Below are 104,962 nucleotides of genomic sequence, written 5' to 3'. Positions count from 1 at the left end.
AATCAACTTGAGACATATGGAAAAGACATTTCTCAAGTTTGCAAAAGAGTTGTGCTTGAGATAGCTTCTCTAAGACTTGTCTAACATGTAGAACATGCTCTTGAGTGTCTAAAGAGTATATAAGAATGTCGTCTAAGTAGACAACAACAAAGATATCCAAGTAAGGTCTTAGAATATCATTCATGAGAGCTTGGAAAGAAGCAGGTGCATTGGCAAGCCCAAAAGGCATTACCTGGTATTCAAAATGACCATAGCGTGTTCTGAATGCTGTCTTCCACTCATCACCTTCCTTGATGCGTATCAGGTTATAAGCTCCCCTGAGATCTAACTTGGTAAAGATCCTTGCTGAAGAGAGCCTATCTATGAGCTCAGGGATAAGGGGTAAAGCATATCTGTTTTTAACAGTGACTGCATTAAGGCCCCTATAATCAACACAGAGACGCAAGGAGCCATCTTTCTTCTTGACAAAGAGAATGGGAGCTCCTGCTGGTGAGGAAGAAGGTCTGATAAAGCCAGAACTAAGGTTCTCATCTAGGTATTCTCTGAGAGTTTTCAGCTCTAATTCAGATAGAGAGTAGATAGGGCCGTAGGGAGGCATTGAGCCTTCTGCGAGTGGTATCTCATGGTCATAAGGCTGGTGCTTTGGCAGAATTGATGCCTTTGCCTTGTCAAAAAGATGTTGGTAGTCTTGGTATGCTAAAGGCAAAATGACCTCCTGAGATGATTTCTCCAAATCTGAAGTAGCTGCTATCTCCAGGACAGGTTGGAAAGGTTTAACCCATATCAGAGATGATATATCGTCCATAGTTTGGTCAAAATCCTTGATCTGGGACAAGTTTGAGTCTTGGACCTGAATAGGGGTAACTGAGGCTTGAAGGGTTTTTTCAGTATTGAGCTCAGGATTTGAGCTAAACCCAAGCGATAAATGCTTCCAATTGATAGTTGGATCATGCCTTTGAAGCCATGGAAGACCTAGGATAACTGGGTACTTCATTGGTATAACATCTAAAGAGATGGTGTCTGAAAATGTTGATTTTCCTAGGGGAATCTCAAGTTTGAGTACTGGGGTGTTGCAGGTAATGGAACCTGAACTGATAGGAGTTCCATCAATGACTCGGAGCAACTCTGGAGTGGGTTTGGGAATTGTAGGTAACTGGTGTGTCAAGATGAGGTCTTGAGATATAAAGTTGCCTGTTGCCCCTGAGTCTATCATAGCCCTTGTAGACAACACCTGTTGTTTGAAATGGAGTTGAATAGGGATTAACAGGTGTGTGAGACTCTGAGAAAGCACCATCGACACATCTTTGTTGTCTAGGGGAGAAGTTATAGTCTCAGTTGAAGTTGTGCCTGCTAGGGATTTTTCAAGTTTTTCAGGAATAGCAGTTGTGACTGTGTCTGAGGCTGCTATATGTTTTGAATCAGCACTCCCCCGTGCTGAATAGCACTCCTGAATTCTGTGTCCCCCTTTGCCACAGTATAAACAAAGGTTGTTGTCCATTCTGTGTTTTCTTTCTTGAGGGGTAAGTTTACCCCTTTTCAGTTTTTGAGGGTATCCTGTAGGCTGAGGTGCTGGATTTGCTGTAGATCTCTTTATAGAGGCGTCTAAGTCCATAGGTTCAGGTGCTGAGTCCTTAGCAGTTGGTGTAGAGGTGTAATTGTTGAAATTTCTTGTTGGATGCCAGTCTTGGTTCTTCTCCTTTCTTCTTTCAAAAAGCCTATCATCAAGTCTGACAGCTTTCTCTATAAGCGTTTGAAGTGTTGTAGGGCGTTCTTCTTTGCTGAGTTCATCCTTAATAGAGCTCTTGAGCCCTTGGTAGTAAGTGAAGACTAAGGCTTCTTCATTCCAAGTCAAGTGAGAAGTGATTCTCCTAAATTCTGTTGTATACTGAGCAGCAGAGGTCTTTTGACATAGCTTCTGTAGCTCTCTTTCTGCTGTAGCAGTTTCGTTGATGTCTCCAAAGGTCCTGGTAAGTTCCTCTTGAAACTGGTCATAAGAGGTAATCAAAGGTGTAGTGGTATTTTGGTTGTTGCCACTAAGTCTTCTAAGATATGGCTCAAAGAAGTTGAATGCAGATCCACGGAGGTAGCTGGCAGCGAAATAGATCTTCTGAATGTCTGAGGTGAACTGATGAGGCCTGAGGGTGAAGTAGATGTCCAGTTGCATAAGAAATCCCTTCAACTTCCTCCTGTCTCCATGGTATAAATCTGGTGTTTGCACTTTAGGAAGTGCACCTGGGGTACTCGAAATAGCCAGAGGAGCTGTGGGAAGCTCTGTATGATGTGTCTGAGTTGAAGATTGTGTTGCTGAAGTGTTGGCTTGAAAGGTGTTTTCCAAATTCTCAAGTTTGTTTGCTATAGTTTGTATAAAGGCAAACAGTTGTTGCATCTGCTGTTCAGCAGTAGTTGTAGGAGCTTGGTCGTCCTCCATTGTAGTATCGAGTGCTGCTATAGAAATAGTTGAAGCTTGAAGCAGACAAGGTGTAATGGTGGGTGCACCAGATATGAGAATCTAGCCACCCAAGGAAGGGATGAATTTACTAAGACAACACACTGTCTTAGGAAACAGAGCCAAAGGGTTGTAGCTTAGACTATTCCACAACGCAGCAATCAGGTGTATGATGTGGTGAAGTGGTTTAGACAAGTTGCAACAAATGTTGAGTCTGAGAACTCAGGGGTAAGTCAGAGGTTAGCACCTCACTGACTTTTCAAAAAACAGAGAATAACAAGATCAATGCTTGGAAGCTTGGAAAAGACGTAGAAGTATGTGCTAGTCGATTTACTGTATTGTCTGCTTGCCCTTTCTTAAAGAAAGGGCAATCCTATTTATGCCAAAGGAGTGTAGTTCTCTCATTTTCCATGACTTTCCATGACTAACCAGGCTTGGTAAATGTATTAGAAATCAAGTGCGACCCACAACTAGCTTGCTAATCATGTAGTGAACGTAAGAGAATCCCATAGAACCATCTCTTGGGTTCCTAGCCTATAGGAAGTGAAAAGGAGGTCCAAGGTCACAGTACGTGTAATGAATCATAGAGGGTTGTAGAAGCTTCTAGAGCTATCGTTCATGTTCCTAGGCCTCTAGTTGGTAGAGATATGCCATGTGGTAGTATTGGCCCACCCCCTTAAGGAGGAGATTTTCTTAATAACTTGTTCAATGAGTGTCCAAATGATATGCCGTGATGTATGTAGCATAAACAGATGTAGTAGAAGAGTTTGCAGCAATCGTTGAGTAGTATTGCTTCTGTTGTTGGTGTGATAAGCCAAGATATGTATGGTGACTTGTAGGTTTGAGGAGGAGATTTCTAAGTTTGCTCTTGAGTTTGATAGCAAACTGAGTGCAACGAATGTCAGTATGACAACTGAGTGCAATGAATGTCAGTATGACAAGTATGACACTCGTTAACCTTTCCAAAGTAGGGTTAGCGGCCAACTGGGTAGATGGAGTTTTCTTACCAGTTTACTGGGTATATCGAGTTGTTGCCCTTGTTTTTAACTTGAAGATGAGTTGCTTAACGTTCCACATGTGGTGTATGAGACGCGGCATGCGATGTGGTGGGGTAACAGTTTGCATGGGGGGTTGTTCCCGCCAATTAACATTTTGGCCTTGGCGATCAGGCCGAAATCGCGTTTAACGATTTTTGTTCGAAGCTCCAAGACGCGATATCTCCAAAAAGAGCTCGAGACCACCTCACCTCTCTGGCTCACCCCTCTCAACCACCCATCATGTCGCTCAATATCCCTAATGCCCCGAACGCCAACTTGTTCAAGCAGGGCTATAACTCGTACGCCCTCCCATTCCGTTTCATTCCAGCGCCGCCGCGCACATATATTATTTCTGCTAACTCCTATCCAGCTACGACTCCGAAGATGGAGCTGTCCTTCGCAATATCGATGCCTGTCGCACAATCTCCTCCACCGTCCAGACATCCCTTGGACCTTACGGCCGCAACAAGATCGTCATCAACCATCTGCAGAAGATGATTCTGACCTCCGACGCTGCCACCATCCTCCGCGAACTCGACGTTGTCCACCCAGCCGCAAAGCTTATTGTCATGGCTTCCCAGCAACAGGAAGCCGAGATGGGAGACGCCACGAACTTGGTCATCGTGCTTGCCGGAGAGCTGCTTAAGAAGGCTGAGGATCTGTTGAGGATGGGGTTGAAGACATCAGATGTTGTCCAGGGCTACGAGAGAGCACAAAAATACGCACTGGAGGTGCTCGACGAGTTGGTGGTGGATAAGGTGGAGGATATGCGGTCACAGAAGGAGCTCAGCAAGGCCATCAGGACGGTCGTTGCGAGCAAACAATGCGGCAGTGAGGACTTCTTGGCGGACCTTATCGCTGAAGCTGTGTTGGCTGTTCTGCCAAAGAACCCAACGCAATTCAACGTGGATACCGTCAGAGTTGTTAAGATTATGGGAGGAAGCATGGAGCAGAGCAGAGTTGTCAAGGGAATGGTCTTTGGCAGGGAGCCAGATGGATCCGTGAAGAAGGCGGTCAGGGCCAAGGTCGGCGTCTTCTCGTGCCCGATCGACACCAGCCAGACCGAGACCAAGGGCACGGTTCTGCTACACAATGCAAAGGAGATGCTGGACTTCACCACAGGTGAGGAGAGCCAGCTGGAGGTTGCCATTAAGGAACTCTACGATTCGGGTCTTCGCGTTGTCATTGCCGGCTCCACTGTCGGTGAGCTAGCGATGCACTACCTCAACCGCTTTGGAATCCTGGTCATCCGCATTCTGTCTAAGTTCGAGCTCAGAAGAGTATGCAGAGTCGTTGGTGCCACCCCATTAGCAAGACTCGGCGCCCCGATGCCGGACGAGATGGGAAGCATTGACATTGTCGAGACGTTGGAGATTGGCGGTGACCGTGTGACCGTTTTCAGACAGGAGAATGACTCTACAAGGACCGCTACTATTGTTCTGCGCGGCGCCACGATGAACCACCTCGATGATATCGAGCGTGCCGTTGATGATGGAGTTAATGTCGTCAAGGCTATCACAAAAGATCCGAGGTTAGTCCCAGGAGCTGGAGCCACAGAGACGGAACTTGTTGAGCGGATAATGGCACACGGCGAGACGACCCCTGGCCTGCCACAATACGCCATTAAGAAGTATGCCGAGGCGTTCGAGGTCATCCCAAGGACACTGGCTGAGAGCGCTGGATTGGACGCTACCGAGGTGCTGAGCAGGTTATACACTGCCCACCACAAGAAGGAGGACTGGTCTACTGGTGTTGATATTGAGGTATGCTAATATCCTGATTCTCCTTCCCAATATGCTAGCGAAATATACTAATGACATCTATAGAACGATGATGGAACCGGAATACTTGATGCCAAGGACGCCGGCATCCTTGACCTGTTGGTCTCCAAGTCTTGGGCCATCAGGCTTGCCACCGAGGCGGCTCGCACCGTCCTCTCCGTCGACCAGATCATCGTCGCGAGACAGGCTGGTGGACCAAAGCCGCCAGCGCCTAATGCCAACTGGGACGAGGACTAGATGAATGTGCTGGGGAGGGGAAGAACTTGGCGAGCTGGGAGACGCTTGGGCTAGATGTATAATACCTAGTTGTGAGGATACAGCCGGGAATAGAAGTATGGCACCCCGCCCTGGCATATGCAAGTATCAATCAACAACGAAGCGAATGTAACATTGGCATGGAGCATCCGTGATCTAGGTTTCTGCGATCTCGCCTGTCCGTCCTACGAGTTGTGGACATCCCGAGGCCAGGAGCCAATGTCTGTATACTTCTCTACGATAACTACAACCAAGGCCAGCTGTCACGGACATGTATGAATGAGACCAAATATTCCAGAAATTTTTCAGCAGTTGATACGTAGTTAAGATGATACAAGTCCTTAAATTCCACCAGCAGAAGAAGTACATAATGTTTTTTCGTGAACGCATCAAACAGTCGATTTTTCCATCCATGTCACCACCACTGTGACCATATTGTCCACTTCGACGACTACAAACCACCCAGTAATAACTCCCCTTCCGAAGTGATTGCTTTCCATAATCTCGACATACCTACTTGCGGCCGGCAATCAACATTGGTTGGCTGAATGGCGCCTCCAGAGCTGACCGGAGTATCCCCAGCGTCCGTACGTGATGCCGTTATTGGCACCACTGATGGCAGTAGGATATCAGGGAGGCACAGCGTGTAATCGCCACCAAGGGAAGTGCATGAGAATCCCGGCGCACACGAGCCGTTGCTGGAGCCTATTATGGTCAGCGAGGAACGCTCCAAAGTGACATATGAGGGGATGATATCTGTACATATACCGCCGATGGACTGGCGTTTTGCGATATCCGGAACATCATTTCGCGGCACTGAGGTACGAGTAGGCTGAGGATCGTAGATCACCGATCGGCTGACTGGCCCAAGATGCTGAGCCACTGCAATGCGTGGCACTGCGATGGCTGTAGGTTGGGCATCGGTGATCACTATGCGGGTGATTTGACCAAGCCCCTGTGGCAAAGCCGTAGCGGCGGTTGCTGCGAGAAGCGCTGAGATGAGAAGAGCCTTCATGATTATGTAGGGAGAGCAACGCGTTTGTAGATCCGCCGTGGAGATAGAACAGACCTAGAGACAGTGTAGGGAATAATATGATATCATGATATATTGTCAGAATTAAGGTATATGATATTGTTACCATATTACATCTTGCGATATTATATCACGCCATATATCATGATATTAATATGGTGATATAGCAATATATTACAATACTAACAATATAGCTTGCTGTTAGTGTTTGGCACGGATCGTGCATGACCTAAGCTGATGTAGATACTAATCTAGATAACGTACATGTATAGCGAAAGCGCCAAACAAGCGAAAGCGCCAAACAAGCGAAAGCGCCAAAATTATCTACCCTCACGACAAACATTGCGATAAATCTACCACAACATTAGAAATCAATTGAAACTACTCGGAGTCCTCTTCCTCAGAGGTGTCTATTACAATCTGACACGTGCGCGCATTGTGCCCAGTCTCACCACACTTGCCACAGCGACGGGCACGGGTTTCTTCCCTTGGCTTCCGACCACGGCTTGCCCTTATTTCCTGCTCTACCTGCTGCACAACATCCCTCTCATTCTGTAGCTCTTGCGCCCCTTGTTGACTAAGTGATCCTCCTTGCTGTAGTCGTGTTTTCCTAGCTCTCCGGCGCTTGCTTAGTACTTCATTTGCCTGTCGTAGGTTTTGGTTCTCTCCCTTTAGCAGTGCTAATTGATGCATTATTTGCGATGCACCCTTTGTAAACTGGTCAACAGCTGCATAGATTGAGGTTGGAGAGCTATTTTGATGGCGTGAAATCCGAGTTTTAATAAATGTAGACTGTGACATAGCTTCAATTGGGTTGTTTGGTGTCTGAGAAACCCAAGGTTGAGCAGTACCTGGGCGGGAGCTTGGAGGCGTTGGTGTCCTTAACTTAAGATCAAGTGTAGATATCACTCTCTCAGGGTCAAATGGAAGAAGCCCTGCCCCTCGGAACCCGCCTCAAATGTTACTTTCCGTCATTGTAGTGTTAAATGCAGCGTGGAAGGCAGGAAAGAAGTCATCCTTTGTAATATGAGAAATATGAGCCTGCATCATATCTTCAATTTGCCGACCATAGGCCTGCTTTAACGGGCCGAAACAGCCAACATCAAGTGGCTGGAGTAGATGAGAAGAGTGAGCAGGCATACAAAGCGTAATAATGTTGTGTTCCTTGCAGTACTCCTCAAACTCATCTGAGTGGTGGCTCTCATGACCATCAAGGACTAACAAGCGATAACCACCAACACTCCGGGCCTTTGTATGCTTCTCAAAGTGCTGAATCCAATCCATGCCTCTCTCGTTTGTAGTCCAGCCATTTTCAGTAACAGAAATCACCCAATCGCTTGAAAATCCACTATTCTCATACCAAGATGTAAGGTGGTTTTTGCCTGCAACAATGATAAATGGTGGTACTGCCCAACCTTGAGAACTAACGCCTTGGATTACTGTAACCCATTCCCGATTACCAGGCTGTACCTTCTTTGCTTTTGCCCGCCCGTCTGAGCTTGTTACAACCATAGCAGTTGAGATAACGCCCATCATAAACCCAGTCTCATCAAAGTTGTAGATATCTGCTTCATCGATACCATATTTCGCAATTGTGTTACGCACAAGCTCAAACCAGCCATTAATAACTTCTGGATCTTCGCACTTAGCCCTCTGGTAGTCGTATTTGCGCTGAAAGCGTGTCTGGAGCTCTACACGCCGCTTAACAAAGTTTGAAGCCCAACGCGACCCAACGCGTGACGCGTCGCGTGTTGCAAGTAGTCGACTTGCCATATCTTCAACAACAGACAGCCGAGGAGGAAACCCTTTGGCAGCTAGGTCGAGTATATACTGAACAAGGACGGACTCCTCTAGGTTAGTTAATTTCCGTGAGTTGGCTTGGATATCGCGTCGTGAAGGTACACCTTCTAGACGACGACCTAGCTTGCGGTGGTCCACAGAATAGATCCTAGCAGCAACTCGAAGGCGTAACTTTGGGTCGCTTTGCATAGCCTGGATAGCTAGCACTAATTGGCTTTCATCGTTTTTATGGGGCATGTTTTGTTGTTGAGGAATTTAACATTTAGTTGGGGGGTTTGGTCACCGCATCATTTTGGCGCTTTCGCTTGTTTGGCGCTTTCGCTATACATGTACGTTATATCCTATCCGCTATAATTATGATCTATCTGTACGATCTAAGGATATATCTAGATCTTATAGATAATGCCAAGAATAGCTAAGAGTAGCTAAGGCCACATAATAGACGTAGAATTGATTCTGTAATAAAATACCATTGTAATGTAACGATTATAGTAAAAATGAGCGACTTGGAATTATCAGATTTGCCATTAGATCATAAGAGCTATTCTTAAATAGAAGAGCTATTGTTACTATATCTTCCACCTCAACCTACCCCTATTTAGCCTTTAGTTAAAGCAGTTAACATATTGATTAATCTACCTTAACATCTAAGGGTAGTACTACTACTAACATCATTAAAGCTCTTTATAAAGGGCTTATATCATTAGGAATTACTTAATACTTAGCCTCTAACTATAAAAATAATATGCCTACAACTAGGATGTGGATATTCACTACTACAATAAGGACTAAAGCAATCGTTAATAGGTAATCTATAGACACATTATTCCTTAAAGCATCTAACAGTATCATGTGCCCTTAAAAATGAGAAGAGGCAGCTGTGTGAGATGTTAAGCAGTACATCATCGTTCTTTAACCCACGCCTATTAGCTCTACTAAAGCAACCTAGTACTCCTTTAAAGTATAAGGAGTTATTACTATAGTTCATTATGTTAAATAATCTATTAATATGCCTTGTTAAAAGCTATTCATTCTGTGAATTAGTTTAATTCTTAAGCCTAACAACTATGGCAATATCAGCTTATACGCTACACTAAGAACTATAGTGTTAGTTCTTATATCACTAAGGCTAGCTACAACTTAAGCTCCATTCTTATATTAAGAGAGGAGGCTAGATATTAATAACGACAGATGTATGGGTCTATATGGAATTATACAGACTACGCTGCCATTACTACACACTAGATTAACGATAAATGGTAACAGAAATCTAAAGTACTTAACGTTGTACATCTTTAAGAGCCTATCTATAGTAGCGAATATCTAGCTTAATAATTAGCAATTGTAACAGGTGATATAGGTATTATAGGAGCTGTCTTTACCTATATAAGGGATAACGCCTTAGCTAATACTTATGCTTGTAGAATATGAGAAAATAGCTAGAGACTAGGAAGTTATAACATAACAGCTATAGATGTTTAGAGTTAAGGAAGGAGATGTATGATGTATAGCCTATATTATTAATATTGCTATTTAAGATGCTCTTAAGACTTTAAAGGCAGCCCCTACTAAGCAAGCTAAAAGTTATTAGTGTAAGCAAGGAGCTACGTGGATTCTAGTAAGCTCTAAAAGTAATATCAAAGTTAAGAATACTCTTGGTAAGCTACAAAGACATATCTATGTATTTAGAAATCGAAAGTAATGGAAAGATGCTCTTTAAAAGCAGATTATTACAGCTAGTCTTAAGAAGCTATAACTATCACTTAATATGCTAGTCTAGTAGAACTTAACATACGAAATGGTTTTAATGGTTATTAAGCTATAGATGCAAATTATAGTGATCTATGCTACTTAGAAAATAGATCTAAGTATAAGAGATATCGCTCTTATACTAGAGGATTAGATAACGCTCTACGCTCTTTAGAATTTCTTCTTTATATTTGTTAAGCTGTTGCAAAAGCTATAAGCAAGCTTATATCTAATGCTTAACTTCGCAATTCCTTGGTATCTAAAGATGATAAAGAAGCTTAAGGCTTTATAGAAGGAAGTTGGTATATTATTAAGGATTAGCCTAGCTTGTATTACTACTTATAAGAAGCTTAATGAGTACTATACGCTTGCTATGAATTAACGATGGAGTCATTTAGGGGTAGCTACAATTTGTAATCTACATATGAATCTTAGCATATTTAACAGTCTTGAGCTAAGTAGTACTAAAGAAGTTAAACAGAATAGGGTTAAGTAGCAGTTCTATAACGTCTTTATTTAATATAGAGACTGCTAATACTATCTTAAAGAAGAGAAAAGGGAAGCTAAGGCTGATTTACTACAATTACCTATAGAACCTAACTCTAACGACGATTTATATATCTCTTATAGTATTTACTAAGAACTAGAATAGAAGCACTAGATTGTTAAGCACTAGCTAGGTCTAGTAATAGATATCCTTAAATATTAGGTGGCAAAGCAATATTAATATCTAATTATAGCTATAATTACTTAAGACCATTTGGCAATTCCTATAATATTAACGTGTGGCACAAGCGAATGGTGCACACAAGCGAATGGTGCACACAAGCGAATGGTGCACACAAGCGAATGGTGCACACAAGCGAATGGTGCACCTGACCCTACTTTGTATTATATAATTACAGATAAAACATTAACTAGAACTCCAAATGACTACTATAATACATCCCCTGAACCGTACGAAGCGGCTCTACTAGCTGTTATGACCAGTCTTTCCACAGCCTCCAACAGCATCGATCATGTGATTCACCCTGTCTTTTCTTTCCTCTGCTTTGGCCTTCTTCCTTAAGAAGTTGGCCCTGAAGATCGGTCTGAGCCTCCAACTCTTGAATATCTTGTAGATCTAGGGTTCCTCCTTGCTGGATTAACTGTCGCTTTGTACGACGGTGACGGCTTAGTTCATTATTAGCCTTTTGGACCCTTTCAAGCTCTGTACTCAAAAGTATGTTTTCTTGCATAACCTTGGCTGTGCCCTTCACAAACAGGTCCACAGCCTCCAAAATAGGAGTTGGGGAGCTACTATGATGTCGTAAGATCTTTTGCTTAATCAGAGTTGTCTGTGAACTTGTGTGTTTTGTAGTTTGTGGGGTTCTAGATACCCATGAATGAGAGGTCGCTGGACGGGAACTTTCAGGTGTCGGAGTAAATAACTTGATATCCAGCTGAGATATCACTACCTCTGGGTCGTATGGTACAAGCCCAGCACCTCTGAAACCTCCTTGAATGTTTTCCTTGGTCATAGTAGCTTTAAATGCTTCTACAAATGCAGGTATAAAGGATTCCTTGCTAATATAGGTAATTCGGGTCCGGACAAGATTCTCAATTTGTCGACTGTATGCTTTCTTTAAAGGCCCAAAACACCCAACATCTAAAGGTTGGAGTAGGTGAGATGAATGGGCTGGCATACAGAGTGTAAGAATGTTGTTCGTATGACAGTATTCTTCAAAGGCAGCTGAGTGGTGACTTTCATGGCCGTCTAGGACCAGGAGGCGGTAAGTACCTACTGTCTTTGGACGAGTAAACTTCTCAAAGTGCTTAAGCCATTCTAGAGTGACTTCATTTGTTGTCCAGCCATTTTCAGAGACAGCAATCCTCCATTCGTCTGGAAAATACTCTTTTTCGTACCAGGAAGCGAGATGCCATTTGCCCTTAAAAACAATGAATGGCGGGACAGCCCAGCCCTGTGAATTGATGCCCTGAATTACTGTCACCCACTCTCGATTGCCAGGCTGGATCAGTTTAGGCTTAGTTGTATGATCTGAGCTTGTTACAACAGTAGTAGTCCCAAGAATGCCCATCAAAAACCCTGTCTTGTCAAAGTTGTATATATCCTCAACGCATATCCCAAATTTGGCTATGAAGTTGGCTACAAGCGTAAACCAATCCTGAATCTTTTCTGGATCCTCACATAATGCCCTCTGATTATCGTACGAATGCGTTTTTTGTGTCTGGAGCTCTGGTTGTCGACGAATGAAGTTTTCAGCCCAATTCTTTCCAACTGGTGACGTGTAGCATTCGCGACGAAGTAAATTTGCCATATCCTCAACACCACGTATTCGTACAGGAAATCCTTGGGAATCTAGCTTAAGTAACCTCTGAACAATAGTCTTCTCTTCTAGATTTGAAAGTTTTCGTGATTTAACTGTTGTTTCCGCTTGAAAGGGTTTTCCTTTCTGGCAACGTGTCAAGGTTGTTGGAGAGACTCTATATATCTGAGCAGCCTTTCGTACGCTAAGTTTAGAGTCATTTTTCAGAGCCTGGAGGGCAAGGATCATAAGGCTTTCTTTTGATGCAGTTTCCATATCTGGTTGTGGAGAAAATATAAGTATAATTAAATAAAAACTATATAACGTGGTTGTACACTGAGTCGATCATGCGAGCCGATCACTTTTTTTACATACAAAAAACATCTGTGCATAACCATGCACTTTCTTTCTTTATAAATAACGTACATGTATAGCGAAAGCGCCAAACAAGCGAAAGCGCCAAAATGATGCGGTGACCAAACCCCCCAACTAAATGTTAAATTCCTCAACAACAAAACATGCCCCATAAAAACGATGAAAGCCAATTAGTGCTAGCTATCCAGGCTATGCAAAGCGACCCAAAGTTACGCCTTCGAGTTGCTGCTAGGATCTATTCTGTGGACCACCGCAAGCTAGGTCGTCATCTAGAAGGTGTACCTTCACGACGCGATATCCAAGCCAACTCACGGAAATTAACTAACCTAGAGGAGTCCGTCCTTGTTCAGTATATACTCGACCTAGCTGCCAAAGGGTTTCCTCCTCGGCTGTCTGTTGTTGAAGATATGGCAAGTCGACTACTTGCAACACGCGACGCGTCACGCGTTGGGTCGCGTTGGGCTTCAAACTTTGTTAAGCGGCGTGTAGAGCTCCAGACACGCTTTCAGCGCAAATACGACTACCAGAGGGCTAAGTGCGAAGATCCAGAAGTTATTAATGGCTGGTTTGAGCTTGTGCGTAACACAATTGCGAAATATGGTATCGATGAAGCAGATATCTACAACTTTGATGAGACTGGGTTTATGATGGGCGTTATCTCAACTGCTATGGTTGTAACAAGCTCAGACGGGCGGGCAAAAGCAAAGAAGGTACAGCCTGGTAATCGGGAATGGGTTACAGTAATCCAAGGCGTTAGTTCTCAAGGTTGGGCAGTACCACCATTTATCATTGTTGCAGGCAAAAACCACCTTACATCTTGGTATGAGAATAGTGGATTTTCAAGCGATTGGGTGATTTCTGTTACTGAAAATGGCTGGACTACAAACGAGAGAGGCATGGATTGGATTCAGCACTTTGAGAAGCATACAAAGGCCCGGAGTGTTGGTGGTTATCGCTTGTTAGTCCTTGATGGTCATGAGAGCCACCACTCAGATGAGTTTGAGGAGTACTGCAAGGAACACAACATTATTACGCTTTGTATGCCTGCTCACTCTTCTCATCTACTCCAGCCACTTGATGTTGGCTGTTTCGGCCCGTTAAAGCAGGCCTATGGTCGGCAAATTGAAGATATGATGCAGGCTCATATTTCTCATATTACAAAGGATGACTTCTTTCCTGCCTTCCACGCTGCATTTAACACTACAATGACGGAAAGTAACATTTGAGGCGGGTTCCGAGGGGCAGGGCTTCTTCCATTTGACCCTGAGAGAGTGATATCTACACTTGATCTTAAGTTAAGGACACCAACGCCTCCAAGCTCCCGCCCAGGTACTGCTCAACCTTGGGTTTCTCAGACACCAAACAACCCAATTGAAGCTATGTCACAGTCTACATTTATTAAAACTCGGATTTCACGCCATCAAAATAGCTCTCCAACCTCAATCTATGCAGCTGTTGACCAGTTTACAAAGGGTGCATCGCAAATAATGCATCAATTAGCACTGCTAAAGGGAGAGAACCAAAACCTACGACAGGCAAATGAAGTACTAAGCAAGCGCCGGAGAGCTAGGAAAACACGACTACAGCAAGGAGGATCACTTAGTCAACAAGGGGCGCAAGAGCTACAGGATGAGAGGGATGTTGTGCAGCAGGTAGAGCAGGAAATAAGGGCAAGCCGTGGTCGGAAGCCAAGGGAAGAAACCCGTGCCCGTCGCTGTGGCAAGTGTGGTGAGACTGGGCACAATGCGCGCACGTGTCAGATTGTAATAGACACCTCTGAGGAAGAGGACTCCGAGTAGTTTCAATTGATTTCTAATGTTGTGGTAGATTTATCGCAATGTTTGTCGTGAGGGTAGATAATTTTGGCGCTTTCGCTTGTTTGGCGCTTTCGCTATACATGTACGTTATAAAATCATAAAATTAAAAATATAGATTTAGTGTTATATAAATAAATAGGATTTTAATTTTCGAGGGCTTATTAAGCTTATTGGCTAATTCGCTTAAAATTACCCCTGTATTTAAGTTTTTTAACTTGTTTTTTTAATAACTAAGTAATTGTAAGGAAGGGAATGATTTTACTAAGACAACACACTGTCTTAGGAAATAGAGCCAAAGGGTTGTAGCTTAGACTATTCCACAACGCAGCAATCAAGTGTATGATGTAGTGGAGTGGTTTAGACAAGTTGTACAAATGTTGAGTCTGAGAACTCAGTGATAAGTCATAGGTTAGCACCTCACTGACTTTTCAGAAACAAGGAGTAACCAGATCAATGCTTGGAAGCTTGGAAAAGACATAGAAGTATGTGATAGTCGATTTACTGTATTGTCTGCTTGCCCTTTCTTAAGGAAAGGGCAATCCTATTTATGCCAAAGGAGTGTAGTTCTCTCATTTTCCATGACTTTCCATGACTAACCAGGCTTGGTAACTGTAGTCAACGTAAGAGAATCCCATAGAACCATTTCTTAGGTTCCTAGCCTATAGGAAGTGAAAGGAGGTCCAAGGTCAGAGTACCCCTATAGACAGATTATGTCATAAATTAACCAATCTTGTGGGTAACTAAGGAGCGATGATGTGTAATGAATCATAGAGGGTTGTAGAAGCTTCTAGAGCTATCATTCATGTTCCTAGGCCTCTAGTTGATAGAGATATGCCATGTGGTAGTATTAGCCCAGTAACTAAGGAGTGATGTCATGTAATGAATCATAGAGGGTTGTAGAGATATGCTATGTGGCCATATCGGCCCAGTAACTAAGGAGCAATGACTTGTAATGAATCATAGAGGGTTGTAGCAATCGTTGAGTAGTATTGCTCTTGTTGTTGGTGTGACAAGCCAAAATATGTATAGTGACTTGTAGGTTTGAGGAGGAGATTTCTAAGTTTGCTCTTGAGTTTGATAGCAAACTGAGTGCAACGAATGTCAGTATGACACTGGGAAGCAGGAGTGGATAACTGTACTTGAATGCATTGATGCAGACGGTGGTGCTTTACCACCTATGATTATATTCAAGGCTAAGAATACCAATTCAAGTTGGATTCCAAAGGACACCCCTACAAACTGGCACTTCTCAACAAGTAATAGTGGCTGGACTTCAAACAGTCATGGATTTGAGTGGTTGCGGAAGGTATTTGAGCCTGAGTCATGCAAAAAGTCTGGAAATCACCCGCGAATGTTGATTATGGATGGCCATTCTAGTCACATTACTGGCGATATGATTGCACTGTGCATTGAGAATGACATCGACCTTCTTATTCTACCACCTCATTGCTCTCATCTACTCCAACCACTTGATGTTGGGGTGTATGGACCTCTTAAGCGATTTCATGCTCAGGAAGTAGATCGGTATACTCGAGCAGGAATAAAGCGAATCCAGCGCTCCCACTGGGTTGAAATCTTCCGGTGTATTCGAGAGAAGGGTCTTATACCTCAAAATATTAGAAGTGGGTGGAGGGCAGCGGGTTTAATACCCTTTCTCCCAGAAAGAGTTCTGGCTAACCTTCCACTTCCACCAACCGAACCACCTCGCACTCCTCAAAACTCAACCAATATCACTACTCTGGATCTCTCAATACTCCGAAGTTCTCCTCCAGATGGAACTGAACTAAGGCATGCAAGTTTAGTATTTAATTCAAGTATGGCAGCTTGTGACTCTCCTGCTTCACCAACTCGACGCTATGCCAAGAGAATGACTAGGTTGGTTGAAAGTCAGAATGCTGAACTCAGCATCCTTCGGAAGGAGGTGAAAGAGTACAAAGAGATACTTGAGACACGAAAGAAAAGAACTACAGGCAAGAGAATTAAGTTGCAAGGCGAATTTGTATTCAGTACTGAGGAAGTGTTGAAAATTGTCCGGGAGGCAGAGTTGAAGTCAACCGAGAAAAGACCACGTGGAAGGCCACGCAAACGGCCAATTGAAGAAGTAGACGAGGAAGTTGAAGAGGAAGAGGTAGAGAACGATTCAAGCGACCCAGAATTGGAATTGGAGGAGTGTGTGGCACGTAGGACTCGGTCAACTAGAGTAGAATAAACTTTTTGTCCGACTACCCCATATGTCCGACTACCACATATGTCCGACTACCCCATATGTCCGACTACCCCATACGTTACGTTATTACTATTCTAACTCTCATTATCTGCATCATCGCCGCTGTCTTCGTCGTCGCCTTGTGATAACCATTTCCCAGCTAGACCCGAATTCGACATAAAGTACTAGGCAAAGTACACATGCCGAGCTGATTGCTCCAATGGAAGTTTTCCAGCGGAAGTACACCAGGGACTTCTTGTGCGCTGTCCACCACTGAAAAAATGTGTTGACGAAGTAAAGTACAAGAGCAAAAATTGCAAATGTGTAGGCGGCTATGGGACGATCTTGCCCCTGAAGCATGGCGGTGAATGACGCGTTTAAAATTGGGGTGAGTAGGCAGACATGCTTTTGTTGCCTTAGCTCTGCTGTTATATGTGAGAATGCAGTCTTCAATAGTTCGCCACTTCTCGCTTCCCTCTCCACACCACTCCCTTCCACTTCACTCCGCTCCACTCACTTCACTTCACTTCACTTCACTTCACTCCTTTACTTCACTTCACATGTGACTCATGACCTGAATGTCAGATAGGGGGGTGATTAACGGCAGTTATCTTCATTCCTCTCGATTGACCGAGATCCGGTCTGGATTTTCCACCGTGGCGTCAAAGTCCGAGCTCTGAGCTCATCGGGGTAAGGTATTTTTATACTCTCGAGGTTACTCAAACTGGAGCCCTTTCCTCTCACCAACCACACGAAGCTGCTGCCTATTGGCACGCGATGGAAAACTTTCGTGTGGATGGGGCTCGGCTGCACCAATGTTGTGAGACATGAGAACGCTTAAGCAACCCGCAGTACATCCTCTGAGCAATAACGAACAGGGCTGATGCTCCATTCTTGCTAAGCAGGAATGACATATGTATAGGGTCAGACTGTCCCCCTTTTCGGCCATCAGCCCTCAAGATCCCCATCTTCTCCCGCCACTACATACGAAACTAAGCAAGCCACAAAACACCAGCCTTATCTCGGACCATCTCCTTCCAAAGCAAACGATCCCCCACAATGGCTACAGCCGACGTTATGATGGCAGTGCACATCCCTGGCCTTCACCGGCCCTTGACCAAGGATGACTTGAAGGAGTCCACCACCATGTAAGCCCAGCTGTCTTACTGCTAGGCCCACGAGTCCATGCTGACCCATTGAAAGGTACAATGGTCTTTTGCACATCCAGCCCGAGATGCATGTCGACGCAGATCATGTTAAGGAACTGGTGGAGATCATTACTCGCCATGGCCAGCTTGGGAAGTTCGGCTTCCATCTGCTCCATCGACATGACCCCATCGCGAGTGATACTATTAGGCTCGAGTCGGACCTAAGGGTCGTGCCAGGCAAATGGAACAAGGCTACTTCGACTGAATCCCTTGATCTCAGCAATATCCATCCACTCGTCATCAAATTTGTCCCCGATCAAAATCGGTTTGTTCCCTTCGAATTCGGCGAGGGACCATCGCCCGTCTCCTCGAGTGATGTGGACGATAAGTTCGGTTTAGATCACGTGACCTTTAACTTTTGCGTGGTCGACTGGTTTAATCAAGAGCAATTTAGCAACTGTTACTGTCACACTTTTAGCGTGTAATAGGAACATATTTGGTAAGGCGTACCTAATGCCAAGGTGCATACTCCGGCCCCACGTGCCCAAATAGGAAAGGGGACTGTCACACTACAGTATAACAGAACTCTATCACACTAACGTAGGTGGAGGTGTAACCGACAGAGTTGGGTAACCGACATAGTAGGGGTGGCCACCCCATTATCAAAGAGAGACAGATAACCTACGCTCAATTATCTAGAAATGCGGAGAACAGAGCAAGGGCAAGAGAGCAGTTTTGAAGGGTCAATTCCATATCTCTACTGAGAAGCTGCGGTCGCAAGTAGCAGAAGCAGAAGTACTCTAGCAACAGTAACACAAAAGTCGAAAATATCAACAACACCACAAGTTACAACATCTATAATTGATTTAATTGATGATGGGAGTGTGGAGGATCTATATGATAACTAGTGATATAGATGAATTAGGATGGTAGTAATTTAATATTCTCGATTTTTTGAAGGTGGTGGTATTTCGATGGGGCGGACCCAACCCCACTACCCCCATTACACAATACCCGCCATTAAGACTTAGACTATGATAAATGTGTGATTGGATTAATCCGACTGATGCCAATAGGTCAACTTTTTGTATTTAGACTGACTTCAACAGTTATGCGTCCTACCAATACTTCACAAATGGCTTTTAACAACACTACCCCACTACGTACGTGTGTTCAAGATACCCAGTACCAGGATGTCCTCCGCTCCAAGGCTCGCCAGCTCATCCATCACCGTCGCAATCCTATTTTTCTCCACCATCGAGCTCACGGCGACCCAGCCCTCCTCTTCCAGCGCGTTGATGGTGGCAGCGCGACGGCCGGGGGTGACTTTGGTAACGGCGTCGAGATTCTTGCGCTCGACGTTGTACTGGCACAGCACGTATTGTTTTGCGGCTGGTATGGTAGTTAGGGACTGATCCTGGAAACGAGGCAGGGGGGAAACTTACAAATAACACCTTGTATTCTTGAGGCGATCAGGTCGACCATTGCTTTGTTGGAAGGGTTCTTTGACTTGATCAGGATAGCCTTCGTGGACACGACTGTGTCGATGGCTTCTAGACCAGCTGCCTTCATCGTCTCTCCGGATTCTAGGGCGCGGTTAATTTGGTGCTCTTCAAATGGAAGGAAGATGACATACCAACGAGATCAACAATTCCATCCGCAACACCAAGCGCGCAAGCAGCCTCAACACTACCGCTCAACTCAATGATCTTAGTCCTGAGCGGCTTAGGGCCCGGTGCTTCACCATTCGCAGCATCAGCCTCAGCCTCTAACTTAGCAAAATACTCAGCCGCAAGACTGACGAAGCTCGTGCCAATATTCTTGCCAATCAGATCCGTAGGCGTCCTGTACTTCCCATTAACGGGAACCTGGACCTGCAGCTTGCAAGCCCCGAAATCGAGATCCAGGATTTGGTCGCAGCCCTTCGGCTGGGCGCCCTCCACGGGTGTTGATTTCCCAGACTCGGCCTGGTCGCGGACTATAGCGCGGCGGCGCGCATCGTGCTCGGCGACCTGGTCGAAGCCCGTGATACCGAGATCAACCTGACCCTCTCCGACGAATGTAGGGATGTCGGCGGCGGGGAGGAAGACGAGGGCGATGGGGAGGTTCTTGACGAGCGCGATGTCGAGGCGGTTTTCGCGGCGGAACTGGATGTCGGCTCCTTCGAGGAGGTTTAGTGCGGTGGCATTGAGACGGCCCTCTGGATGGTGTAAGCAGTTGGGCAGTAGTTTTGCAGGGGAAGAAGCTGCTAACTCTTTGGAACGGCGAAGAGGAGTCGTCCCTCGAGGCTGAGACGAATGAGGTCAGTGTCGTTGCTGATGTAGCCCATGGCGCGCTAAGTTTGGCTTGGCTTTCCTTGACTGTTGAAGCAGGGGATTCACGTACTGGTTTACGAGATCCATCGTAGAGAAGAAGAAGAGGAGAGGGGGTGGGGGGTCACCCTCTTTATTGTATCACCAAATATCGCGCAGTACAGACCGGGTCGGAGAACTTTGTAAAAGGCTCGCAATTGAAGCAGTCAATAGGTAGTTGATCCTGAAATTAAATTGCGTTGTTTGGGGAGCTAATAGGATTATAATGAGATATTCCGTCTCGATCTTCCGACTCTGACTCCAATATCCCGATATTGTATCCCACCAATGATTTACCTCTCCAAAACTCGTGGCACAGGAACCGCCGATTCACAGCCCGCATTTAGAATTCAGCGGTGAAGTAAAACGCTAAGCCTAATCGAGTCATCCTTCGGGTGTACGTTTCGCCGATCGCAATAGGGTTTCTCGCTTCTGGAGCCCTACAAGCGATTTCGAGAATTCTTGACCCAAAGCGTAGGAATCATCCGCCGACGACATCGAGCTTTCAAACCCCTCCGAATCCACGACCCGATCACTCATGTACGTTGTGCAGAGCCCGAATTATCTGCCCGCCGACATGCTGACAGTTTGTAGAATTCGCCAAAATGGATACCTCAAAGGTCCCAGTCAAGCTCGTTAAGGTCACCCGCGTTTTGGGCCGTACCGGTATGCACAATCGAGTAGCCGCAGCGAACGCAATCGCGTGGTAATTTCGGAAGACGAAGCCCTGACAGTTTTCTAGGTTCCCGTGGAGGTGTTACTCAGGTCAGAGTTGAGTTCATGGACGACACCACCCGCAGCATTATCCGCAACGTCAAGGGCCCAGGTACGAACTTCCCGGACCAATATACCGCGACGACCCATAACTGGATTTGAGGAAGGAGAGTGCTGACATATTACAATAGTCCGTGAGGATGATATCCTGTGCCTACTCGAGTCCGAGCGTGAGGCAAGAAGGTTGAGATAAGCGTGCCTGGGTGTAAGAAAAGGGTCTTCTTTGGTTGTGCAAGCATTAGCTGCGGGCTGGGTTTCAACCAGATACTGGCTGAGGGGCGTTAAAGCACACAGAAATACAACGATTTCCAAATACCCCAGGCTTGTCCTTCATGTGCGACGAATACTGTGATGATATGCGGCAGAAGGCTATTGGGCTTATGGGAACATTCGCATCGAAGTCGGATCTGCGTCACAACCGACCTGGAGGACACCTAGCTCGCTGCGATGATGGGTTCGCATACCCAGGGAATTCTCGACGTCGACGCTTCCATGCGGTGGCTTGGCGAGTCCCCCTCTGCCGAAGTTGCCCATCCAAGCGGCATGCTCGTTATTCCCAGCAATCCAGCAAATTACCGTCTAATATGCCACCGGACCTTGTTTCTGACCCGAACCGATCCCTGTTTTGATCAATTTTTCCTGCCTGTCTTTCTGGATGACCTTCGGAGCAAGCGGGCGCCATTGGGTTGACCATAGCTCTCACTTTCCCCTATCGGACTCCAATGCGCCTTCCTTCACCTATTACTTCGATGCTCCCTAGCCTTGTAACCTTGTTGCATGCAACAGACTTGTTGGTGAATGTTTTGTGCTTTTCTTATTTTGCCGGATCAATGTGAACGAGCCTCGGCTGTCTTGCTGCCTTTTTAGACATTATCAATTATCAATCTATAGAATCAGATTATGTAGAATGTCCGTTTTACAGTTCATTCGCATCCAATAATGTTCTTCAGCAAATACATGAATCACGTGATGAAGTAACAGGGGTGGCATCAACTATGTCATAATCACAGTCATCTAAGACCAAGCCAGGCACAATCTCCATGATGTTATAGCCTTCTGAAGATCAGCCCAAGTTATCTTTCTCATCGTTTGCTCGAAGAAATATGTGAGCAAGATGAGCGTCTCTCTTTTCAGCTCTCTCGAAGAGTGCCAAGGTGACGATGTCATCAGTCCGAAGGCCAACGAGAAGGATATCTATGTCCAACTTGTCATCTCGATGGCTTTGGGTGTTTCGTCCTTCATAGCATTTTGCGTAGGTTTTGGGGTGCCATCGAGTATTTTGCGGTTCAATATACTGACCGCCATGCGTAGCTACTACGTCCGCGATGGAAGAGCCTCTATGCGGCCCGAAAACGACATAGCGATGCAGCAATGGCTCTGCCGGATTTACCGGATACATTTTTCGGCTGGATACCAGTGCTATTCAAGGTGACAGAAGAGCAAGTCCTCGCATCTGCTGGATTAGATGCGTTTGTGGTATGTTGATATTGGCGTGGGGACAACGAATAGATAGCTGACCAGTATAGTTCCTGTCTTTCTTCAAGATGGCGATAAAATTCCTCGGGGTCGCATTCATCTTGGCAGCAGTGATCATCGCACCCATAAATAAGCACTTTGTTGGACTCGACTTGACTGGAGGGCATAGGAACGACAACGAAACGACTGCCGATGCTTCCAGCTCCCACTACGTATCACAAGTGTTTGTGTACATATACGCAGCCGGGAAAGGCAAACACAAGGTCGAAGAGGATGAAAGTTATCTGTGGGCATATCTGGTGTTTACATATGTTTTCACGGGGCTGGCCATCTACTTCCTCATTGCCGAGACTCGAAAAATCATCAAGGTCAGGCAAGACTATCTGGGAAGCCAGTCGACGATTACCGACAAAACCATAAGGATTTCGGGCATTCCAGAAGAACTGAGATCAGAAGAAAAAATTGTAGAGATCTTGGAGAAACTGAAGATAGGCAAAGTGGAAAACGTAGCTCTTTGCCGCAATTGGAAATTCCTGGATGACTTGATGGAAGAAAGGGCAGCGACACTCCGAAAGCTCGAAGAAGTGGTCTCTGTTCACCTCAAGAGGCAAAGGGCCCAAAGAAACTTTGAGCGCGCATCTGAAACCCCAAGGGAATATCACGACGATCCTGACCAAGACGAAAATGAAGATCGGGACGAGGGTGATAACTTGTTGGACATCGCCTCCAATGAAGTGTCATTATATGGCCAGCCGCGCCCTACAACCCGGATCCGAAGCGGATTTTGGAACCTGTCAACCAAAAAAGTGGATGCTATTGATTACTACGAGGAGTATTTACGAAGAGTCGACGAGAAGATCAAAGATGCAAGAAAAAAGGAGTATACGGCGACTCCACTAGCCTTTGTTACTATGGATTCTATCCCGGCTGCTCAAATGGCTGTCCAGGCCCTCATTGACCCAACACCTTTGCAATTCCACGCCTTTCTTGCACCGGCACCATCGGACATAGTATGGTCAAACACATACCTGTCACGGTCTAGTCGAATGTTGAGGTCTTGGAGCATCACTATCTTCATTTTGATTCTGACAGCCATCTGGCTTATCCCAGTTGCGTCATTAGCATCGTTGCTAAACATCTGTTCCATCGAAAAGTTTGCTCCCAACCTTGCAGCAGTTTTGTCTCGCCATGACATTATCAGAGCTCTTGTGCAAACGGGTCTTCCCACCCTTGTGGTGTCTTTACTCAATGTGGCAGTTCCATTCTTATATGACTTCCTTGCGAACTACCAAGGTTCAATCTCCCAAAGTGACGTGGAGTTGTCTGTGATATCAAAAAACTTTTTGTTCACCTTCTTCAACTTTTTCCTGGTCTTCACAGTCTTTGGAACCGCGAGTAAAATCTGGCCTGTTTTGCAAGATTCTCTCAAGGATGCAACGAAGATCGCATTCAATCTGGCGACATCTCTACAGACCCTTGGATTATTCTACACGAACTTTATCATGCTCCAGGGAATTGGCTTGTTCCCAATGCGATTGCTAGAGTTTGGCAGCGTGTCTTTGTATCCCATCATGCGATGGGGGGCGAAAACACCAAGAGATTTTGCAGAACTTGACCAACCACCAGTATTCAAGTATGGGTTCTACCTCCCAACATCACTCCTTGTTTTCATTTTATGCGTTGTCTACAGCATACTTCCAGCAGGCTTCCTGGTCCTTTTATTTGGGCTCATTTACTTTGTCCTTGGCTACTTCACGTACAAGTATCAACTCCTTTACGCAATGGACCACCCGCAACACGCAACTGGTGCAGCATGGACTATGATCTCTTACCGCATCATCCTGGGTCTCGGTATCTTCCAACTGGCAATGGCGGGAGTGATTGCTCTGAAGCAAGCCTTTACGGCGGCTCTTCTCGTCCTGCCACTTATAATGTTCACCATGTGGTTTAGCTATTTCTACGCCAGAACTTTTGAGCCTTTAACTAAATATATTGCGCTACGAAGCATACGACGAGATGACAATGAAGAAGTCAACCTTGCTGAGGAATACCTCGGCATCCATCGACCACCCGGACGCATCCGCCGTCGCAGTACTATAGATGAAGATAGGGAAAGGGATCAAAAGTTTGTCAACCCAAGTTTGGTAGTACCGTAAGTGCCCTTGAATACCCGGCTCTTGCCACAGTTGTCCTAACTTGCATCAGGTTAGAGAAAATGTGGATTCACCAGAGGCCCAGCGCCGGTGGAGAAACAGCAAGAACACTGGAACACGAAGAGAGCACCGCGAGCTCTGTGAGTTTAGGAGATACCCATATATGGCGAGAGAATGGCGACAGCAATGTCTGAGATTAGCGCATATGTATTATTACCATTGGATCCCATTTGTATGGGCATAGCGTGGGGCATGGAGTTAGAATGCACCTTCTTAATTTGATCAAGGTCATCGATGTACTTTTTTAGCGTCAAAGTATGTGAACTAACCAGTCGCTCTTGCTTGTCTGAGTTTATGAAAGTGCAACTGCAGTGTGGCTCTTCAGTCACTTCTGGAAAGCCCATGAACGATTCCAGAATACTTCCAGAGGCCGCCACCACATATTCCTACTCCAGCAAGGCGACATGGGGCCATCCATTACAGTTCAATATCAAATTGATTATCATTACTTTGCTGAGCATACATTGTCTCCTATGGTCATCGTCTAGTTCTATTATACTCACACTACCGCCGATCTTGCCTCGGGCGAGGCAAATTGTGCTACGACTTCTCACATACATCTTTCACGGGGAGTCGCAAAAAGTACGCCTCTGACAAACTGTCACCTGCCTCTGTCAGCGGCTCCCCCATACCCGGTCATCAGCGACTCAACTTCGGATTCGAGGGACGCCATGGTCGTAAGGAGAAAGGACCCGTCTGGGTCTTTGTTAGCTTCCAGTATGCAACCTTCTGTGGAAGATGGTAAGGCTTAGTAGGATAGGCGTCATTATAGGCCTTTCGGGCTAATATGAGTGGCGCAGATGTGCGTATCGATGATTCCGACAATTTGTCCGCACAATGTGCGAGCTACATGAATATGGCTACAAATATCAGATCTTTCCTAGATGAACTCCACCAGCAGACTTCGCCAGCTAACACAGACCTCGAGCACCACGGCAGCTATGAAGATATGTCAAACACCTTGTCGGGGAGCGGAACATTGCCACATCCAAAGGGGAAGTACAATGTCGAGCCCAAAGATTCCTGGCCACAAAGGGGCAGAGTTTTGAGAAGGACCCGGAGGGTTCCCAATCCACTTTCAAGAGCCGAATCTCCAAATCGAGCCAATGATGCATCGATTGAAGTCAACGTTCGGTTTATGAAGAAAAGCCCAACCAGAAGAAGTGCGTTTTATAAAGGCCGGTCGAGCTCCCTTGGTGAGTTAGAAGATATTGTTTTAGAACCTTTGGCGCCTGGCCGAATGTGTGCCAGTGTCAATGAAATACTGGAAAGCGGCGGAGCCCCAGTCCCCTCAACTCGAAAGCCGCCCATGAGAAGCACGTCCGACCAATACAGCATTAGAAGCAAGGAGATTCCATGGGCCACTCGTACCAGAAAGTTGGCCGCCACAAGCGACTCTAAGCCACGCTCTCATGCCGAGACAGTCTCTGCTGGAGGAGTCATACAATCCGCAAGAAGTGGCCGGACACTTCATCCAGATGTGAAACGTTTACCCTCCTCGCCTCAGACACGGACCTCAAGTCACAATGAACCAAAGGGCCGTGTGGAGAAGCCATCGACAGCATCGGTTCTTCCGCCAGAAATATTGACCAAGGTTTACAAGCGGCTCTCGCCTTCAGATTTTAACTCTGCCAGGCACTCGTGTAGGTCATGGTTCATCAGTAGTTTGGAGCATTCCTTATTGGAGACAATGCTGAAGCGAAGTCGGTGGTTTGCTAGCATACAGCGAGAGTTGTTCAACAATAAATATCTTGACGATCACCTTCGCATGACAGATGAATGGCTTATGAGCAAGCACCTAGCTAAAGAATGTGCTCTTGGGCCAGATTGGCGGGGGAATGGCATACCATCTCTACCAACAGAGAAAAGACCGACACACCCCAAAGGGGTAGCGAATAAGACACCATTCCGACTCATCTCAAAACTGGATTTTACCAATATGGGTACCCACTACCCTGGTTCAAGTTCTGAAGCATGTGGCCTGCTTTTCATCGTCAGCGCATGTACTAAATTTCTCATGGTGGCACGAGGGTGTATGGTGTTTGTCTATGAACTCAACCGAAGTCATAGAACAGGGAAAGGGGCTGACGATATAGAAAGTGGAGAAATACGACCAATAACAAGTATAATTTGCCCTAGAAGGGTGCTTGGCTGTAGTATGGATACTTCTTCAAACCGCGATGCAATTGCTATTCTGATGGATGGCCGCATGGGTCTTGTGTGCGCCATAACAGGAAACACGAATCGTCCCGGGCCGACTAGGACGCGAGACTTGAGAAAAATGCAAGAACAATCGGATGTTTTCCCGGTGTCGCGCGGCGGGAGCTGGAGGCAGAACATATCACTTGGGACTTCGCATTCTCTTCGTTCCTCTCCAGAGGCTTCAAATCAACGCCTTCGGGTCTCTGTCCTAGCTCCTGGACAACCTATGACAGATAGATATTCAGGTCCTGAGTTAGGGGAGAGATACCTTGGCGGTGATTATTATACATCGACTGCACAAAGGAGAGTAAGACCTGAACCGCAGATGACGTCTTCCTATCCTATGCCAACGGAGGCATCGCCACCAAAGCTTTACACTCTCATATGTTCCCCTGATGACCCTCCAAGATCCATCGCCATATGCCCTCAGCGCCGTTGCGTTGCCTTTGGATGTTCATCAGGGATTGAGCTGCATTGGATTGATGCGTTGACAGGAGAGGGTCTAAACCGATGGTTCCCACTTACAGCACCTAGCGACCACCTCTACTTTCTTCCTCCTAGAACGGGAGTAGATTCAGCAAAGAAACTTCGCTTGGTGAGTAGCCAAGGCACACCAAGAGAGAGAGCCTCTGTGGGTGAGCGCTTCTCTGGGCACAAAAGGTCTAGCTTATTCTCGGCCCAGGGCGGATGGGATGCTAACGACATGTTCGTTAATACGGATATTGAATCTGAGTCTCGAGGCCGCATCATAAATGGGATCGAACATTACCGGGCTGTACCTCTCAGTGACGGCTATCATCTGCTATTCATAGGTCCAAACTCTGGTGTTCTCTGCCTGGGAAGTGATGCACCGTTTGGAGGACCAACAAAATTGTTGACAAAGCTATGGTTTTCTGGCCCCCTTGGTGAAGGCAGTCCAGTTGCCTATGCAGCAGCCTGTGACCTTCGGTGGGGCGTCCGAGTTGTCGCGGCATATGGACTGGGTAAAGAACAAACTATCTGGCTTTTCAGTGTCCCTATAGATGTATTCACTGATGGCCATGGAAGAGGAGAGCAACCTCACATCATCAATTCCTTTACTACCATTAGTAGGGAAACGGCGAGGGGAAATGCAGACTGGATGCCTGTGTGGGGCAATGACGGGGACCGCCTCCTGGAATGGCCCACATTCGGATATGGTAGCAGGACGAACACGATGTGGCCACTGGAGGTTCGGGGCCAGCAGGTTGGTCAGTGCGCAGGACTCGTCGACTTAGCAATTCACACTGGGTCAGGGGTTGGCGTTACTATCTGGGCCTTTACCAGGCAAGGGGTGGCACTCACTTGGAAGCTTGACAGTGGAACGCCTCACCACGACCATATGCAGAGGTTAGTGGTGCAAGATGGCACTATTAGAGAAATAGATGGCAACGGAGATATCGAAATGTGTGACCGACCTGCGTCACATCCTGGTAGCGATTTCGATGCAACGCCCTCCCAACAGGAGCAGTTTGATGGAACGGCTTCGGCCCTCTCCCCAAAGGTGACCAGGAGCTCTCGGCGCCGGCGCAACAGCTCGAGCTTAGAGCAAGATGCTGAAGGGGAGGTGTTAATGGATAGTCTGCGTAATCACGAATCCCGAGTTGTCACTCAAGATGTCCGCGAAGGAGATTGTTTGAAGAGGCGTACTAGGTTTGAGACCGATCATTCATTCGAGGCCGTTGCTATGGCGAATGATCGCGATGACCTCCACTACGGTTATCGGCGTGATTTGGTTGAGCAATTGACAGGAGTGGCCAGGATAGATATTGAGATTAGGTAAGAGGGACAGAAGCAGCATCTGTCTCTGGTTTGGTATCAGGAAGTTGGTTAAATTGTATAGTTATCAGCAGCTCTATTATCACAGGTTGTGATGCAAAACAAGCCCACAATTTGACGTCCAGGCCGTGTATTCATATAGTAATCGCATTCCTAAAGAGTCCTCTCCCGTATGCATATCTTTCTTACGTATGTTGGTGAATTTAGCAAAGTTTGTATAGCAATATAGAGTGTGGGAGTTTTCCGGCCGCCTCTGGTCACTGGATTGGTCATCAGTATCATCACACTCGTACAATATGAGGCCGTTGCATACCAGCTTGGGTGCCTTCTCTGCCACGCGTCCTGTCGTACCGATCTCGGCCGTAGATTCCAAGCGCGCATGGCACACCTCGATCAGAAGCTTTGCGAGTGCTCTTCTTGACTTCTCGAGAGCCTTGAGTTGCTTCCAGATGTCGATTTCCACATCTTGGCGTTTATGGAGGGCGTGGTTGAGGCTTTTCATTTGCGCATTCTGAGCTTCCGAGCTAATATAAGTTAATTGCTTGCCTTTGCGGATGCTCATACGCAGCGATAGATGGACATGACTACCTCCCAAGGTTGAGGAAAGGATTATATAGAGTAAAAGAAACAGGTTGATGGTATATACAGCAAATGAGATTCCTACTTACACCCTTACATTATGAGCCTGAAGGAATTCCTGAAAGCTGGTGTGTGCCTTCTCGACTCTCTGTGTGTACTCTTTCTCGATGGCCTTCAGCTTGGCTTCCTTCTTTCGTTTGCCCTGGGGTGGATATTAATATGAAAGAATATCATATGTTGATCGTTGGTCTCACAGCTGCAAGAATTTGTTCAGCCCTCCGAACATGGTAGATCGAATTGATGCCATCTGGGCTCATCTCTTCGTTGTCGCTAGGAGAAGACATAGCCGCCTGTCAAACTTGGACTCGTGAAGGTTGCGGGTGACAACTTGAGAGTTGGGGTGTAATAACGAAAAACAGGGAAAACGGACTTTTTGCACACACTTAGATGAATGAAAGAGACTGTATATACTTGACTTTTACCAGTTGTTATCGAATAATTTTTGAAGCTTCACCTTGATGCATTTGATACCTATTGGAGAGGACCTTTTAAATTAGGAATACGGAAAAACTGTTTTTCCGATCGATCATCCAATCCCCACAATCTTCAAAAGTTTTCCCGATAACAAGAGATAACAATCATTGAAACTTGCTCCTGCCGCAATATTTTCGCTCTGCTGCTTCGCATCTTGTTGGGCTAGGCATACCTCACTAGACTGCCTATTCACTTTGGCGCTTGGAGTTTGCAGTTACTGTTTACTATTTACTATTAATTCTCGACCTAACCACTACTCCCCCCCAAAGCCTCGACAGAAACCACTTCCCTTGCGCCCGCCGCCCATCCTGCGTCTGGGATATTCAGAAGTTCTAAGTTCTCTGGTGACACTGGAGTTTGAAGTTCGACATTTCCCACTTCAACCGACGTTTCGTTAACACAAAATGGGTCTCGCAGAGCCTAGAAAGTAAGTCGCAGAGAAAATTCTCGGATTCTCCGTTGCTAACACTTCCAAGGCGGTTAAAGCTTTCCAAGGATCCGAATAACACAACATGGACGAAGGATACCACTGGGTTTGGACACAAGATCATGAAATCCCAGGGATGGATACCTGGCGAGTATCTAGGTATCAAAGATGCTCCTCATGCCGAGTTCCACACCGAGGCCAACGCCTCTCACATCCGTGTCGTCCTGAAGGACGATAATCTCGGCATCGGCGCAAAGAAAGGTAGCGGGCTGGAACAAGGCGAGTGCGTTGGATTGGACGTTTTTCAGAACCTGCTTGGCCGTTTGAACGGCAGAGATGAGGATGAGATCGAACGGGAACAGAAGTCAAGGGAGGACTTGAAGAGGGCAATCTACACGGAGAGGAAGTGGGGATCGATCAGATTCGTCAGTGGAGGGTTTCTTATAGGAGATAAGATACAAGATCTCATTGATGGAGAAGCAGACCGCCTACGTCAACTGGCTGTCGATTCGTCTTCAAGTGGCTCAGAGGACTCGAGTGATTCGGGTTCCGACTCTGATTCTGAAACAACTCCGGAACCGGCAGTCATGAAGTCGAAGAAGTCGAAGAAGTCGAAGAAATCGAGTAAAGGGATTGACGTTGAGGTTTCTGAGTCGTCAGTTGATTCTGAAAACGGCAAATCGAAATCAAAGAAGAAGCGGAAGTTGGCTGAGGTGGAGGAAGACGGCGGCGTTTCCATAGTGGATAAGACCAAGAAGTCCAAGAAATCCCGGAAGAACGAGTCAGAAGAAGATGCCTCTGAATCCAAAGATGGCAAGAGCAAATCTAAGAAAGATAAGAAGGACAAGAAGGATAAGAAAGACAAGAAGAAGAAGTCTAAGAGAAAATCCTCCGAAGATTCGTTAGACTTGGACAGCGCCGTTGCGTCAAAGTCGTCAAAGTCGAACTCAAAATCAAAGAAATCCAAGTCGGAAAAGACCGCATCTGATTCTTCAGATACTACCCCTGTGGTTGTAGAAATATCATCTCGGCCGATTCTCCTCGCTGGCCGACATGCAGTTCGGTCAAGGAATATTGCACAGAAGAGGCTTGCCGCGATGAATAGCTCTTCATTGAATGAGGTATGGACGAACCAAATTTTATCTCCTCTGATCGATTACTAACTGTCCTAGATTTTTATGATAAAAGGGATGAACACCTCAGGTTTTGAATAGCGTCTCAGCCGCGCCTGGTATAGGGGTATTGCATAGCGCTTGAATCAATTGATAGAAAGATACCCAAGGCAATATACTACGTATAGATCCGTGTCTCTATCCCTCGTTATTGTTCTTGTGATGTGTTAGAATATTTTGCTAGGCTATGGTTCTGCCAAGTAATTTGAAGCTGAAAGCTCCCGAGATATTTGAAGCTATTGGAGCCAGTGGTAGGCGTATTCTCCTTATAATCAAACCAGCATCTCTGTTTTGTCTGTACCCGTCATCTCGCTTTCATCACTATCATCCTCGGCTTCGTTGAATTCTCCTTCCCGTTCCAGGTCCTCATTTCTACCGTCGTCGTTTTCATTCAACTCCTCCTCCCCGATCACACTCTCATCACCTGAATCATCAGCTTCATTCTCAATGCAATCCATCCTCCTCACAAACTCCTCTTGCACCTTCCTTAGATACTCCATCAACGCCTTCCCCTGCATCGCGCTCTCCTGAGCCTGTAACAGCACTTCTCTCAGGCTCAAGACCAACTTCCGCTTCCGTGCAATTGCAAACGATTTAGAGGATTTCTTCTTCGCTGCTGCCTGCGCCTGTAGAGTCTTCGATACTTTCTCCGCGACCTCGAGAACCAGGGGTGGGAGGTTCACGACTCGGGCTAGAGCGAGGCCGTAGTGCTCTTCTTTCACGAAGCCGTTTGCTATTTTGTATAGCATGACCATTTTGTCTTCCTGGCTGATGTCGACTTTGAGGTGCATGTTAACGACGCCAGCGCGCTCGTTCATTATCTGCGCTGGTGATGTGAGTTGGGGGCTACGCAATGGAACAGGGACAAGCATACCGAGTTCTCGAAAATGGGTTGTGAACCAGACGAATGCTTGAGACTCGACAAGAGCTTCGGAAATGCTCAATGCAATCGCCAACCCGTCTCTGGTGCTGGTGCCGCGCCCAAGTTCATCAATGATCACCAGGCTATTCTTTCCAATATTCCTGAAAACTATTAGTCCAACGGGCCGCCAATTTCTCGATTCTGACGTACCTAAGGATGAACGCAGTTTCTCTCATTTCGGATGCAAATGTAGAAACATTAGCTTCGATGCAGTCATCCATCGACACTCTTGCAAACAGCTGATCCACGATGGGAAACGAAGCATATTGTGCTGGCACAAAGCTTCCGATTTGGGCCATAACAGTCACTAGGGCAATCGAACGAATGTACGTGCTCTTCCCGCTCATATTGCATCCGGTAATTATCTGAAATCGCTGTTGCTTGTCCGCGTAGACATCATTGGGAATGAACTTCTCGGAATGCGCCTGTCAACTGTTAGTATTCCCCTTTAAAACAGACAAGCATCAATGCCTTTTCGTGAACTGGATGGCGACCAGATTTAATGGCCAGGCACCTCGTAATTTCCGGCTTAACATAATCGCTCGTCGTCACCAGTTGGGCAAATGCTGCAAGCATATCAAGCATGGCTATGCTGTCAGACACGCGAAATAGAGGCTGTATTTCTGCACGAACATTGTCAATGAGCTGGGTAACAGTCTTGTCACTCATCAAAACAACTTCTTGATGGGAATCCTCAATCCTTTGATTAAGCTTGACCAAACCCAAGGTCTGGCACTCGATGTACCCCTTCTTTCTGTAGCAGTTGATGAGAATATCCGGCATTGTCCGCCCTTCTAGATTAGATTCTTGGATCCTGAGATAGTATCTTCTTGCATTATCATATCTGGTCTCCATTTGCATCTCGTATTGGTCTTATCTGTGTCAGAATCATGAATATGACTGTAATATATAATTGTTAACTTACCGTTGATGTCGGAAACATGTTGATGCACATCTTGTGTTGCCTCTTTAAAAGTCTGGCGAGCCACATCTAGCAGCCCGTTGACACCAGACTATTGAAAATCAGATTTGGTTGTGAGAATTGATAGTAGCCATACCTTCACTGCATATGTCCTCTGATTCCGCAAATCAAGCGGACTGCGCTGGAAAGTCACGTCGTCATTGATTACTTCGCCGATTATTTTCAACGTCGGAGTAATATTGTTCGGCCGACAAACATTTCTGATGTCTACCAGCAGTGGTGATCTCGCGCCTGACAATGCTTCGTACACGGGGCCAACACATTGCACGAATGTTTTCAGCATCAATATGTGGTTGATAGACTGTTCGGAATGCTGGATGTCGGGCTGGGTTGGTTGGATGATAAGCTTTACACATTAGCATGGCCCCCAAATAGTATAGACTTCAACATACATTAGTCAAGAGCTTGTCGATATCAAGAAAGGGCTTAAGGGCTAATAATAGTCAACCAAGAATAAAAATCGAACAGTCCATAATGTGCTTGCCATTTCTCGTGTCAAAAAACGTCTCCTCCGTAGATGCCAATTCGCCGACAGCTTTATAGCGGTTCTTGAGTATGCTCTCTTGCGTCGAAGGCTGTAAAATGTTGCTTCGAAGCATCCTCGAGCCCATTGGAGTTAATGTCTCATTCAAGAGGCCGAACAGACAGTCCTTTGACTTGACATTGGTAATATTCTGGATAAGTTCAAGGGACCGAATAGTAGAAAGATCAATCATCATAGAGCCCTCAGATGGCTGATACTTGATTCGAAGAGAATGAGAGGCAAATGTAAGAGAAAGAGAATGTTCCATATATCGTAGTGACTAGAAAGAGACCACAGATCAGAATGCATACTTCCTCATATTTCGAAATCATGGCTCGCATACCGCTGCGAGACAACATGTGGCATAGAAATTGCCTCCAGTGGCAACCTTGATGGCCTCGACATCCTCCGGAAAGGCCAGTTGTTGAATGAAATCCATCCCGGCGGGTTCAGACCAATATCTACGATCAACGCAGACAATCTTGGAACCAATGACCTCCTCTTCAATCAAAGAGTACATCTTTGACTTTTGGTTCGGACCAGAAGTAGACACCAGGAGAATTTCGGTAGGCTCAAACACCTGAAGCTTCAATACGGTCCTTACATAGAATTGGTTGTCACATATTTGGCTCATCACGGCTTCCCCAGTGGATACATTCACAAATGCCAGTCCGACAGTAGGAGATACCCCTCGGCTTTCACTCACAGCACACACTATGTGCTGTGACAACCCGCCGCCGATGGATGATGCAGCTCGAGAGCGAGCCCTCGTCGGCGGACGGGTAGTAGCTCGGCTTAGAGTACGCTGTATGCTCTGCCCTTGGGATGTTGAAGCAGTATCTCCATCGTGACGATGTGATACGATAGTTCGAGCACTGAAGGAGGAGGATGGCCTTGGCGTGCTAGACATTGCACTGTGGATCCTTCGTTAGTGTTTTTCAAGACGTTCTTTCAAATATCAATGTCAATAGAGTGGAATTTTAAATTAAAATGCCAGATTGGCCCTCTATGGCTGTGATATGGATTATTCTATGGGACTGGTGGCCGAAGTCCGTGAAGTTAACATATGTGGGGTACAAAGGCTACCACAAGGCTGAGAGCACGGACCAAGCACCCAAAATATTTTCGAGCCTCGTCGAGACTTCATGGGACGGCGCTTGAAGGGACTTACTTCATATTCCTGCATATACGTCAAGATTTTTCGGCATATATTTGACAAAATGTCGACCGTCTTACCTCCCCCGAGCAAGCGCGCAAGAACGGACGCAGCAGAGAGAGCGGGACAGCAACAAGCTATCGAAGAGATACCGTCGGATGCGGGGAGCTTACGGATACAGTTTTTCGACGAGACGACAGGCCTCCCAATCGGCTCAGGACCAATCTTGGTTGCAGTTGCGGATGCAAACCCAAAGAACTTAGAGAATCTTGTTAATGCTCTGCAAGGCCATGTTGGTAAATCCTGACTGCTTGTTTGTGCTGGTGGTAACATATCTTAGGATGAATCTGACCATATTCCTTATCGCTTCACCCTCCCCGTCCCAGAAAGGAAAGCCTCCATAAACCTCATCACCACCGCCTTCCCTACCAACGTCTACAAAACCCTCCTGCAGCCGGGATTAATAAGTACCGAAGAGGTGCAGAACATCTCTGCCGCGCCACAAGCAGTTTTCAAAGTCAAGCCGGTCTCGCGATGCGCGTCCACGATCCCAGGACATGGCGAAGCCATCTTAGCCACGCAATTCTCACCGAGGAGTTCGTCCAGGATGGTTAGCGGTAGTGGTGACAATACCGCAAGGATAATGGACTGCGATACTGGTACTCCCATCCACACGCTGAAGGGCCATACAAGCTGGGTGTTGGCCGTTAGCTGGTCGCCGGACGACATTAGAATAGCAACTGGTAGTATGGACAACACAGTGCGTTTATGGGACCCGAAGACTGGTGGCGAAATGGGCAAGCCGATGAAGGGCCATTCAAAGTGGGTTACGAGTTTAAGTTGGGAGCCATACCACATGCAGAAGCCAGGAGAGCCGAGACTCGCCTCGTCGTCGAAGGATTGCACGGTTAGAGTATGGTCGACAAACCAGGGGAAGATCGATATGGTATTCAGCGGACACAAGGGATCGGTGTCGTGCGTGAAGTGGGGAGGAACTGGGTTCATCTACTCGGCGTCTCACGACAAGACCATCAAGGTGTGGAACGTCAGTGACGGCACTTTGGCTCACACTTTGAGCTCCCACGCGCATTGGGTCAACCATCTCGCGCTGTCCACAGACTTCGTCCTCCGCACTGCCTACCACGACCACACCGGCAAGATCCCCGAGACACAGGAAGGCAAGGTAGCCGCAGCGAAAGAGCGGTTCCTCAAGGCAGCCACCATCCAGGGCGAGGTCGTTGAGCGCCTCGTCTCCGCTTCGGACGACTTCACCATGTTCCTCTGGGAACCTTCTAAGGGGACGAAGCATATCGCCAGACTCATGGGACATCAGAAACAAGTGAACCATGTGACCTTCTCGCCGGATGGGTTGCTCATCGCATCGAGCGCCTTCGACAACTCCACGAAGCTCTGGAACGCACGTGATGGAAAGTTCATCAACACGCTTAGGGGCCATGTTGGGCCAGTGTACCAGTGTGCCTTTAGCCCGGACTCGAGACTGCTGGTAACCGGCAGCAAAGACACGACGCTGAAGTGCTGGGACATGAGGACGCACAAGCTCGCAGTTGGTATGTACCCCGCCGAGCAATTGTTGCCGTGGACAAACTAACCCCGCACGACCCCTCATCACCCCTAACCCATATCGTAACCCCAACGTACCAAGACTTATCTAATACAACGTTCTAGATTTGCCTGGCCATCAAGATGAAGTGTATTCGGTCGACTGGAGCCCAGATGGGAAAATGGTCTGTAGTGGAGGAAAAGACAAGGCCATCAGGACCTGGAGGCACTGAGAATAGTAATGAATAGGGCGTTGCGCAGTTGAATCCGCCCGACACATGAAATCCCATGAAATGTCCGTCGATGGAAGGGAAGGCCCTATGACCTGGCTGTTCTCGAAACGTGCTGCAGATTGTGCACCCCATCTAACCGCGTGCCACACCCACCTGTGTGGGTAACAAGGGACTTCAGTCTTTTCAGTCGGCTGCTCTCTTGGAGTATGGGAAATGAGTTGAAGCACAACACATACAGCCTTGGCTTCTGTGACAGGCCTGGTCCCACCGTCCACTACCTATAGTATCAATATGAGCGAAAATGGCGCATGCACCCCCTTTCCAGTCCAATTACTGTACGCAAACGGTTCATCAATCTCAAATGCTACCGTGTAACAACGTGATTCTCGATACATGTGAAAGTTGCGTATGGGAGGGTGTTACGCAAAAGCCGCAGCAATGACCTGGGACCCGGAGGAGCGGCAAGCGTTCGCTGGCGGTGGCAAGCCAAGCGAGGCCCAGGCTGATCATGAAAAGAAGTCGAGAAGCTGATTTGCTGCACGGCATTTTCGCACAATCAGGAGTACAGAGAAGCGCCGTTGTCGTTGGTTTGTCGCGCCGAGCTGCGCCCGGGGTTCTGGGGTTTGGGACGGCGGACGGCATTTGGTAGTGTGAGGGAATTGATGCCCTATGGGCCCTGCGTGTCGGAAATAAACGGCTCAACGATGTTTTCGTGGACCGCCGCGCCACGCGATGTTTCTTTAAGTGTCTGCTGGAGTACTCTACTACAGGACAAGTACTCCCTGTAGTTGAGGCTGTTGAGCCAATACAGAACTGCATATTGCTGGCATGGATATATCACACATACGGAGAGTATACTCTATCACACGCATACCTCAGTACTCGTTGGAATGCGCGCTTGGAGCCAATGAGGCCGACCGCGTGTCAGCTTAGCCCTGTGTTAGTGGCCCATACTTGTGGGCAGCAATTGGGCTCTGGCATGCATTTCGGTTTTAACTCTCATCTTGAGTTACGGGAGCGCGGAGATGAGATATTTAAGGGCCGCGGGCATGGATGGCTCATAGGGAGGTGCTTGGATGGTTCGTTGTGAATTCCATATACATATCACCGTGGAGCAGCACCATTGTTCCTCCAAATCCATTGCATATGTATGATGTATGTACCACATACAGGCATGCAGGCGCTGGGTGGAAGTGCTCTAGCCTCCGTCTGCTGGCTCCCTACTTCCCGTAGTTCGTAGTTGGCGCAAGATTGGAACTCCCAATAGCAATTGCTGGTGGTATATGTGGTATATGGCCGAATGCAGGCATGGATGGATATAGACTCCGGGCTGAGTTGAGTCAGTAGTCAGTCGGTTCAGCCTGGCCGGAGCAAGATACGATACATACGCGCCAGCTTGTCAGCTGTATCGTTTGTGATGAAACATCTCTCGTCTCCTGCGTGGGGACATAGAGTAAGATCCCTCCCCCAAAAGAATGAGGATGAGGCCAACTGCAGACTCTCCATTTGCATGTTGCTGCCAGGGACGTGTCCGTGTCCGTGTCCGTGTCGTGTCCGTGTCCATGTCCGTATCACTTGTTGTGATTATGAAGGAAGAGACAGACTATAACTTATCGAACAGGGCCGATGTATGGTACTCCGTACAGTACTGTAACTTAATTAGCGCATAATATTCCGCACCCGCCACCAGTGCTACAGTGGGTTGCTCGCTCTGTTTCGCCGAGTGTCTAGTCTCCTCTTGGCCTTAGCGCGGGCCTGACGTCGGTTGAAAAAAGTGTCCCCTCCCAAAGCTCTCAGCCACTAAATCTGATAATTATAATGGATGATGATGTCTCATCGAATCCCGAAAGTGGAGATTATGACAGAAACATAGGAAACCACCAGGAACCCTCTCTCAACTTCGGCAACCGATCTATTCGCACCTGCTTCAAAACGCGGGCTCGACTGTTCGAACAAAGACACACTGTCTTAGGAATGTAACCAGCAGACCGGCCTTGCAGCAAGCCGCCGAACGCCCAACCGACAACTCCGTGCCTCAAAAGGTGCTCTTTACGACCACTACCTTCAAGTATCTGGATGATCTTGCAGGAGTACTCTTTTAAGTACACGACAGACGAGCTGTCGCATCACCAGCCACGCTGTCCTTGATCTAAGCCGACAAAAGTTGCGACAATGACCATCTTCGTAGTTTCTCTGTAAGTAGCACCCGGTAGTTTACAACAACCACCTTGCGGCTTTAATACGCTAGCACTCCAATGGTATTGCCTAGCTACTTTTATATCTCGTTGTCGGGATCGTCTTCGTCTTCTCAATCCAATCGCTGACCTCGTGCCCTCTAGTTTCCTCCCCCATACCATCAACTTCACTCTCCCCGCCCAGAGCGACACTGCGTCCCGCAGGAGCTCCATCCGCCCTCATGCTCCTGTCCACCCTCCAATCCAAATCGACACCTCTAAAGATGCTCCCAGTCTGTTCGATAAGCAGCAGCTTACGCCTCCTCAGTCTCCAACCAAGGAAGATGGCGGATACGAGAAGTTCTTTGCCCAGGAATCATCCACTGGGCGGAAACACTTTCCGAAGACGGTAGACCCTCGGTCTGTGGTTGCACCGAGTGACCCCCATGCGCCCGAATGGGGTACTGGAACCAGCTTTGTGCAGCCAAAGTCCAGGGCAAGCTCGCCACCACCAGCGTCGATTTTGCAGCATAAGAAGAGGCTGGTTGAGAAGGCAGCTGCTATGAGACGCGCCAGCATCCGGCACACAAACCATTTGAACCGGAGCAACAGCCACGACAGCCACGACCGCAACTTCTCCGAAGCAACATGGACGGTTGAGCCCGCGGACCAGGGAAATGGTGGCTTGCGCAATGCTGTCCAGGCAGCTGCGCGAAGTGGAAAGCAAGAGTTTAACTGGGTTGGAACTCTTGGCATGCCCACTGATGCGCTTGAGAATACGCAACAAAAGCAAGATATTGACGAGGCGCTGGCTGCCGAATACGACTGCCTCACTGTTTTCTGCAAAGATAGCGATTTTGATGGTGCCTATACCCACTACTGCAAGCAGATCCTATGGCCGGTGTTCCATTACCAGATTCCGGACAACCCAAAGAGCAAGACTTATCAGGACCATTCGTGGGTCTACTATGTCAAGGTCAACGAGGCCTTTGCAGATAAGATTGTTAAGAACTGGAAGCGGGGTGATGTGATTTGGGTGCACGACTACCATCTGCTCCTCGTTCCGGCCTTGGTGAGGAAGAAGCTTCCTGATGCCAAAATTGGCTTCTTCTTGCACGTGGCATTCCCCTCATCTGAAGTGTTCCGTTGTCTCGCAGTTCGAAAGGAGCTGCTGGAGGGGATGCTGGGAGCAAACCTTATTGCTTTCCAGATCCACGAATACTCTCGCCATTTCTTGCAGACTTGCAGCCGTATTTTATGCGTTGAAGCTACGAACGAAGGTGTCCAGCTCGAGGATCGTTTCGTCAATGTTGTTAACTTGGCCATTGGAATCGACCCAGTGGCCTTGAGTGTGCATCGCGAGGATGCGGAGGTCGCAGAATGGTTGAAAACTATGCAAGAGCGATATAGGGGAAAGAAGCTCATTGTCGCAAGAGACAAGCTTGATCACGTCCGGGGAGTAAGGCCTAAGCTCCTGGCGTATGAGCTGTTTTTGAACAAATACCCCGAATGGAGAGATCGTGTTGTCATGATCCAGGTGGCTACCTCAACCACTGAGCAAGCTGAACTGGATGCTACCGTTTCTGATATTGTCACGCGTGTCAACTCGTCGTGGGCAAATCTCGCCTATCAGCCCCTTGTATACTTGAAGCAGGACATCAGCTACGCGCAATACCTTGCACTGCTAACTGTTGCGGACGCGCTTATGATTGCCAGCCAGCGTGAGGGCATGAACTTAACCAGCCACGAGTACCTCTTCTGCCAGGATGGCAAGTTCGAAGGCCACAACAAATACGGATCTCTCATTTTGAGCGAATTTACTGGAAGTGCCTCTATTTTCGGCGGCTATGATCTTTCTATCAACCCCTGGGACTACCGCCAGTGTGCGGAGGCCATCAAGACAGCTCTTGAGATGGAACCCTCGGAAAAGGAGAGACGATGGACAAACCTGTACAAGGCTGTAATGCACGAGACGGCCGACCACTGGTTCAATGCGTTTATTAACAAGTTAGACGAAGTCTATGAGGAACAGCACAGACGGGACACAACCTCGGTTCCCCGCCTGTCCATCCCTGGTTTAAGCTCCCAATACCAGTCATCAGGCCGTCGCCTTTTCATCCTTGACTACGAGGGAACTCTGGCAGTTTGGGGTTCTCCCAGCAACATCATCTTGACCAGCCCACAGCGAACAATCGACGCACTGAACGATCTTCTCCAAGATGAGAGGAACATGGTCTACGTCATGAGCGGCCGCAAGCCCGAGGAGCTCGATACTCTATTCAAGCGCGTGCCGAACCTTGGCCTGATTGCCGAAAACGGTGCATTCCTCCGCGAATTTGGAAAGACGGAATGGAAAGAGATGTCTGATCCGGATGAAATGAACGCTTGGAAGGAGTCTGTTATTGGAATCATGAACTACTACAAGGACAGAACTCCAGGCAGCTGGGTGGAGACACGCCATTGCTCGCTCATCTTCCACTACAAGAATGCCGAGGACTTCGAAACCGCCTCTCGTCAGGCTGGAGACTGTGCCGGCCATATTAACGACGCATGCGAGGACCAGCACGTCCATGCCATTCCCGTTGAGGGAGCCGTTATTGTCGAGTCTATGAAGTGGACGAAGCGTACTGCTGCCGAGATTATCTTCAAGAACATTAAGGATGGCATGGAATCAGCCCGGAAGGGCAAATACCCCGTGGATTTCTTATTGGTGGTTGGTGATGGACGTGAAGATGAAGTGGTCTTCAGATGGGCGAATGAAATAGAGGAAAAGGGCGAGGTTCCGTACGTTACGACTGTCAGCTTGGGAAGCCGTAACACGGAGGCTATGAAAACGCTGACGCAGGGAGTTACTGGTGAGTCAACCTTTAAGCTACTGTAGTATTTGTCTCTAACAATACTAATGAATTCCCAGGTGTTCTCACTGTTCTCCAGAAACTGGCAGCTAATTTAATGTGCGATACCGTCTCGAGTGACTAATCACTCGCACGGGATACTTTCTCTTCTTGAATGGAAGGATTTATTAGCAGTGGGCGAATTTTGTACGAGGCAGATAGGTGAATTGGACACTCCTTGAATATCGAATGGGAATATCACAACACACAACAACGGAGGGGGTTACGGAGTATGAAGATGGATGGAATGCACAAGGCGTACTCTGGAGGAAGGTAAATAAAACAGGATAAACGACAAAGGGCTCGCAGGAGTCAGAAAAAGGACACTATTGTGTATGATGAGTTGGGATACGGCCGAAGCACTATACATAAAGCGTTTTTTTTTTTTTTTTTTTTTTTTTTTCATTTATCTAGGCCACTGTTTGTATTGTCTGTATGATTTTATTGCTTTTCTGCTAGCTTTTACTACTAGGGACTCTTCACTGAGATACATACCACTCTTATTAAACCTTCAACATCTAGACTCGTTGAAATGGAACTGCAACACGTGACGTTGATATGTATCCCTGTCCTTTCTCCAGGTTTCTCTGTATCATCCGTCATAGACAAGGCTGACGGGCGCCAACCCCAATCGCGGCCACCACCCCATCACCAACGGATTCCCCAAACCAAGAAACGTGAGAAACACCGCCTCGAAAGCCGCGCAAAGAAACAAAAGGCGTATATCGGCATACCGGGATGAAACGTGTTTCTTTGAGGCTATGCACGGTGAGTGGTTCTTGTCTCGTCCTTGTTCTCGGCGGCGAGGCTAGAAGGGCGAGACAGGACTATTTCTTTCATTGTTTTCTCTCAAATGGCAGGAGCGATGCGCCAATGAGTTCCTTCCCCTTATGAATGAATATGCGTGCTTGGTCACTTCTAACGTTGATCTCTTCTTTGCATGCATTTGTATTACACTTCCAGCACTATACGCACAGTATGCGACTCCGATTAACAGTCTCCCTGCTCCTCCCATCCGCCTACGCCACGGTAACGGTCACTGTCCACACGACCATCCATACGACCCTCGGCGCAGCCGCCACGCCGGCCGCACCATCTACGGAATACACCTCGCCCCGCGCCTTCCGGCGCGCCATCCTCGATACACATAATTTCTACCGCAAAGACCACAATGCGAGCGCCCTGGCGTGGAACGGGACGAGCGCCGCGTATGCTGCGGAATGGGCGGAGGCATGCGAATTCGAGCACTCGGTAAGCCGATCTCCTTGACATACACTCTGCGTAGAGAGGAATAGGAAGTCGGTTACTAACAAAACATAGGGCGGACCAAGCGGCGAGAACCTCGCCGCCGGCTACCCCAACGCCACATCCTCCATCGACGCCTGGGGCACCGAGCGCTCAGAGTACGATTTCAAAAAAGCCGAATTCAGCCACGAGACAGGCCACTTCACGCAGGTTGTCTGGAAGGATACGACGAGTGTGGGATGTGGGCGGAGGGAGTGTGATGGGAAGGGTGGCAGCCCGGGGTGGTATGTTGTGTGTGAGTATTATCCGCCGGGGAATGTGATTGGGGCTTTTGAGGAGAATGTGCAGGAGCAGGTGGAGGGAGTGAAGAATGGGAATTCGGAGGGTGTGGTGAGCTGGGCGAGTGGGAGGGTGGGGAGGGGTGGATGGGAGGGGGTGCTGGTGGGGTTGGTGGGGTGGATGATGTTGTGAGGTTGGAGGGGTGGGATGCGGTGATGATGTTGGAGGTTGGAGGTTGGAGGGGTGGGATGTGGTGATGATTTACGAAGATTTCGGGCTGTATAGTTATTAGGCCCAAGTTCTGGAAGCCATGACGATGCCTTGCAGTCTCTAGCAATCGCGGTGGAAATGCGGTGGAAATGCGGGATATATGTAGCAAAACTACACACGAATAGATGCCATGAATTCAAAGCCTCACCACGAGCTTCTTCCCACTCTTATATTCAAGCGGTCTCAGAAGGCCAGCCTCCAAAAACACCTCCAATTTAGGGATCATGCTTAGCAATATCCTTATTGATTTGCTCAGCCTTCTCAGTCCCCGATCGTCCGATTATAGAGCATCGTGCCAATAAGCCTTTAAGCTCTGCTGACTAATCCCCGTAGCGTCGCTTCACAACATGTGAAAGTAAAATCTCACCAGATCTCACGAGTGTGCAGATTTAGATCTTACGCTAAACTACTTCCGGTATATTATTTCATCCGAGACTCCCTTCCCTCCCCGCTTTTTTGTCCCGAGCCTCATCTCATCACCAGTTCTCGTTGCTAGCTTCTAATATAAATTCTGTCGATCCACTACTGGCTAGCCCGGAAGCCCTGCCCCTTGGTCGACGGCTTTCCCTCGGTCGTTCAGCATCCATTTGTCTCCTGCGTTTATAGATATACTAATTGTTACAAGCAATCCCCTTCTCCCCAACAAGAATCTCCGTAGCACGCCCAAAGACGATCCTTTTTGCTCAACTATAGATATTTTGCTTCAACTAGCCTGGATGTTATCCAAAACTTCTGTGGCAGCCGCAGGTAAGGCTCAGCAACGGGTCATACAAACTGCGCTGCATCTCAAGCCTTCTCAGACACATAACATGGCGACCCTCAACGCCCCATCGAAAAAACATAGGGTGGCCGTTGTAGGATCGGGAAACTGGTGAGTGCGCCGTCCCAATTACCAATGGCCTGTACTGACCTTCAATTGTGCAGGGGTTCAACTATCGCAAAGATTGTAGCAGAGAACACAAGGGAACACCCCGAATTATTCGAAGAGGATGTTCAGATGTGGGTTTTCGAGGAAGAGGTCACCATCCCCAAAAACTCGAAACACTACCCAGGAGACTCGGCCAAACCAGAGAAACTTACGAGCCTTATCAACAAATACCACGAGAACTTCAAATACCTCCCAGAAATTCCATTGCCGACGAATCTTATCGCCAACCCATCGGTAGAAAACGCCGTAGAGGGTGCCTCAATCCTGATCTTCAACCTGCCCCACCAGTTTATTGGCAAACTCTCTCAACAAATGCGCGGCCACATCCTCCCCTTCGCCCGTGGAATATCCTGCGTCAAGGGCGTTAACGTCACGGATGCATCAGTGAGCCTCTTTTCAGAGACAATCGGAAAGGGCTTGGGCATCTACGTTGGGGCACTGTCCGGTGCCAACCTCGCCACAGAAATCGCCAAGGAGAAATGGTCCGAAACCACCATCGGATACGACCCACCCATTCTGGATTCTCGATCCCCTACGCCGAGAGGGCCGTCTGCACAGGCCTCAACCGACGACTTAAAAGGGTTGCAGCACCTAGATGTACACGGAGAAGTGTCGTCTGTCAAGCTGTCTCCCCTACCTTCCGACTATCCTCCTATAGACCACGCCCTCTGGCACACACTGTTTCACCGACAATACTTCCACATTCGCCTGATCCACGATGTCGCAGGTGTCTCTCTCGGAGGCGCACTGAAGAATATCGTCGCGCTAGCCGCCGGCTTCGTTGATGGCCGCGGATGGGGTGACAATGCCAAAGCGGCTGTCATGCGCGTCGGCCTGCTCGAGATGGTTAAATTCGGCAAAGAGTTCTTCGCCGAGACTGTCGACCCAGCCACATTCCTAGAGGAGAGCTGTGGCATGGCTGATCTCATTACCAGCTGTTCGGGTGGCAGGAACCACAAGTGTGCGAAGATGTCAGTAGAGGAGGGCCTCTCGATCAACGAGATCGAGAAGCGCGAGCTGAATGGGCAGAAGCTGCAGGGAACGAGCACGGCGTATGAGGTACACTCGTTTTTGAACAGCAGGGGAGTGGCGCATGAATACCCATTGTTTACTGCGGTTTATAGTAAGTATACCGTTTAGCGCATCCTGGCTTTCCCACCCTTGCTAACCATACCCCAGATATTTTGGAAGGCAACAACACGGTCGATGATATCCCAGATCTCATTTCTAAGCCAGGCGAATGAGCGAGCGGTTTGCATTGGGTTGGTTTGACAGTGTGATGTTAGATAGAGCGCCATATGTGACAACCGATCCAAAGACGTACGGTACATCATTAAATGCGCCACCATATACCAAACGTCATATTCACCAACCCACGGCCACAATGCACTCACTCTCCTCCTTGCAACAGTTGGTAATACAGTTCCATTAATATCCGTTACTTTCTGCACATTCAGCACGCTTCTGCCTAGATGTCGGTATCCCGTAAGGCGTATTTTGGCGTCTGTATCCACGATTGGCTAGTAATCGCCTTCCTGAAGCGTGCATCGGAGAACCGGAGTCCATTTTGGTGTTCGCACAATCGGCAAATGAAGATCACAAAGAACCCCGCAACCTACCCCGCCTACCTCATCTATAATATATAATAGAGTCCCTTACTTTATAATTTCTATAACAGCATTCAACATCCTCTATTAAAACCTAATCTCCAAGCAAAAAGCCTATCAATACTCCCAATTTATCACATTTGACCCCCAACACCACCACAATGGCCTCCCCAACCCCCCAACCCGTCCCCATCGACAACACCTACGCCCTCAAACTCAAAGCCCTCCACCAACCCTCCTCCCCCTTCGTCCTCAGCAACGTCCACGACATCCCCTCCACCACCACCGTCCTCGCCCTCAACACCCCCACCTCCACCCCCGTCCGCGCCCTCGCAACCGGCTCCTACGCCATAGCAGGGACTCTCGGCCTCGCGGACGCTGACCTCACTCTGCCCTTGAACCTGCAGGCGCTCTCTCTCATCTCTCCCATCGCGCGCGCAGCTGGAGTTCCACTGAGCGCGGATTTACAGGATGGGTATGGCGAGCAGCTAAGGGAGTGTGTGGGGGGTGCTATTGACCTCGGTGTCGTCGGGGCGAATATCGAGGATGGCATTCCAGAGAGGGGTTACGGGAGGGGGCTGGACGGATTGAGGACTCTGGAGGAGCAGGTAGAGAGATTGAAGGTCGTGTTTGAGATTGCAAAGGAGAAGGGCCTGCCCAATTTCGTAGTAAATGCCAGGACGGATCTTTTCATGCTTAATCCGCGGCCGGAGGGGTGGGGACATGAGGATATGCTGAAGGAGGCGTTGAAGAGGGGGAAGGCGTACTTAGAGGCAGGGGCGACGAGCTTTTTCGTTTGGGGGCCGGAGTTGACGGTGGAGGATGTGAGGACGCTGGTTAGGGGGCTTGATGGGAAGGTGGCGGTGCTTTTGAGTGGTGGGGGAGGGAAGGTAACGGTTGCGGAGTGGAAGGAGATTGGAGTTTGTAGGATTAGTGTCGGGCCGACTCTGTGGAGGGAGTCTATGGATGCGTTGAAGAAGGCGGCTGAGAAGATTTTGGGGTTGGAGTAGATTGGCCGTTTACAGCCCAAGTTCTAATATCACAATTGCACGGGATATCACAGATTCTTGCGGAAACTAGTCGCCACCACACCCAAAGAATGCATTCCGTGTTGCAAGATTCAAAATCCAACGCTGCTAAATCGAGCCTCCATTCCCAATTGGTCCAAGTCAAAGAAATCCCCCAAAGTTCCCAGAAAATCGTAAAATCATCATCGAAGTCATGAATAGAAATTAAATGTAAAACATCGAGTCCTTGAGTCTATCATTGACCTTAACATCGGATTCCAATGTACTGGGCTGCGCGCCGCCACCCACACTCGAACCCCCTGACTGCGAGGGCTCGTACTCCTTATGCAGGTAGCATCGGGCACGCTCGCAGGCTAGGTCGGCGTAGTACGCGGGCGGGCAGATGCTAACTGCCTTCGTCGCGCGGGTGAAGAGGTAGCACATGTTGTGCGTCAGATCCTCAAGCGTATCGGCGGCGTTAGGGAAAGGATGAGGTTTCTTCAGGTTGCCCTTGCCGAAGATCTCGTCCAGGACTACGTAGTAGTGGGCTGGCTTCGCCGTCCCTTGGAGGCAGGTGTGGGCCTGTAGGAAGAAATCCCAGTTCCACATGCTTGTCACACCCCGATCGACGACAGTGCCGTTGTTCGGGTTTCCAGAACGATCCGCTTCGTCTTGCTTCGTGGCGTAGAATCTCGTGTGGTGGCGCTTTCCAACAACAATAACTGAAAGCTTTGGCAACCCCTTATTTCTCTGATCAGCCGTGTAGATTCCGTCGCAGGCTTTGCGTAGAGACGGGATCTCGTCGTCTTTCAGGACCTGATACTGGCCTTCGGAAACGCCGTCTCTATAGACGAGAATATTCTCAGGCAAGGCCTTGTTCTTTTCTCTCCAAAGCCGAAGTCGGGACCTCATCATCTCGCTGAGATCGGTCACCATCTCCTTCCGGCCCTCCTGGACGCTGAGCTCGCAAGGGAACTGGCTCAGTGTGCTGTCTATGCTTGCCACAATGGCGGCAACGCTGGGCGCAGTTGACAGGGACCCAGGAGATGGATGTGTGACGTCGATTCCTACCACCATTGTCTTTCCTTCCGCTATGATCCCGAGCTTCTGTGTATCCAGGGTCTGGTTTGCCCCACGCAACTTGCTGTTGACCTTCAGAGCTATGTTCGCCAGATACTGGTCACGTCTTTGTTCCTTTGCAATCTTCGAGGCCACAGCACAGACAGTATGGATGCCATACTTGATGTCGGCAGCGTACTTAACCGCATTGTAGACGGCGGCGTCCGTGTCAGGTAATACAACCACCATCAACCCGATTTTCCCAGTCGCCATTTTGAACATATTGTCGATGAGCTCGTCGTTGCTTGGTGCGTTCTGGCCAGCATCTAGCACGATACGTTTGCCTTTAAAGGGCGGTGCCGCTGCAAGGCCAGATGCATTCATCATACCCTGAAACTCGGCCATAATGGAGGAAATGTGGTCTTCTCCTTTGATCGGGCTGTTCCTCCCATTCCTCTCAATACACAAATACGTCCATGGCGGAACTTTGGAGCCCTGAGTAAATTTGACGCCCATCATGTTCCATTGCCCTCCTCTTGGGTTTACGGTATTTTTGCCTTGGTATTTTACTACCGGCGGGGGAAGAATTCGGCCTGGAACTGTGATCATGTTCGTGTTCACATTGATTCCGAACAACCCCTAATGAGAATTAGCAATTGTGCAAAACTAAAACCACTTTTCCACTTACTAGATTAGAGTTGGAATTAGCGTCGAACCCAAGTACTGACAACCCATCAGAAGTGATGGACGCAGCGTTTAAATGCGGTTTGCGGCACGCAAAACGAATCATCTCTGCGGTCTGGTCGGGGTCGAGCTTTTTCATGGAAGTCTGCCCCGGTATAACCATGCAGCAATCGACAGGCATGTACATCGGGTTTGCTCTGGTACCAACATTCATGACTGGGTAATTTTCGTTCAATTGCATCTTGTACTCTGAATTGTGTTAGTCGAAGCCGGGATAGAATATGAGAATTGCCACCTACGTGTCTTGAAAAAGTCAAAAACAGTAATATATCTCCCATTCCCAGGCTTCTTCTTGTCAGTCGATTCGAACCAAAACTCGACTTGCTTTGCGTTGGCGCCGAATCTAGCGACTCTTGGCGGGTGAGGTAAACCTGCACCGTCGTTCTGGCTTGCTAGAGCAATGATAGTCTTGACCTTTGGGATTTTTTTCCCAGCTTTGTTCTTCTTCACTGGCAGATGCGTAGTCTCCACTCGAACTTTCTTCAAAAACCTCTCTAGTTGGAACAGGCTCGTGCCGTATGCAGCGCCAAAGATCTTGATGAGCTCCACCAGAGGCCCCGGCCTGAAAAATACCGCATGGCTCACATTTACGTTGACAAGAATTCGGCCAGTACTCGGCCGAGCGCTTCGGAAGTAACCACGTAGCGCACTGAGACCTTTGCCAAGGTCATAATACTCCACTGCACGTCTAATCCCAGCCTGATCGGTGCCAAACAAGAAATGCTTGTTGCTAGCAATGGTGGTGGTTAAAGGATCCGACTGCGCATAATGCCCTAGAAGGATATTTAAACTCTGGATTACCTGCATCCTCTTGTCGGCGCGGAAATTCGGGTCTGGCTGGACCGATCGGAGGTGGTTCACAAGAGCATCAATATCCATCTCGCCAGTAAGTTGTATATTGACACGGTATGGTTTATCATCGGGTTTAGGATCATCCTCAAACTCGGAGCGATATGTAACCTCCACTTCAACGTCGGGGAGCTTCTTCCGGCTAACCAGAATGGCTTTGAAATCGGTAGCAGAATTTTTCAGTCGAGGATCTTCGAGCAGCAGTTCGATGACTCTCTTCAGCTTCCTTCCTTTTGCCTCAGGTGAGATGGCGACGTGGTACCGATAAATTACCAGGTTCTTCGCCGCTGCAAGCTCAAAATAGTTTGCCCACAGTACAACCGGCTTCCCCCTTGTACCATATGCTGGCCTCGCTGGGAAATCTGCTGTGACGGACATGCCAGCCATGCTACCAGTAAGCGTCGGCTTCTGAGCCATGTAGCTGTCTTCAGTCTTCGTGACATTTTGATTTGGAGGAGGAAATTTTCCATCGCTGGGAGAGTTAGACGTATAATATAGAGCGCCAGTGACAGAGAAATGAAACAGACTCACCCGAACACCTCGGCCGGCACCGTCTGAAAGCCTCCTCTCCCACCACCTCGGCCACCACCACCTCTCCCACCACCTCGGCCACCACCACCTCTGCCGCGATCACCCCCGCCTTGGCCTCTTCCTCTGCCTCTAGGTTGAAATACAGACATGGCTCAACGGAACTAGTGCGGGGTACGGTTCTCTTTGGAAGCTGAGACCTGAAGCCCCTTGGAGAGTCTATGTAATGAGTTGGCAAGTCGTCACAGTCGTCTTATTTGTAGATTCGGGAATGGGTCCTTACCTACCCGATGTCGAAACTGGCAACTTCACCTTGTACGCTGCACTGATGGTAACCTGAGTGTCAGTCCTGTGCAGCAGTGTCACGTCGCCGGCTTGATTCTGTGAAAGGTAGAAAACGTGAGAACGCGAGTTCAGATATAGACTGGCTGTGCTTGCTAGTGGCAACGCGTATTCGTGTGACTTTGACAGCCAGCCTCGTTTGTGACTATGGAGGGGGTGGTTGCAAGAAGACAAACCAAATAAACAGCCAACATCAGGCCGCCCCACATACCGTCATACTCGGACCGCAGTCAAGACGGGCAGCGGCATTCCATCCTAACTTAACACCAATCACATCGCCGGAGGCTAGAAAGCACGCCCTACATGCGACAACATATCACTTTCTTTGCAGCGTCGTCACGTCAATCACTTCGCAAATGCCACGACAATGTCAGAGCCTTCTCTCGATTGGTATAGGACCCCGACGTGGCATTTAACGATTAGCCTTACTGGGCTTTGTTTAAGGCACTGGGCCGAAACCGACGAGGCTGGCGCCTACCCCCGCACCAATAAAGGACCCTGCCTTGTTGGTTTTGATCCTGAGGAGGACCCGAGGTCTCCCACGCCGCGTATGTAGAGTATTATACGGAGATTGGAACGCATCGTATATATGGTCTCCAAGGCTGGCGATAAACCACGATGTTTTCAGTGCTGGGGTGACGGTCACATTGCACACTTCAACCAGAACATCCTACTACCAAACGCTGCACTCTACTGAATGGAGCATTATGACTTTCCAAGAATCTACCCTGGAAGATGCTCCAGCAAACTCTGGCGCGATGGAGCTTGCCAAACCCAGTGCGATACCACCTGAGAAGTCTAGGCTGTACCAGCTTGAGATGTTCGAAGCAAGCATGGCTCGCAACACCATTGTAGTGGTAGTGCTCCTTCATTCCCAGCTGTTTTTATTATTCTGACTTTAGAAATAGATGGATACTGGCAGCGGAAAAACTCATATGTGAATTGCCCTCCCTGTGTAATTGATGCTGGCGGCCTGTGGCTTGCCTAGCTTTGCACAGTATATACTGACTCAGAAAGTGCGGTTATGCGCATACAGGCCGAGCTAGAGAGATGCCCGCCACAGAAGGTATGATAAAGCAAGATTTTATGTATCTACAAATGGATTCGTAATGTAACTTCTTGGATTTAGCGTGTCTGGTTTCTTGCCCCGACAGTTACACTATGCGAGCAGCAATACACTACCCTCCGCACAAACATCCCATACGTTCAGACACGCCTACTCGTGGGTTCCGATAATGTCGACCGTTGGAGTGAGCAAAGGATATGGGACGCAGTGCTAGAAAATGTCCGAATAGTCGTATCCACCCATGGCGTTTTGTCAGATGCTCTCAGCCACGGGTTTGTCCGAATAGAAGAGCTGACACTCTTGGTGTTTGACGAAGGTATGTGATGGAGTCATGAAGTGAGAAGTGACTTGGGCTGAGCAATTACAGCTCATCATTGCGCGGGCGAGCATCCCGCAAATAAGATAATGAAAAATTATTATCATCCTCTCCTGGCGCTGAAAGGGCCAAATGCTGTACCACACATTCTCGGCTTAACCGCAAGCCCAGTTATACGATCCAAACCATCGGATCTAGAGTGAGTATCTCCAATATGCTGTATTACTTGCCGCTGATTAAATAGAATTATCGAGCGTAATCTCAATGCGCTATGTCGAACACCACGAGTTCATCGTGGAGAGCTGCTAGAATACGTCCACCCGCCGACATTTGTGAGGCTTGCCTACTTGTCAAACCCATCAATATACGGGCAATATACTTCTCCGGCGCTTGTCAACCTAACAATTGTCTATGCCAATGCTACGAACTCTAGCGCATCCCAGGATTCGGATATTGATCTCCGCGAATTGAAATCATTTTGCAGGAAATCACGTCATATATACGACGAGCTAGGCCAATGGGCTGCAGATTACTATATTAAAACATCTGTGGATATCTGGAGTGCCGCGGAAACGAAACGGAACGGAGACCCGTTTTTTGATAATGGGAAACGGAGCAATGCTCTACTCAAGTTGTTGCGTCACCAAGTTCAAAGTGCTAGTTCGGCATTGGACTCTAGTCATCCAGATGAAATGAACACAACACGGAAAGTGCGACAGTTAGTTCGATTCCTGACAAGTTACGGGAACGGTGATCTTCATGGGATTATATTCGTTGAGCAACGGGCAACCGTGGCGGTCCTCCACCAACTCCTCTCTCTCCATCCCATGACAAAGGGCATGTTGAGGTGCGGGACATTTATTGGAACTTCTAGCTTCTCCAGTAGGAAATCATCTCTTGGCGATTGGCTCACTCCCCTAGAGCAGATGGATACCCTCGATTGCTTTCGAAAGAAGGACAAGAACTTTATCATTGCAACTAGCGTTCTTGAGGAGGGGATTGATATATCAGCTTGCAATATAGTTATATGCTTCAATAAACCGCCCAATCTCAAATCGTTTATTCAACGGAGGGGAAGGGCAAGAAAAAGCCGTTCTATTTTTGTCCTCCTAGTTTCGTCGGATGACCGTTCTTTGGGTCCACAGGAATGGGGAGACATGGAGAATCAAATAAGGGAAGAGTATCAAAAAGATGCTTCGAAACGTCAGAAACTGCAGCAGCTAGAAGATGCCGAAGAGCATGTTGAAGGGCGTTCCAATGCTAGATTCGAGATCAAGTCAACCGGGTATGTCAGTCTTGTGCCAATCATGACCACCTTCTAATTTCTCAGGGCCCTCCTCACCCTTGAAACTGCCGTTGCTCATATCCATCACTTCTGCGCAACTCTCCCCCCGCAACCCTACGTGGATCTCCAACCAAAGTTCTATTTCCAAGAGAGTTTCTACGGCCTGATAACTGGGAATGTTACATTACCAAACTGTGTCGATTCATCAGTACGAACGGCATCTTCTGGTTGGGAATGGAAATCGGAACGGATGGCGAAGAAAGATGCTGCTTTCCAGGCGTACGTTGCCTTGTATAAGAAGGGACTGGTTAATGAGAACCTACTGCCACTGCTACTTGGGAAGGAAGAAGACGTTATGGCTGATATAGAGACAAGGGCTTCTGTAGAGGAAGTCTCCGAAATCTTTGACCCCTGGATAAGTATTGCAAAAAGCTGGATGGAACCATCAGACTCTCTGAAGAAGAAACTTATCTCCATCACCAGGCCAGACCGTCCGACTCTGTATTTGGCTATGGTTTTCCCTCAGGAGTTGCCTGCTCTCGAAACCTTTACGATTTACTGGGACAATGAGATAACTTACTCGATTTCCATTAGTGAGACTACATCAATATCACCCACCGATACCCCATTCATTCCTATAATGAGGCAAGTTACGTCAACGATTTTTCAAGCAGTCCATTTCAATCGTATGCCGATAGGGCGTGATGATTTCCTTGCGCTCTTTATACCACATATTGGCGAGGGATTACTTCAGTCATGGCTGGAAGAAAGTGCTGGAAATCTGCCAGCTGCAGAGATACTAGATACGAATACGATGCCCAATGCTTCATATGGCCTCATCCGAGATCAAGCACGTTACGCGGCTCCACATATATTCAAAGAGACTGTTGATGATGGCACGATAAAAGTCGTTCGTTTGCCCAAAAGACGAGACTTTCTTCATCGTAGCTTTGCAAGCAAGTCAGAAACCGAAAACGAAGTAGATTGCTCTGAGAAGCCGGCTTTATTCTTGCCTTTGGAATCAAGCACTGTTGACAAGTTGCCGATGGAATATGTGGAGTGCTCTCTTCTCATCCCTTCTATTATGCACCGGCTATGGAGACAAGCCGTTGCTTTGGACTTATATAACGCCGTATTTGAAGATCAGGGGTTTCTTAACCTCGATTATGTTATCACAGCAACAAACGCCCCTTCTGCCAACGAGAACTCAAACTACCAACGCTTGGAGTTCATTGGGGATTCGGTCTTAAAATACCTCGTCTGCGTGAATTTGTACGCTTCTCAACCCTCATGGCCTGAAGGCTACCTGTCCAGGGCCAAGGATCAGGCAGTTGCCAATTCTCACCTTTCGCGGGCTGCTCTGGCTGTAGGACTCGACCGTTATATTGTAACGAAAACCTTCACAGCACGGAAATGGTCTCCACCGTATATCCAAGATATATTAGATGCTGCATCATCTCCAGAGAAGCGCACCTTGTCAACCAAGGTCCTCGCCGACGTTGTGGAAGCGCTTATTGGCGGCGCATTTCTTGATAGGGGGTACGAGGCAGCTGCAACTTGTATAAGCCGTTTCCTTCCTGAGATGCGGATAACAGCCCCGCTCGATATATTTGCTAGAGGTATTCATACAGAGAGTGTTTTTGCTCCCACATCGCTCGCAAACGGTCACCTTGCAGATGTCGAGCGCTTAATTGGATATCAGTTCAAGAATCGGGGTTACCTACTGGAAGCTATAACCCACCCATCGTGCGAACACGACTCGCACACGAGCTCGTATCAGAGATTAGAATTCATTGGGGACGCTACGTTGGATATGATAGTCGTTTCTTTCATGATCGACAATGCACCGGAATTATCACACGGCAGGATGCACCTGACAAAGACCGCTGTGGTTAATGCGGGATTTTTAGCCTATCTCTGCATGGACGCATCGCTTGAACAAGTCGTTACGGATGTTGCTTTGAGCCCAAACCACTACTCGACTGGCTTTACAGAAGTCCACAGCTCAAAGCTTGTGCACCTATGCCAGTTAATGAGACATCAACACCCAGAGATAAACACTGCAATGAGTAGCTGCTTGGAAAGATATCATAAACTGCAACCTGCCATTGCATCTGCTATTGCCCATGGGAATGAGTATCCATGGGTACTGCTAACAAGCCTAGCTCCGGCAAAGTTCTTGTCTGATATTGTCGAAAGTATCATTGGCGCAGTCCTCATAGACGCAGCCGGCGACTTATCAGCATGCAAGAAAGTTGCAGAGAATCTCGGGTTAATCGCCTATCTCCGCCGCATTTTAGATGAAGATGTGAATATTCCCCACCCAAAGAATAAGCTCGGCGAGATGTCTTCAGGTCGGACGGTCGAGTATAAACTTGGGAAAGAGGGGCAGGAATATACCTGTACTGTGGAGGTGGGAGGCACTGCCATTGTCAGTGTCTCACAGGGGATATCTCAGGAAGAGGTTATGACGAAGGCAGCGTATATGGCAGTTGAGCTTCTTGGATAATTATTGACAAGTTATGTAGTATGGTAATGTCTCTCATATAACGTATTTCACAAGCGAGTGAACAACTTGACAAAAGTCAACATGCCACTACCACCACAAGCTACACCCTCTATTCAGTAGGGTAGGATTGTTCTAGACACAACAGAGCGCAAAGGGAGAGCATGCATAGTAAAGTAAAGTATAGTATTCGCAATATTCCATTGTACGTATATGTAGCTGTTCGATTTTGGTATCAAAGCCGCCCCCTAACCTCTCAACAAGAATGTCTCTCGTGGTAACGAAGAAGAAAGAAGAACCAGATGCCATCCTACCCTCCAATCCTGACAGGCCCGCGTGTACAGGAGATACAACAGTATGTACCACATCTCCAAACCCCCCTTACTCCGCACCCTTCTCCTTCTCCTCCTTCTTCTCCTTCTCCTGCTCCTTCTCCTTACTCTCACCCTCCTTAACCTTCTCCTCCCCCACCTCCGGCTCCTCAAACATAACCTCGACATCCACCCCCTCCCCCGTCAACGGCCCAAACGCATCCACCTCCTCCACCTCCTCCTCCTCCTCCTCAATCGTCGTCTGCTCCCCGCTCCTCCTCCCCACAGCGCCCGTACTCCTACTATGCCCATGCCCATGCGGCTTCTCCGGCTGTCCAGGCTGCACATTCAGCATAGGTCCCTTAAACACGCTCCTCTTGCGCTTCGCGAACACCAAACCACCCATCCCCTCCCTACCCCACTGCGCGCTCTCATTAAAGCTGCTCATGGGCGGGTTACGCACCAGTCGCACGCTGGTGGGGAAGGATGTCGCTGTCGGCGTGGCTGGGAGGACTTTGACGGAGTGGTGGGGGCTGCGTGTGCCGATGGGGGTTTTGGAGACGGCATCGGAGCCGTTGGAGGAGGTTGATGAGGCTTTGGAGCGTGAGTGTCGGTGTCGGTGGATGCTGCGGATGCTGCTGACGGAGCTGCTTGTTGATTTGCGTCCGCGGAGACCGCTGGAGCCGCGGCGGAAGGTGGAGCGAGGCGTTAGGGGGGATGGGGAGAGGGAGTGCCGCTTGTTGGATGAGGAGCCGGTGTAGATCCGTGGCGGGGCGGGGTAGCCTTGTTTGCCGTTGGCGAGGGGTGGACCCAGCGAGGAAGAGTGGGGGGGTTGGGGTCTAGAGTTGGGAGTTTTGGGACCTCCGACGTTTGGCGACATCGAGGACTTTGGAACTAGATTAGGTGTTGACGTGCTAGCTTTGGCGTTTGGGGATCGCCCGCGCTTTGTAGATGTGATGAGCCACTGTTTCCAGTGCGTGAGCTGTGCCAGGAAGGGGTACTGATGTCGTCGACGAGGAGCCCGAACTGCCGTGTTAGGATGGAGGAGGTCGGGGTTGGAGGAAGTAACTAGTTGAAGCGTGCTTCCGCGGCTTCTTGCGCCTCGTATCGTGCCCTCTTTGGGCGGCGGTATGGGCCTGCGGTGACGTGACGAGCTGACCGAGCGGACATTATCCTTTTCGATGGGCGGCGGCGGATTGCTACCAAGTGGTGAGTTAAGTAGTGAATTCTCGGGTAGCCCAGGAAGGTCGGTGAGAACAAGTTCGGGGTAATGTGCGCTTCTCCTCTCCTTCCTGCCTCGGCCTTTCGGAGGATCGGGTCGAAGGGTCGAGTCTCCATCCTCTTCATCGACGTCTCTGAGTGTAGGTGCACGACGGCTGCTGGCAGCGCTGAGCCTTCGATTTGCTCGTATCTCGGCTTCTTTCTCTCTCCGTTTTTGCTCACGCCGACTGTGCTTGCGTTCTTCCTTCTCCAGGAGGAGAGTCCACCATCCGCTCAATGGATCACAGCGCTTGGCCAAGACGTTCTCTATTACATGGTCTATTTCCACGCCAGAACTTCGCATACGCTCCAAGACCTCTTTTTCTAATGGAGTCGAGAATGGAGAGGGTTGCTGCAGCTTCAGAATAGCTTGTTGTTGCGGTGCATGCTCGGCCAAAAACGGATCCGCAAGTATATCCGACAGAGTCGGTCTCAGTAGTGGTCGTTTTGACAATAGCTTCCCTATAAGTGCACGTGCTTCTTGTGGTAGGTGGTCTGGGTATTTCGGGTCGTCTTTTAATATCTTGGCCCGCATAAGTTGTTCGTCGTCTTCGTCAAAGGGCAGCTCTCCGCATAGCACTGCGTATAAAATAACTCCTAAACTCCAGATATCGACCTTCTCCCCGGCATATTTCTCTCCCTTAAGCATCTCCGGAGCGCTGTATGCAACAGTCCCACAGAATGTCTGCAGATAGCTTGACTTCCCCTCATATTCGCGTGTGAAACCAAAATCGCAAAGCTTCACGTTTTCGTTTTTGTCTAATAATATATTTTCGAGCTTGAGGTCGCGGTGTACGCAGGAGAGGTTGTGGACGTATGAGACAGCGCCGACGAGCTGCGCGAATATCTTTTGCACCTTACCGACGGGAAGGGCGCCTTCTTTCAGGAGGTAGTTATACAATTCATCGCCTGCGCGTACCATTAGCTCTCGATTCCTCACCCAAGCAAGGCTGTCTACATACCAGGACAGTATTCCAACACCAGCCATACTAGGTTCTCAGTGACTATGACTTCATATAATCGCGCGATATGAGGATGTAAGAATTGTCGGTGGTGGTGTATTTCGCGCGCAAGATTCGAGTCATCCTTCTTCGCCGACTTCAACACAACCTAGCCAAAGATCAGTATCCCAGTCCACACCAGTTGTGCCAGATATACACACCTTCGAGCCATTCGTAAGCTTATGCGCGGCCAAATAGACCTTCCCAAAGCTCCCCGTTCCAATCAGCCTCCCCAACGTATAATTTCCCACCGAGCGCAAGTCCTTGGATGAGAACTCCCTACACGCAAGTCAGCACCGCCTCATTCAGGTCGATATTTCGGGTTCAGCTAACTCCAACAGCTGCTGGTACGAGTTCGCAAGCTACAATCGCAAGGCGTCAGCTCAGCACTTTGTTGTCGGAAATCGCGAGAGGCGGCCACCACCACCACCACCCCCGGGGATAAATTACACACCTTAGCTTTCCGGCCCTGGGAGTCAGCCTTCAGCTTAGCCGCCTGCATACCAACGATCACCGTCTGCGCCGCCTAAAAGATCCTGTAGACGCCTGCGCGAACATTCAAGCCGCGTCGCCAATGCGGAGATGAGCCGATTGGAGTTCCAGAGCGCGCGGTTCGAGAGAGGGTTTGGCAGGCTTTTGTTGGGGTCTAGAGATTGCGGGAGGCGGGGAATATAATATTTCTCGAGGGATCGAGGTGCTTTCTCGGGTTCGTACACGATTTATTTAACACAAAAACAAATTTACAGAGGTCATACACGGGCCGTTGGTCGTTCGAAAGTGGCTTTGGGCAGGGATCCAACCCATGTGCTACGGCCTATTAGATGGCTTTAGCAGCCAGGCCGAACAGTTGTTGGCCAAGGCCTGAAGAAGAAGGTGTCAAGCCACTATAGAGGCGTAGTATATAGCCTAGGCTCAGTTGGTTGTAGCACTCATAGACCCTAGCTAATAGAAGTAGCTATGCCTAATATAGTAATATCAAAATTCGCATTACCCCCTAAGTGACAATTTTGGGACCTGCTTGAATCCTTCCCATTTTACAACGCTGGACTTGGCCATTTTGGCGAGAAAAAATTACTAGTAAATTGTATGTAATTCTCCCCTTCCGGCCATACCCCCTACGGCGTTCCCTTTGTAATCCCCTATGTGACTAGAGCCCTTTGTTCCCTCTGTAGAATACTGGCCTTTGATAAATTTTTCTACTTCAGTAAGTGCTTTGAAACTGGGCGGGTGGGGGGAGTGGTGGTAGCGGCCGCGAAAAGATACATCATGATACTTCTATTGCCATACGAATATATATGCAAGTGGAAGTACCTATATGTACCCTTTTGTGACCGCCACCACGCCAAAATGATATTTTCCTGCTTACGGGTTTTGTTAGCTAGAAATAGTACTTACCCCTGATGCAATTGCCATATAAAATTGGTTATAGACGCATTTCTACGAAGTACCTTCTAAAGCGTTGCAAATTCTCAAATGACAGCACCAACACCAGTACCAACACCAGCACCAACACCAGCGTTCTAATGCCAGTTCATAGACAGCAAATAGTAATAGCTGCTATTGCTACCAGTCTACTCCTTTTACGGGTACGCCGTCGCCGCCGCCAGCTTCAGTTCGAAAGATCTCAGCGTCGATACCGGCCGCCACTCCAATATGAGCAGAAGACCTGGAGTCTTACATCGTGGGGTCAGGATTCACCAGTTAAAGTAAAGCATTATCTTCGGTAAATATACCTTCTTATTCAAATAAATAGTATACTATACTATACTAATTACTATATAGATTTTCAATTGAGGAAATCCAACTGCTTCTACCACTCCTTCGCCTTGATGATATCGTATATCGTAGTCGGGTTATTGCCTACCCAGAGACTGCTTTATGTGTTGTACTTGCCCGTCTAGCTTACCCAGGTCGGTGGAGTACGAGTATCTGGATCTTCGGTCGATCTAGTACTTGGTTGAGTATTGTATTTAACGATACCTGCCAGTATTTAGTTGCCCGGTTTGGTTCAACTCTTGCCTGGGCGCCACATCTATCATATGATAAGATGAACGACTTCGCAGCAGCTATAGAGGATATTGGTCAATACACGTAATGGAATAGCAGGAATAGTAAGGGAGTCTACTATTCCAACTATTCTCTTTAGACGACGCTAGATAGACGCACTCCAGGCAAATCACCAAATCACTAAATCACTAAAATCACTAAAATCACAACTTCTTAAGCCTCAATCGATTGGGTGCAATTTTATATTGCCTAATTAGGGTATTCGGTAAGCACTAAACAAGGATTCAGTTGCTCTAATACTAATCTATTCTAGTACTACTCTAGCCTGGCTTGGCACCACCAAAACAGGCAGTGTAAAACTGACAGCTGTAATACGCCAGCGAAAGGAATATCGAGGCAATATTGGTGCCAAGAGTGAAGCTTCTTACCTTGCCCGGGCTTCAATGCTTATGACAATGAAAGACAAGCAGGGTATTAACCCACCACTACCGTCACCTCAGAATACCCTTCCTGCACTCCAGGGACAGCAATTAGTGGGCAGTGAGGAGTTAGACAATGTCAACGTTATTGAAGATGACGACAGTCCTGCTCTATCGCCAATTCAGTCTCCATACCGAGCTTCTCCTTCGCCACACTTATCCTCTTCTTCTCAGCGTCCTAAGAATCACCACCTACTTGCTCTATGTCATAGTGACATTCGTTGCACTCAGTTTGCTATCAAACTCAAGAGCAAACTTGGAAATCTCCTCCTCAAACCTACAAGTCACTATACATATTTTGGCTTATCACAACAACAACAAGAGCAATACTACTCAACGATTGCTACAACCATCTATGATTCATTACACGTCATCGCTCCTTAGTTACTGGGCCGATATTACCACATAGCATATCTCTACAACCCTCTATGATTCATTACATGACATCACTCATACTACCACATGACATATCTCTACCAACTAGAGGCCTAGGAGCATGAACGATAGCTCTAAAAGCTCCTACGAACCTCTATGATTCATTACATGTTATCGCTCTTTAGTTACCCACAAGATTGGTTAAGTTATGACATAATTTGTCTATGACATAATTGGTCTATAGGGGTACTCTGACCTTGGACCTCCTTTTACTTCCTATAGGCTACGAACCTAAGAGATGGTTCTATGGGATTCTCTTACGTCGACTACAGTTACCAAGCCTGGTAATCATGGAAAGTCTTGGAGAATGAGAGAACTACACTCCTTTAGCATAAATAGGATTGCCCTTTCCTTAAGAAAGGGCAAGCAGACAATACAGTAAATCGACTATCACATACTTCCACGTCTTTTACAAGCTTCCAAGCATTGATCTTGTTATTCTCTGTTTTTGAAAAGTCAGTGAGGTGCTAACCTCTGACTTACCCCTGAGTTCTCAAACTCAACATTTGTTGCAACTTGTCTAAACCACTTCACCACATCATACACCTGATTGCTGCGTTGTGGAATAGTCTAAGCTACGACCCTTTGGCTCTGTTTCCTAAGACAGTGTGTTGTCTTAGTAAATTCATCCCTTCCTTGGGTGGCTAGATTCTCATATCTGGTGCACCCACCATTACAATGTGAGAATCTAGCCACCCAAGGAAGGGATGAATTTACTAAGACAACACACTGTCTTAGGAAACAGAGCCAAAGGGTCGTAGCTTAGACTATTCCACAACGCAGCAATCAGGTGTATGATGTGATGAAGTGGTTCAGACAAGTTGCAACAAATGTTGAGTCTGGGAACTCAGGGGTAAGTCAGAGGTTAACACCTCACTGACTTTTCAGAAACAAGGAGTAACAAGATCAATGCTTGGAAGCTTGGAAAAGACGTGGAAGTATGTGATAGTCAATTTACTGTATTGCCTGCTTGCCCTTTCTTAAGGAAAGGGCAATCCTATTTATGCCAAAGGAGTGTAGTTCTCTCATTTTCCATGACTTTCCATGACTAACCAGGCTTGGTAAATGTATTAGAAATCAAGTGCGACCCACAACTAGCTTGCTAATCATGTAGCGAATGTAAGAGAATCCCATAGAACCATCTCTTGGGTTCCTAGCCTATAGGAAGTGAAAAGGAGGTCCAAGGTCAGAGTACCTATAGATAAATTATGTCATAACTTAACCAATCTTGTGGGTAACTAAGGAGCGATGACGTGTAATGAATCATAGAGGGTTGTAGAAGCTTCTAGAGCTATCGTTCATCTTCCTAGGCCTCTAGTTGGTAGAGATATGCCATGTGGTAGTATTGGCCCACCCCCTTAAGGAGGAGATTTTCTTAATAACTTGTTCAATGAGTGTCCAAATGATATACCGTGATGTATGTAGCATAAACAGATGTAGTCGAAGAGTTTGCAGCAATCGTTGAGTAGTATTGCTTCTGTTGTTGATGTGATAAGCCAAGATATGTATGTTGACTTGTAGGTTTGAGGAGGAGATTTGCTCTTGAGTTTGATAGCAAACTGAGTGCAACGAATGTCAGTATGACACACATCTGGTGCACCCACCATTACATAAACCACTCCACTACATCATACACCTGATTGCTGCGTTGTGGAATAGTCTAAGCTACGACCCTTTGGCTCTGTTTCCTAAGACAGTGTGTTGTCTTAGTAAAATCATCCCTTCCTTGGGTGGCTAGATTCTCACATCTGGTGCACCCACCATTACAATAACCCAGGAATTCGAGCGGCTTTAAGGCCATAATTATCACTTATACAGAGCGACATATGTAGATCGTCGTATATACTGCTATACTACTGTATTCGCCTTACAATTACATGATGTCTATCTAAGGTAATTACTAACTTATATTCTAACTACAATAGGAATCTAGCTGGCTGTTAGCCTTGAACAGATAATTGTCTAACACCGACAGTCTTACTTCCTATTTAAGAAATGGTGGAGTTCGCAGCGAGCAGGGTTTGTACAGGGTTTATACTGGGTTCCTAGTCAAATTTTCTACACTAACTACATACAGGACTGTCGAATGAGGTGTCTAACACCTGCTGAATCGCTCTAATGATAGGGAGGTTTGGCATGGTCCGAGCGTCTAGTGCATTTTAACATTATCGCGGGTGTCACAAGAATCGCGATTACAGGGGCAAATAGTTGTTGTAATCCATGCATTGACATTTTATAAATAATTAGTATTTCATTACAACCATACAGCTTCATACACTTGTTTTTGTGCGAATGCTAGTCTGCAATGCGAATAACTCCTCGCTGGCCCTTTCCTTGTTCCAAACGCCCCACCCTTGTTCCCCTTAAGCCCGATACTCCCGTCGATTCCTGTGAGCCCTCCCTGGCCTCGCAGATGACGATATGGCAATTGGTTCGCGATTAGGTCCAAATCGGTTACTTAAAATTGGTGGAGCCAGACGGTATTGGGCTCGCCGCCGCGATCTCGACGGTGCTTCGATCCTGCGGGGGGCATCCCTTTGGCCTTCGTAAAGTGGGCTTTCACGAGCTGTTGCGTCCCTCAAGTCAGATTGATGCTGTGCAAACATCATACTAATCCGGGGGTCATACTCTTGTGTAGGTGACATTTGGGCAGGAGCTCCTCGCCTACGCCGAGCCCTTGGAGCTGGAGGAGCAGGTTGCTCCAACCATATCTCAGGATTGGGGAAAAATTCATCCAAAGCGTTGTGACTTAATAGGTCAGGCTCTGGAACACTGCCCCTCATACCCGACTTCGCGTCCATTTCGATATCTCCGTCTTCATCAGTGGCCTCATTCTCGTCGTCCGACGCGTCGTATACAGCTGCGGGCGAGGATATCCGTTCCTCGTCACGGTCCTCTAAATTTTCCTCGAGGCTTTGCTCCCTGGAACCTTGTGGTCCCGCCGATATTCGCTCGCGCTGCGTCTTCGCCGTCGATCCGCTACGTCTGTGGAACGGACATCTCTGTGTAGCTGCTTCGCCACCACGACGGGATACCGCAGGTCCATCATTGCAGCTTGTTGCACCCCTATCATCTTCGTCATCCAATTCGTGGCGGCCAACTGTGGTTTCAGAGTCGCCGGTGCCCGAATGGTGGTCGACTGCAGCAAACGGCTCAGCTTCATCATTTTCGCTATCATCACCGTGGTCCAAGGGACTATAACCACCATTCCTAGCAGAGCTATCGGATTCATGCTCATCGCCTATGTCAGGGTGATTTGCTCCCTCTGACTCTCCTTGACCATCTCCAGAATCGGCTGAAACTTCCGAGTCTGAGTCCACTACAATTGGTCGATTAGGCCGCCTCCTTGCCTGTAGGCGCGGTCTCGATGACACCACTTCCTCTTCTTCCTCTTCCTCCTCATCTTCTTCATCCGAGTCATCGCTATCGCTGTCTATAATTTGAGGCCTTGACCTGCGCCCAACTGCAGGAGAGCTATCATCTGGCTCAATAAAGTCCATCATTGATGATGTTGTCTCGTCGCCGTCGCTTTCTTCTTCCTCGCTCTCGTCTGAATGCTCGCCTCTCGCACGAGACACTCGGGCTTCCATATGCATGGGGTGAAGAAGGTGATGATAATGAGGGTGGTGATGATGGTGGTGGTGGTGGTGAGCTGGGTGATCTTCAAGCAGCTGGCGGACATCTTCAAATTGGACGGCCCCATCAAACGGATCGAACCAATCCAGCCCTTCTCGAGGATCCCTGCCATGGAAATAGTCCTCATCCTCAATATCATCTTCGCCCTCCTCCGCATCTCCGTCCTCTTCCTCGTCCAAATCGAACTCCATTTCTTCCAAGTCGCTGAAGTCGTCTCGTATAGCTTCGTCCTCTCCCTCAAAGTCCACGCCGCAGTTTTCGCACAACGGACCCCCTGTAAACTCGTGCCCACAGTGAGAGCAAACGTGCATACGGTCAGCTTCGTCGTAACGTATATTGCCTAGCCGGGCAGTGCTGAAACAGCCCTTAAACAACCCTTCGTCGGAAATCCTGTCGGTCTCAACCGCCTGATTTTCTTCCTTTCGCCTTTTGACGTGCTGTTCCGTACTTTCATCGGCTGGCATAAGCTCAACGCGGCTCACAAATACCTCCGCCAGCTGCTTGATCTATAAGGGATTGTTAGCTCTGGCTTCTGTATATACACTAGACTTGGGAATTGTATAACACATACCACGAATGCCGGAGCAGGCATTGCCTTAACTGCACTTCGGCAGTCTGGGCACGACTTGGACCGTCTATTTGGCAAAAACCAGTTGCACAGACACTAGGGAAGTTAGTTTGATACATTCCACAGAACCTATCCCAGCAATATTGATCTGAGCTGCTGATATTCAGAAGACATACACTGTAACAATAGGTATGCCCACATGCGAGCATCCATGGTTCGTAGAGAAGCTGGTCACAAATGGTGCAAGTGACGAGCGATTTTATATTCTCGAGGTCGGCCTTGAAGATATCCGCGGGCTATTGAATAGAATACGTTAATAAAAACACGTACAAATATAGGTCGGTGGCAAAAGAAAGAGCCTCACCCCCATACTTGGCGTTATCTCCGATGAGGACTTCGCCATCGCAACTGTTGACGTGCCAGCTGTGGCAACTGATTCTTGGGCAACTAAGCTTCTTTCGGGGGTTTCAAGTGAGATTACGCTCTCCCTCCGAGAGGTCCTAGAGGGCGCCATAATGGCTGTGTATCGTTTAGGCAGGTGGAGGATGAAGTGTTGGTGATGTGACGAAGGCTGCGTCAAAAGTGAGGCTGCCAAATAAAAAGGGTCCCTTGATGCGTGCCTTGGGATCTAAGGCAGCTTTTCGATTTTCTAAGCAAATGATCAGTCGTAATGATAGTTTAACTGCTCATATATGAGGATAAAGAGCAGGTGTCAGCTTCGACAAGCCTGTTGCTTGAAGGAGGCGAACATGAACAAGGGCATGGCAGTAGTTTAGGTGTCGACAACCCAACGTCGAATTGCCCATTATCGCGTGAGTACTAGCGCGAGATTTGTCCAAACACGTCTGTGGTGCGGACTTAAGGTTTTGACGCTATCCACATATAAGTTAGCTTAAAGTGATGCTTACATAAGATACTTACTCTAGTTAACTTAGTTAAGTTAGTTATGGTGACACCCTTCCTATGAAACCCGTGGAGCGCTACGGAGTAACTTTTGCCCTTGAAAGGTCTCAGAGGGGAAATATAAATTGAACTTCATTTAGAAAATCATCAGTAAACACCAGAGATTAAATGTATTTACAATAACAATCGTACTTTGCTCCCAGCGATAATCCCCTTGTCACGATGTAGTCCTGACTCGGCCGTACCTGTCTTGTCAAGGCCCAGCGGCTTAAAGCAGCATGCGAAGCGAAATAAATCAAGTGGCTCAGAAACACAAAACATTATGTGGTTTTTTTCGCGTTTATAGCCTCTTCTCTATCCAAACCAATTTGGGGTCAACGAACCACCATATCACCGATCTCATATTCCAACATCCAACTGCTACGGAAGCTTGCTGGCTTTCGTTCGAGAAGCGTATGGTGCACAGTGTCGCTCTCCTAACATTCTGTGCTGTCTCGGTTGGCGTCGTCGGCGCAGCAGCCCAAAATGGGGGCCTTCTTCCCGGACCCACGGACACAGCAGCATGTCCCTATATGCAATGCCATTGAGGCCGGGGACTTCAGGCAGGCGTTGAAGCTTGTAGAGAAACGCTTAGCTAAGACCAGTGACACGTACTTGGTGGTAAGTCACTTTCACTCATCTCGGCATCCAATGGGTCGCCGCTTTAAGACATACAGTCACGTGCACAGTCCTCCTTGTTATACTTCCCTTTCAAGCGGTGGGACACTAGCCAACACCAACTGTCTAAATACTTGTTGGCCTTGTCAGAGCTGACCTATCTAGGCTTTGAGGTGCTTTATACAATCACAGCACGATCTGGCTGTTCACAGAAACACAGCATACATTCGTCTCGCAACCCTGAGCCAGCCAGGTTGCAAGGAGATCATCTCAGATATTGATGAGCTGAATATTTATGAAGAAGCTGCCGCAGCCATGTTTTCTAATCAAGAGGAAAAGAAGGCGGCTGCTTTCACGTCGAAGATGCGTCTCGCAGCTGTGAGGGCAAACCCGAAGAAAGAGAAACTCGCCCAAGATTGTTTCCATGTTTGTGTCAGGCGTTCCGATTGGGATTACGCACAACAGGTACGTTCAGATCGAAAGTATTTTATTGGGCATTATTCTACATCCCCCAATCTTTGCTCCAATGTTCTCCAAGATCTGTTACAACAGATTTGTGTCATTGTTCTGAAGATCCGTTTCAAACAAGCAATATCATCAACAGACTTTATACTAACCGACTGTCAGATTGCCACCGTCCTTGAGAAGAACTTCCCGGGAAACCATGAGTATCCTTTTTGGAAACTCACTGCTATCCTTACCTTCACTGTGAGTAGTTATCTATCTGCGTATGGGAATCAATAGCTGACCTAATATAGGAAACCCGTGAATGTGATCCACAGAAGAGACATATTTTGCTGACTGTAGCAAGCCGCATCATGCAGACATTTGCAGATGCCACCATCGCAGCAGCTGTATGTACCAAACCACATCATTCGTCATGTACAATCCATGCTGACCAAGTTTAGGGGAAATCTCCTCTCCCGGTTAGGTCTCTTCAAACCCCACAGGAGCTTTTGCTATACCACAGAATATTGGAGGTCACCGGCCAGACTGCAGCTCGTTTGAAGGCTTATAAAGACCCATATATTGGGGTCTCTTCAAATATTGCCAAAGGAGAATGGGTTTTCAAGAGAGATCATGTTATTCTATTGGAGGATGAAGGAGAATGGCAGGAACTGGTTGATGTCTGTAACGAACTATTGGAGGGAGCACAGTCAACTACTACGGGTAATATGATTGATTCTAGAGGCGCTGATTGGAAAGTGTGGGAAGCGTTTATCACCGCCGCAATTGCCCTCCAAACCAAAGAGTAAGTCAAAGCAAGAATCGTTAGTGAGAGCCTTACTATATCAAACATGCACTGACGTTGGCAGGTCTCACGACAAAGTTCGTGACCAAGTCAAATCACACCTAGCTCCTACTTCGGGCCTCAACAAAACATACAAGCGAAACGCTTCATTGGCGAATCTATCTTTCTGCTTCGAATTGCAGAAAGACGGCAAAAATCGTACCTTTGTGATCCCGTCAGGGTCTCGTTTCTCCGGAATTGACCCTAGACAAGCCGCACTTATGACGCACCTGTCGCAATATGGCCATACAGCTTCAGCATTTGGCGATGTGAAACGCTATGTTGAGACGTTTTCACAGGGAGAGATCGCGGAGTTATTTGGCAAGGGAATTCCTATTCTGGGCCTTCGATTTCCGTGGGCTTGGGTGGATGAGGTAGAAGATGTGGAAAAGCCTGTTATTGCACCACGAGAAGAGGTAAGCATCACAAACTCGCAGTCGAAATACCGGTGATCATATTAACAGTGAATAGCTATCGGATGTTGGGCTGCGTACGTCCCATGTTACATTGCAGAAGTTGGAAATTTTCTACCACAATTGCAACCTTCCCCCTATCCCAAATGGGGCCGACTATGAGTCTATCGCGTCTACTATCGAGTCCAATGACGAGTACACTACCTGCGCTTGGTGCGGAAATAAGCGTTATGTGTGGTGCGAGCGATGCCAGAAAGCAAACGTCATGAGGCTCGTCAGAGATTATTCCACCGCCATGAAGGGTTTCAATATCGGAGGACCATGGGTTGAAGGACGCCCCATTGGAATACCTAATCATTTGAAGCTGCTTTCAACTGATACCCACCCCCTTGATGACATGGCTATTATGGCTGCAATCAGCCTTATTAAGTTGACAGCAACCCCATACAGTCGATACTGGGCCAAACCAGATGAATTTGAAATAAGGCATGGCCATCAGCGTCTCATTCAAGCGGCGGCCTTACTCGAGTTTGCTCACTCTAAGTCAGCTGCGAATACTCAAATCCTACTGCTGCTGGTCAAACTATACTCCATGATGGGTGCAGGCTCTCTTGCTTTGAGGGCTTACAACAAGTTGAACATCAAACAGATTCAAGGCGATACGCTTGGATACATCATCTTTGACAGGATTTCGTCTCTCCATCCGCACCCAGTTCAAGATGAGATCAATGGCACTGCCCAGACTCTCGATCCTGCGGCTAATATTGCCAACGTTCAGCGCATGTACGGAAATGTCCGCACCCAGATCAATAACAACTGCAAGAGATCATTTGAAGCTGGAAGCTACGATTCAGTTTGCCAACTCGTGAATGCCTCTGACAAGTTGTCCCGCAGCATCGGAACTGCGATAACCGTCATTGAGCTGCGCAAGATAGTGCGTATGACAGACCAAAATGCGGTTTTGACCAAACAGAGCCAGGGATATGATTTGCTTCGTGAGTTTGAAGGAATCCGACGGTACGGATTAAGCTAACGGTAGACAGCGTCCGACCCAATAACCAACCAGTTCGCCAATAACTTGGATTACAAGTGCTACCCCGATTTCGAGACCTCTAGTTGCCCCTCGGTCGAAATGTGGCTACGCTTAGGGCCGCCACCAAGTGTAGGTCTATCACTTATATCGCAGACTGAATACGGGCCTTGCTAACAATTAATAGGATTTCCGTGCCCGTAGTGCTTTGCTGGTGGATGAGCTCTGGATGCTTTTCCGCAACCAAACTGATGGCAAATCAAAAACCAACTCTGCTCTCAAAGGTCTCGAGAGATCGTTCTCCGTTATGGAAAGCCTCAGGGTGGGAATTGACATGACTGGACATGAAGTATGCCAGCATGCCGTTGCCGTTGCCCTCGCTCATTTCATCATCACCACCTGCCTCGAGAACCCGAAGCACGACGTGACCCATAACAGGGGCGTACGCCAACCTGTTACAAATATCACCAAATTCTTGGGGAATCTCAAGAATGTCTGCAAAATCGACCTCAGTGCCATAAGATACCACCCCAGCTTCAACGGGACATTGCACCCGCTGTATCTCGCGCACGAGACGACATCGCTGGTCATCGCGGCGGCTAAGTTCGTCAACAGCAAGGCGGTCGAGACCCATCCCAAGACTTGTGAGGTAATGGATGGCCTGGCTGTACATGCTAGGGAGGTCCAACAATTGGTGGCTAACACCGCTGAAAAAGTTAAGGTGAAAATGAATGGCGGAGGCTGGATCGACAGGGTGATGACTTGGCTGTGGGAGGAACCAGTAGGTAACCCAGATGTTGCGATTATGGACTGGTGGCACCCCAAGTTTGCCCATACACCAGGACGTTGGGTTGCGCAAGAGCTCGGGCAAGAGTTTTGTGAGTGGTGGGTTGGAGAGGTGGTGGACAGCTGGAAGGAATCGGTCATCGGACTGGCGGCTCTTCGTGTGGATGAGGTTAAGAAGTGAAAGATTCTGTTTGAGCGAAGTCATGAGCATGGTTATGGCGCGGTGCATAGCGAACTAGGAAACGCATGGCTAGCAGATGGGACGCGTTTAAGGATGTATGTCTAGTTCTGATGCACAGATCTCACATCACTCCACGGATAGTATATTTCGGCACCTGAAAATAACAGACATTCAATTAAATTAACGTGACAATTTCGTATCATTCGTGACATGTGTCTTATAACCGATCGTCTTCCTGCGCCCTCTTTTCCTGCGCCTTAACCAGCATGTCCCTCCGTTCCTCCCTCAACGTAGTCCATATCCAGAACCACGTAATCATCTCCACAAACGCCCACGTAAACAAGACCCTGTTCTTCAAGCCCTCGCCCCACGAGCTCGTTATGTATCCGGACGCCTTATACATTGGCGACTTTGCCGAAAACAGGTAGCTATAACCGGACAAGGCGAAGAAGAGGACGAGACGGATGGGAGCTTGGGATGACCAGTAGTGGTTTGCGATTTCTTCGGGCTGGGAGACGGCAATGAGGTCGCTGAAGCCCCAGAAGGCCAGTACAACTCCCAGGAAAGCGAGTGGCGCAGATGGAGAGTCGAACGCGCGAACGTGAGGCTAGAAGGAATGTTAGTGGTGGCGCATACGAAGGAGATAGGATGCAACGCACAAGGCCCATAGCTTCACCCATGATAAAGACGAGTGTTTGGTCAGCCACAGTATGAGGCGACGTGAGGAAAAAGAACCCCAGAGTGATATGAAACAGGCATATTGAGCGGATGATGGTGCCCGCGTTGATGAGAGCCATCGTAGCTAGCTAGCTAATATTTTTACTCAGCTTGCGCGCACAAAATGGATATACGAGGAGGCAGTAGATGGTGAGAACAAGAGTTGAAGATCAAGCAATAAATGTTTGACACGGTTTCATTGTTGGCATGCGAGCTGGCGACCTGAAATGTATGAGGCAGCGACGATAAGGTAAGCAAACCCTTGCTCAGATCGGGCTGTTTAGGCGTAGGGTTTCTCCGAGCCGGGGTGGGCAGCTGCCATAGCGTAACTTACAGTCCGTGCATTCGTCTACGACGTCAGGTATTGAGCCAAGTGGTGATATCACGAATTGCTATTCACTTCACGGTTAAAATGCAGTTCTCGGTGGTTTTTATAAGGGCGGCTTTGGCAAATGTTTTCCTTGCTAGCTATGCCATCTCAGCGCTCTCAATTAGCCCGCAAATGCCACTATATAACACAGACTCTAAAGCTGAATCCTCCTCGCTCGTCGGCCTCTTGAGCCTCCACAAATCCCTGGTTGAGATCCCCTCGATCAGTGGCGCAGAACATGATGTTGCCAAATGGCTGGCGTCCTATCTAGAAGGAGAAGGCTTCACGGTCAAGTCCCAGGTTGTATCCACAGATCCACCACAAACGAACATATTCGCATATATCGGCTCCGAAAGCCACACACGGACGCTGATAACATCGCACATCGATACAGTTCCTCCGTACTGGCCGTATGAGCGCCGTGGTGATGAGATATGGGGGCGTGGGACCGTCGACGCAAAAGGCGCTGTTGCCACACAAATCAAAGCCGTAGAAGCACTGCGTGACTCCAAGTCGATCTCCGAAGGCGATGTGGGTATGATGTTTGTGGTTGGTGAAGAGGTGAACGGTGCAGGAATGCTGAAAGTCAACGATCTGGGGCTCTCTTGGGAGACTGTCATTTTCGGAGAGCCAACAGAGCTCAAGCTTGCCAGCGGGCACAAAGGAATCTTGAAATTTCGCATCGACGCCCACGGCAAAGGCGGTCATTCAGGATACCCTGAAGTCGGACGGAATGCAAACGACATGTTAATTCCTGCCCTGGCGGAACTGGCGAACATTGATTGGCCGTGGAGTGAGAGATTCGGTAATACCACATACAACATAGGTCGTATGGAAGGGGGCGTGGCGGACAACGTTATTGCCGCGGATGCATACGCGTTCGTGTCTGTACGTGTAGCGGATGGTGACCCTGAAGTACTGGAGAGGGCCATCAGTGACACCTTGCTCGCTGTCTCGCCGGACTTGAAAATCACGATGGCCCCCGGAGGCTATGGGCCAATACCAATTAACCATGATGTTGAAGGTAAGCAGAGATGCTAGCAAATGAGGAGTAATTGCTAATGAGGATTTCAGGCTTTGAGTCGATGGTCGTCAACTATGGAACTGATATATTGCACTTGGATGGTGATCACAAACGGTATCTGTATGGTCCTGGAAGTATCCTCCTGGCGCACTCAGATCATGAACACCTGAAGATTTCAGACTTGGAAGAAGCAGTGGAAGGATATAAGAAGCTTTTGCTAGCTTCGCTAGACTACAATAATTTTGGATAGAATTATTTATGTAGCGGGGGACCCTTAACCACCTCATAAATATAAATGTCACGTGTTTTGAGGTTCGAGTGAGTAAAACTTTAATCAGAGTCATAGATCGTCTCATTCAAGCTAAAAATGCTCTGATTCCCTTCAAATGCGCATAAATGATCAGCTAGCGTCTAATATCGTCGACTTCATCTTGCCGCCGCTGTCTCAGCCCCCAAACTATGATCCTCTCCCGACGCCTGTATCTCGGAATGTTCGCTCCGGCATTTTGCCCAAGAGCGGCAGTGCCAGCCTTGTCGCAACCTTTCACAACCTATCATGATTCTTCACCCATTATGCCCCATCACCGACTCCATCACCGATCTTTCCAGATAGTCCTCGATTTCGATGGCACAATAACTACAAAAGATACCATCGAAGCCCTCGCCCAGTCTGCCGTTGCCCTCCAGTACCCATCCCTATCACCTTCTCAATTTAGCCAAACTCCACCAGCCGAGATATGGAGCAACTGTAAATCTCAGTATTTGGCTGACCTCTCGGCGCACTATGAGAAGGAAAACCAAGAACCCAGTGATGGCGGTGTAGTCACGGGACCCGGTGGGCTGGAGAAGGAACAACGCTCCTTAGACGCGCTGAAGGATGTCGAATGGGCTAGCGTGAAAAGAGTGGGAGAATCAGGTATTTTTGAGGGACTTTCAAAGGAGTCTTTGCGAGAGAAGGGAAGGGCCGCAACAGCAGGTGACCCTCAGGATGGAAATGATGGGGCGGTAGTAGTAAGGGAAGGCTTTCCAGAGTTTGTTACATGGATGGGGCAAATTGAGGCTCAATGGGGGATTGTGAGTGTGAACTGGAGTCGGGCGTGGGTGCGAGGGGTATTAGATGCGGCTTTGGGAGAGGAGGGGTGGGTTTCGAGTCAAATCGATCTTTGCAATCTCACGACGAACGATATTAACCATTCGACGGGCATGATTGAAGGTTGGCGGTTAGATAGGGTGTGTTATGATCTCTTGAAGACAACGATCAATACTGATGACCACCAGTTGTCTGCTAAACGCACTCACCTCCTTACAACTGCTGACAAGCTCCTCGCCCAAGACAAGATGATGTTGTACTGCTTCGACATCGGCTTCAGTTCCCCGGAGCCTCTCACAGTATACATAGGCGATTCACCAACAGACCTCTCTCCTCTGCTCAATGCAGATATCGGCATAATAATGAACTCTACATCGTCTACTCCGGGATCTCTTAATGGTTTAATCGATAGATGCGGCTATAGGGTCTTACCGGTGTCTGAATACAAGGAGTTGTATCGCAAAGGGGAAAATGAAAAGGTGGGCATTTTACTGAGTGTAAATAATTTCACAGAGATTATTGATAGTGGCATGCTACAAGACGAGGAATGGGACCCAACGGCAGCAAAGAAGGCCTGGAAGAAAGCAGGATCTGAGGGTTGAGGGTGCCATATTTCATCATCTTCGACAATTAACGCTCGAGCAAAATGTTATTTCGTTGAGGGAGAATTATGACAGGGCTTACTGGATATTTTGGTATATTCGCAATCTTATCAAATTTAACACTCCATAGAAACTTTCGGATTTGGGTATCATTCATACAAGTCTATATCCTAAGTTTCGCCGCTCCACACATTTTGTGGCGCAAAGGGCTGGAATGGAAGGGTCCCCTCTTCTTTCATTTTCTTGTGCTTTTCTTCAGCATCGGTCCAGAACTTGGGAAACTTACCGTCCGAGACTGGGGCCATATCTCCCATAAGAACTATGTTGTCCCACACAGACTTTCCTGGGGCATCCGGCTCTAAGAATTCCGCGATGTCGCGTTCGATCTTGGATTTTGCCTCCTGGCTGGCACATAACACAGGGTCAAAGGTCTTCAAGTCTGGTTCTCCGAGCATTGCTAATGTGCCCAAACCAAGGTAAGAGTGATAAATATCTTCTTTATATTAGTGGTAGGTCAAACGATAAGCGGAACAGTGTATCATACCAGGAGGGTAGCCTGGTTCCTTGGCAAATCCCCCTATCATATGTTGCGTCTTTTCGATAAGCCAACGTCGCGATCCCTCTCTATTGATGAGCTTGGATTGGCCGAGGATCTTTATTTGTTAGTATCGAGTTACTTCATTTGAGACATGTACTCACATAAAGAGATGCATCAACCCAAAAGCTGTAGCATGTATCGGGCCCCTTGTTGAGCCTGCCGTTGCACCCAATAGCATATGTGTCTTCCAGAGATAACCCTACCGCTGCCAGTTGCTCTATTTCGTTATTCGTGGGGTTTGAAGATACTTCTGGTTTTGTTTGGGGCTCCTCGTCGTCTTCCTCGTCATCAGACTCTACATAGTTGACTTGTCGTGACATTAACCAGCGAATGGTATCCTGGAGGTTGGTAACACCAGTTAATTTTGAATCTGAAGGCTCAGCCCCCGACTCAGACTTCGATAATGATCCTGGGAGACGGCCCAGATTGCTCAAAGAAGCAATTCCACAGTATGTATAGCCAGCATGAGACTCATGTTCGAAGCTCTCCCCAAAACCTCCATCATAAGTCTTCAAGAAGTTAGCTTTGGCCTCAGCCAACTGGACTCCCAACTTACCTCCGCCTTGCGTATATGCCCGACCAATCCATCAACATTGATATCATCAACCTCCTTTTGGCTTTTTGACTTCAAATCCCCTCTTAGTATCCACCGTATTGCCGCAGCGCACTGACAATATCGCATATCCCGCCCTCCTTCAATCTTTCCATCCTTCCCCAACGTTTCTCCAAAACTGCCATCTTCTCGTTGAAGCTTCTGTAGCCACTTCAAACACTTTTTGCGGTCCACCTCGCCAACCTTGCCCACAAAGTTTAGGGCCATGAGAGCGAAGAATGTCGCTGGTAAATTTGCGGGATCCATGTCAGACGGAGTGTCCGTCGCGGTCCGATAGTATGCACTTGGGTATTTGTGATTCGGGCTTCCACAAAACCCCCCGTTTGGGTGCTCGCAATTGAGGATCCATTGCTTGAGACCAGCTACATCTTTGCGGTCTAGTTGTTCTCCACCGACACCGAGCAGGTCGAATGCAGATAGGATAAAGAAGCCCAACGAGAGTCGTGAGGAGTCGGTGCTGGTATATTCTGTAGGCAATACAGATTTAAGGCAGCGATGCCAGTACTTAATGTGTAGCTCCTTGTTAAATACTGGTTGCCCCATTGTGGTGGATTTTTTGACCGTCGTGAGGTTGTGAAGCCGCAAGGCTGAGGCCTTGGTATAGGTCTGGTGTTTCTGCCCCGCCATAAGGCCCGTGCACGTTATGGCTGGGTCGTCCCTTCCTCATCGTGGTTTAACTTCGATAATACTCAACGAAGAAATAAAATAATGTCTTTAAATTAAACAGTGTAGCATGGAGTCAGAAAACGATGAGGCACGGGCTTTGAGGCAGCTTATTTTAGCGACGGAGCTGAGACTGGAGAATCTCAAGGAAGAGCTTGCGGAGGTCGAAACGCGGGGTCCTCGTATCGGACGCCGTGAGGAGAGGCCAGATGAACTCGAGAGCCTAAAGCATAGCAAGTGGCCTCTCACAGCTGAGGAATATTTACGATATGGGCGTCAAATGATTATACCAAGTATTGGTATCCAAGGTCAGCATTTTAATACCACTTCCAAAGCCCGTCATGAAACTAACTAAAGAAGGTCAACTACGTCTTCATGGCGCATCCGTTCTCATAATTGGGGCCGGGGGATTAGGCTGCCCAGCCGCTGCATATATTGCCGGTGCAGGCGTTAAATCTCTCGGGATAGTCGACGGTGACACGGTAGAGGTATCAAACCTGCACCGGCAAATCCTCCACAGCAGCTCTACCGTTGGTCTGTGGAAGGTAGACAGTGCCATCCACAGCCTTAAAGGTCTCAACCCCAACGTCGAGTACAGAGCATATCGAGAGCACTTGTCACCTGGAAATGCGGCAAACATTGTCTCTTATTATGACATAGTCCTCGACTGCACAGATCATCCCAAGTCGAGGTATCTCATATCAGACATCTGCGTTTTGCTCCAAAAACCGCTAGTCTCCGCTTCAGCACTGCGGACTGATGGCCAGCTCACTATTCTTAACCACCCAGCAGCACCTCAAGGATCTAATGCTGGCGGCCCTTGCTACAGATGCATATTTCCCAAGCCACCGCCCGCAAACCAAGTTGTCAGCTGCGGCGATGGAGGCATCCTCGGTCCTGTTGTTGGCGTTATGGGTGTTTTACAAGCCATTGAAGCTATCAAGCTAATAACAGCTGGGCTACAGGTTAGCCATACCTCTGATGATGCAGAACTTCAGGAGTTGAAGGTTCTACCATCTCCCTCACTTCTTCTTTTTTCAGCCAACAGTCCAAGTCCATTCCGCACCGTTCGATTGCGGCAAAGACGACCGGATTGCTTTGCTTGCTCATCCCAGGCGGGGTTGACTCCAGAGTCTTTGACGTCGGGGTCCTTGGACTATGTGGCTTTTTGCGGTTCGGCAGCGCCAGTTAATCTTCTATTGGCCGAGGAGCAGATATCGGCTGCGCAATATTCGGAGTTGAGAAATGGTGATTCCAAAAAGGAGCACGTCCTATTAGATGTGAGGGAGAAGGTTCAGTTCGATATTTGCCATGTTGATGGGAGTATCAATGTCCCATTCTCGAAGTTGCAGAGGGATCTCGACACGACCTATCCTTGGCTACCAGAGACATGTCCTGCTGATGCACCGATATATATAATCTGCCGACTTGGGAACGACTCCCAGGTCGTTACGAGAAAGCTTAAAGAGAGCGGGCTCGGTGACAAAGGGAAGAGGTCAATATTAGACATAAAGGGGGGCTTGAGGGCATGGAAAAAAGATGTTGATAGCAGCTGGCCAGAATATTAGAGGCATATAGGCACATTAGTCACATTATAATAAATTCTTGTCAAATAGGAAATATAAATGAGTGATTGGATCTAGAGTGTTCTTTCCTCAGTAGCACCTCCGCTACTCCTTCGATATGCACCTACAGGGAGAGACTCTAATGTCGGTGTAGCATATTTAGCCACATATTGCAATTGTACATAAGAGTTTCAAAATACTCATTTTATTTCAATGATGCCCCACAATCCTTACACACTTTAAGCAACATAAGTCGTTCGCTTCTTGTTGAACGCCCTTTGGTCCTTGAGCCATTGCCTGTACCCAGCCACACTCGATATCTTCTCTCCATAGTAATCAGGCACCGGGTTCGCCATTGACGACGCCGAAGGGTCGACTCTGAACTTCCTGACGCGCTTATAAAACTCTACCTCTTTCTGTCGACAAATTAGCCTCCATTCCCCCAAAACTAGCAATCCGAAGGGCACTTACCGCCGCCATATCCGGTATATACTTCCGGTTCATCGTATTGAAGATCCCCGTCCCGACAATGGGCCCTAGGAGCCACCCAACCCCTCCGCAGCTGAAAGTAATCAAGCCAAGTGTGATGAAGGGGTCCAACGGCACCTGCCCAACGAGGCTATCCATATCCGAGACGGCCAGCGCCTGTGCACCAGCCAGCATACCACCGAAACTTGTTCCCACGGATGAGCCGAGCTGTATGCGCCTCCTTGTCTTGCGGAGCTTAAAGAACGCGTTCCAGGTAAGCTGGTCTGCCGAGGAAGTGGAAGGTTGTGCTGTCGAAGCTGTGTTGTCCGTAGAGGCAGTGGTCGATGCGTATCTAACGACCTCAGAAGTTGATTGCGAAGGAGATTTCTTAGATGTGACGAGCCCCGGTCGGCTGGTTTGTGGGTGTTGCGGCTGGTTCTTTGACGGAATGGTTGTGTGATATGAGTTGGTAGCCGTGAGCGACGGCTGGAACCGGCAGTTCACAGCTGCTGTGCGCAGGCACAATTCGGTCCGGGCAAGCATCTTTGTAGGTTTAGACGTCGAGGCCGTAGAGAAAGGGTTGTGTTAGGGATGTTGTTGACGTCGTCCTTCGAAAGCTTGTAGTAGCTTGGTGAACTTAAACTCGCCAGACGCATCGGGTATTCGGCTTTACTGTTAATCCGGTTGCCGCGAATTGCCTCCGGGAGACTGATCACATCTGAAGATTCATACTGCTAATTTAAACTGACAGAAATTATCTCTTTATCTCCATATCTAAATAGCTGGTCTAAATAGGTAGCTCATTAATTGTAGCTTTAAGTGACTAAGTGTGTTGTTTTAATTTATAGTTGTTGTAAACACTACCTTTGTACTAACTATATAACGTAATCGTCGGTGTTCGGAAAGCAAGTTGCACACGGAAAGCAAGTTGCACACCACCAGATAGTATTGGTATATAGGGGGATGATTTTACTAAGACAACACACTGTCTTTGGAAACAGAGCCAAAGGGTTATAGCTTAGACTATTCCACAACGCAGCAATCAAGTGTATAATACAACCACCATCGTAATAAATGTACCATGACTTTTGACTGTAAATGATAAGCTATTCCTAATGTCAAAATAAACCAGAATCTAAATTGTCCTCAAGATCAAGCTCATGGTCTACAAAAAAGCTATCGCTCTCCTCCACATCTAACCCACTGAATCTAATAAAACCAGTATCCTCATCTTCGTCTACTTGCGACTGTGAATAGCCCATTGTTGAAATTAGCTGGGAGGTAGCTTCTTCTTGGAGCTCTGATTCTTGAGCTAATTTCTCTGGGTCTTGAATTGGCTCAAGTAAATCAAGAGGAACCTCCTTATTTGCCTTTAACAGAATACTAACTTGACGCTTTCTTGCCTGCTCAGCTTTGCATGCTTCTACTCCACGCTTGTGGAGTGCCTTCTTGACTTTGCTCAGTGCAATCTGTAACCTATAATTTGCAGTCCGCTCCTGTGATTCCTTATGTTTTTTAGCCTTGTCTTCTTTCTTTTTCTGTGCATCTCTTGCTGTTAACGGACCACTAGTTGTCTGAAGAACAGAGCGACTTCGGATCTTAGCCTTCTGTTGATTTGCAACCTTTATAGATAGTAAATCATGCTGTAGGACTGCAAGCTCTCCGTATGCAAGCATGTTTTCAGTACCGCATGCCCAGGAATTCCACTCTAGAGCTGATGGACTAGACAGTAGATCTGGTATTCTAGCTTGCCAGTGTTGAAGTTTTAGCTCTGAATGTATAAATTTCGTTGGTGTTCTTGGAATTTCTTGACAGTCTTCTTGATGCTCAAGAGGAGCATATACCCTCATTTTCTTCAAAGCTTCTTGGGAGTTGATTGGCCACATTCCAGAGTCGCGAAAGGCTCCTATAATGGTTCCCTTTTTAAATGTGTTCTTGCGAATCTCTGATAAATTGCGGAAGAATGAGGCTATATTGTAATCAATATCTAAGCTCCGCATTGCGTAGTTGAACTGCTTTCTTATGCCAGTGTTTATATGGTTGGAAAACACCAACATCAAGAGGTTGCATCACATGAGTAAGATGTGACAGAAAGGGATATGGATGAATATTCATATATCCTGAATCTGAAAGCAAGACTAATTCGTCGCCATTCAATTTTTCATGATACCAAGACTCCATATGCTGGCGTCCTTGTACAATAATCACAGGTGGATACTCTTTCCCAATAGCACAGATAGACTCGATCACTGTGACAGATTTGCAGTTTTCAGCCATAGGAACATACATCTTAAATAAGTAAGCTTAAAGCATCTAAGAATAATAAACTGTACGAACTTCTGTGATATATGCTGGAACAACCACCTCTTCTCCTGGTGCTACTCCTACTCGGAATCAAGTCTCATCAAAGTTGTAAATATCCTGTGGCTGGATATTATTGTCATACTGACATTCGTTGCACTCAGTTTGCTATCAAACTCAAGAGCAAACTTGGAAATCTCCTCCTCAAACCTACAAGTCACTATACATATTTTGGCTTATCACACCAACAACAAGAGCAATACTACTCAACGATTGCTACAACCATCTATGATTCATTACACGTCATCGCTCCTTAGTTACTGGGCCGATATTACCACATAGCATATCTCTACAACCCTCTATGATTCGTTACATGACATCACTCATACTACCACATGACATATCTCTACCAACTAGAGGCCTAGGAGCATGAACGATAGCTCTAAAAGCTCCTACGAACCTCTATGATTCATTACATGTCATCGCTCTTTAGTTACCCACAAGATTGGTTAAGTTATGACATAATTTGTCTATGACATAATTGGTCTATAGGGGTACTCTGACCTTGGACCTCCTTTTACTTCCTATAGGCTACGAACCTAAGAGATGGTTCTATGGGATTCTCTTACGTCGACTACAGTTACCAAGCCTGGTAATCATGGAAAGTCTTGGAGAATGAGAGAACTACACTCCTTTAGCATAAATAGGATTGCCCTTTCCTTAAGAAAGGGCAAGCAGACAATTGTAACGCTGACTTCTAAATGATAGAAGACACAGAGGTTCTCTTGCGTAAAGGTTTACTTATCAGAGGAGGCAGGGGATCAGACACAAAGGCTTCAAGTAACACGTTACTAGTATATAACAAATACTGTATTGAGTTGAGCACGAAGCTCCTATCTAAGGGAATACTATCTACTTATATAGTGGCGTCGTGCCTAGTGGACTCTTGGGAACTCACTCGAGTCCTCGGAGTCCTGGACTCTTAGGACTCTTCTCATCATCCTGCGAGTCCGTCACGTGATACTTTCGGAACTACTATTCCCCGCTGCCCCTCCAGGCACCAGGGCCGGACTCATGCGACCTCCCTCCTTCCTGTCCTGTAGTTGGCCAGCCTTCTTGTTCCGTCGTAACACTCGCTCCCTTCCCCTGGGCATTCGTCTCGAATCCTATAAGTACGTCCATGTCCCCGGGACTCTGCTGCTCCTCAGCGAGTCCTTCAACATGCAACATGCCTACTGACACTGCCCGCAAACTCCAGGAACGCAACGATCTTGTCCGTCGAATAAAGAACCACGGATACGAACTACCCGAAATGGATTCTTGCTCGAACTGCGTGAGGCGAAACATTACTTGCGTGTCGTCTCCAAATGATTCACGGCGGTGCGCCGAGTGCGTTCGTCGCAACTTGAAAGAAAAGTGTGACTGTATGGGTCCTGAGCATCCCGACTGGGTGAAGCTCGAACGGGAGGAGGATCGCCTGGATCGCGAAGAGGAAGAAACCCTTTCGAAGTTACTTCGTCTGCGGAAGCAGAAACGCCTCATCCGAACCCGTGGTAAAGATATGCTCCGACGAGGTTTGAAAACCCTCGACGAGCTTGATGCGGCAGAGGAGGCCGAACGTGTGGCTGCTGAGAAGCGTGACGCTGTTGAGGTCGAGGAACAGGCAGTTAGCGCTGCCTCCTCGTCTGTGACCGGGACCTCCGCTTCCTCCGATCCACTGGCCTACTCCCCTGCATCTTGGGATCAATGGCTGGCGGATGGCGGCGTCGATATTCCTCCAGCAGTTCTTTGCTGATGTTCCTTGTTGGTTCCCACGAATTATCCGTAGGTTCGTAATTTTCCCATTTTATCAAAAACTCTTCTCGACGTCCTACTAACCTTCTGTCTAGGATCGCTTCGACCTCATATTCGATTATCTCATTCTCGGGTTGGAGTTCGGTGTCGGTCGCAATTGGGGTATTTCCTCTTGCTGGTTCCAGTAGTGAGACATGAAATACCGGGTGTAGTCTAGACTTCCTGGGTAGCTGCAGTCTGTAATTAACTGAGCTGACTTTGTTCAATATTTTGAATGGTCCCAATTTCTTGAAGTCCAACTTTGTGCTTGGTCGTTTCGTTTTGATATGTTTCCGGAGTAGGTATACTTTATCCCCCTCCTTGAAGGCAGGTTCCATACTGCGCTTCTTGTTTGCGTATGCGGCGGATCGTTCATTTAAGAATTGGATGTCCGTCGCAAGTTGTTCGTGGAACGATCTCAGTTGTTCCACCACGATCAGGGCTTGTTCAGCTCGTGATTCATCCGGTCTTGGTTGCCTATATGCTTCTGGCTGGTAGCCATAATTGGCAAAGAACGGTGAGACTTTCGTTGCTTCTGTCATCGCGCTGTTATATGCAAACTGTGCGATGGGTACGATCTGAACCCAGTTATCCTGTTGATGATTGACATAGCTTCGCAGGTACTGTTCAAGGGTCTGATTTAATCTTTCTGTTTGGCCGTCTGTCTGGGGATGAAAAGCTGTTGACAGCTTATGATTTGTTCCCAGTAGCGCCATCAATGATTTCCAGAATTTCGAAGTAAAGAGCTTGTCTCTATCTGAGATGATTTCTTCTGGCATCCCATGATCGGCTAATATGACTCGAATGAAGGTATATGCGAGCGCCTCGGCGTCGCTAGCTTCTAGATATGGTATAAACTTCCCATATTTCGTGAGTCTTTCCGTGATGACGAGGATAGAGTCATATTCTATTCCTGTTAACGGGTCCTTGGAGGGTGGAAGCTTGACGATGAAGTCCAAAGCTATTGATTTCCACGCTCCTTTTGGTACTGGTGTCGACTTGAGTTGTCCGTATGGCAGGTGCCTATTGGATTTTGACTTGCTGCAAATGTCGCACTCTCTTACCACTGTCTCTACCTGCTTCCTCATACCTGGGAAGTAGTAGTGTCGAGTGATTCGTTCAAAGGTTCGTGTTACTCCCTGATGACCGTGTGCTGGTAACGAGTGTTGTTCTTGCACCAGCGGGCGTCTCATTTGACTTGGGACATACACTAACCCTTTGTATCGAATCAATCCTTGTTCGTCGATGGTGAAGTCGCCTTCGACTTTGGACAAGACTCGCTTGGCGCATTCGTCTGTTGCGTAAGCTTTCTTGAGTCTTTCCTCGAGTTCTGTATCTTCGATGACTGAGATCGTCGCTAGTAACTCGTTGTACTGTATTCCTGCATCTGTTTTCTTCAGAATTGCTCTAGGTCTTTCTTCCTTTGGGCCGGCGTAGTCGGTCCGTCTGCTGAGAGCATCTGCTCTTGCATTCTCGGAGCCCTTGCGATAGGTTATCGTGAAGTTGTAGGCTGCGAGGGTTTCTGCCCAGCGGACTTGTCTGCGGTTTAAAACCTTGGTTGTGGTGAAATATATGAGGTTCTTGTGATCCGTCCATACCTGCACAGGGTAGGTGGGTCCCTCAAGATATACTCGCCACTGCTCAAAGGCAACGACAATAGCCAGTAGCTCCTTGTCGTGGATGTCGTAATTGAGTTCCGCGGGTGACAGTTTCCTAGAGTAGTACGCGATTGGTTTGAACTTACCGTTCTCGTCTGGTTGATTCAGACATGCTCCAATTGCGAAGTCAGAAGAGTCCGTTTCGAGGATGATCTTCTTTGCAGGGTCAAATGTAGCAAGGATAGGTGCTTCCGTGAACTTCGTCTTAAGTTCCTGGAAAGCAGCCTCTGCCTTGTCCGTCCATTTGAATTCGAGATCCTTTCTGGTAAGCTCCGTGAGTGGTTGAGCTACCTTGGAATATCCCGAGATGAATCTCCGGTAGAAGTTGGCGAAGCCTAGGAAGGCTTGCACTTCCTTGACCGTGGTCGGTGTTGGCCATTCCAACACTGCCGTTACTTTTGCTTGGTCCATCTTGATGCCGTGCGTTCCAATAATGTAACCCAAGAATTCGACTTGGTTTTTATGGAACTCGCACTTCTCTGGTTTGAGGAGTAAGCTGTACTCTTTTAGTTTCTTCAGGACGAGTTTGACATGCTTGACATGCTCCTCCTTGGTTGTTGAATACACCAGGACATCGTCTAGGTAGACAATGGTAAAGATGTCTAAGTATTCGTGCAAAGCATCATTCATCAGTCGTTGCATAGATGCGGGTGCGTTTGTTAGCCCAAAGGGCATGACTTGATACTCGAATAGGCCATAGCGGGTGCGGAATGCTGTTTTCCACTCTTCCCCAGCCTTGATTCGGATCAGGTTGTATGCTCCTCGCAGATCTAGCTTACTGAAGATCTTTGCTCCTTGAAATCTATCGTGTAGTTCGTTGATTAACGGCAGGGCATACCTGTCCTTGATTGTGATGTTGTTCAACGCTCGATAGTCCACACATAACCGTAGGGAGCCGTCTTTCTTTGGTACGAAAAGCACCGGACTTCCTGCTGGTGATGTGGATGGTCTGATGAATCCTTTCGCTAGGTTATCATCAATGTACTCCTTAAGTACCTTCAGCTCCTTTTCCGATAGCTGATATATTGGTCCGAACGGTGGACTCTTGTCTTTCTCCAAAGGTATCTCGTGATCCCATGGTTGGTGCTTAGGAAGCGCCTCGTTCTTAGGGCCTTCCTGGAATAATTGCTCGTATTCCTTGTACTCCACCGGTATACTCATCGGTGAGGATGCCTGGGCTAGGTCATCGAGCTCGGAGGTTGCACATAACTCCTTCCGGCCCTGGGAGGGTTTCTCCCGTTGTCGCGTGTCCGTCCGTTGTTCACACGCGCACTGGCTCATCACAACTTTCTCATTCCACCAGTCGATCTGGGGGTTGTGTTTCTTGAGCCATGGCATACCAAGGATGCACGCATGGTTGTCCATGTGCACGATGTCAAACTGAATCGTTTCCTTGTGCCCGTGTAGCATGACCATTTCCAATGGGACCGTTTCGTGGGTCACCATTCCTTCATTAGTCGAGATGGGCTCTCCATCTACGACCATTAACGGGTATGGTTCGGTTTTCAATTGCGTCTTGAAACCTTGCGTGTCTGCTACTTTCTTTGTCATAAAGTTGCCCGTCGCTCCTGAGTCAATCATTGCTCGGAGGTGTCGCTGTTGTATCTTAGCGACCACATATAGTTGCATGCTGCCCATCGTGGCGCATAGCTGGTCTGTACTAGGCCTCTTCATGTCGCTCGCCGGTGGCCTACCGTCGAGGACTCCTAGTTTTTTGACTCGTCCGAGGAAGGATAGTATTCATCCGTTTCCAATGGTGGTCCTTGGGGAGATCGTTTCCCTCGTTCTTCTGCTTCATCTAGCAGATGTGGGTATTTCTCGTATACCTGTTCGCTTTTGATAGGCAAGTCCCCTTCAGACTGGCTTCGCCTGAGGGCATGAACTTGCTCTGCGTCTCTGAAGTGTATCCTGGGCGAGGATCGGGGAAACAACTGATTCTGGTGTTTCTTTTTCCAGTGGAGCTTGCAGTCATCTTCGCTGCAATACTCCCAGTAGACATACGCGTGCCAGGGATGATCAGTCTCTGTTGCGTCTGTCGTTGATAGTTCCTGCTGTCCTCTCACCCATGCACTATCTTCCCTCGGAGGCGTGGAGAACGTGTCTAGTTGCTCCATGGCTCTCCTTTCGATGTGTGGAGTGGGTCTCGCATTTTCCCGTCGGAGCATATCTCTGGCTTTCTCGTCGTACTTCTTCAGGGCTCTCCTGCGGTCCTGGTAGTAAAGTTTGACGCTTTTCATATACTTCAGTTTAGCCATATGCTCGACATCCTTCTCCAGTTCTTCCGCTTCTTGGGCTTCCAACTTAGCTACGTCTTGGGACGTGCCAAGCAGCCTGCGGGTATTCGTTAGTTGGTCGTAGTATCTCCAGAGGTCATCCTTGCAGTCGTCCACCTTGCATTTTAACGGAAGTTCCTGTAACAGGTTCCCGTAGATGCCCTTAAGCGTGGGGATTCTCCTCTGGCCGCTGGGCTTGTCTCGTTCAGCCCTAATCTTCGCGTGGGCGTGTTTTGCCATGCGTCTTACTACGCTCTTGCACCGTGGACTCATTGGTTCCGTAGGTGCGAGTTCATTGAAGGTCTCCTGTTCCGAGACGGTGAACGATTCCGCCTCCGACCCTTCGTCTGAGCTCTCGTCTTCTGGGGTGCTTTCGCCGTTTATTCCCCAGTCCTGTTTGCTCACAAACGTTGCGTTCAACTGTCCTGTCCAGGTGGCGTTAAGTTGCTTGCCGACTTTGCGTCCGCCGTTCCCTTTCTTTGGCTGTCTGCAGTCTCGGGCCATGTGGCCTGGCTTGTCGCAGTTAAAACAGAGTCGTTCCTTGAATTGTCTGTCTTTCTTAGGGTCACGGGGTCGTCCAGGTTTGAACGTGGCATCGAGTTCCATTGGGTCCGACCAACGGTTGTCTCGCGGGTGTTGATCCCGTCGTCTGCCCTCGTTTCCCCGGTAGGGGTAACTTTTCTTGGGCTTGTCATAGGTCCGACGTTCCTTCTGGAATTCGTATAGTCGATTGTCGATTCGGACCGTATGTTCGATTAGCGCTACCATGTCCGTTGGTTGTTGTTCCAAACGGGCAAGTTCCATACGTATATGGCTCTTCAGCCCACGTCGGTAGTGGCTGATGAGTGCGCTGGCGTCCCATCCTGTCTGATTGCCGTATCTCTGGAATTCTGTGGAGTATGTGAGGGCGCTGCCAGTCTGCTTAAGTGCAAACAGATGGTCTTCTGCGGTCTTAATCTCATCGATGTCTCCGAACATGCGTCGGATTTCCTTACAGAATCCTTTCCAGCTGCCAAACATAGTCTGCGTAGTTGTCATGCTTCCATTGGTACTTTCATATTTGAAATAGTCCTTGAGGAATGGTTCGATCCATCGCAGGGCTTCCCCCCTAAGGTAGGACGCAGTCCATAGGGCATAGCTCTCCTGGGTGGGAAACTTCTCGTCATTGAAGTGCTGGTACAGTTCGACCTGTAGCAAAAACACCTCAAGTTCCTTTCGGTTGCCGGAGTAAGTGTCGGGCAACTTGACGCATAGAGTTTCCTTGAGTTCGTTGACGGTGGGTGCGTCGGGCATCTCTTCATTCTCAGGCTTAGACCTCTGAGACGAAGTTGGCGTGGTGGGGGTTTTCCCCTTCGAACTGACGACAGACATGTTGCTTTGTGTATGAGCCAGTGCCTCGTAGAAGTGGTGCTCAAAGTGTAACGCTGACTTCTAAATGATAGAAGACACAGAGGTTCTCTTGCGTAAAGGTTTACTTATCAGAGGAGGCAGGGGATCAGACACAAAGGCTTCAAGTAACACGTTACTAGTATATAACAAATACTGTATTGAGTTGAGCACGAAGCTCCTATCTAAGGGAATACTATCTACTTATATAGTGGCGTCGTGCCTAGTGGACTCTTGGGAACTCACTCGAGTCCTCGGAGTCCTGGACTCTTAGGACTCTTCTCATCATCCTGCGAGTCCGTCACGTGATACTTTCGGAACTACTATTCCCCGCTGCCCCTCCAGGCACCAGGGCCGGACTCATGCGACCTCCCTCCTTCCTGTCCTGTAGTTGGCCAGCCTTCTTGTTCCGTCGTAACAACAATACAGTAAATCGACTATCACATACTTCCACGTCTTTTACAAGCTTCCAAGCATTGATCTTGTTATTCTCTGTTTTTGAAAAGTCAGTGAGGTGCTAACCTCTGACTTACCCCTGAGTTCTCAAACTCAACATTTGTTGCAACTTGTCTAAACCACTTCACCACATCATACACCTGATTGCTGCGTTGTGGAATAGTCTAAGCTACGACCCTTTGGCTTTTTTTTACTAGCAGACTTCGTAGCACTCATCTAGGTTACAGAGTTCTACATAAAAATCTACACCTGCTAGGCTAGCCTAGCACAACTTACCCCTATATAGCCTAAGAAAGCCATAGCTTCTACTAGCCCTATAGGGGCTCTAGGTCAATGCGACATAGTCCTAGAGGATATCTACTCAGGGCAACACAATGCTCGATCCTGAGATTAGCCTAGGGTTCCAGGTACTCTCTAGACATAACTACATTTGCGTCGAGTGATCACGTCGTACGCGCTCGCTACCTCGTGAGAATACCTGAAACCCTGGGCTAATCTCAGGATCGAGCATGACTGGACCAGCACCGTAGCGACGTCGATGGCGTTTTCGTCACCGTATACGAGATTCTCACTCTGGATGGTCACTTTCTCAGCGTTCCACACCACGAGCAAGACGTCACGGCCATAGAGGAAATGGCGGAATTGGAGGTGAAGGTGCCTATTGAAGCAGGCGATGGAGGGATCAAGAAAATTAGGAGCTTCCTCGCAGAGTGGGCAGCAGGAAGACGTTCGAAGGCACAGAATGGACCCGTCACCGCATCTTCCCAGCTGGATTGGCCGGACTATCCACCTCAGACCCCAGTTCCTTTCGTGTTGTACCCTGATTCTGATGACGAGAGTAGCCGCAAGGCGATTTACCATGTCGGGGGGCACAGATATGTAAAAAATGCCATAGATGCGGTGGGAAAGGCCCCGATGAAATCTTTGTTGGCCAACAATGAAAACTAGTCTTCTTAAAAGGACTCAATCAACCATATGAGCGGGCGTAAACCGGACGACCCGAACAGAATGAGTTCAGAATATACGCCAGAATATCGCATTCCAAAAGCCCGAGACAACAAGGACTAAGGCCCTAACGAAGAGACCCTGAAACTATCTACCGCAAATTCAAAGTCGTTTTTTATATTTTCATTATCCCATCAACCGCCCCTCGTTCCATGCTGCGCACAGAACATTCCCGTCTCTTCCTCCAACAGGATCACCACCCCATCGGCCTCCCGCCTCCAACACAGAAACATACATCAACCATCCACTCCCCGCCATCTAACCTTCCCGAATTCCCCCAAGCTCCCATTCTCCTTTCCAAAAAAAAAGGGGAACAAACCATGCCCCCCCAAACATCCTGCGCCCCCTGCACCCTCACCTTCCCAACCCGCCTCGCCCTCCGCTCTCACATCCGCCGCTCTGAATCGCACCCTGAGTGTGACCCCTGCCACCGCAGCTTCCTCAACGATCATGCCCTCGCCACACACCTCGCACAGAGCCGCTTTCACAACAACCCGGCTCCCCCAACCACAGCAGGCAGCGCGCGAATGGGAAGACGTCCCAGGCACCGGAGACGGAGTGATAGGGGGAAGGTGCACGCTGAGGAGGGCGGAGAATGCTGCGATGAGAAACTTACACCCTCCAGACGAGAGCTCCGCGTCCCCCAACACAAGATTTTGATATGGGCGCGTTACCCCTTCCGACGAACACCGCGCCGCATCCTTCCCCCCGGCCATGTGCGCGCCCTCCCGCGCCCCGTATCGGCAAAACGTCTTGTCTCGGCTGTTGTACGGAAGGGGCCGCGGTATTTGTTGATGCTGCTGGTGATGCTGCTTGTTGTGGTGGGGGTGAGGGGGTATTGTGAGAGGTTTGGGTGTGGGTATGTGAATTAGAACACAAAAATAGACAAGCCACATCTCGTGCCCTCGTCCCGCCTTCTTTTGCGCCCTAGGTATGAGACAATCAAATAGCCAAAATCACCATCCATTGCTATTTGATGACGACTCACCCGAGAGATCTATAGAAGATTCCAAGTTGCACAATGTCCCATATCGATGCCTCTATGGATAACGAGGGACGAGGGCAACAAGGCCGCTAGGAAAACCGCTCTCTGCTCCCCCCCCCCCAATCCTCTGGTCTCTGGTTCGGGCTCAGCCAGGAAGCAGCAACCAGCCAGAGCAGAAGTAAAGTATTAGCAATGGCAAGAACCAACGGCGACGGCAAGAGCGAGTAATGACAGCAAGAACGACCAACGACGACGGCAAGAACGACCAATAACAGCAAGAACGGAGCAATGCCTCCGAGAGTAGGCAGTCCGGGAAGGAGGGAAGGAGTGCCACGACGTCACCCGCCACCTCCAGTACGGCTTGAGAGTGCTTCACATCCACGGTTAGAAGGGTTGAGTTGATTATGATTGCGCGGTCAAACTCAAGACTGGTCCTGGTAGGGTTGCCTTGATCATATATGTATATATATCTCTCCGAGAAACATAACTAACACATAAAACCCCACCCAGAATCTATTCACACACACACACAAAGCACCTGCACACACACATCTCAAAGTCTTGGAAACATTTCATCTTTCATTACTTTCATTACTTCCATTACTTTCATATCTTTCTTATCTCATCTCTCCTATCTCTCCTATCTCTCCTATCTCTCCTATCTCTCCTATCTCTCCTATCTCTCCTATCTCTCCTATCTCTCCTATCTCTCCTATCTCTCCTATCTCTCTCATCTCTCTCATCTCTCTCATCTCTCTCATCTCTCTCATCTCTCTCATCTCTCTCATCTCTCTCATCTCTCTCATCTCTCTCATCTCTCTCATCTCTCTCATCTCTCTCATCTCTCTCATCTCTCTCATCTCTCTCATCTCTCTCATCTCTCTCATCTCTCTCATCTCTCTCATCTCTCTCATCTCTCTCATCTCTCTCATCTCTCTCATCTCTCTCATCTCTCTTATCTCTCTTATCTCTCATCTTTCTTTCCGCATCTATCTACAGACAGACAACCCCTCCACAAATCTACCTCCACCAACCAACCCACGACCCCAGCTACTCCCCTTCCATCCGCCGTCCATTCATCCATCGGTGTAGTCCTCTGTCCCTGATCGCCGGGGTATAAACGGTAGTAACCACTCTCCTCCCCCCTCCTCTCTTTTCCTCCTCTCCTTCATTTCTTTCCTCTCTTCTCTCTCTCTCTCTCCTTTTCTCTCCTCGCACACACACTAGCGATATCAACGCCACTGTATCGACCGGCCGCCGACCGTAGTTACGGCGTGTAATGTATGCAAGCGCAGGAATAAACGTGTATAACGTGTATGATGTAGTGGTGTGTGGTGAGACATGGTAGTCTAAAAAAAGCCGCATAGGGAGCGGACGCCGCGCCCGCGCCAGCAATGTAGAGCGCTCGGCGCCGTCGTTTGTTGGTTTAGTTAGTTTCGTGATGCGATGTGTGTTCTCCGCGCAATGCAAGTGAGTGCAGAGCGGTGATTAGATGCGCGGGGTGCTGTAATATGGTTGTTGATTTCGCATATCAAGGTGGTAATAAGTAGCGTACCCGCAGTCAGTTGTCGGGTAGCCGGACCCGGACCTGTATGTGATAGCGACGCTGTGTATGTCGGATACGACGCGTCGTGGGTATATAGTTAAGGGAGAAAAAGATGGTGGTATGGTATGTATTATATACCCCCCCCTTCTGCTTCACCAGGGATCTTGCTGGTGCTGATCCCCCTGCGCCTTCTCCGGCAGCTGCTGCTGCCGGCCCTGATTACTCACTATCTCGCCCGCGCGAATAAGCGTCGAGATGGGGTTGAGCGGCGCGTTATCGTCGTCCGGGGATTTCGGGTGGGGATGGCGCAGCTGTAGCGGGAGCGGCTGCGGCCGGTGCAGTGGGCGCGTGGGGGACAGGTAGCCGGTGCGCTGGCTGGCCTGGTTGATGGAGGAGTAGTCCATGGCGAGGATGCCTGGCATTGTTAGTTTCGAGGTAGAGTGTGGGAACTCGGCGTGTCGACTCACCGGACTGGGAGTTGTACGAGATGGACGCCGGCAGCTGCGGCGAGAGCGAGGGGTGGCGGATGGGTGGGAGGGTGTCGAAGTGCGCCTGTGCCTTGGAGTTGTTGTGGGAGAAGGCCGGGTGCATGGGGAATGACGGCTTATCACGTGATGGGTCCAGGGGTATGCGAGGCGCGAAGTAGGTGTTCTGACGCGGGTCAGCGGCCGTGGACGACGAGGTAGACTGCTGCGTCGAGACGGTCGATTCTGATGTCAGGGACGGCGGCGATAAAGCACCAATCGACGACGGCGACGGGCGTGGCTGGTTGTGGAAGGCCTGCGCGGTTGGCGTCTCTGGCGCATTCAAGATCCCGGACTGGTTCAGCTTCGGCTCGACCTGGCGGTTGTACCCGTGTATTGGGAGCTCTGGCGCGCGGGCATGATCCCTCCACGCGACCGTCTGCAGGTTCGGGTTGATGACTGTGTCGCGGTATCCTGGCAGCGCGGTGCTGGGTCCGCCAGGCGACGTCTGGGCCTTGGTGCTTGGCGGTAGCGGGGCCTGTAGTGCCGTGTCGGCTGGAAACCAGGGCGCTGGGATGGGGCCGAGGGATGGGACGCGTGTTCTGGAGTCTAGTGAGGCTTCACGGCTCAGGTTGGATGCGGTGCTGCTTTTCGTGGTGGTGCTGTTGTTGCTCGTATTCATATTCTCGAGCTTTGGCCTCTTGGAATTCTCATTAAGTGCTGTCACTGTCAGTTTTGGACCTTTAGGATCCGCTCTGGACATGACCCTACCCTCCTGATTACTCTCTTGTAGCTGCAGCTGCTTGGCCTTGAACTCGATCAGATATTCCGAGTACGTCCTATAGCTCTCCGTCCGCCTGTATTCCGCCAGCTCGACCGTGTATTTCTCCTTCGCAGCAAACGCCTGCTGCTCGTAGAGCTCCTTCTCGCTCGGGGCCAGGTTCTGCCAGTTCTCTCCCACCAACTTGGCGATTTCGGTGAAGGATAGCGGCCGGCCCTTCAGATCCTCGCGCATCTCTGTCGTCGTTGTTAGTGCCTGGAAATCGCAGAGGCATGGGGCGCCTTACTATTGGAGAAGATGACATATGCGGACGGCGGCCTCTCGGGAGCGTTCTCGTCCGGCTTGGGGTGCCTCCTGTATTTTCGTTTCCCGCTCGGCTGGGTCGACGCGTTGCCATCTTTGCCATCTGACCTCGGCGTGGCGCCCTTGGTGTCGTCGGACTGCTTGTCCTCCAGCGAGGCCGTGCCTCGCTTCGGTGACGCTAATGCTTGGGCATGGCTGATACCTCTCGTCGCTGCGATCTTCCTTTGGAGTTTCTGGGGCAAAAAAGTCAGCATGGGAGTCTCAAGTTTCGAGGAAGGGTCTCGCGCACCCTCCTGTGGCCGAGTTTCACGCCGAGGACGTCGCTGCGGAGAAGTTAGCATCCCGTCCCGTAAGTTCCGCCGTGAGATGCCAGTATTTGGGCGGCGCAGCACACGTACAAGTCCGGCTCCGTGATGTCAAGGATGGTGTCCCATGTGTCGAAACCCTGGTCGAGGAAACTATCAAGATACTGGGTAAGGCCGAGCTCATCGAAGATGTCCCCCAAGTCAGTCATACAGTAGTGCTATGTCTGGCCAACACGTCCAGAGTATGCCGTGAGGAGAGAGGGCTTTATATTGGCCCGCTTGGAGGCTTGTATTCTCGCAACGGCAAATCGATCATAGGTTCGCGCCAGGTTCGGCGGTGTTTTCGTTGCGCTTCGATGGGTGGTGGCGGGTTTTGAGCGGCTTCTGATGGATGTATATGTAGATTTCGAGGGGACTCGGGGGACCTGGTGATCTGAGATGCCGAGGAAGGATAAGGCCGTGAGGGGTAGTGTATTTATCTGGGTGGTGGGCGTGTCGTGTCGTGTCGTGTCGTGTCGTGTGTCGTGTGTGTCGTGTGTGTCGTGTGTGTCGTGTGTGTCGTGTGTGTCGTGTGTGTCGTGTGTGTCGTGTGTGTCGTGTGTGTCGTGTGTGTCGTGGTTGCTGCCGTCGTCGCTGGCGTGTCTTGACAACTTTTTGCGGGCTGAGAGGAGTGTAGTTCGGTCGATCGAGGGCTGCGGAGAGAGACGTGTATGTAAATGGAGACAAAGGAGGAGAACCGGTCAGGATAAAAAAGGGAATTGAAGAGAAAGGCGACTTCTTTGCTTGTGCCTGTAAGTGTAGGTATAAAAAGGACTTCGTTGAACGAGGGAAGATCTATATAAGTTGCTGCCGGGGGTAAAGGTAGGGGAGGGGGAGGCGGAGGGGGAGGCGGAGGGGGAGGGGGAGGGGGAGGGGTAGGAAGGGAGGGGGGATCAATATGAAAAGAGGAAAGAATAAACAAATTCGAGGTGGGTAAAGTTGGAGGCGTGGTAGTAGGTAGTGGTGGCGAGGGAAAAAAGGCGGAGAGGGAGATGGAGTAGGCGACAATAGTAGGCGACAATTGACGAAAGACGAGAGTCGCGAGTATGGGAAACTACAATAGCATTAGTTGGTATTTTAGTAGTACTAGAGTTACTATAGTTACTCTACCTTAGTTATACTAGAGGGCTAGCTATAGAAGGACTAGAGGACTAGAGGGCTAAGGGTAGAGGGCTAGCTAGAGAAGGACTAGAGGACTAGAGGACTAGAGGGCTAAGGGTAGAGGGCTAGCTAGAGAAGGACTAGAGGACGGACTAGAGGGCTAAGGGTAGCGGGCTAGCTAAAGGAGGACTAGAGGACTAGAGGACTAGAGGACTAGAGGACTAGGGACTAGAGAACTAGAGGACTAGAGGACTAGGGCTAAGGGTAGCGGGCTAGCTAAAGGAGGACTAGAGACTAGAGGACTAGAGCTAAAGGACTAGACGATCATAGTGGAGATCCATCAATCGGGAAGGCCGGGAGGGGAGGGGAAGGAAGAAACGGTGGCGGTATAGTGGGTAAGGGTGGTAAAGAAAAGTGCGGTGGTAACAGCAGTGGAGTCGGCGAGGAGACACTGTGGCTGGTGGCAGATTAGGTGAGAAGTGAAGAGTAGAGAGTGGAGAGTGGAGAGTGGAGAGTGGAGAGTGGAGAGTGGAGAGTGGAGAGTGAGTGGAGAGTGGAGAGCGTTAGAAGAGGCAAAAGAACAAAGGACCACCAGAGTGGCAAAGGGGGTACGCTGTACGTCGAGAGAATAGAGTATAGAGTAGGTTAGAGTAGTTGAGTTAGCTTGAGTATCGTCGGGTATAGTTGCGTATAGGTGGCATGTGTGGTAGGGTGGGTGGTATAGCGGTAGACTTCTAGGGTGGGTAGGGGGGTCTTTTAGGGTTAGGTAGGGGGATCTTCTAGGGTGGGTGGTAGGTATGGGGGTGGTGGGGTGGTGGGGTGGGGTGGTGGGGTGGTGGGGTGGTGGGGTGGTGGGGTGGTGGGGTGGTGGGGTGGCAAAAGTGGGATGTGGGAGAACGAGGGAAGAGGGAGAACGAGGGAAGAGGGAGGAGAAGCAGCGGCGGCAGTAGAAAGAAACCAGCTACGGAGCCTACTGCCCGCTACTGTACTGTACTGTGCTCCCCCCACGAAACCGCTAAACCGCCACGACCACATCCACGATCCTGCCATGTCCAACACGATCCTGCCATGTCCAACACAGCCTGCCACGGCCCATCCCCCCCCTCCCAATCCCGCGCGGAATCCCGTCCGTAGCTGACCCCGAGGACCCGGTACTCCGTGTCTGCACCAAGTGCCGGGTTGGTTGCTGCATCGGCATCACTGGCTACGTGTGTTTGTGTGCGCCGACAGGGCATGGGGTGGGAAGTGCCGCGGTAAGTGCCGCGGGGGTACAATCGGTTGATTACCTGCCAGGTTGCGGAGCGAATCCGTTGGACAGACATCGTGCCGGGTTTGCAATAGCTATGGGTACATGACATGTGCTGAGATTGACATGATAAGAGACAGCCAGAGGCAGCTTCGAGAAGTGCATAACCCAAGTCATCGTGTAACGCAGCGGACGGCGTAACCCAGGGCATTTTTATGCCGTATAATGCAGTTCTTAATATGCTCTGTTTGAAAGTCAAGCTCCCTTATAGTTTAAGGAGTCTTTAAAGCCTAATTGTTCCTCTCAACTATTAGAGGAGTTAGGAGTTCTTAAGTGGAGATTCAAGTGAGAGAGGACATTCTACAGCTTATACATAACTAGTCCTATAGCTTAGAATCTGCTCTTGATGTTCTACTCTATCAGCGTACATTTAAATGCTTCTTTAAATGCAAAGAGGAACTTAAGCTTTATAATATGGTTTAGCCTGTTCTATACGAAGGTTTCAATCTAACGTCTCTATCAAAGCTTTAGCAGAGCAAAGCAGCTAACATTAAGTGGCTAAAGGATATTGTTACAGCTATCGGCAGAGCTATTAGCCGAGTAGGTCATGCTACAGGACCCCACGTCACCCTGCAGGATGGAACTGTGAGAATTGTTGGAACTTCTACAGTTCCTACAGTTCCTTGGGGCGGAACTTAGGATGGAACTGTGAAGACTGTTGGAACTCATACAGTTCCTACAGTTCCTACAGTTCCTTAGGATGGAACTGTTAGAACCCGTACAGTTCCTTACAGCTCCCTTTGGCATGACGCCACTATATAAGTAGATAGTGTTTCCTTAGATAGGAGCTTCGTGCTCAACTCAATATAGTATTCTTTACAATACTGTAACGTATTACTTGGAAAGCCTTTGTGTCTAATCCCCTGCCTCCTCTGTCAAGTCAACCTTGTTACGATGGTCACGGAGGTCAAGAAGCCAGTCTGGAGAATAATAAGCTAGATTGAATCTAAAGAGAGAAGAAGAAGAAGAAGGAAGGAAGGTGAGGCTATTCCTCATAACATCGGTTGTAACCTTGTGGCTAAGGCTACACCCGTAATCCCCATAATAACCATAATAACCGTAACAACCGTAACAACCATAACAACCATAACAACCATAACAACCATAACAACCATAACAACCATAACAACCATAACAACCATAACAACCATAACAACCATAACAACCATAACAACCATAACAACCATAACAACCATAACAACCATAACAACCATAACAACCATAACAACCATAACAACCATAACAAGCTGTAAGCTATAGTCGTAACACTACCCACCCCCCTACTAAGATTGATCTCCTGATCAAGAGTAAGATCATTGTGGCTTCTGTGGGTATTTTCGGTGGAAAGCTTGTGTGAGTTCAGGTGCATTGTTGAAGTTTGTAGCGGGATACCAAGTGTTGTCTGGTGGGTGGTTCTTCCATGCTGCCATATAGAACAGCTTCTTCCGTAGGAATTTAGAATCTAGGATTTCTTCAACTTCCCATTCAAGTTCATCTTCTATAACGATTGGCAGGGGTGGTTCATGGTGCTGGCCTTGTAAAGCATCATCTGAGTCAAGTCGTAAGAGGTTGCTATGAAACACAGGGTGTATCTTCATGCTTGGTGGTAGCTGGAGTCGGTATGCAACATTCCCAATTCTCTCAAGGATTTGAAATGGACCAACTTGCTTATGGTCAAGTTTCTTTGAGGGTCGTTGGGTTTTGATATTCTGAGTAGAAAGCCAGACTCGGTCTCCTATCTTATATCTTGGTGCTGGCTTCCTGTTTTGATTTGCAAAGTGCTCCATTCGGGTTTGTGAGAGGGCGATCTGGTCTTGTAGGAATTCCCAAATATCTTTCATGTTTTGAGCTATGTCCTTATGTTCTTGAAGGGCAGTTTGGAATGTGCTATCCTCTATATCAAAGCTCATTCTTGGCTCGAAACCCTTGTTTGCAAAAAATGGGCTAACTTTTGTTGAGTCTGATGGAAGGGCATTTGCTGCAAATTCAGCCATGCAAAGATATTCAACCCAGTTGTCTTGGAGATAGTTGACATGAGCCCGTAAATATCGCTCGAGTTCTGCATTAAACCTTTCAGTTTGCCCATCCGTTTCTGGGTGGAAGGCTGTAGACAATCTGATTGTAACTTTCCAAACTTTGCAGAGGATTTTCCACACTGCAGCTACAAACTGGGGCCCTCTGTCTGAGATGATGGAATTTGGTAAACCATGGTGTTTCCATACATGCTGGAGTAGTAACCTCGCTGTAGCTTCTGCTGTAGTGCCTTCTTTACCTGCAAAGCATGGGATAAAATGACGCTCTTTTGTAAGTCGGCATGCTACTACAAGGATAGAATTGTTTCCTTCACATAATGGTAATCCTGTAATAAAATTGAGTGATATGTCCTTCCATGGTTGGCTTCCAATTGGGATTGGTTGTAGGAGTCCATTGTATGTATCCCGGGTTGGTTTTTTGCAGGTATGGCAATTCCTCACATATTGAGTGATAGTCTTGTCCATCTGGGGCCAGTAGTACTGTCTCTTAATGATTCGAATCAGCTTCCCAATTCCAGGGTGTCCCATTGCTGGCTGGTCGTGAACCTCATGAAGGAGTTTAACTCGGACGTCTTCTGGGATCCAAACTCGATTTAGGTAGAGTAGGAGTCCATTTCTCTCTTCGCAATGTGCTAAGGCTATATTTGGGCTATCTCGCTCGTTGTTCTGTAGTCTTCGGATTGTATCCTTGCATAATTCATCCTGGAGCTTGTAATGGTGGGTGCACCAGATATGAGAATCTAGCCACCCAAGGAAGGGATGAATTTACTAAGACAACACACTGTCTTAGGAAACAGAGCCAAAGGGTTGTAGCTTAGACTATTCCACAACGCAGCAATCAGGTGTATGATGTGGTGAAGTGGTTTAGACAAGTTGCAACAAATGTTGAGTTTGAGAACTCAGGGGTAAGTCAGAGGTTAGCACCTCACTGACTTTTCAAAAACAGAGAATAACAAGATCAATGCTTGGAAGCTTGTAAAAGACGTGGAAGTATGTGATAGTCGATTTACTGTATTGCCTGCTTGCCCTTTCTTAAGGAAAGGGCAATCCTATTTATGCCAAAGGAGTGTAGTTCTCTCATTTTCCATGACTTTCCATGACTAACCAGGCTTGGTAAATGTATTAGAAATCAAGTGCGACCCACAACTAGCTTGCTAATCATGTAGTGAACGTAAGAGAATTCCATAGAACCATCTCTTGGGTTCCTAGCCTATAGGAAGTGAAAAGGAGGTCCAAGGTCAGAGTACCTATAGACAAATTATGTCATAACTTAACCAATCTTGTGGGTAACTAAGGAGCGATGACGTGTAATGAATCATAGAGGGTTGTAGAAGCTTCTAGAGCTATCGTTCATGTTTCTAGGCCTCTAGTTGGTAGAGATATGCCATGTGGTAGTATTGGCCCACCCCCTTAAGGAGGAGATTTTCTTAATAACTTGTTCAATGAGTGTCCAAATGATATGCCGTGATGTATGTAGCATAAACAGATGTAGTAGAAGAGTTTGCAGCAATCGTTGAGTAGTATTGCTTCTGTTGTTGGTGTGATAAGCCAAGATATGTATGGTGACTTGTAGGTTTGAGGAGGAGATTTCTAAGTTTGCTCTTGAGTTTGATAGCAAACTGAGTGCAACGAATGTCAGTATGACAGAGCTGCGCAGCTTGAATCTGGTCATGGATGCTTTGATCTTGTGGTAGGATTGGTGCAAGTTGAGCATCTTGTGCCTGCCCTTGACTTTTGAGTTCTAGCTGCTGTGCGAGATCCGGATGGAGTCTCTCAAGGGGTAATAGGGTTTGAAGCTGTTGTTTTTGACGGTCATCTTCTTCATTCCCTTCTGGTCTATCTCCTGGTCTTCGAGTTAACGCATCTGCTTTTCCGTTCTGCTTGCCAGGTCGATATATGATTTGGAAATTGTATCGAGAGAGGAATTCTGCCCATCGAGCTTGCCGCCTAGTAAGCTTTTTTGTGCTCATGAAATATTCAAGACTCTTGTGGTCTGACAAAACTTGTACTGGCATTGCTGTGCCCTCAACTTCTGGTCTCCATGCTTCGAAGCATCTAATGATGGCCAGTAGCTGCTTGTCATAGATCTCGTAATTGCACTCAGCAGGTGTCATTTTCTTTGAGAAGAAGGCAATGGGGTGTAGTACTCCTTGGCTGTCCTTCTGTAATAGAACTCCCGAGGATATATAGTCTGAGGCGTCTGCTTCCACATACGCTGTTTTGTCCCGGTCAAAGTGTTGTAGCACGGGTGCTTCTGTAACAGTCTTCTTAATCAACTCAAAGGCTGCCTGGCAGGCTTGGTTCCATTCGAATATTTGACCTTTCTTTGTGAGATTTACCAGTGGCTTCATAATAGTAGAGTAGCTTCTTATAAACTGCCAGTAGAACACACAGAACCCAATGAAGGCTTGTGTATCTCAGAGCGACCTTGGTGCTTAATTCAAGTATAGTTTGGACTTTTGCGGGGTCCATTCTCATGCCATAGATTCCAATGATAAGCCCTAGGAATTTTGTTTCTTGGACATAGAATTCACATTTTGCAATGTCTGCTTGTAGTCCAGCTTTGCGGAGCTTCTGTAAAACCATTTGCACGTGCTGGGTATGCTCAGATCGATGCGCACTATAGAGAAGATCATCCATATATGCTGTAACAAATTTGTTTATGTATTCCATAAGGGTTTCGTTCATATATCGCTGGAATGTTGCAAGGCCATTTGTAAGGCCAAAAGGGAGGACCTTGTACTTGTATGATCCAAATCTTGTCTTAAAGGTAGTGAGATCTTCATCTTCTTTTGTTTGCATACGGATCCGATTAAATGCATGACGAATGTCAATCTTTGTAAGATATTTGGCACCTGTGATCTGAGCCAATGTTTCATCGATGAGGGGTAGCGGGTATGAGTCTTTTTCTTGTAATGGCATTTAACTTGCGGTAATCAACACAGAATCGAAGTCCGCCACCTGGTTTGCAGACGAAAAGGACAGGAGAGGTAAAGGGAGCTTTGCTAGCTTCAATAAATCCTTTCAACAAGTTGTTGTCAATATATTTCTTCACAAGATCAAGTTCCTCCTTTGACATGTTGTAAAGGGGCGCATGTCCTAATTTCGAATCTTGTTCTAAGATGATGTGGTGGTCTGCATATCGGTGAGGGGGGAGTTCATCTGCAGCCTGCTTTGAGAACACATCGAGATATTCATGGAACTCCTTTGATCAGTTTTGGGTCGATTTCCTTCACTTTCTCCTTTGCCTGTTCAGCGAGTATATCTTTAAATGATACTGCAAAAACCTCAGCTCCCTTCTGCTTCCGAAGCATATTAAATGGTGCGGCTCCAATCATTGCGACAGTGCATGTGTTCTTGTTCTTATAAGGAGGTTGGAGGGCTGGCTTCCAAGCTTTGTCATCTTGTATTTGCTTATTGACTTGGGTAATGTAGGTTTCGGATTTTGAGTATTCATTGGTGTAGTGTGCTGGCAATGACCTTTAGTAAAATATGACTTGGTCATTTACCATATCAAGTATAATTCCATGTTGCTTCATCCAAGCCTTCCCAAGAATGACAGAATATTTCCCAAGAGTGGTGATGAATAGAGGGCATAGACTTTCAACATGGTCTTGGACCTGTAGGCGAGGGTATATAGCATGAGTGATGGGAGGGGCTGCTGTTCCATCAAAGCCTTGAATAGGGCGTGGCTTTAAAAGCTCTATTGGTGATATGCCTTCTATCTCACAAATTCGTTCTGTGTCAACAGCATTCACAAAGTTTCCTCCAGTAGCTCCAGTATCGATAAGAGCTTGTGCTTTGATTTTTGATTTTCCTATCATACAAGTAACTATGAATGGAGTATCTGGATCTAAGCCAAAGCTTGAGGAAGAAGTTGCAGTTCTGGCTGTCATGACACCTTCAGTGATGTCTTGTCTGAAGGTTATTCTTTTCCCGAAAGTGGAGCATCATAAGTGCTAACTTCGTGGACTTGAGCATTCTTGGTAGGACATTCATAAGCTCAGTGTCCAGTTTGCTGGCAATGGAAGCAGCAGCCTTCCTGCATTAACTTCTCAGTTGCAGGGTTCTGATGTGGTGCACGATATAGTCTTGGTGGTCTAAAGCCAGCAGGTGGGTTTGTAGTAGGCTGCTTAGCCTTACTGTGAAAGTCTTGTGGCTTAAAGGCTTGCTGAATAACTTGAGGGACAGTGCGAGCATCTTGGATTTGAAGTTGCTGAATATTCTGATCAATCAGTAAGCACTTTTTGTGCAAAGGCATGGAGAGAGCTTGGATTTATCTCTGCTATTAAAGCAGTCTGCATCTTCGTATTAACCTTATGGTGGAGGTCATCAATGAGGGTCTCCTCTGAGTAATCCAGTTCAACAGTGAGTCTCTGGAACTCTGCCCAAAAGGTAGCAAAGTTATCCTTGTTTTGGAAGAGCTTTCTATAAGCGCGTTGTGCAGTAAAGCGGCGGTCTGGATCACTGAAGACTCTGTCTAGGACTTCAAACATTTCCTCTACAGTTTGAAACTTGTTCTGAGTAGATCGAAGGCGTGGATTGATGTGAGAGGAGGCTTTGCCACCTAGTCTGCTTTGCACATAACCCATCTGAAGGGCTGGAGTAGGAAAATGGTCAAGGTTCGCCTCAAGCTTCATCTTTATCTTAATGCTCCAATCGTCATAAGCTGGCTCTATTCCGTCTGTGAGAGTAGGAGGGTCTGGGATCTTAGTGGATTTCTGGTGTGATTCTCTATTGCGAGTAGTGCTGCTTTTTGACTTCTCATTTTCAAGATATTTCACAACAGCAGCTTGTCCTGCCATTGTCTGCTCATGAGCTTGGATAACCTCTTGTAGCTGGCTGATATTGTCATCATATGTAGCCTTCTCCTCTCGACTCTTCTGGAGGGTAGTATTGTAGAGCTGGGTGACATGATCATAATCCTCCATCATCTGCTTTTGGATTTGAAGCGCAGCCTCTCTCTGGGCTTGGCTCCAGGTGCTCACAACTGAGAGGTCTTTAAGCTCCCAAATGCGAAGGGTAGCTTGGTGTTCTGGATCCTCGAGTAGTGTTTCCCTTCTATTGTAGGTGTGGCTTTCTAAGCAGTCCCATCGCGTGCCATTATAGCAGGCTTCGCTTCTTGTCCTTGGAATTGTCGAGGTCAGGATCTTCTTCTGACTTTGTTGGTATCAGGAACTAGACACATATGTGGTGAAGGCCCTATTATGCAGTTGTCGGCTGTACGAGCCACTCAAGAGGAGCGCACTTCCGTCACGGTTATATCCTTGTTGAGGGAGCGTCACGGAAAGGTCTAATTCTGCTGATATAATGTTCTGGGTTCTGATGCTTGAGTGTGGTATTGAGTTGACTTGGGTTTCTGGATTTGATGTTCTAGTGTTCTGGTTCTGGTTCTGGTTCAATGTGTAGCTCTGGTTGGTCTGAGTTCCAATTTCTGGTTCTGGAGGTTCTGTTGCTCAAAGGTTTGTGCTGGTTTCTGGTTTGAGGGTTCTGTTGCTTGAAGGTTTGTGCTGGTTTCTAGTTTCTTGCTCAGGATGAGCTAATGAAGAAATGAGATTCAATCTTATGTTACGATGGCCATAGAGGTCATGATGCCAGTCCAGGATAAAAGTAATCTAGATTGAATCTAAAGAGAGAAGAAGAAGAAGAAGGAAGGAAGGTGAGGCTATTCCTCATAACATACATGTAATGGTGGGTGCACCAGATGTGAGCATCTAGCCACCCAAGGAAGGGATGAATTTACTAAGACAACACACTGTCTTAGAAAAAGAGCCAAAGGGTTGTAGCTTAGACTATTCCACAACGCAGCAATCAGGTGTGTGATGTAGTGAAGTGGTTCAGACAAGTTGCAACAAATGTTGAGTCTGGGAACTCAGGGGTAAGTCAGAGGTTAACACCTCACTGACTTTTCAGAAACAAGGAGTAACAAGATCAATGCTTGGAAGCTTGGAAAAGACGTGGAAGTATGTGATAGTCGATTTACTGTATTGTCTGCTTGCCCTTTCTTAAGGAAAGGGCAATCCTATTTATGCTAAAGGAGTGTAGTTCTCTCATTTTCCAAGACTTTCCATGACTAACCAGGCTTGGTAACTGTAGTCGATGTAAGAGAATCCCATAGAACCATCTCTTAGGTTCGTAGCCTATAGGAAGTAAAAGGAGGTCCAAGGTCAGAGTACCCCTATAGACCAATTATGTCATAGACAAATTATGTCATAACTTAACCAATCTTGTGGGTAACTAAAGAGCGATGACATGTAATGAATGATAGAGGTTCGTAGGAGCTTTTAGAGCTATCGTTCATGCTCCTAGGCCTCTAGTTGGTAGAGATATGTCATGTGGTAGTATGAGTGATGTCATGTAATGAATCATAGAGGGTTGTAGAGATATGCTATGTGGTAATATCGGCCCAGTAACTAAGGAGCGATGACGTGTAATGAATCATAGATGGTTGTAGCAATCGTTGAGTAGTATTGCTCTTGTTGTTGGTGTGATAAGCCAAAATATGTATAGTGACTTGTAGGTTTGAGGAGGAGATTTCCAAGTTTGCTCTTGAGTTTGATAGCAAA

At 48.0% G+C, this 104,962-nt stretch overlaps 30 protein-coding genes across 30 annotated transcripts; 18 read left to right on the top strand and 12 right to left on the bottom strand.

The window, feature by feature from the left end:
- Positions 1-3,678: 3,678 nt before the first annotated feature.
- CCT8 (chaperonin containing T-complex subunit eight component) lies at positions 3,679-5,853 on the top strand. The gene is made up of 3 exons (XM_024470561.1): positions 3,679-3,782; positions 3,854-5,246; positions 5,310-5,853. Exons 1-3 carry the CDS (start codon positions 3,724-3,726, stop codon positions 5,499-5,501), a joined length of 1,644 nt encoding a protein of 547 aa, XP_024322048.1. The 5' UTR covers positions 3,679-3,723; the 3' UTR covers positions 5,502-5,853.
- Positions 5,854-6,747, bottom strand: VC83_06980 (uncharacterized protein). The gene is made up of 2 exons (XM_024470560.1): positions 6,282-6,747; positions 5,854-6,224 (listed from the first exon to the last, which is right to left on the bottom strand). The coding sequence occupies exons 1-2, from the start codon at positions 6,532-6,534 to the stop codon at positions 5,971-5,973; spliced, it is 507 nt and encodes a 168-aa protein (XP_024322047.1). The 5' UTR covers positions 6,535-6,747; the 3' UTR covers positions 5,854-5,970.
- A 10,067-nt stretch (positions 6,748-16,814) lies between these two features.
- On the top strand, positions 16,815-18,759 carry VC83_06979 (uncharacterized protein). The gene is made up of 2 exons (XM_024470559.1): positions 16,815-18,452; positions 18,564-18,759. Exon 1 carries the CDS (start codon positions 18,040-18,042, stop codon positions 18,436-18,438), a length of 399 nt encoding a protein of 132 aa, XP_024322117.1. The 5' UTR covers positions 16,815-18,039; the 3' UTR covers positions 18,439-18,452; positions 18,564-18,759.
- Positions 18,760-18,913: 154 nt separating this feature from the next.
- HIS1 (ATP phosphoribosyltransferase (ATP-PRTase) (ATP-PRT)) lies at positions 18,914-20,537 on the bottom strand. Its single transcript, XM_024470558.1, has 5 exons — positions 20,339-20,537; positions 20,207-20,241; positions 19,590-20,153; positions 19,399-19,539; positions 18,914-19,345 (listed from the first exon to the last, which is right to left on the bottom strand). The coding sequence occupies exons 1-5, from the start codon at positions 20,353-20,355 to the stop codon at positions 19,113-19,115; spliced, it is 990 nt and encodes a 329-aa protein (XP_024322192.1). The 5' UTR covers positions 20,356-20,537; the 3' UTR covers positions 18,914-19,112.
- A 372-nt stretch (positions 20,538-20,909) lies between these two features.
- Positions 20,910-21,271, top strand: RPS28A (40S ribosomal protein S28; the record flags this gene model as incomplete). Its single annotated transcript, XM_024470557.1, has 3 exons — positions 20,910-20,970; positions 21,047-21,130; positions 21,210-21,271. The coding sequence occupies 3 exons, from the start codon at positions 20,910-20,912 to the stop codon at positions 21,269-21,271; spliced, it is 207 nt and encodes a 68-aa protein (XP_024322113.1).
- An 841-nt stretch (positions 21,272-22,112) lies between these two features.
- Positions 22,113-25,218, top strand: VC83_06976 (uncharacterized protein). The gene is made up of 4 exons (XM_024470556.1): positions 22,113-22,330; positions 22,390-22,554; positions 22,605-24,706; positions 24,760-25,218. Exons 1-4 carry the CDS (start codon positions 22,193-22,195, stop codon positions 24,899-24,901), a joined length of 2,547 nt encoding a protein of 848 aa, XP_024322114.1. The 5' UTR covers positions 22,113-22,192; the 3' UTR covers positions 24,902-25,218.
- Positions 25,219-25,438: 220 nt separating this feature from the next.
- On the top strand, positions 25,439-28,835 carry VC83_06975 (uncharacterized protein; the record flags this gene model as incomplete). The annotated part of the gene is made up of 3 exons (XM_024470555.1): positions 25,439-25,508; positions 25,568-26,710; positions 27,431-28,835. 3 exons carry the CDS (start codon positions 25,439-25,441, stop codon positions 28,768-28,770), a joined length of 2,553 nt encoding a protein of 850 aa, XP_024322115.1. The 3' UTR covers positions 28,771-28,835.
- Positions 28,836-29,855, bottom strand: VC83_06974 (uncharacterized protein). Its single transcript, XM_024470554.1, has 4 exons — positions 29,600-29,855; positions 29,435-29,547; positions 29,080-29,290; positions 28,836-29,026 (listed from the first exon to the last, which is right to left on the bottom strand). The coding sequence occupies exons 1-4, from the start codon at positions 29,687-29,689 to the stop codon at positions 29,024-29,026; spliced, it is 417 nt and encodes a 138-aa protein (XP_024322116.1). The 5' UTR covers positions 29,690-29,855; the 3' UTR covers positions 28,836-29,023.
- Positions 29,856-29,977: 122 nt separating this feature from the next.
- PXR1 (telomerase inhibitor) lies at positions 29,978-31,613 on the top strand. The gene is made up of 3 exons (XM_024470553.1): positions 29,978-30,306; positions 30,356-31,427; positions 31,479-31,613. Exons 1-3 carry the CDS (start codon positions 30,284-30,286, stop codon positions 31,518-31,520), a joined length of 1,137 nt encoding a protein of 378 aa, XP_024322110.1. The 5' UTR covers positions 29,978-30,283; the 3' UTR covers positions 31,521-31,613.
- Positions 31,614-31,750: 137 nt separating this feature from the next.
- MSH4_1 (MutS protein msh4) lies at positions 31,751-34,105 on the bottom strand (the record flags this gene model as incomplete). Its single annotated transcript, XM_024470552.1, has 8 exons — positions 33,867-34,105; positions 33,775-33,815; positions 33,459-33,728; positions 33,326-33,413; positions 32,872-33,272; positions 32,551-32,825; positions 32,353-32,501; positions 31,751-32,304 (listed from the first exon to the last, which is right to left on the bottom strand). Exons 1-8 carry the CDS (start codon positions 34,099-34,101, stop codon positions 31,751-31,753), a joined length of 2,013 nt encoding a protein of 670 aa, XP_024322111.1. The 5' UTR covers positions 34,102-34,105.
- A 1-nt stretch (position 34,106) lies between these two features.
- MSH4_2 (MutS protein msh4) lies at positions 34,107-34,867 on the bottom strand. Its single transcript, XM_024473067.1, has one exon. The coding sequence runs from the start codon at positions 34,813-34,815 to the stop codon at positions 34,234-34,236; it is 582 nt and encodes a 193-aa protein (XP_024328835.1). The 5' UTR covers positions 34,816-34,867; the 3' UTR covers positions 34,107-34,233.
- Positions 34,868-38,487, top strand: VC83_06971 (uncharacterized protein). The gene is made up of 3 exons (XM_024470551.1): positions 34,868-35,353; positions 35,402-36,629; positions 36,748-38,487. The coding sequence occupies exons 1-3, from the start codon at positions 35,051-35,053 to the stop codon at positions 36,852-36,854; spliced, it is 1,638 nt and encodes a 545-aa protein (XP_024322112.1). The 5' UTR covers positions 34,868-35,050; the 3' UTR covers positions 36,855-38,487.
- VC83_06970 (uncharacterized protein) lies at positions 38,470-42,339 on the top strand. Its single transcript, XM_024470550.1, has 3 exons — positions 38,470-39,049; positions 39,194-41,883; positions 41,943-42,339. Exons 1-3 carry the CDS (start codon positions 39,027-39,029, stop codon positions 42,005-42,007), a joined length of 2,778 nt encoding a protein of 925 aa, XP_024322191.1. The 5' UTR covers positions 38,470-39,026; the 3' UTR covers positions 42,008-42,339.
- Positions 42,340-42,351: 12 nt separating this feature from the next.
- Positions 42,352-43,638, top strand: VC83_06969 (uncharacterized protein; the record flags this gene model as incomplete). Its single annotated transcript, XM_024470549.1, has 2 exons — positions 42,352-43,173; positions 43,243-43,638. Exons 1-2 carry the CDS (start codon positions 42,817-42,819, stop codon positions 43,636-43,638), a joined length of 753 nt encoding a protein of 250 aa, XP_024322222.1. The 5' UTR covers positions 42,352-42,816.
- Positions 43,639-44,187: 549 nt separating this feature from the next.
- GPD1_2 (glycerol-3-phosphate dehydrogenase) lies at positions 44,188-46,325 on the top strand. Its single transcript, XM_024470548.1, has 3 exons — positions 44,188-44,587; positions 44,641-45,767; positions 45,824-46,325. Exons 1-3 carry the CDS (start codon positions 44,433-44,435, stop codon positions 45,886-45,888), a joined length of 1,347 nt encoding a protein of 448 aa, XP_024322221.1. The 5' UTR covers positions 44,188-44,432; the 3' UTR covers positions 45,889-46,325.
- An 87-nt stretch (positions 46,326-46,412) lies between these two features.
- On the top strand, positions 46,413-47,261 carry VC83_06967 (uncharacterized protein; the record flags this gene model as incomplete). Its single annotated transcript, XM_024470547.1, has 1 exon — positions 46,413-47,261. One exon carries the CDS (start codon positions 46,413-46,415, stop codon positions 47,259-47,261), a length of 849 nt encoding a protein of 282 aa, XP_024322226.1.
- Positions 47,262-47,308: 47 nt separating this feature from the next.
- Positions 47,309-50,590, bottom strand: VC83_06966 (uncharacterized protein; the record flags this gene model as incomplete). The annotated part of the gene is made up of 4 exons (XM_024470546.1): positions 47,309-48,956; positions 49,006-49,250; positions 49,301-50,382; positions 50,442-50,590. 4 exons carry the CDS (start codon positions 50,588-50,590, stop codon positions 47,484-47,486), a joined length of 2,949 nt encoding a protein of 982 aa, XP_024322225.1. The 3' UTR covers positions 47,309-47,483.
- On the top strand, positions 50,506-56,114 carry DCL2 (Dicer-like protein 2). The gene is made up of 7 exons (XM_024470545.1): positions 50,506-51,637; positions 51,689-51,717; positions 51,798-51,846; positions 51,910-52,162; positions 52,214-52,361; positions 52,407-53,447; positions 53,493-56,114. The coding sequence occupies exons 1-7, from the start codon at positions 51,488-51,490 to the stop codon at positions 55,954-55,956; spliced, it is 4,134 nt and encodes a 1,377-aa protein (XP_024322224.1). The 5' UTR covers positions 50,506-51,487; the 3' UTR covers positions 55,957-56,114.
- A 22-nt stretch (positions 56,115-56,136) lies between these two features.
- Positions 56,137-59,326, bottom strand: VC83_06964 (uncharacterized protein). Its single transcript, XM_024470544.1, has 5 exons — positions 58,980-59,326; positions 58,859-58,887; positions 58,687-58,804; positions 58,487-58,634; positions 56,137-58,433 (listed from the first exon to the last, which is right to left on the bottom strand). Exons 1-5 carry the CDS (start codon positions 59,025-59,027, stop codon positions 56,335-56,337), a joined length of 2,442 nt encoding a protein of 813 aa, XP_024322223.1. The 5' UTR covers positions 59,028-59,326; the 3' UTR covers positions 56,137-56,334.
- A 4,333-nt stretch (positions 59,327-63,659) lies between these two features.
- VC83_06963 (uncharacterized protein) lies at positions 63,660-66,567 on the bottom strand. The gene is made up of 5 exons (XM_024470543.1): positions 66,015-66,567; positions 65,827-65,946; positions 65,654-65,746; positions 64,075-65,588; positions 63,660-64,012 (listed from the first exon to the last, which is right to left on the bottom strand). The coding sequence occupies exons 1-5, from the start codon at positions 66,162-66,164 to the stop codon at positions 64,006-64,008; spliced, it is 1,884 nt and encodes a 627-aa protein (XP_024322230.1). The 5' UTR covers positions 66,165-66,567; the 3' UTR covers positions 63,660-64,005.
- Positions 66,568-66,715: 148 nt separating this feature from the next.
- On the top strand, positions 66,716-71,081 carry VC83_06962 (uncharacterized protein). Its single transcript, XM_024470542.1, has 9 exons — positions 66,716-67,213; positions 67,376-67,675; positions 67,838-67,918; positions 67,969-68,064; positions 68,119-68,462; positions 68,527-68,917; positions 68,973-69,909; positions 69,958-70,076; positions 70,132-71,081. The coding sequence occupies exons 1-9, from the start codon at positions 67,079-67,081 to the stop codon at positions 70,909-70,911; spliced, it is 3,183 nt and encodes a 1,060-aa protein (XP_024322229.1). The 5' UTR covers positions 66,716-67,078; the 3' UTR covers positions 70,912-71,081.
- On the bottom strand, positions 71,082-71,835 carry VC83_06961 (uncharacterized protein). The gene is made up of 2 exons (XM_024470541.1): positions 71,571-71,835; positions 71,082-71,518 (listed from the first exon to the last, which is right to left on the bottom strand). Exons 1-2 carry the CDS (start codon positions 71,706-71,708, stop codon positions 71,129-71,131), a joined length of 528 nt encoding a protein of 175 aa, XP_024322228.1. The 5' UTR covers positions 71,709-71,835; the 3' UTR covers positions 71,082-71,128.
- A 154-nt stretch (positions 71,836-71,989) lies between these two features.
- On the top strand, positions 71,990-73,362 carry VC83_06960 (uncharacterized protein). Its single transcript, XM_024470540.1, has 2 exons — positions 71,990-73,022; positions 73,073-73,362. The coding sequence occupies exons 1-2, from the start codon at positions 72,041-72,043 to the stop codon at positions 73,270-73,272; spliced, it is 1,182 nt and encodes a 393-aa protein (XP_024322227.1). The 5' UTR covers positions 71,990-72,040; the 3' UTR covers positions 73,273-73,362.
- VC83_06959 (uncharacterized protein) lies at positions 73,340-74,861 on the top strand. Its single transcript, XM_024470539.1, has 2 exons — positions 73,340-74,252; positions 74,301-74,861. The coding sequence occupies exons 1-2, from the start codon at positions 73,482-73,484 to the stop codon at positions 74,712-74,714; spliced, it is 1,185 nt and encodes a 394-aa protein (XP_024322096.1). The 5' UTR covers positions 73,340-73,481; the 3' UTR covers positions 74,715-74,861.
- VC83_06958 (uncharacterized protein) lies at positions 74,838-76,491 on the bottom strand. The gene is made up of 4 exons (XM_024470538.1): positions 75,869-76,491; positions 75,414-75,821; positions 75,259-75,367; positions 74,838-75,207 (listed from the first exon to the last, which is right to left on the bottom strand). The coding sequence occupies exons 1-4, from the start codon at positions 76,466-76,468 to the stop codon at positions 74,885-74,887; spliced, it is 1,440 nt and encodes a 479-aa protein (XP_024322097.1). The 5' UTR covers positions 76,469-76,491; the 3' UTR covers positions 74,838-74,884.
- Positions 76,492-76,602: 111 nt separating this feature from the next.
- UBA4 (Urmylation protein) lies at positions 76,603-78,171 on the top strand. Its single transcript, XM_024470537.1, has 2 exons — positions 76,603-76,896; positions 76,949-78,171. Exons 1-2 carry the CDS (start codon positions 76,659-76,661, stop codon positions 78,154-78,156), a joined length of 1,446 nt encoding a protein of 481 aa, XP_024322104.1. The 5' UTR covers positions 76,603-76,658; the 3' UTR covers positions 78,157-78,171.
- A 49-nt stretch (positions 78,172-78,220) lies between these two features.
- PAM17 (TIM23 complex component) lies at positions 78,221-79,221 on the bottom strand. Its single transcript, XM_024470536.1, has 2 exons — positions 78,625-79,221; positions 78,221-78,569 (listed from the first exon to the last, which is right to left on the bottom strand). Exons 1-2 carry the CDS (start codon positions 79,162-79,164, stop codon positions 78,393-78,395), a joined length of 717 nt encoding a protein of 238 aa, XP_024322105.1. The 5' UTR covers positions 79,165-79,221; the 3' UTR covers positions 78,221-78,392.
- A 9,940-nt stretch (positions 79,222-89,161) lies between these two features.
- Positions 89,162-89,476, top strand: VC83_06955 (uncharacterized protein; the record flags this gene model as incomplete). Its single annotated transcript, XM_024470535.1, has 1 exon — positions 89,162-89,476. The coding sequence occupies one exon, from the start codon at positions 89,162-89,164 to the stop codon at positions 89,474-89,476; it is 315 nt and encodes a 104-aa protein (XP_024322102.1).
- Positions 89,477-89,685: 209 nt separating this feature from the next.
- Positions 89,686-90,405, top strand: VC83_06954 (uncharacterized protein; the record flags this gene model as incomplete). Its single annotated transcript, XM_024470534.1, has 1 exon — positions 89,686-90,405. The coding sequence occupies one exon, from the start codon at positions 89,686-89,688 to the stop codon at positions 90,403-90,405; it is 720 nt and encodes a 239-aa protein (XP_024322103.1).
- A 920-nt stretch (positions 90,406-91,325) lies between these two features.
- VC83_06953 (uncharacterized protein) lies at positions 91,326-94,813 on the bottom strand. Its single transcript, XM_024470533.1, has 5 exons — positions 94,011-94,813; positions 93,902-93,935; positions 93,596-93,845; positions 92,532-93,545; positions 91,326-92,479 (listed from the first exon to the last, which is right to left on the bottom strand). Exons 1-5 carry the CDS (start codon positions 94,124-94,126, stop codon positions 92,217-92,219), a joined length of 1,677 nt encoding a protein of 558 aa, XP_024322100.1. The 5' UTR covers positions 94,127-94,813; the 3' UTR covers positions 91,326-92,216.
- Between the last annotated feature and the right edge of the window lie 10,149 nt (positions 94,814-104,962).

Source organism: Pseudogymnoascus destructans (genome assembly GCF_001641265.1).
Source record: "Pseudogymnoascus destructans isolate 20631-21 unplaced genomic scaffold scaffold_17, whole genome shotgun sequence".
Taxonomy (NCBI): Eukaryota; Fungi; Ascomycota; class Leotiomycetes; order Thelebolales; family Thelebolaceae; genus Pseudogymnoascus; species Pseudogymnoascus destructans.
This window is presented reverse-complemented; position numbering and strand designations above follow the sequence as displayed.

Bases quoted from the DNA above. Each gene is read 5' to 3' on its own strand.
- CCT8 (XM_024470561.1), top strand. From the start codon at position 3,724: ATGTCGCTCAATATCCCTAATGCCCCGAACGCCAACTTGTTCAAGCAG. The intron at 3,783-3,853 runs GTACGCCCTCCC...ACTCCTATCCAG, and splicing joins TTCAAGCAGGGCTATAACTC to CTACGACTCCGAAGATGGAG. The intron at 5,247-5,309 runs GTATGCTAATAT...TGACATCTATAG, and splicing joins CTACTGGTGTTGATATTGAG to AACGATGATGGAACCGGAAT.
- VC83_06980 (XM_024470560.1), bottom strand. From the start codon at position 6,534: ATGAAGGCTCTTCTCATCTCAGCGCTTCTCGCAGCAACCGCCGCTACG. The intron at 6,225-6,281 runs GTACAGATATCA...TGACCATAATAG, and splicing joins CCAGTCCATCGGCGGTATAT to GCTCCAGCAACGGCTCGTGT.
- VC83_06979 (XM_024470559.1), top strand. From the start codon at position 18,040: ATGCATGTCGACGCAGATCATGTTAAGGAACTGGTGGAGATCATTACT.
- HIS1 (XM_024470558.1), bottom strand. The intron at 20,154-20,206 runs GTTAGCAGCTTC...TACACCATCCAG, and splicing joins CCTCTTCGCCGTTCCAAAGA to AGGGCCGTCTCAATGCCACC. The intron at 19,540-19,589 runs GTATGTCATCTT...ACCGCGCCCTAG, and splicing joins TGGAATTGTTGATCTCGTTG to AATCCGGAGAGACGATGAAG.
- VC83_06976 (XM_024470556.1), top strand. From the start codon at position 22,193: ATGAGCGTCTCTCTTTTCAGCTCTCTCGAAGAGTGCCAAGGTGACGAT. The intron at 22,331-22,389 runs GTAGGTTTTGGG...CGCCATGCGTAG, and splicing joins CGTCCTTCATAGCATTTTGC to CTACTACGTCCGCGATGGAA. The intron at 24,707-24,759 runs GTAAGTGCCCTT...AACTTGCATCAG, and splicing joins AACCCAAGTTTGGTAGTACC to GTTAGAGAAAATGTGGATTC.
- VC83_06974 (XM_024470554.1), bottom strand. From the start codon at position 29,689: ATGTCTTCTCCTAGCGACAACGAAGAGATGAGCCCAGATGGCATCAAT. The intron at 29,548-29,599 runs GTGAGACCAACG...TATCCACCCCAG, and splicing joins CTGAACAAATTCTTGCAGCT to GGCAAACGAAAGAAGGAAGC. The intron at 29,291-29,434 runs GTAAGTAGGAAT...AACTTATATTAG, and splicing joins CAGGCTCATAATGTAAGGGT to CTCGGAAGCTCAGAATGCGC.
- PXR1 (XM_024470553.1), top strand. From the start codon at position 30,284: ATGGGTCTCGCAGAGCCTAGAAA. The intron at 30,307-30,355 runs GTAAGTCGCAGA...AACACTTCCAAG, and splicing joins GGTCTCGCAGAGCCTAGAAA to GCGGTTAAAGCTTTCCAAGG. The intron at 31,428-31,478 runs GTATGGACGAAC...TAACTGTCCTAG, and splicing joins ATAGCTCTTCATTGAATGAG to ATTTTTATGATAAAAGGGAT.
- MSH4_2 (XM_024473067.1), bottom strand. From the start codon at position 34,815: ATGTCTAGCACGCCAAGGCCATCCTCCTCCTTCAGTGCTCGAACTATC.
- VC83_06971 (XM_024470551.1), top strand. From the start codon at position 35,051: ATGGGACGGCGCTTGAAGGGACTTACTTCATATTCCTGCATATACGTC. The intron at 35,354-35,401 runs GTTGGTAAATCC...AACATATCTTAG, and splicing joins TTAATGCTCTGCAAGGCCAT to GATGAATCTGACCATATTCC. The intron at 36,630-36,747 runs GTATGTACCCCG...ACAACGTTCTAG, and splicing joins GACGCACAAGCTCGCAGTTG to ATTTGCCTGGCCATCAAGAT.
- VC83_06970 (XM_024470550.1), top strand. From the start codon at position 39,027: ATGACCATCTTCGTAGTTTCTCT. The intron at 39,050-39,193 runs GTAAGTAGCACC...CGTGCCCTCTAG, and splicing joins ACCATCTTCGTAGTTTCTCT to TTTCCTCCCCCATACCATCA. The intron at 41,884-41,942 runs GTGAGTCAACCT...ATGAATTCCCAG, and splicing joins GCTGACGCAGGGAGTTACTG to GTGTTCTCACTGTTCTCCAG.
- GPD1_2 (XM_024470548.1), top strand. From the start codon at position 44,433: ATGTTATCCAAAACTTCTGTGGCAGCCGCAGGTAAGGCTCAGCAACGG. The intron at 44,588-44,640 runs GTGAGTGCGCCG...TCAATTGTGCAG, and splicing joins GTTGTAGGATCGGGAAACTG to GGGTTCAACTATCGCAAAGA. The intron at 45,768-45,823 runs GTAAGTATACCG...ACCATACCCCAG, and splicing joins ATTGTTTACTGCGGTTTATA to ATATTTTGGAAGGCAACAAC.
- DCL2 (XM_024470545.1), top strand. From the start codon at position 51,488: ATGACTTTCCAAGAATCTACCCTGGAAGATGCTCCAGCAAACTCTGGC. The intron at 51,718-51,797 runs GTGAATTGCCCT...TGACTCAGAAAG, and splicing joins GGCAGCGGAAAAACTCATAT to TGCGGTTATGCGCATACAGG. The intron at 52,163-52,213 runs GTATGTGATGGA...GAGCAATTACAG, and splicing joins ACTCTTGGTGTTTGACGAAG to CTCATCATTGCGCGGGCGAG.
- VC83_06964 (XM_024470544.1), bottom strand. From the start codon at position 59,027: ATGCAGGCGGCTAAGCTGAAGGCTGACTCCCAGGGCCGGAAAGCTAAG. The intron at 58,888-58,979 runs GTGTGTAATTTA...TTGCGATTGTAG, and splicing joins CCCAGGGCCGGAAAGCTAAG to CTTGCGAACTCGTACCAGCA. The intron at 58,805-58,858 runs GTTAGCTGAACC...ACTTGCGTGTAG, and splicing joins TCGTACCAGCAGCTGTTGGA to GGAGTTCTCATCCAAGGACT.
- VC83_06963 (XM_024470543.1), bottom strand. From the start codon at position 66,164: ATGGCGCCCTCTAGGACCTCTCGGAGGGAGAGCGTAATCTCACTTGAA. The intron at 65,947-66,014 runs GTGAGGCTCTTT...TCTATTCAATAG, and splicing joins AGATAACGCCAAGTATGGGG to CCCGCGGATATCTTCAAGGC. The intron at 65,589-65,653 runs GTATGTGTTATA...AATCCCTTATAG, and splicing joins TGCCTGCTCCGGCATTCGTG to ATCAAGCAGCTGGCGGAGGT.
- VC83_06962 (XM_024470542.1), top strand. From the start codon at position 67,079: ATGGGGGCCTTCTTCCCGGACCCACGGACACAGCAGCATGTCCCTATA. The intron at 68,463-68,526 runs GTAAGTCAAAGC...TGACGTTGGCAG, and splicing joins ATTGCCCTCCAAACCAAAGA to GTCTCACGACAAAGTTCGTG. The intron at 70,077-70,131 runs GTAGGTCTATCA...AACAATTAATAG, and splicing joins GCTTAGGGCCGCCACCAAGT to GATTTCCGTGCCCGTAGTGC.
- VC83_06961 (XM_024470541.1), bottom strand. From the start codon at position 71,708: ATGGCTCTCATCAACGCGGGCACCATCATCCGCTCAATATGCCTGTTT. The intron at 71,519-71,570 runs GTGCGTTGCATC...CATTCCTTCTAG, and splicing joins TGGGTGAAGCTATGGGCCTT to CCTCACGTTCGCGCGTTCGA.
- VC83_06960 (XM_024470540.1), top strand. From the start codon at position 72,041: ATGCAGTTCTCGGTGGTTTTTATAAGGGCGGCTTTGGCAAATGTTTTC. The intron at 73,023-73,072 runs GTAAGCAGAGAT...TGAGGATTTCAG, and splicing joins AATTAACCATGATGTTGAAG to GCTTTGAGTCGATGGTCGTC.
- VC83_06959 (XM_024470539.1), top strand. From the start codon at position 73,482: ATGATCCTCTCCCGACGCCTGTATCTCGGAATGTTCGCTCCGGCATTT. The intron at 74,253-74,300 runs GTGTGTTATGAT...GATGACCACCAG, and splicing joins AAGGTTGGCGGTTAGATAGG to TTGTCTGCTAAACGCACTCA.
- VC83_06958 (XM_024470538.1), bottom strand. From the start codon at position 76,468: ATGGGGCAACCAGTATTTAACAAGGAGCTACACATTAAGTACTGGCAT. The intron at 75,368-75,413 runs GTGAGTACATGT...TAACAAATAAAG, and splicing joins GGGTTGATGCATCTCTTTAT to ATCCTCGGCCAATCCAAGCT. The intron at 75,208-75,258 runs GTATGATACACT...AATATAAAGAAG, and splicing joins GGAACCAGGCTACCCTCCTG to ATATTTATCACTCTTACCTT.
- UBA4 (XM_024470537.1), top strand. From the start codon at position 76,659: ATGGAGTCAGAAAACGATGAGGCACGGGCTTTGAGGCAGCTTATTTTA. The intron at 76,897-76,948 runs GTCAGCATTTTA...TAACTAAAGAAG, and splicing joins ACCAAGTATTGGTATCCAAG to GTCAACTACGTCTTCATGGC.
- PAM17 (XM_024470536.1), bottom strand. From the start codon at position 79,164: ATGCTTGCCCGGACCGAATTGTGCCTGCGCACAGCAGCTGTGAACTGC. The intron at 78,570-78,624 runs GTAAGTGCCCTT...ATTTGTCGACAG, and splicing joins ATATACCGGATATGGCGGCG to AAAGAGGTAGAGTTTTATAA.
- VC83_06953 (XM_024470533.1), bottom strand. From the start codon at position 94,126: ATGACTGACTTGGGGGACATCTTCGATGAGCTCGGCCTTACCCAGTAT. The intron at 93,546-93,595 runs GTAAGGCGCCCC...CAACGACGACAG, and splicing joins ATATGTCATCTTCTCCAATA to AGATGCGCGAGGATCTGAAG. The intron at 92,480-92,531 runs GTGAGTCGACAC...TAACAATGCCAG, and splicing joins CTCGTACAACTCCCAGTCCG to GCATCCTCGCCATGGACTAC.